Below are 144179 nucleotides of genomic sequence, written 5' to 3'. Positions count from 1 at the left end.
ACTCTACGATTAATAATTTTTTACAGCGTCGTGGCGCAGGGTAAGCGCTCGGGTTCGTAATCCGAAGGTCGCCGGATCGAATCTCGCGCCATACAACACTTTTTTTATTATTAGTTTATTTTAATTCAAATATATATATATATATATATATATATATATATATATATATATATATATAAAAATTGTCTTCATAATGTTAACCACGTATAGTTAACGGAAGACGTAGAAACGATATTCCGAAACGAATACGTATAGCGGACGTTCGAATTAGAATAGAAACCCCACGAACACAAATTTTCTGTGGCAGGTATGAAATATAAACTCCGTTACTCGCTCGTTACACTTGAAGGACGGATGTTGAATGGGCCGAAACGAGCCACCGCATAACAGCGTAGTTGCCTGCTAACTTCGAAAGAAGGTAGATGCGGTCCCTAGCGCAACTTATAACATCGTCGAAAATCAGTATATATATATAAACTATTAATGAATTGCTTATGCATGTTGGTGAAGGCGGATCGCTCTCAAATTGTACCGCCTCCATTTTTCCGTTTGCTTAACAGGGTGTACCAAAGCTCTCACGTATTCGTTTCGGAATATCGTTTATACGTCTTCCGTTAACTATACGTGGTTAAAATTATGAAGACAATTAATAACATTTGTGAAATGCAACTTTGTTTGCGGAAAACATAATGATGTTCGAAGTCGCCAGTTTTTCCACGACAAACGACTTTCAACAACTTATTATATGCATAATTGTTGCAACTGATTGCCGGGAATTAATATATATATATATATATATATATATATATATATATATATATATATATATATGTGTGTGTGTGTGTGTGTGTGTGTGTGTGTGTGTGTGTATATACACACATTTGGATTACAAAAAACAAATACTAAAAAAAAAAAAAAAAGTTGCATGGGGCGAGATTCGATCCGCCGACCTTCTGATTAAGAACCCGAGCGCTTACCGCTGCGCCACGACACCGGAGTAAATCATTAATCGTAAAGAGTATTTCACAGCAACGCTTCATTTTAACTGTCGATTTTCTCGACAACGGCTGAGAAGTGCATCTTGGTGCTTTGCCACATTACACCTCTGGCCATGAGCTTTTATTATGCGCAGTATGAATTGAATCTGAATTTCACAATTGGCGGCCTCCCCTTGTCAGCGTAATTTGTCAGGGCACAAAGCACCGTGTACAGATTCAAGTGATGTAATATGTTTTAAATGCAACCAGAGAGGCCATTACGGAACACAGTGCGACGGATGCCCATGGTTGGCGAAACGAAAGAATAAGAGGCCGGTAAACTAGAAGGAGGCACAATGAGGCAGTCGCATTGCGCCATATCCATTAAGGTATTTACAGTAGACTGCGCAAACAGAAACGATTTTATAGAATACGGTGCACAAAAGGAAGAAGAAATCCAATGAAGTTTTAATAGATAGTGGGGCACGAATAAGTTTAGTAAAAAAGGGAAGTTTGTGGAACAACGGTTCAAAATGGTTCAAATGGCTCTGAGCACTATGGGACTTAACATCTATGGTCATCAGTCCCCTAGAACTTAGAACTACTTAAACCTAACTAACCTAAGGACAGCACACAACACCCAGCCATCACGAGGCAGAGAAAATCCCTGACCCCGCCGGGAATCGAACCCGGGAACCCGGGCGTGGGAAGCGAGAACGCTACCGCACGACCACGATATGCGGGCTGGAGCAACGGGAAATGTAACCCAAGAGACGGTATTAGGATAAGGGGGATCGCTAATACCGTAGCAAAGACTGAAGGTTCATTAGAGTTGGAACAGCAGATTTCAAGGGATCTGCTTGTAAAACATACAGTTCATGTTATAGGGACAGAGGTAGGTCTGCCGTTTGAATGTCTGTTAGGGAGAGATTTCCTAACAAGACAGAATTCCGTGATAGATTATGGAGCATAAAGTGTATGGACTCATGGAAGGTGAATTGAGCTAAGAACGGCATGGGAACGTCAGTCTACAGGAAAGGAATCCTGTAGAAACAGTTATAATGGTAGCGCAGTAGGAGCGGCGGAAGAGCGATGTACTTATTCGGTTGCGGTCGGAGCCGCGAAACCGAGAAAAGTCAGATCGAACATGGTCGGAGCCGGTTCGATGGCAGCGGTAGCCGCAAGAGATAGCTATTGTAGTGAGAAGGCGGTTGGAGCCGCCAAGCAAAAGTGTAAATGTTCGTTTGCGGTCGGAACCATGAAACGAAGTAGACGTGTAACGAACGCAGTTGGAGCTGGTTCGATACCAGTTGGAGCCGCAATAGAAATAAAAGACACGTCGATCGGGGTTAGGGCCGGTTTGATGGCAGCAAAATCTGCGAAATGCAGAGTCAACAGTTCAGATGCAGTTAGAGCCGCGAGAGAAGAGAAAGACACGTCGAAAGCGGTTGGGGCCGGTTCGATGACAGTAGAATCTGCGAAACAGTGCTAAAATACAATTACGGTTGGTTCTGTGACACAGAGGTTAAGTCAGTGTGAACAGGAAACTGCAAGAGCGAAACAAAAGGGGCAAAGAATAGTAATGGGCCCTAGAGAAGAGAGAATTCTTAGAATCGAAGTCAATGCAAGGAATGAATCAGAGGTGTCTATTCCTAAACAGGAAATAAATCCTGGAGTTTTTGTACCAGAAGCGCTGATACGAGTTAAGAAGGGCACTTATATAACAAGTGCACTAAACACAACGGATGAGAGAATATCTACGAAGCGTCCAGTATTAGTGACAGAGAAAGTGCCACCTGAGGAGGTGTATAAGGTATGGCAAGTGAAGAGAGAAAAGCCTGAAGTGAAGTCACGGGCTAGTAAGTTAAAGGAAAACCTGAGGGTTGAACATTTAAATAACGAAGAAAGGAATGCCATTTTAGAAATATGCATGGCATATAACGATATCTTCCTCTTGCCAGGAGATAAATTAACATATACAGACATTACTAAACATTAAATTAAATTAATACCGAAGCAGAAGGGCGATCAGTATGTTCAAGGCCCTACAGAATACCGCAGGCGCAAAAAGAGGTCTTGCAAGAGGAAACTGATAAAATGTTGCAAGACGATATTATACACTCCTGGAAATGGAAAAAAGAACACATTGACACCGGTGTGTCAGACCCACCATACTTGCTCCGGACACTGCGAGAGGGCTGTACAAGCAATGATCACACGCACGGCACAGCGGACACACCAGGAACCGCGGTGTTGGCCGTCGAATGGCGCTAGCTGCGCAGCATTTGTGCACCGCCGCCGTCAGTGTCAGCCAGTTTGCCGTGGCATACGGAGCTCCATCGCAGTCTTTAACACTGGTAGCATGCCGCGACAGCGTTGACGTGAACCGTATGTGCAGTTGACGGACTTTGAGCGAGGGCGTATAGTGGGCATGCGGGAGGCCGGGTGGACGTACCGCCGAATTGCTCAACACGTGGGGCGTGAGGTCTCCACAGTACATCGATGTTGTCGCCAGTGGTCGGCGGAAGGTGCACGTGCCCGTCGACCTGGAACCGGACCGCAGCGACGCACGGATGCACGCCAAGACCGTAGGATCCTACGCAGTGCCGTAGGGGACCGCACCGCCACTTCCCAGCAAATTAGGGACACTGTTACTCCTGGGGTATCGGCGAGGACCATTCGCAACCGTCTCCATAAAGCTGGGCTACGGTCCCGCACACCGTTAGGCCGTCTTCCGCTCACGCCCCAACATCGTGCAGCCCGCCTCCAGTGGTGTCGCGACAGGCGTGAATGGAGGGACGAATGGAGACGTGTCGTCTTCAGCGATGAGAGTCGCTTCTGCATTGGTGCCAATGATGGTCGTATGCGTGTTTGGCGCCGTGCAGGTGAGCGCCACAATCAGGACTGCATACGACCGAGGCACACAGGGCCAACACCCGGCATCATGGTGTGGGGAGCGATCTCCTACACTGGCCGTACACCACTGGTGATCGTCGAGGGGACACTGAATAGTGCACGGTACATCCAAACCGTCATCGAACCCATCGTTCTACCATTCCTAGACCGGCAAGGGAACTTGCTGTTCCAACAGGACAATGCACGTCCGCATGTATCCCGTGCCACCCAACATGCTCTAGAAGGTGTAAGTCAACTACCCTGGCCAGCAAGACCTCCGGATCTGTCCCCCATTGAGCATGTTTGGGACTGGATGAAGCGTCGTCTCACGCGGTCTGCACGTCCAGCACGAACGCTGGTCCAACTGAGGCGCCAGGTGGAAATGGCATGGCAAGCCGTTCCACAGGACTACATCCAGCATCTCTACGATCGTCTCCATGGGAGAATAGCAGCCTGCATTGCTGCGAAAGGTGGATATACACTGTACTAGTGCCGACATTGTGCATGCTCTGTTGCCTGTGTCTATGTGCCTGTGGTTGTGTCAGTGTGATCATGTGATGTATCTGACCCCAGGAATGTGTCAATGAAGTTTCCCCTTCCTGGGACAATGAATTCACGGTGTTCTTATTTCAATTTCCAGGAGTGTAGTTCCAAGAAAGAGTGCGTGGAATTTCCCATTATTGATGATTCCTAAGAAAATGGATGCTAGTGGAAAATAGAAATGGCGAATTGTAGCCGATTATATACGCCTGAATGAGATCTCAATTAATATTGTGTATCCTCTTCCAAGAACAGACAAGATCTTAGACAGACTAGGAAAGGCAAAATACTTTTCGACACTTGATTTAGCTAAAGGGTACTATCAAGTGCTATTAGATGAGCGAGATCAAGAGAAAACGGCGTTTAGTACGCCCTATGAGCATTATAAGAGGATGCCAATGGGTCTAAAAACAGCCCCAAATACGTTTCAAAAGCTAATGAATTTAGTCTTAATGGGACTGCAGGGAGAAAAGGTATTTGCAGATCTAGATAATGTAGTAATATTTGGATCCACACTGAAGTAGCTGAAGAAACATTTGAAAGACTCAGGAAATATAAGTTAAAATTACAAGTCGACAACAGCGTGTTCTTACGTAAAGAAGTGACATTTTTGGGGCATATTCTTACAGCAGAAGGATTAAGCCCAGGTCCGAAAAAGATCGAAGCAGTGAGACAATATCCGCAGCCAAAGACTACTACACAGTTAAAAGGTTTCCTCGGACTCAGTGGGTATTATAGGCGTTTTATAAGTAATTAAAGTAAAATTGCAAAACCCCTTTACGAAGTGCTGAAGAAAGGAGTAGTATATAATTGGGGAATGGAACAGGAGGAAGCATTTCAACAGTTGAAGGAAAAACTGATAAATCCCCCAATATTGCAGTATCCATATTTTGGACAGGAATTTATAGTAACCACAGATGCTAGCCAAAGTTCCATCGGAGCCGTTTTGAGTACACGCAAAATCGGTAATGATTTACCTGTAGCATATATCTGAATAACATTGAGTAAGGCTGAGCGCTCATATAGCACCATAGAGAGAGAAATGTCAGCTATATGTTGGGCAGTGAAATATTTTCGACTGTACTTGTTTGGTCGAAAATTCACAATTTGCACAGACCATAAGCCATTAACGTGGGTAAGCAGCGTTACCGATCCGTCGTCAAGGTTAATGAAATTCAGACTGAAACTAGAAGAATATGACTACCAAACTCTGTATAAAAGTGGTAATAGAAACCAGGTAGCAGATTCTCTATCCAGAATACGAAATTTCAGGGCAGCGACCGAGGTAAATGACGACAGAGACGCAACGGAAAGGAGTCAGGAACAGATAATCGGAACAGCTGAAACAGCTGGGATGAACAGTAATTTAGAAGCGGTCTCTGAGGTCGTAAGTGGTGACGTAAAAGAGCCAGCTGCAGGAGGGGAGATGAGCAGGTCCAAACGCTCAGGCCATGTGGAAGGCAAAGATACACAGGCCGTCACGAAAAAGGCAGCCGTGCAGGAATCGGCCGCTAATTTGAGTTTAGAGGAGGAGAATACAGTCCTCAAACAGTTTCATGATTCACCAATTGGTGGTCATCAGGGGATAGGAAGAACTTATGAAAGAATAAAAAAACATTGTACATGGGAAGGCATGAAAGCCAATATAGAGCAGTATATTCGCAAATGCGAAATCTGCCAAAGGAATAAAATTACACAGAACAAAACTAATAAAGTGCCCATAGAAATTACGACTACCTCTGAGCATATATTTGAAAAGTGTGACATTGACATTGTTGGTCCAGTGACCCCCACAGACAAGAGCAATAAGTACATTTTTACTTTTCGAGGCACTAATAAAATTTCTAGTCGCGGAACCTGTTGAGAAACAAGATTCCGAAACAGTAGCAAGAGTGTAGTAGAAAAGATCATTTTGAAGTTTGGCATACCATCCATATTACTAAGTGATATGGGCAGCATCTTCGTGAGTGAAACAATGCGAATAGTATGGAAATTGTTGCGCATAGATAAAATTCAAACCACTTGCTACCATCTGCAGACTAATGGAGCTCTAAAAAGAACACACAGAACCTTAACTGAAACGCTCCGCCATTACATAGATCGAGCACAAACCGATTGGGATACATGGATCCCATAAGCGGTCTTTGTATTCATAGTGCATAGTGCAACTGGATACACACCTCACGAGTTGTTCTTCGGGAGGTTGTGTAATGTACCGGGAGTACTACAAAAGAATCCAGCAGAAGTAAAATATAATTATGACGATTACGTGCTCGAACTAAAAGAGCGAGTGCAGGCTATACACCAGTGTGCGGGAAGCTATAATGCCCAAATTAAATTGAAAAACAAGGAATATTATGACAAAACTCAGCATCCGAAAGAGTTCCAATTCGGAGACAAAGTCCTCCTGTATGATGAAAGTGTTAGAAGGGGAAGTTCAAGGAAATTAGATAGTCAATGGCGAGGCCCATACATAGTAATAGAAACTAAATGACCAATTGTGGTCATACAGATAAGAAAGAATAAGTACCTGACGGTACAAGCCAATGCTTGAAAGAATTTTTCTAATTACTGGATGGCGATGACACAGCTGATAATTGGACTGGCCATATTAGCCTTCAGGATTACTTCGGTCCAAACAGTGGTTCTTCATCCGGATTTTCACCTTACAAAATTCCAGTCATCACCAGGACTGTATTATGACAACAAGGGGAAGGTCAGTCTCGATAGTAAGACATGGAGAATTGTAAGTTATTTTAACTTGCTAGAGTTACAAAAGAAATTTGAAAACACCGAAGCATTAACTACCAGAGCTGTGACATTCTGTCAGAGAAGACTCGCTTTACTTAATATGAGTGCATCAGAATGTGCCAGTGTGAAACATGCATTAGAATGGCACATCGGAAAAATAGAAAAATCTCAAAGTCTAATTGGACAGTTAGCTCACCGTGAAGTGAGAATACGAAAATGGGGAATACTAAATTTTGTTGGAGAAATAAGTGAAGTTTATTTGTAACTCTAGAAGTACATGATGCATCATATTTCAAGGCAAAATTGATGTTTAGAGGGAGAACAGAAACAGCTGTTAAGATTAAGCTGAGAGCAAGTCACAATAATAAAGGCCACATTAACGAGTTTTAATTAAACTGTCAGCTCAATAGCCAGAAATGAACAGGTAATTACTCAAGGAATGAAAAGGCTTAGTCAGAACGTTATACAGTTCGAAAATAGCACTGATAAATGGCTACAGAGAGCAGTTATTTTGATAACCATTAATGAGCAGCTGATTCAGCTATTGTCTATTTTCAGTGAGCTTGAACAGGAATATGATTTGTTAATCACAGCAATTGTAAACACACAGAAAGGTATTTTAGAACCTCATTTGATTAATCCTGTGCAAGTAGTAAGATATTTGGAATTAATAAAGATGATATAAAAGACAAATGGTTATTAGTTACTTACAGTAATTGACTTTGATGTTTTTGTAGCTGGTAACATATTAAGTTATGTATTAAATATTCCCCTGGTAGACAGCAGTTTATTTGATATGTATAAAATGTGCCCCCCTACCAGTTGAAGTAGACGCCAAGAAACAACTGTTTACATATATATATCTCCAAAGAAAGAGATATTATTAATAGATGATGCGGAAAGTCAATATGTGAAGTTAAACTATGAGCAATTGTTATGTAAAAAATTAGACCAAGGTCACAGAATATATAAGCAAACATTTGTTCTATTGTCTATTTACAGTCATGAGATGTGTGAGGCTAGAATGCTACGAACGGTTACTAAGATACCGAAAGACTGTAACCAGAGGTATATATGATTTAATGAAAGCATATGGACGCAAATCAGAGGTAACAAATGGTTATTTGCAGCACCTAAAGATGAAGGTCTTACAGTGTTATGTAGTGATAATGAACCCAGAGATGTAGTTGTTCATAGTACAGGCAAGTTAAAATTTCTTGAAAAATGTAAAGGTTATGGTGCTCAAATATTCATACAATCTGAGCACATAATTAAACAAATGTACCAAACGATGATATTGTTTAAATCTGAATTTGGAGATAGATTGTTGGATTGTTAACGAAGAAAACCAAAATATAACAGAGGTTACCTTAAATTTGCCAGTCGAACATGTTGTAAGACAGTTAGACGAATTAAATGCAGCTGGACATAAATTAGATGAATTGGACACTGAAATTTTATACCAGCACACGACCACCTTCAGCGGATTTTCACTAAGCAGTATGTCCATCTGGAGTTATATGGGCTCAAGAATTGTAATTGTAATAATCCTTTTATGTATTTGCAGATACTGTAAATGTTTTAGAAAATGCTACAAATTTACGTTTAAGAGTATGAGAGACAATTATTGTAAAAAGATCTGTGTAAGAAATAAAATTATAAATCAGTACCCAAGTAGAGAAATGGTTAGGTACCAACCTGCTCATAGGGAAGTTGGAGAAAATGATGAAATTATTTTAGAAAGAATGCCCATCAGATATGAGGCAAGAGATAGGGCCATGTGAGTCATGAAAGAAGAATAATACCAACAAGATATTCGGAAGAGATCGAAAGACGATGACCAGTAATGTTAATGTCAAGATTGGACAAGAGATAAAAGACTATGATTATATGAACATAATAATGGTATGATATGATGTGTGCCTCAAGATGTAATTATTTGTGTGCCCTTGAAAAGAGAGAAATTATTATGTGCACATGATTTGTACAGATACAAATGTATACAGAAAGTAATATTTTCTGTTGTGTTAAGAATAGATATTGTGTGTGCCCTTGAGAAAATATTGTTTGTGTGCCCCTTCAGAACAAAGAAATTATGATGTGCCATGGTTGTACAGAAAGTAGAAATTTCTAGTGTGTTAAGACTAGATAATGTGTATGTCCTCGTGATAGTAATGTTCATGTGTTCCTTGAAAAGCAAAAACAAAAAATTGTGTCAATTAATTGTATACAAAGAGAGTAAATAATTGTGATGTGGAGACTGAATAACTATGTGTAAACTTGAAGATGATTTTGAACTGCTGTTGAAAAGAAAGGGATAATTGTATTAATGAATTTGTATATTCATAATAGGATTTTGTAAAATACCATTGAAACGTAAAAGTATCAGGAACCTTTTGTTCAACAAATGTTTTTAAGAGACTTGAATGCGCTTTAAAGAAAATTATGTAAATGTATAAAGAAAATGTAAATTTACAATTTAATAAAAAATTCGAATGCTAGAGGCATAAGCTAACACACTGATAGCAAAATTTTGCAGTCTCTGAGGACAGAGAATACAACATTTTCCCTCGGGGAGGGAGATGACGCGAATGGGTCACGGATGTGAGTAGAAATGCATAAGATTGCGTAAGATGAACCTGTAGGAAAGCAACCTAACGTCAGCCAGGGCGCTGGGAAGCAGGAGAGGCTGCGTTTTATAAGCAAGAGACGCTGGAGCTTTGTGACCAACTACCACAGAATGTTCTGGAAGGACGACAGGACACGGGAGACGCGCGTGATAGCGGGGGATTGCATCAGACGAGCCTATATAAGCAGGGCTGCTGGTGTTGCTAGGGGATTCCCTCGACAGTTGCCTCAGATGCTGGACCTGAGATACTTTGCCCTCGGGACGGGACTTAGTTTCCTGTGGCACTTAGCTGCACAGGGTACATACAGGACTGCACAACTTACATTCAATGTGTTGATGCCTCTTAGGGTTCGACAGTGGTCTTATCCTACCTCGTGTTTCGTCTCAGTTATTTCATCAGAAGGATACGTCCTTTATCCCACCGAGTTCCCTTATCTGCAAAGAATTTCCAGCTTGTGTTCCAGCACCAGGACTTTGAGTTGGACCAGCTCCCATCCTGATCCGCTCGCAGGAAACTACAGACTCGAAAAGTATTTGATCAATATATTCTACCTGTGCTGATGTAAGATTGCGAGACACGGACACTGAACTAGTTTACAGAAGGGAAACTTCAGACAGCACAGAGAGCCATGGAAAGATCAATGCTGGGCTACACAAGAAAGGATAAGAAAAGGGAGATGACATCCAGTGCATGATGAAGGTTAAGGACATCTTAAAGACAGTGGGCTCCTTGAAATGGCAGTGGGCTGGCCACATCGTGAGAAGAAAATGCAGCAGATGGACGAAGCTAGTACTGGAGTGAAGTCGAGAGACCATTGGAGGCCTAGAGGAAGACCACCAGACAGATGGGACAAAGAGCTCACGAAGATTGCTGGTAGCACCTGGCAGAGAACTGTCCAAGACCATTCCACTTGGAGAGGACTGCTTACGTGAATCCACAACTCGAAAAGACCGCATCAATTAATGATTGAATTGACTGATGATGATGACGATGATGAATTCCACTATCCAAACATTACCAACTACATCCACCCACATTTTGCAATGCATGTCCTACCAACACGGAGTTTCCATGAAGGACACATATCCAAGCCATCCGCTCACTAACTGGTAACTGCTAGTCCATCCAACCACAGAGTCTCTTACTGAGAACACAGAGCGCTGTCAGCGATATTAATACAATCCATAGCACTGCCAACATACAAACATATAAACAGGCTGCTTACAAATTGAATTGCTTTAAATTCTCTCTTGATTTACTGGTCCCAGTGACCCAAGACACTTATTTACAACAGTTCTGTTCTCTAACTGCAAGGTGAGCCGTGCATGGCTCGTGTTCCCGCCATCACGTATCACTTTACACCCTGTTTTTAACGTTCTTCCACCGCACTACGTTAATTTAAGTAATTACTACTGTCACTGAGTTGCTGCCTCACCTGAGCGCGACCCGGGCTAGCAGCAAATATCGATATATCCCCTCTTGTAGTATCTTTGCTCGACTGCTATTACTTCCCAGTCGTTGTCTATCGTAAGGAGTTCGTCGCGAGTTCGGTTCCGCTAGTCAGTTGGAACGAGTCTGGAGCACGGTCCGGACCTGGCAGTCGGGGAGTTTCAATGCGGCACTAGTGCAGTCAAGTTGAAGCAGCAGTGATGTCTGCGTCGACATGGCTCGCCCGACCATTGCCACTACGCATCACTTGAGCCGGGCCACGGTCTTGGTGGATCGTCGGTCGGTCGTCCTACTGGACAACGTGTTTTGACTCGCCGATCATTCATGAGTCGGCTCTGTATGTGCATCGACTCCCGATTTGTCTTCATGTGTGCTTAGTTACTGTTGGGTATCGTTCTGGTCTCTGTCCAAGTGTTTGTCAGGTTGTGTGTATGTGGCGTGATTTACTTTGACTATTTATTTTAAATTTTGTCGGCGTATTGGCTCTGAGAGGTCGGTTGTCTCATCGAATGATGTGTAACTGGTTCTCTGAGGGCTTTTGGGCCCCTTCAATTACCGTATTGTGGAACTTGGGTCGGTCCTTTCCAGGTGCAGGGATGTCGTTTAGCCAGTGGACATGTTTCCCCTGTATGGTTGGGTCCGAGTCAGTATTTACGCCGTCATGTGTCTGGAAGTGAGTCGGAGACTCACCAGCAGTGCAGTCGCGACAGAGCAGCAGTCGCGGACGGGTCAGCAGGCAGTCGGCCGGTTGGTGCGGACCAGGGAGAACATCTCCATGCGGTACAGTCGCCTGGATCCGTTGCCAGTCCTGCACAGTGTTGGAGCGTGTTTGGAGCTGTCCAATCGCTACGAACTTCGTGGTTCACCGACCAACGACGTCAAAGTTGAGTAGAAGTTTCAACTACTCAAGCCACGTCCATTCATGCTGTGTGCTTTGTAACTTTTGTGTGTTTGAGTTCTCACATACCGATTGGTGGCAAGCAAGTCGTTGTGTCGGTCGGTCCATGGCTGTCCCCTGGTTGGGTTCCGACACATCAAGTGTAGTTGGGCTCACCACCTGTCTCACCTAAGTGAATGAGGCCAGACCAACCTCCCTGGACGCTTCTGAGTGCCACCGGTGTTTAGTTACCTGTTGTCAGTTACTTTAAATTTAAGGCTAATGGTTCTTTTTTTATTTTCTTAAAAATTTTTGCAAAATTAATTTTCAAATTCATCTTTCCAGGTAAACATTGCGGCCTTCTGCTTTTAAAAGATTATGGTAATATATTTTAAAATTTTGAAACCTAATTGTGGGCTTCAGCCATAGGTATTGCATCTTGCATATGTATGTTCAATCTGCTTAGCCTTAAGGCTTTCCATGTAGGCATGATACTTTTTTTTATTTATTTGATTTGCCTCTTTAATTGCATTTTAATCTTGTATATTTTTAAGATTTCTTGTTGTTGAACATTCTGGCCTTCTGCCTTTAAAAGTCTATGGTAATATATTATAAAATTTTGAAATTTTATTGTGGCCCTCATCCATTTGTATTGCACTTTGCGTATGTTTGCTGGTTTTTTAAAATTATTTTGTTGCTATCTTAATTGGATTTTTATCTTGTTGATTTGCTAAGATCTCTTGTTTGGAGGCCTTCAGCCATGAAAGAGTTGCATTCAGTAAAGGTCTGGCTATGTGCTGCTTTGCTTGTAAAGGTTATTAAATTACAATAAACGATAATTAGAAGGAGAAACTGACCTCAACCTTTGGTCCTTTCCACAATCCTATTACCCGTACTGCCCAGCAGGTTTAGCGGGCTTAGAAGGTACAGTCCATTGAGTGCTTAATGAAATGCTGTATTAAGTACTGAGTGTACAATATTATAGTAGAAAAGTTCATCACTCGTTTTCTTTCATCTACACTCCTGGAAATGGAAAAAAGAACACATTGACACCGGTGTGTCAGACCCACCATACTTGCTCCGGACACTGCGAGAAGGCTGTACAAGCAATGATCACACGCACGGCACAGCGGACACACCAGGAACCGCGGTGTTGGCCGTCGAATGGCGCTAGCTGCGCAGCATTTGTGCACCGCCGCCGTCAGTGTCAGCCAGTTTGCCGTGGCATACGGAGCTCCATCGCAGTCTTTAACACTGGTAGCATGCCGCGACAGCGTTGACGTGAACCGTATTTACAGTTGACGGACTTTGAGCGAGGGCGTATAGTGGGCATGCGGGAGGCCGGGTGGACGTACCGCCGAATTGCTCAACACGTGGGGCGTGAGGTCTCCACAGTACATCGATGTTGTCGCCAGTGGTCGGCGGAAGGTGCACGTGCCCGTCGACCTGGAACCGGACCGCAGCGACGCACGGATGCACGCCAAGACCGTAGGATCCTACGCAGTGCCGTAGGGGACCGCACCGCCACTTCCCAGCAAATTAGGGACACTGTTGCTCCTGGGGTATCGGCGAGGACCATTCGCAACCATCTCCATGAAGCTGGGCTACGGTCCCGCACACCGTTAGGCCGTCTTCCGCTCACGCCCCAACATCGTGCAGCCCGCCTCCAGTGGTGTCGCGACAGGCGTGAATGGAGGGACGAATGGAGACGTGTCGTCTTCAGCGATGAGAGTCGCTTCTGCCTTGGTGCCAATGATGGTCGTATGCGTGTTTGGCGCCGTGCAGGTGAGCGCCACAATCAGGACTGCATACGACCGAGGCACACAGGGCCAACACCCGGCATCATGGTGTGGGGAGCGATCTCCTACACTGGCCGTACACCACTGGTGATCGTCGAGGGGACACTGAATAGTGCACGGTACATCCAAACCGTCATCGAACCCATCGTTCTACCATTCCTAGACCGGCAAGGGAACTTGCTGTTCCAACAGGACAATGCACGTCCGCATGTATCCCGTGCCACCCAACATGCTCTAGAAGGTGTAAGTCAACTACCCTGGCCAGCAAGACCTCCGGATCTGTCCCCCATTGAGCATGTTTGGGACTGGATGAAGCGTCGTCTCACGCGGTCTGCACGTCCAGCACGAACGCTGGTCCAACTGAGGCGCCAGGTGGAAATGGCATGGCAAGCCGTTCCACAGGACTACATCCAGCATCTCTACGATCGTCTCCATGGGAGAATAGCAGCCTGCATTGCTGCGAAAGGTGGATATACACTGTACTAGTGCCGACATTGTGCATGCTCTGTTGCCTGTGTCTATGTGCCTGTGGTTGTGTCAGTGTGATCATGTGATGTATCTGACCCCAGGAATGTGTCAATAAAGTTTCCCCTTCCTGGGACAATGAATTCACGGTGTTCTTATTTCAATTTCCAGGAGTGTATGTATTTCAAGCAGCACCACAATGGCAGACTCCAGGCTATAATTCAGACGTGCCCCCTAACATTGCTGCAATGGGTTGATCATGTGGGATGTACGCCATCAGAAAATAGAACACTGACACCCAATCCTGATAAAACACCCACCTGGTGAATGGATTCTTCATCTTCTTCCACCTGCGTATGTCACACAGCAACACAATGTCTGACTGTGACTGTGAGGCAGACATGCCATGTGATGGTGCTGCAGTGGCTGGTTGTACTAGGATGGCTCGCAATGTGTTGCAGTTCCTTGTCGCCCTCAGGTCATGTGCACACAGTGCCCACATATTTTTTTACAGTTCCTCACAGCTCCATCAGTGGATCGATGTGAGTGATTCAGTCCAGCCTCCCCATCCAGACGCGTGTATCTGAGGTCGCTGACGCAGTCAGATTTGCTGAGGTGGGGCTGGTTCAGATAGCAGAAGCCTGATGTCAGGAGAGCATGGGGGCTGACACTCTTCCCTGCCATGTTTCCCAAACTGCCACTGATTGGACACTTCGATTCGCACCCGGCAAGTAACCAGAACTCCCACCTTGTCCTGCCACTATTGGTACTTGACTCAGGCTTCTGTGAGTGCAGTGCTGAATCGTGACAGTTGCAGACTCGTCGAATACTGACTCGCAGACCAATATACACTGCAGTACATTCACAATGACAAATTACGAAGTCCATTTGGTTTCCCCATGAAGAAACTTTACAAGAGGGTTTTGTAATATAACCGAATCTTAAAATTACCCTTAATTTGAACAATACACACTGATTTGTCCCAAAGACCTTAAAATATGGGACTCACAGAATGTAAAAATAATTTACATCAATTATATTTTGAAATTGAATGAAATAACCAGAGAGAAACATTTATTTGCTTAATCGTAAGAAAGGAGACTATTCATTAAAATAATGGCACAGTAAGAATGGCATTCACAACAGTCCACATCCATTCACACAGCAAATCAGACACATTCTCATACAGCATAGGTGATGTTAGTAACAAAATACACACATTCTATACCTTCACTGGCGTCACAATTACCCAAAGATGTAACAAACTGCCTTCCACCACAATGGGCACATATACATAACAGAGTAGACTTATAACACTTACTGCAACGTTTGTTACGTCATTATGTAGTTTATCTGGTGATGATAAGATTTTAGTCTAGTCACAAGGGAGCCGAATATAACACTTACTGCCCAACAGCGGGAAAAACCAAATACAACACTATACTGCTCCATTTGTTACACTGGCACATGTATTACCAAATATGGTATTATGTAGCAGTAAATTTTACCCCCTGGGAGGATTTAAGTAAATTGACCCTAAGTTACCAAATGGATTTGCATTAGCGAACGTGAATTTAATATAACAGTAGAAACCAGAACGCTAAAGATTGAAATTTGGAGAATTGCTTAAGCAACCAAGTTTACTTAAATGAAATAAAATACAGTCACCAACCTAATTAGGCATAGTAAAATGAAACATTACTCTTAAGAATCTGGATTAAAGTTTGGTAAAGGAAAGCTACCATTACTACTTTCCCAGAGAAGTGCAATGAACTCTACAATAACCAGACAATGGTACAGTGATGCTAGTAGCTATAAGTAGTATATACAAGTTCTTACAGTAACCGTTAATGCCTTATTTCCTCTCAATAGAAATTGCTTTGTTATATATGAATTATGTGGTCACCAAACGTTATGAAAGTCAGTACTAAACCAGAAATTGGACATGTACTTAGTCCTCTTTCAACAGTTACTTTCCAAATAGAACAAATATAATTAAAAGTCACTTGCAATGTGATTTTTACATTCTTGCCAAACTTGACTGCACAAAGCAAACAAAACTATAGAATTTCTTCAAAATGCAATTAGTAAACTCATTGTTCAAGAATGTTTTCTCATATTAAGCAACACAAAAGAGAGGACCCTTAAACTGTCCATTGCCATAAAGCAAACTAAACACACTTTACTGAGAAAAATCATGAGATACAAATTTTGGTATTATTCATTCACTAATTTTACTCACTGTGCAGTACTTTTAAAATACTTAATGTCAGTGATCTTTTATACAGGTCCTTAAGTATGACTTTAAATTCAGTTTACTTTAACTTACCACAAAATAACGTGCTTTCTTTTGTCGTCACTTATTTTCAATCGTTTTTCACATACAGGATACTCAGATGTTAGTAATTAAGTGGAATGGATCCTAAGATGTATGATGAGAGGAACTAATTCAAGGGACAGACATACTGTTTAACATAATTTGCCTTATTATTGCAAATTAAACAACACTTAAATGTACTGGTCCATACTTTAGATTAGATCAGATTAGATTTACTTTCATTCCAATTGATCCATAGTGAGGAGGTCCTCCAGGATGTAGAACATGTCAGAAAAACAACAATACATGATAAATATTTACAGCCGGCCGAAGTGGCCGTGCGGTTAAAGGCGCTGCAGTCTGGAACCGCAAGACCGCTACGGTCGCAGGTTCGAATCCTGCCTCGGGCATGGATGTTTGTGATGTCCTTAGGTTAGTTAGGTTTAACTAGTTCTAAGTTCTAGGGGACTAATGACCTCAGCAGTTGAGTCCCATAGTGCTCAGAGCCATTTGAACCATAAATATTTACAACTCAAACAAATAAGCTAATGTACCATTCCATATGTCCCAAGTGGAATGATTGTCATTTTTTAATGAACACTATATGAAAGAATCATTTTACAAATACTAATGCACTGAATTTAAAGTAAAAAGTTATTTTTATTTATTTATAAAGTAATGAACATGTAATACAACTACCATAGTAATTATTTACAATGAACACATTACTGCACTGAAATGGTGCAGAAGTTAGATTGTACTTAAACACACACACACACACACACACACACACACACACACACACACACACACACACACAAAACACACACACACATGCACATACACATACACACTTATTTACAATGAACACATTACTGCACTGAATTTGTGCATAAGTTATATTGTACTTATATATATATACACACACACAAATCAGTTGGTTCTACTGAGAAATTCATCAATGGAGTAGAAGGAGTTGGCCACCAATAAATCCTTTAGGCTTCTCTTAAACTGAATTTCATTGGTTGTCAAGCTTTTTATGGCTGCTGGCAAGTTCTTGAAAATGTGTGTTCCTGAATAATGCACACCTTTTTGTACAAGACGAAGTGACTTTAAGTCCTTGTGAAGATTATTCTTATTTCTAGTATTGATTCCATGAATTGAGCTGTTGGTTTGCAAAAGTGATATATTTTTAATGACAAATTTCATTAAAGAATAAATATATCGGGAAGCAGTAGTTCATATCCCTAGTTCCCTAAACGGGCTTCTGCAGGATGTTCTTGAGTTCACACCACATATAACTCTTACTGCACGTTTTTGTGCCTGGAAAACTTTAGCTTGGCTTGATGAATTACCCCAAAAAATAATCCCATATTACTTTATGGAATGACAGTAAGTATAGTATCCCAGCTTTTTCATTTTCATATCCCCTGACACAATTCACAATGCAAATAGAGATTTGTAAGACGCTTCAGCAGTTCTGTGGTGTGTTTTTCCTTGTTGAATTTATTATCAAGCTGTAATCCCAAGAATTTAACACTGTCCACTTCTTCTAACTGCTTGTCATCATATGTTAGGTATATGCTCGTGGGACACCCCTTACAAGTTCTGAACTGCATGTAGTGTGTTTTTTTCAAAGTGTGGTGACAAGTAATTGCCTATGAACCAGTGATTAATGTTCACAAATATTTTATTAGCTCATATTTCTAAGACTACACTTTATTTGCTATTAATTGAAAGATTTGTATCATTGGCAAACAAAACGAGCTTGGTATCTGCAATGTTACTGATGAGAGGTCATTGATCTACACAAGAAAAAGTAAGGGCCCTAAAATGGAACCTTGTGGGACCCCACATGCAATTAGTTCCCAGTTGGATGATACCTGATAACTTGATACATGTCTCTTTCCTAATAACACCATTTGTTTCCTGTCAGTGATGTAAGATTTGAACCATTTTGCAGCAGTTAGCGGACAGAGCTAGAAATATTTGTGAACCTGAGTTGCTTGACGCTGAGATGGAACATCTCCACAATGCACTAATGATTAACGGATATTCGTCCGCCGAAATAAAACGTGCGTTGAGGCAGCCACGCAGAAATCATACTGACGTACAGGCTACTGCAAAATCTAAGGTTTTCCTGCCGTTTGTTAAAAATATAACGGAAAGAATAGGGAGGGTCTTGACGAAGCGGAATATTACCGTAGTTTGCAAGCCCACAAGGAAGATATAGGAATACCTTAAGCCTGCCAAGGACGCTCGCAAAACATTGGAAAAAGCTGGAGTGTATAGGATCCCATGCAGCTGTGGAGATGTTTATGTGGGTACCACTAAAAGAACTGTTTCTAAACGTTTGGAAGAGCACAAGGGAAATTGTAGAAGAGGAGAAACGGAACGATCAGCTGTTGCGGAGCATGCTTTCCAGCCAGGGAACCACAATATTCGTTTCGAGGAGACGCAAGTACTAGCGGCCACAAGCGGATATTACGAAAGGCTCTACAGGGAGGCAATCGAAATCGCTAAACACCCAAATAATTTCAACCGAAAGGAGGAGGGCGTGAAATTAAACGGGATATGGATGCCAGTGTTAAAGAAGATGTGTACCACCCGTCCACTACTGGGTGATGGCAACGGCGATCGACGGCGACGGACAGCGGCCAATTGCACTGGCGTTTTCAAAACACGTGACGTCACGCCGCTGCGTGGGAGCGCGCGGACACGGAATTTAGCGGCAGTCAGTAGCGAGCCAATGTGTGTGTTGGACCTTCCATCGAGCTACGGACCCCACTGAAGATGTCTCCCACAGTCGGAGACGAAACGTTGGGAGTTAACACAAAATTTATCAGCCGACCACGGCATAACAGCCCGGATAATTATAACGGACACAGCTCCACTGCTACAAAAACTTATGAGAAACCTGACCTGGTACATGTTATTAGCCCAAACAGGTCAATTGGAGCAGAGTCTCGCAATTTACTTGGTATGACTGGATATATAGGCATGGTAAATGATGTAGTGGGTGGCTTGGCCTCCTGACAAGGGTTTCACACTCTAATAATACACTTTATCCTTTTCAATATGTTCTAGAAATAACATATCTCATGCAGCTTTTGGAAGCGCGTTTTGTCCCAAGCTGTCCATAACTCAGGTGGATATACCAAACTAACCTGTTCATCACTTCTGCCAGTATCATTAATAACCACCTTGAGTCTTCTAGATTTCGTCTTCTGAAAAGAATATTATCGTTCTCCAAATAATATTGTCGATTAACCATATGGTTCCTATCCTTCCACCCTTCTTTCACCTCTCTCAGTATTATATCTTTGTCTTGTATGTGACCAACGTTTTGTAAGGAGGTGGTAATAAAATTCTCGAACCCAATACTGAAATCATTCTCCCTAAGGTTCCATCTCCTCCATGAACTAGGCCTAAAAGTGCATGTGAGAGTGCATCCGTGATGTATTATTTTCTCTTGGGATATATTCATTCATGAATCGATAGTGCTGAAGGTACAGTGCCCAGCGAGCCGTTCTCTGATGAGTCAATTTCGTCAACTTCGAAAATTTCAGAGTCTAGAGGCCTGTAAATAACCCAGCATTCCTGCCATATAAAAAATACCTGGATTTGGTTAACACCCAAACAACCACGAGAACCTCAAGCGCTGTTACTGAATAGTTTCTTACACAGTGAGATAGGACACGACTTGCAAATGATACGGTTTTCCATGTGGAAGGATCACTTCTTTCTTCCACTTGAGACAGAACCACCCCGAGACCAGTTAACGAGCTGTTCGTCATCAAACAGAAATTCTGATTTAAATCAGGATGTAAATGAATGGGCACATTTACTAACGCATTTGTGAGTTTCACAAATTCGTCTTGTACCTGTGGACCCCAGTTCCAAACTCTATTTTTTCTCTGTCAGAGCACATAAGCATGGCGTGGACAACAAATTTAAATTCACAAATCTTTTATAAAAATTTGTGATGCCTAAGAATCCTCCAAGTTGCTTTTTCATTGTAAGCATAGGAAATTCGGCAATCGCTTTAATTTTATTGAAGTCGAGTGAGATTCTGTCTGCCGAGATAATATACCCTAAAAACTTTTTTTCTTCCTGTCAAACTGGGATTTCTCCTAGTTTATAGTCACACCTTGTCGTTCAAAAACATCTAATAAACGATTTAGCACATAATTATGTTCCTTCCCGGATTTCGACCGATGATAGAACTTTCACATCATGGAAGAGCTGCAGCAACTCGTCCAGGCTTTCCAGCCTATCTGTCTCTTGCTTAATAACTGTTTTACCTGCCTAGAGTCTGACACTAACCTCACCAATTCATCTTCCTTCCAAATGACTAAGAGAGGATGATTATATGAGCTCACAGCCCACTCATTTACATCTTGGTCCAACAGTTTGGCAACTTCTGCTTCTACTTTCTCCTTATACGCTAGTGGTATTGGGAAGGGTTTGACAAAGAATTTTTGATGTTCCCATACCTGGAACTCATGATCAAAACCTTTGATCACACTAGATGCAGCAGAAAATACTTGTTCATCACCCTTCAATATATGACGTGGTCTCATTCAGTCAGTCTCTGATGTGTCCTCACACTGACTACACTCTCCTCCATAATTTTAGCAAAAATTTCATTTCTTCCACACACAGTAAACAGAGAACCCACACCAGCTATGTAACTGAAAGGAATCCTGGTTCCAGTCGCAATTCTGGTTGAACAAAAATTCTCAGACACCTCAATTCTGACCTGTCCCACAAGATGCAATTATTAAACATTAACTCAACAGGATTTCCCTCGATATTTAAAGTCATAACACCACCACCTAAATCCACAACTGCATTATGGGTACTCATGAAGTCAACTCTCATAATTGCTTCAACATTCGTCAGGGGTGAAATTAAGAAATTTACTTCAAACTGACTTCCCTGATACTTAAAAGACATTCAAGTCTGCCATTTGACCTCTAAGCTCTGTCCATAAATTGCCCCCTTCATCTTCATTCCCCACAGTGACAAGGTTGGCCAAGCTCCCGTCTCCTAACACTTCTGAAATACAGCCTCACTAACGATAAAGGCTACCAGTATCGATAATGCACAGCAGAGATACCTTCCCAATAGAGATAATAACAACAGGGCTAACAGGTAAAATTTTATTATCGTTTGGCTTTTGTAGTAATGTCTCTCTCATATAGTCTGGCAAACGTCCTGCACAGTGCATGTCTCTGCTAGTGTTCATTGTCTGACAACACCTTCCTTGATGGGTACCAGTCTTAACTAACGTTGCTCTCTGTTCTCTGATGGATTATTTTGGGGGTCAACCAACCTAATCTCTACATCGACTATAATAACTATTCTACGATTATTGTAATCCTGCTCATCATGATATTTCTCTCGATTTCTGGTACCACTCCTTTGCCAAGTTGGACTGTTCTCATCATTTCGTCTATCGTTCTTATCATTCTCATGTCGATTATCGTTTCTCCCATGATTCCTACACATTTATTAAAGTATTCCCCATCTCATGATTTTCGCATTGCCTTTTCCTACGATGCTGTGACTACTACCTCGCTGTCACGCCCCATGATAACCTCGTACCACCTGTGTGTTATTCTGTGGGTACTCCCCAACGTTATGTTCTACCTCCTGTAGTAGCGACCTAAACGCTTCCACATCATTCTTGCACCATTCAGCCAGAATGATATGGCGAAGTTGTGCTGGAAGTTTCATTATACAAATATTAAAGTTTAAGAGAGAAAAGTTTAAAAATATAAGGATAAAAAGATGGTACATATTTAGCATTATCGCATTATTAGCAAGCATCAGAAATAAGTGGGTGCTTGCAGCATATTACTGTAGTCCTAAAAAATACAAGAACAATACACAGTACAATAATAAAATGCATTAATATGAAAAACGCTCATAAATGCTTACATGTGGATAATAGTGTGTGTATAAATATTGTACCATGTAAGGAAATCAACCCATAAGTGTAGACATCCACCCACAAGGAGCTAATCAGCTTATGACATGCAATTATTAAGGTTGGTCTGGGGGTAAAAGTTTTGCAAAATTACTTTTGCTTCTCCCCCTTTCTGTGTGATTAAAAGCTTTCCTCCTCCCCCTTCCACCCCCCCCTCCCCCACCACTTCCACCAACTCCTCTCCCTTCTACCCTATATCTTTCACATTAGTTGTCTACTACAATTTCAGTGCTTTAAATCATTCTCTGGGGTATAATTAATTTTTTCCCCTGGGTACAGGTTGGTAATTATAGGAATATATTGATTTTTGTGGCTATATCTTTGACAAGTGTAGCCCTTCTCGTGATTTTCGCATTGCCTTTTCCTACCCTGCCTGCAACTACTATCTCACTGTCACTCCACATGATAACCTTGTCCCACCTGTGCATTATTCTGTTACATCTGTTAAGATGTAGTCAGTAGGCTGCAATCAGTATATTACTTTCAATAGTTTCCAGAAAGTTATTGTATAGTCACTAATTTGCTATTTACAGCCAGTAAACCATTAGTTGTATTTTGCATACTACAGCCTGGCCATTTACTATTGCAATTAGTTTCTGTTAGTTATCCATATTCAGCTACATTAAAACAGAGTTATCAGCTACATTTAGTCAAACTTCCACTGCTTGGTACATTTGTTGCATATAGTTAGTTTTTATCTTTCTTGCACAGTTTCTTTAGTAAATTATTCAGCAATAGTTACGGATTGTCAGTCATCTACAGTCACAAGTAGTTATCCATTTTCTAATTGTAATTGGGTAGCCAACTACACAGCCAGGCAGTTAAACATTTATTAGTACAGTTACTACATCAACTACAACTTAAAAATTACGATTCATCTTTCCTACAGGTGGCTATCTGTATAAAAACAATGGGCTACTGACTTTCTATCATCACAATTACAGGTGCTTTGTATTTATAATTAGTATTTATGGTTAACAAGCTATATTAATCATTCAGCATCAGTTAGTCAAACGTATTGCACTTATTTCATACAATTAGTATGAATGTTGCTAGCTATACTCACTCCACAAAAGTATTAAGAATTTTTTGTACATTTATGAACCAGTTTTTTCACTATTGTATCACTGCTGTACCTGCTTCGATCATGCTACTGACTTCTCTGCACCAGCTCAGTGATGTGTTTTAAACCTTACCATACAGATGCTATGAATTTCACTGGTTCTAGTCATTCCATGAGTCGTAATTGTGACCTACATATATTGTTTTACTAGTTGTTTCGCTGTAACAGATGTACAGAATTGTGCCCACACCTCCTTTCCTCTATGGTTACTTTCTTACCCTTGATGTTAGCTACTGATCGAGAATTGATTCTCCACTTACTCCAATCACAGCTTCCAGCCCCATCATAGGCTTCACACTTTGTTTTTGCTGGTAGGTATCTGCTTGCACACTACTGACCTCACTAAATCTGATTACATGCACTTTCGCTTTTGTTTTGTGGCAACAACAGTTGCATAAGTTTATGTTTTATTATTTTAATGTACTTTTCCCCCACACAGAGACTAAATTCAAGATATGCATGTCATTAGCAGATTAGCTCCACTTCTGGCATAACATCTGCACTTGTTGTTTGCTTTCTTTATATAGTACCATATTTATATAAGCATTATTATCCACATATAAACACTTATAAGCTCTTTTGTACTAACACATTTTTGTTATATTACACATTGTTCTTGTACTTTTTAGGACTACAACAATATGCTGCATACACCTCTTATTTTTGACACTTGCTAATAATGTGACAATTCCAAATATGTATTATGTTTTTATCTGTAAACTTTTAAACTTTTCTGTCTTAAATTTAGTATTCTTACCTAGCTTATACTGCTTTGTGGAACATTATTTTGTACAGCTGTCCAAAGAAGGACACAAGATGCCTGAAACAAATAATTGTGTAAGTGGTTGCTGATTTTTTCAACAAGTCAGATAAAACTCTCATATCGTTAGGACATGGGTAAAGTGAATGAGATGCACAACGAAACATGTATCAAATGGTTTGGCAATAAAAGTGTTCACATGATGTCTTTTTACATTGATGTGGAATCCATAAATGCAGAGAGAAGAAGGTCAGAGAAAGACAAAGAACACATCAATGTATACCGACCTGATGTTGTTACAGAATACAGTATTTGGGTGGAGCAGACCTTCTGGACATGCTTGTTGCATTGTACAGGATGAATCTAGTGGCAAAAAGATATCTTCAGGTCTTTTTCACTTCACTGTTATTGTGTAATGAATGCTCAGCTTGTTCAAATAACTTACGGGTTTGCTGCCGGGTGACGTCCTTGAACACCGCCGATATTTCGACAGGAGCACACCCTGCCATTCTCAAGGCACAAATGCAAGGCAAAAGAAATGTGCAAGAAAATTTAATACCTCAGTTCACAGAGGAAAAATAAGGAAGACACCACACACAGAACAAGTGTCAACACAAATAAAGATAACCAACATCAGAAATATCGATAGTTACTATTAATCAACAGGTGAGGTAGCACTAATTCTGTCCCTCTGTTTTTTGATGAGAGACAGAGCCGGATTCCAAGCAGCATTTAAACAAAATCCACCATCCCTGTTAATAAGGTTGCTTGACAGTCTGATTTCAACAGCTTCCTTAATAACACTATCCCAATAGCTGGACGTGCAAGCTAGAATCTATGTGTCGTTGTATTCCATAGGATTACTGGTGCCAAGGCAATGTTCTGCAATAGCGGATTTGCTCGGCTGTTGTAAGCGTGTGTGACGCTTATGTTCAATACACCTGTCTCCCGGAGTCCTGATTGTCTGACCAATATATGACATGCCACAACTGCAAGGAAGACGATAGACCCCAGCCTTACGCAAACCAAGATCATCTTTTACGGACGCCAACAGGGGCTTAATCTTAGAAGGTGGTCGAAAAACACATTCCACATTATATTTCCGCAAAATAAGGCCAATCCTGTTGGAAATGCTTCCTGCATAAGGCAAAAAGGCTGTAGACTTAGGTGCCACTTCGTTGCTATCGTCACTCACCCGTTGCACAGGAGGCTGATGGCGCAACGCACGTTTGATCTGCCTCTCACTATAACCATTCTGACGAAAGGTGACTTCGAGATATGATAGCTCAGCTGCCAAACTTTCAGGGTCTGAGATAACGTGGGCCCTGTGAACCAAGATGTGAACTACTCCTTCACGCTGAGCTGGATGGTGACAACTATCAGCTCACAGATACAAGTCAGTCTGGGTAGGCTTCCTATAAACAGAATGTCCCAACGTACCATCAGTCTTCCTTTTGACCAACACATCAAGGAAGGGAAGGCATCCATTCATTTCCACCTCCATAGTGAACTGAATATTCGGGTGGATTGAATTCAGATGTTCCAAAAACCGGTTTAAATACCGTCTACATATCTGAAAAAACACACAGGTTTCAAGGTAGCTAACTCCAATGCACGTTCCTCAAAGTCCTCCATAAACAAATTGGCCACAATAGGTGACAACGGGCTTCCCATTGCAATTCCATCAGTGTGTTCGTATTACTGACCATTGAGTAAAAAGTAAGTGGAAGTCAGCACATCTCGAAACAAACTTTTTAACTCGACACCAAACTTAACCTCAATTAGCTGCAACGAATGAGAGAGAGGAACGCGAGTGAAAAGAGAAACCACGTCAAAACTGACTAAAATATCAGAGTCACTCAAACGCAATCCCTGAAATCGACGTAAGAAACCTACTAGTGGGCTCAGCAAACTAGCAAGATGTTTAGCTACATGATATGTTGGAGCACCAATATTAGAAACAATAGGCCTCAACAGGACAGCCTCCTTATTGACCTTAGGGAGGCCATATAATCTAGGTGGTACAGCACAGTAAGAATTAAGACTCTTGATAGTCTCCTGTAACAAAGAACGTTTTTTCAGGAGGTTATTTGTCTTTCTCTCAACACTCTTAGTAGGGTCAGCACCGATATGCCGAATCAGAAAGTAGACACTGCAACTTTTGAATGTAATCGCGCTTGTTCAACAAAACGGTGGCGTTTCCCTTGTCCGCAGGTAAAATAACAATATCAGGATCCATTCTAAGTGAACGTAAAGCAGCCGCCTTAGCTGCTGTGATGTTACACTTGGGTGGACGGGCCCTAGTCAACACACGACAAGCTTCCCTCCTAAACTCTTCCGCAGCCTTGGAAGGTAGTTTATAAACAGCCTGTTCGATACAACTAATAAAATCAACGGCTGGCAAACTCTTAGGCGTCGGTGCGAAGTTCAAACCCTTCCTCAGCACAGACTAAGCTGCGTCGTCAAACGTTGAAATGAAATGTCATGTGGCTAGGGCCTCCCGTCGGGTAGACCGTTCGCCTGGTGCAGGTCTTTCGATTTGACGCCACTTCTGCGACCTGTGCGTCAATGGGGATGAAATGATGATGATTAGGACAACACAACACCCAGTCCCTGAGCGGAGAAAATCTCCGACCCAGCCGGGAATCGAACCCGGGCCCTGTCGATTGACAGTCTGTCACGCTGACCACTCAGCTACCGGGGGCGGACGTCAAACGTTTTCTCCGTCAGATTGACCACAGAACGTCCAGAATTAGAATTAGACACTGAGCCAAGGAAACGTTCAAACTTCGCCGAATGACGAGCAGTTACAGATTGAAATTCCCAGTCAGGCAGCGACCAAGAGGCACCGTCCACCCAATCCCAAGAAAATTCAAAAACATTAGACGCCATCATTAAATGAAGCTGAAATAATTCCTTAGAAACAAAATCTAACTGACGGCGAGTGTAATGGATCCTTTCACGAACAAGAGCTAAACCAGCAGGTTGCTTGATGCGATTGGCGGCAAGCGAATTAATATGATGCATATTAGCAAACGTTGGAACCATACTATGATTTCGACACTTTAATAAAAACGATAATGCACATTCCAACCTTACTCTACTGCTGCGAAGTCTATCCAACCTGTGACATTACAGCCTTTATCACTGCGATTTTTAACATGTAAAAGTTCTTTTTTTCTGTATTCGCGTCAGTATGTGCGAACTTTTAACATATACCAATGAATGTTGTAACCAGATATCTTTGCCGCGCTCCTGAAAAGCGCAGAATATCACGATAGCTATAAACTGTTATACGCTGCTATCGATCAGTAAAAAAAACGATGCACCTATGTTTCAAAAATAACAATTGCCAATTTTTACTTCTGCAGGGAGCCGCGCCGCTCTCTAGCTGTTCTTCTGTGAATGTGTTGCGAGTCGGACGCAAAAGTATTGTGCTCCATACTGATATAATCATTTTATTGTAAATTTAAGAGTTTAAGTGATTAAAAATATATGTAGCCACCAACAAGCGAGAATGTGTGTCATGAAAATTCGCTCCACCGCCACAATGGGTGACCATGTTAATGTAAGTTTCCGTTTCATAATATAATACTTGAAGCCTTGAAGTTTATTTAATTTCAAAGAAAATCTCTCAACCTTATTTTCATTAATTATACTTGTGATGATCTTTTCTGTTTAAAAGATTTATGCAGCTTATGATCCAGCGTGTGTTCTGTCGGAACAGGAGGCTGTCATGACGACGTCGTTATAGTATTTATTCCAAGTTCTTTCAGTTCCGTTTATATGTTCGTACAAATCCAGTTAGTTGGTCCCTTAGGTTTCTTTCATGTAACTTCCGTCTGTTTTTTCCGCGCGATCTTCCTCCGAAAAAAAATCTCTGTTCTTTTTTTAGTAATTTTCGATATCGCGAATGAGAAAAGACAGCCGCCTCCTGCTCCGAACGGAACACCACGACTTTTCTAACGTCGGAGAGTACCGCACGAATTTCTTAAAGCTGGATCAATTACACATGTTGCTGCTGTTCTCCGACAAATCTGGTGTGATTAATAGTAGTTTATTCTGTCACGACAAAAAGAACCAATTTTATTTTTACCCAAGCAACAAAGCCTTCAATTAAATTACGAAAAAAAATCATACCAGAAACCTCCGCAGGCAACGATGCATTTCCTCCCCGTAGAGGTAACATTTGCTTGCACATTTCTTTTGCCTTGCAGTTGTGCCTTGAGAATGGCAGGGTGTGCTCCTGTCGAAATATCGGCGGTGCTCGACGTCACCCGGCAGCAAACCCGTAAGTTATTAGAACATTCAATTCTCCGGGAAAAGTTAAGGTCTCACAGTGCTCAGCTTCTTTATAAGCGACATTGTTTGCAGCTAAAAGAGAAACCCATGCTATTGGTGTATTTCCGACTGCAAAACCTCAATGCATTGCTTCAAGCTGGGAACCTTTTCAAGAGGAAATGCGGTCACACATAAACTGAAGTAGGGACTATGCAACCTACAAGGAAGGGTGTTGTTCATCTCACACCTGTCAATGATGTTAGATTCGACTAAATTGGATATTGGCCCATGTTTGACAGTAACAAACAAAATGTAAATTGTGTGTACAGGCTAAATTACCCATTAGATATTGAAGAACTGTTTTGTAAAATTTCACAATCAGTAAATAATGTAATTATCAACCAGTGAGGTCTCTTGTTTGTATCAGTTATTATCATTTTTCTTATTAGTGGATAAAAAAGTATGAGAATAATAGAACAGAAAAGAAGTTTATTGTCTTGTAACATACAATTGCAAGTCATTGACTTAATGTACAGGAGACTCATCAAAACACAAATACTGGTTTACAATTTTGCTTATAATATCATTAATTTAGTATATTGTATTAGATAATTAATTAATTAGGCAATTAATAATTTTTCTTAGAAAGTAACAAGCTCTTAAAAATTAAAAGTCCTAAGTACTTGGTCTCTCCTACTCAAATTTTCAGGTTGTCATTCATGGATTCATCTACTGAATAGTAACACTTCTGCACTAGTTCCTCATATAACGTCCTTTTCAATACTTATAAATTTATGCTGAGCAATTCTCTTCCTTTGACTTTGTTATAAATTTTCATATCCATATTCTGACAAGGGAACCTCCCCATCGCACCCCCCTCAGATTTAGTTATAAATTGACACAGTGGATAGGCCTTGAAAAACTAAACACAGATCAATCGAGAAAACCGGAAGAAGTTGTGTGGAACTATGAAAAAATAAGCAAAATATACAAACTGAGTAGTCCATGTGCAAGATATGCAACATCAAGGACAATATAAGCTGAGGAGCGCCGTGGTCACGTGGTTAGAGTGAGCAACTGCGGAACGAGAGGTCCTTGGTTCGAGTCCTCCCTTGAGTGAAAATTTTACTTTCTTTATTTTCGCAAAGTTACGATCTGTCCGTTCATTCATTGACGTCTCTGTTCACTGTAATAAGTTTAGTGTCAGTGTTTTGCAACCGCACCGCAAAACCGTGCGATTAGTAGACGAAAGGACATGCCTCTCCAATAGGAACCGAAAACATTTGATCGCAAGGTCATAGGTCAACCGATTCCTCCACAGGAAAACACGTCTGATATATTCTTTACGACACTGGTGACGGCATGTGCGTCACATAACAGGAATATGTTGTCGACCCACCTAACTTGCACATTTGGCGAATGGGTAAAAAGATTCTTCTACCTTGCCCGATTTGGGTTTTCTTGTGGATGTGATAATTACTCCCAAAAAAGTGATGAAAACTTAAGAGTTTGTCACATAAACTGCAACAAATGAATGCAACAGTTTCACAGTCGCACAGTTTTCCCTGTGCGCTGTCAAAACATATGTTTTTTACGTTTTCAAATGTTTCCGTGCGTAGACCGTGAAATCCTGCATATGTCCAAGCAAATCTGAACATGTCCTGGAATTTTGGAGAGCGAAGTTGATTACGTGTGAGTGCCTGAACTTTGATAATTATCTGAAAATAAAAAGTTAAACTTTCCACCTGAGGGAAGATTTGAACCAAAGACCTCTCGTTCTGCAGCTGCTCACGCTAACCACGGGACCACGGCGCTCGTAAGCTGACGCTCTCCTTGATGTTGCCTAGGTTGCACATGGACTATTGAGTTTGTATATTTTGCTTATTTTTTTCATAGTTCCATACAACTTCTTCCTGTTTTCTCGATTGATCTGTGTTCAGTTTTTCAAGGCCTATCCCTGTGCCAACTTATAACTAAATCTGAGGGGGGTGCGATGGGGAGGTTCCCTTGTGAGCATAATGCTTTAAATGACAGATGGGCAGCACAAAATTATTTTAAATTCTGGTGCTGTAATCATGCTGAAAATGATTTGCTACAAATAAATCAAGGTTACTGTGTACAAAGATAACCAACTCCTAGATGTATAGTGAGGGAATGCGTTATATACTTAGATATTTTTAGAATGGGTGACATGATTTTCTTCGCCCTACATTGTGCATATTTCTAATGATGGTTTTCTGATGTTTTGGTATTCATCCTTATGGTTTGAGTTACCCCAGAATACAATACCATACCTTATTGCTGTCTCAAAGTAGCTGTGATGTACCACTTTGCTTACATCCATACTGGTTGCATTGCACAATATCCTCATTGAATATGCTAGGGTATTTAATTTATTTGGAAGGCACTGTGTATGTGTACTCCATGATTTTTATCCAGTTGCATTCCTTGGGATTCCACACAGCTAGCTCCCTGCAAATCTTGGTTTCTGTGACTGATCTGAATATCATTTAATTTTGCTTGTTTTGTTTTAAACTATGTTAATGGAGTCTTTTCCATGTTTAATTTTAACCCATTTAAATCATCTAATTTTTCTGAAGTATTCAATACAGTTTGGGGGCATTTGGTCATTACTGTTACTTTCAATGATTACAGATGTGTCATCTGCAAGTAAAACTGAGTGACACTCAATATTAAGTGGTAGATCATTTATGTAAAACAGAAACAGACAGACAGTTGGTTCAAATGGCTCTGGGCAATATGGGACTTAGCAGCTGAGGTCATCAGTCCCCTGGAACTTAGAACTACTTAAACCTAATTAACCTAAGGACATCACACACATCCATGCCCGAGGCAGGATTCGAACCTGCGATAGTAGCGGCCGCGCGGTTCCAGACTGAAACGCCTAGAACTGCTCGGCCACTTCGGCTGGCAAACAGACAGACAGAATCCTGGGGTACTCCTTGTCAAATGGTTTTCCATTTTGAAGTAAGTTCCTCTCAGATGATATAACCAGTCATTGTCTTCAGTTGGTTATGTGGAATTAAATCATTCTAATACAGTGCACCTAAAACCATATGTTTCCATTTTACAGAGTAGCAAGGAGTTGTTCACACTATCAAAGTCCTTTGGCACGCAGTGAGTTGTCTAGAAAGGAGCTAATTTAATCTACAAAATGTTTTATAGCGGGTACTGTGGTTTTGCCTTTCCAAAATCCATACTGATTTTTTGAGATTATTTTAAATGTTTCTATGAAATTTTTAATTTGTGTGGTGACTGTTTTAGATAGTGATGGAAGAAGTGAGACAGTTTCTCATGTGTTATTTTATGCTCTTTTGAATAGTGGCTTAACAACTGCATACTTAATGGAAAATAACATTCTTGGAGCTACTGGTTAACGATAGTAGATAGTGGCTGTGCAATTATTTTGGAGACTGTTTTCAACACTTTTGTTGGTATCCCATCCCATACTGCTCATATTTTATTTTATAGTGGAAATATCACATTTTCTGTATCTTTTTCCAGTAGTTTCAGTAAATGTACTGAACACTTTAACTTCAAATTGCTCACTGCAAAGAAATTTACCTTATCTGGGAAATTTTCTACATTGATGTTTGATTTGTTCACATTTATAAATAATCCATTAAATAACTCAGAAATTGAGTAATATTTACAATAGTTTTGTCCTCTATCTTGATTTCAGAAATGACATGGTCTCTAGCTGTGGCACCTGCTTCAGCTTTGAGCATGATCATAATGCCCTTGATTTATTTTCAGTATCCAAACTAAATTTACTATTTGCCAGTTGTTTTGCTGCCTTTACATCTCTTTCTAAAAGTATTTTTGTAGTATTTATACAGGTAACAAAATCAGGACTTTTTCTATGTTTTAGTTCCCTGTGTAGCTGTCTTTCTCTTGCACTAGAGATTTTTATTCGTTCAGTAGTACAATTTACTTTATTTCCTACTCTTCTATTATGCACAGAATGGGGACATTTCATTAAAAACGTGTAGGAAGTTTTCTAAGGAAGTAGTAAAATTATCAGAACATGAAATACTACGATCTACAGCCCACTTCACCTTGTTTAATCTATGATGAAAGAAGTTCATATTTTCTTTGTTGAACTGCCGTTTGGTGTAGATTTTGTTTCGTGTGAGGTTTTTTTTGGTATCTCCATAAACAGTGAAAAGTCCTAAATCTAGACAAAATTTATTTACGTTATTAAAGGTTGTTGTTGTTGTGGTCTTCAGTCCTGAGACTGGTTTGATGCAGCTCTCCATGCTACTCTATCCTGTGCAAGCTTCTCCATCTCCCAGTACATACTGCAGCCTACATCCTTCAGAATCTGTTTAGTGTATTCATCTCTTGGTCTCCCTCTACGATTTTTACCCGCCACGCTACCCTCCAATACTAAATTGGTGATCCCTTGATGCCTCAGAATATGCCCTACCAACCGATCTCTCCTTCTACTCAAGTTGTGCCACAAACTCCTCCCAAATTCTATTCAATACCTCCTCATTAGTTATGTGATCTACCCATCTAATCTTCAGCATTCTTCTGTAGCACCACATTTCGAAAGCTTCTATTCTCTTCTTGTCTAAACTATTTATCGTCCATGTTTCACTTCCATACATGGCTACACTCCATACAAATACTTTCAGAAACGACTTCCTGACACTAAAATCTATACTCGATGTTAACAAATTTCTCTTCTTCAGAAACGCTTTCCTTGCCATTGCCAGTCTACATTTTATATCCTCTCTACTTCGACCATCATCAGTTATTTTGCTCCCCAAATAACAAAACTCCTTTACTACTTTAAGTGTGTCATTTCCTAATCTAATTCCCTCGGCATCACCCGACTTAATTCGACTACATTCCATTATCCTCGTTTTGCTTTTGTTGATGTTCATCTTATACCCTCCTTTCAAGACACTGTCAATTCCGTTCAACTGCTCTTCCAAGTCCTTTGCTGTCTCTGACAGAATTACAATTTCATCGGCGAACCTCAAAGTTTTTATTTCTTCTCCATGGATTTTAATACCTACTCCCAATTTTTCTTTTGTTTCCTTTATTTCTTGCTCAATATACAGATTGAATAGCATCGGGGAGAGGCTACAACCCTGTCTCACTCCCTTCCCAACCACTGCATCCCTTTCATGCCCCTTGAGTCTTATAAGTGCAATCTGGTTTCTGTGCAAATTGTAAATAGCCTTTCGCTCCCTGTATTTTATCCCTGCCACCTTCAGAATTTGAAAGAGAGTATTCCAGTCAACATTGTCAAAAGCTTCCACGCTCCAGTCCGTACAATTGCTTAAAGTATTACCTATACATGTTGGTGACTTTCGTTTACTAGAGTAAAATAATGAAATTATCACTGAAACCCGACATTTGAATCACATCTATGAATTTTGTTGAGTTGTTGGCTTCACTAGCTAAATCTGTGTTGAAATCAGCAGTTGTCATGACTCTTTTCTTGGTTTATTTTTAAATTTTTTGCAATAGGCACTGACATTTCGACAAACGGTTTTCCTCATTTCTGCGCCTGGTATTTTATACACAGTCTAAATTACAATATTTTGCCCTTAATTTATGCAGCAGCTTTCAAATATACATTCTCCATTAAGAGAACCGAAATCAATCTTGCTCTATATCCCACTGATCTTTCCACAAGTATGCACGATTCTCCTAGTGCTAAATACTCCAACAAAAGCTTTTGGCAACATAAAAATTATAAAAGTTATTTAAGATCTTGATACTATCGTCTGTAAGCCAGTGTTCATTCAAGCATACAATCTTGACAAAAAAATTCGGAAGTCGGTAAATTTCGTTTCTCTGCCATTTGTGTAGTTTGAACTTAACCTATTTATGTTCAAATGCATTATGAATGTATTGTTACTTTCTTTAATATTCTTAATGGCATTTGTTTTGAAATGCTGTTTGTGTATTTTCATTTCAACTTCGTTATCAATTTTTACATCCCCATCTCTGCATACTAGTTTCCCTTACTAATTATGATCTTACAAATATCATTGCACATATTGCTGAATGTAGTCGATCCTAGTCTGTTTAGATGCAGCCGATCTTGTTCTAAACATTTATCACCAATAAATTTATTCGAATCTAGGAAAACTACACCAAGTCTGTTGGACTGTTCTCTGACGCGTTTGTTTATCCTGTCTATGTATTTATCACTTATCGATCTTCTGTGCAGGGTACTACTTGTATTCAGCTTTGAGGCTGGGCACACGTTTTTCGCCATCCGGATTAAATATCGTGCTTCGTTTACTATCTCTTCTTCGCTGCTGTTTCGGAGTGAGTTCGCCCCCACGTGAATGAAAACACCTTTATAGTTTTCATTGCGATTTACCAGCGGGAATGCATTTTGTTTCGTTTCCTACTTGCTCTTGAAGTGATTATTTAATCGATCTATACTTATTAATTTTTGTGTTCGGTACTGCAATGTTTTGTATTGATGAACGCCAGTTATTAAGAGGCCATTTCTGGTGCTTTGTTTGTCACTATCTAGATGCTTTCTTCCTTTGCTTTTTGTAGTTACTGCCAGCCACTGATATTTATTTCTAGGTTCGACATATTTTGTATTTCTTTCTACGCGATCTTCGTCATTATTCTAACTTTTTTGGTTTGTATATGGCTTTTAACACTTTGAATTTGACTGGTTTTGGGACTGATGGCCCTTTAGTTTGGTCCCTCTCTCTCCAAACCAAGGTACCAAACAATTGCTTTTTTTTTTCATTTTCCGTCACTGATTCACTGATTCCACGAATCCATAAAATTTTCATTTAACAGTTTCGCGTTTTCTTACCTCAAGATTACTATTTCTTTTCTGAAAGAACTATTCATTAACGCGTTAATTTCGTCTTTGAAATTTATCGTGTTGAGAAAATCACGCTCATCTGTAACACAGTTACGACATGACCACCTAATATCGACATTTACGAACTTGAGATACACATTCTCACATTTTTCGTGTAACCAGAAGTTACATTTTACACGGAGGATGCCTTTACTCACAAGTTTTTTTACATTCTTTATACAATGAGTTGTTATGAAACTGTTTTTAACTGAGACTGAAGTGTCGCTGCACTGTTCTACCGGCCTAGTTTCTAAAATTATGGTATAAATATTATTGACTGTATTCAGATTCGTGACCTGTATTCACATTCAGTCCTAATTAAAAAATTGAAATCATGTTTAGTATGTTGCTAGAAGTGTGTACGAGGCGTAAATAATGTTTTAATTTTTTACTAACGCAACGTACACTTACTAGCCTGGCGTCTTCCAACATCAAAGATCTTCAGCGAAAACTTCTCCAAAGTACTTGATCAACACCTGTAGAGTGTAGACATGAGCGAGAGATGTCATGTTTGTTATGGCCGTTTGTTGTTAGCGGGTTGTTTGAGTTTTTGTGTATAGCAACATTGAATTCATTAGGCGTGTTATTTCAGGCGGTTTTTGTGTGTCACTCAGTAGACGGCGTAATTTGTTAAACGCAATGCTATAACTGCTTTGTAAAGCTACGTATATGAGGGCCAGGCTTGTTCAGGACAATTATTGCGGGAAAAGGACGATGATGTTAAGAACGTATACACTGCCTGTGCGATATGTTTGTGTGACCGGTTCATAAATAGAAAAACTACTTACAGCCACCTGGAAACAAATATTATTCGTTTAATGAGAATTTACTTAACGTGCAGGCAGCTACCGTTGTGCTGATTTGCGGTTATTGTTACCTAATTGACTTATTTGACATCTTGTCTGAATTTAAAAAGGTTATACTAGCTTCATCTGTATAGATCAGAATGCCACCTCAACGCAAATTAACGCCGCCTGCACTGGAGGAGCTGTGCATGAGTTTAATTTTAAGTCACCTAGAACAAGAAATAAACCTTGTTCAGCATATTCGAACATATCAGACAACCTCTTTAATTTTACGCAGGCGGGGCATTGAGGCAGAAGCCTTACAAGCGGAACTTGCTGCCCAGTTTGATTCCTTGCCACCTTTGATGGGTGAAATTGTGCGTCAGAGTATCACAAACAGGTTGGTTCTCATATATAACTAGTGTATGTTGCATATGCTTTCGGAACAGAATAATATATTGACTGTTATCAATAACAGTAGTACCATTACTGACGTTAAGTAGAAAAATAAAATTACAACTTGCAACCCCACAATTTAGTTTGGTACGCTAATATGACGATCATCAGTGCTGTATTACCTATTAAGAGAGAAGTTCGTTTTTGCTATGTCGCAGTTTGGGATAACTTGTGGGTTCAGACTGTGCCTAGTAAAACTAGCCACAGGAGTGAATTGATAAAACATGACCTAAAAGGGCACCCTAGCTCTGCGGTGAGTGAAAGACTGCATTCTATCTTAAGTCATGGCAGAAGCCCATTCTGGTTTGAGTGCCATAGAGTTTACTTTACTTTTGTTATTCATTGGTTTTTGTTGTTGGCAGCAAATGAAAGCAATCATTTTGCTCTGTGCTTAATTTTCATTGTTTTCAAGCTGTGTTTTTAGCATCTTTCCATGCTCTTGAGTTGGCAAATCTTAGTTGCATCCTGATTGTTATCTATTAATTCTCACTTTCTTTATAATTGTGAGGTCAGAAATGTTAATGATACCTTTATCTTCCCCACAACCAAAACGAACCTTACCCATGTGCCACTTATAAACTGCTCAAAAAAAGTTGTGCAGCACCTGCATCACCACAAATAGCCTATGTGCGAACTTTTATTTAAGGGAAGTTGTGAATTAGGAAATAAGTCTTACGAGACATACAAGGACTTAAAGCAAAATAACAACAAAAATAAAGGAACTCTGTTTGAAAGTGCATTTCTTTGCACTACAGTGAAATCAAAACAAAGTGGTCAAGGCAACACCGCTAAAGCTTAACCCAGTCTGCTGTGCTGCTATTCATGAGCTTGTCTGGAATGTGAAAAGGGTTCTTGTTATGACAAGTCGCAACTGGTCCCCAGCATTTTCAATCAGGTTCATGTTATCAAATACCACAGGTCATTCGGTTCTGTTTTTATGTCTCCTGGAAGGAGGTATCCGCAAGTTGAGCTCAGTATGCTTGTGCATTATTGTCTTGACAGGAAACCCATCAGCAGAATGTTGACTGTGGACCTGGACAAGATGTTGAAGGATCTTCTCCTGGTACTGTGCTGTTCCAAAATTATCCTCAACAGCAATGGGAGACATTCGACATTGCTCCAAAACGTGTCTGATCCACTCTTTCCATTTCTCTTCAATAATTCATGTAAAGTGTACAACCACAACTTGTCATTACACTATTCAATCTGATAACATAGCTTTTTCTGTTGTTCCCCCCCCCCCCCCCCCCCCCCCCCCGCCCCTCCACAATTTCTTCATGATAGGCCTCATTCATAAAATATAATCCATCACAGCTGGAAGTGTGACACTTATTAAATTACTCCAGGCTGTTATGATGTGGTCTGATTTAACTTACCATGTGATAATAACCTGGAATATTTTAATAAGTGCAATCTTTAATAATCCCCCATTCAGAAATCTAAATTGAGGTATTTATTTTTAAAATTAAAAAAAGAGACATATATTTCGATGAATTTGTTCCAGTAAATCTATAACTGCAGATTATGAAATACAATGGACTAGCCCTCAATTACTGTAGATATTCATTGCACCAAACGCAACAGTTTTCAACAAGAAATAATATTGATTAGTCTACAGAGGCTTAAAGTGGATTTAACATTAGTACAGAAAAAATTCATGTATGTGAGTGAACATTAGGGTTACTCAGCTACAGGTAATTCTGCAGTAGGTAAAATTTTGCTGCTTCCATATGATCATTGTGTCCCACTCAACAAAAAATAAGCCTGTGTAATATTTTAGCTCGATTGGGCACCTACCAGGCAACAACCAAACTCCTTAAAGTTACTACTATAAATTAGTGTCCTGCATGGAGAATAATTTTAAGATCTTATTTAAGACTGCAAAGGAAACATCTTAAATGTTTAAGAAGAAGTGGCAGTTTTTCATACACCACAGAACTATCAGACTGAGCTGAAATACTGTAACATTTTGGACTTGAACAACCAAACTGAGCTGAAAAACTGTAGCACTTTGGCTAATTTTGATTGCCTGAACTTCCCCAATGGAACACTTTTATAACTTGCATAACGGATATGTATTGCTGTTTTAAAACCTGCTTAGTATAGAAGCATTAAATAATCATTTGTAAATAATTTTAAAATATGTATATTTTAGTTATGCTATTTATACTTCCAGATTTATTTATTGAACCACCACAATGCTGTTTATTCACCACTTTCTATCACAACTTGATTTAAATTTATCGTTAAATCCAGTAATATGATTCCCAATTTCTGTTGTTTACCAAGTAAATTATATTCTGGTTGCCAGGCCCTCTCCATCTTGTGCATAGTTAGTTTTCATTCATGCTGTGTCCGCTTGGCCCACGTTCGGTTCATATTAGTACCTCAACATTTTTGACACTGAGTCTGTTATAACAGTTTTGGGGAGTGACATCTTTTCCCTAGGTATTTTATTGAATCATGGGTCTCCGTTGCCACTGGTTCTGTGCTATATATTCTAATTTGCAGTTAATTGCTCTCATTCTGGAATTATTTTATTGGAGCATGAGTTTTGACAATTTCAATGTTCACCTTATGGTGTATAAATTCCAAACTTATCGATTTGATGTTATGCAATTGATAGGTTACGGCTGGAACATTGGGACATAGTTCATTCTCTCTTGCCTTACAAAGTGATAACACTATTAACAGCACCTCCTAATAAAGGGACTTGTGTAACACTAATGAGGCCTTGAAAAAAATTTCACTCTTTTTCAAAAAAAGAAATTAGGCCTACAGGATTTTTTAAGATTATTTTGGAGAATTTTCGGAAATTTCTGTTCTGCAGCAATGTATAATCCTAACCTATAGTTACCCTGATTACAAAATATCTTTTTCACTTTCATCTATAGTTACCCTGGCTACAAAATGTCTTTTTCACTTTCATCTGCTTGCATAATTAGCAACATATTTTGCTTAACTGCTGTCAGAACATTGTCATCAAATTCGGAGAGAGTCATAGTGTCAAGAAGTAAGTACCGGAGGTGGTTCAGAGATTATGTCATAGCAGCTGTGCTGTTTTCCAGATCAATATTTTGATAATGTATCAGCTAAATTTGTGAACAGGAAATCATGAAAAGTTGCATTTGATGACAGAATACAGATCTTTACATAAATTAGGACAAGGAAATACATCCCCAAAGGAAATACATGTTCTTGAAGAGTTCTTGTTATATAACTAAAATTGGTGTTGAATGCAAAATGTGCACCTGTTATTCATCTGGCAGAACATAGAGCTCTTCGAATATGAAATGATATTGTAGTGTTTGTATTGTGACCAGTGAACTCCAAAAGTTCTTAGTAAGCATTATTCCATTGTTTTGACAAGGAATGATGATGCTCAAGAAATCCAAGAATGGTAGAGTGGACGTTACCAGGGACTTCATTGCTACCAGCATGTAAAATTTCTTGTCAGTTTCATTCAGGTTTCTCAGTGTCTTTTGAAAAGTCGAGACAGCCCCTTCAAAGTATGATTGACACCAAGGAAGATACAACAGATCACCATTAAACAATTTTTCAAGATTTAATTCAGTTATTCCCTACTTTTCTAGTATGTGGTAAATAGCCAAGGTTTCACTTCTCTAGAACATATTGGAACTATAGGAGCTATCAGTATCTGCTCATTACCTTGAAAACTTAGTCGTTGCCAGTGTATCAACCTTTCCAACACCTTTGAATGCTGCAAGCAGCTTCCCATATCTGTGCAACACTAATTCTTGGCAGACATTAAGGTTAAGTTTGAACCATACTTACTTTTCTCCCTCCCTCCCTCTCCCTCTCCCCCTCCCCTTTTATTTATTTAATATTTTCTATATGAACATACATAATAGGCTGCCAGATATGTGAGAGTCTCAAAGATTTCTTAACAATTAGAATCCAGTACATGGTCCTCAATGCAGAGTACTCATCAGGGACAAGGATATTGTTGGAGTGCCCTGGGGAAATATGATAGGACAGCTCTTACACTCTAAATACGTAAATGAACTGATGGACAGGGTGTGCGGCAATCTGTGGCTGTTTGCTGATGATACAGCCGTGTATGGGAAGGTATCATCACTGATGTACAGGAAGATGTCGTCGTTGAATGACTGTAAGTGTATACATGATGACTCAAACAAAATTTCTAGTTGGTGTGATGCATGGCAGCTCAGTCTAAATGTAGAAAAGTGTAATTTAATTCAGATGAATAAGAAAAGCACTCCTGTAACGTTCTAATACAGCATTAATAGTGTACTACTTGACACTGTCATGTCAATTAAATATCTAGGCATAAGAATACAAAGCAATATGAAATGGAATGAGCACGTAAGGACGGGAGTAGGGAAGGCGAATGGTTGACTTCAATTTATTGGTAGTATTGTAGGAAAGTGTGTTTCAGCTGAGTTGCTTCGTGAACTCAAGGCGGAGTTTCTGGAGAGAAGAAGACACCCTTTCCTGAAACATTTTTGAGAAAATTTAGGAAACTGGCATTTGGAGCTGGCTGCAGAACTGTTCTACTGCTGTTAATGTATATTTCATGTAAGGACCACAAACATAAGACAAGAGAAATTAGGGCTCGTACGGAGGCACATAAACAATCATTTTTCCCTCACTTTATTTGCGAGTGGAACAGGACAAGAAATAACTAGTGGTACAAGGTAACTTTTGCCATGCACCGTTTAGGGGCTTGCAGGATATGTATGTAGATGCAGATGCAGTAGCAATCAAAGATGTAAAACTTATTTGTGTCACTGATTTTGCAGCTATTAATGATTTTAGAGGGAGTGCTTGTAACAAAGTGAAGCATGCTAGAATTGTTGCTGCTGCTGCTTCAGTTGTTGCTGTTGCTGGCCTTTACTGAACAGTAGCCGGTCGCTGTGGCTGAGCGGTTCTAGGCGCTTCAGTCTGGAACTGCTCGACCGCTACGGTCGCAGGTTCGAATCCTGCCTGGGGCATGGATGTGTGTAATGTCCTTAGGTTAGTTAGGTTTAAGTAGTTATAGGGGACTGATGACCTCAGATGTTAAGTCCCATAGTGCTCAGAGCCATTTGAACTGAACAGTAAGAAGCAACTTATTACTGTCATCACCGGCAACAGCTTCCACTGCTTGACGGGGAATCGTCTCAGTTTTGATGCACCCCAAGACGATCATTGACAATACAATTCTTCATAACGCATTTTTCCGTTGGAGCCAGAGATCTAATTTCTGATTTACACTGTCCGTCTAGGCCTGTAGTCCTTTTTGCTTTTAAAGCATTAGGAAATTCTTATCCTCTTCCCTTCTTGTCTGTTCCAGAGCAGTTCTGTGAGATATGTCATTTTGGCAAAATTGTCTCCTTTTCCATTTTGGTTATATGCTGTTAGAGTCAATTGCTAATATAAAACTTATGTTTAATAATCATTTCTTAAGTAAAGTAGAAAATTAAGGGACAAATAGTTCAAGAGAAAGTCACGCCAGTACATTGGAAAAGTGACTTTTATAAAATTCAACCATGAAAATCTAGCACCAACTTCTCCTTCTGAAATTAAGAAAATACATATTCTCTCAAGAATAAAAGCCCCCCCTTAATTTGATGTTGTTTCCTCCAGGGAATTAAATATTTGTTCCCATATAATAAGCCCTGTCTTACCTGAAATATGTAATGCAATATTAACTCGAGGGATTCTTCCAGAGACATTGAAATATACCATTGTTAAACTCTTGCATAAGAATGATGGTGAGAGAGATGTCAGTGGCTACTAATCTTTTTAATTATTGACAAAATTTTCCTAAATTTTTGAGAAGTTGATGTATTCTAGAATAACATCCCACATACATCTAGGCTATATCGATACTTTGTAGTCAACTGTACAGCACTTTGTGGAGGATACCCTGTACTACTGCTAGTCATTTCCTTTCCTGTTCCACTCGCAAATAGAACAAGAGAAAAATGACTCTATATGCCTCCGTATGAGCCCTAATTTCTTGTATCTTATCTTCATGGTCCTTGTGTGCTGGAGACAGCAGAATCATTCTGCAGTCAGTGTAAAATGCCAGTTCTCTAAATTTTTTCAATAATGTTTCTCGAAAAGAATGTCTCCTTCCCTCCAGCAATTCCCAGTTGTGTTCCCAAAGCATCTCCATAATACTTGCATGTTGTACGAACCTACCAGTAACAAATCTAGCAGCTCACTTCTGAATTGCTTTGATGTCTTCCCATAATCCAACCTGGTGCGGGTCCCAAACACTCAAACAGTACTCAATGATGGATCGCACTAATGTCAAATATGCAGTTTCCTTTAGAGATGAACCACACTTGCCCCACCCCTCCCGCCGGAGGTTCGAGCCCTCCCTTGGGCGTGGGTGTATGTGTTGATCTCAGCATAGGTTAGTTTAAGTAGTGTGTATGTCTAGGGACCGATGACCTAAGCAGTTTGGCCCATTGGGAATTCACACACATTTGAACACTTGCCCCAAATTCTGCCGTAAGCTGAAGGTGACCATTCACCATGCCTGCTTTAATCCTTAAATGCTCATTTCATTTTGTTTTGGTTTGCAACATTATGTCTAAATATTTAACTGGCATGACTGTTTCCTGCAGCACACTATTAATGCTGCATCCATACATTATGGGTTTGTTTTTTCTACTCATCTGCATTTAGAACTAGTAGACAAATTCATGACAACAAGAAATTTTGTCTATGAGGGTTGTTTTTTAAGTAAGGGCCGTTCGCACGTATAGTCCCGTAGTTCGCGTGGATGCCGCAACAAGCCACTGCGCCACTCGCCGGCATCCTTCCCGTTCACACTGATGCAAGTTGCAGCTCTGTAGCTGACGTGTACGCATCGCTGTGCTACTTTATGTTTACGATTATTGAATCACCTGCCGCGTGTGAGATACGGTCAGTGATATGTTTTTTGACCGCGAGAAGCCTATCAGCTGCAGAAATTCATCGTCAGTTAACAGAAGTTTATGGCTTGAATGCAATGAGTGAAGGTAAAGTGCGTCAGTGGGTTAGAGAGTTTAAAAATGGCCGTCAAAACGACCATGACGAAGAACGCTCAGGCCGGCCCTCTGTGATCACTGTCTGATCACTGATGATTTGGTGGCTGCAGTCGAAACAAAGATTCGTGAGGACAGAAGATTCACAATTTCCACTCTTTCTTTGGAATTTCCACAAGTTTCAAGATCGGTTTTGTACAAAATTGTGTCTGAAAACCTAAACTTTAAGAAACTGTGTTCTCGGTGGGTACCCAGACTCCTCACAGAGGACCACAAAGGGAAGAGATTTGCCACTTCATTGTACTTTTTGATTCGTTACAAGGAAGAAGGGGATGACATGTTGAGTCAAATTGTCACTGGAGATGAAACATGGGTATCCCATATCGCTCCCGAAAGCAAGCGACAATCGATGGAATGGCGACACACAACCTCACCCGTCAAGGTCAAAGCCAAACAGACGCTGTCAAAGCGCAAGATTATGGCAACTGTGTTCTGGGACCGGCGCGGTGTTTTGCTAGTGGACTTTATGCCACGAGGAACAATAATTAACTCAGATGCCTACTGTGCAACTCTAAAGAAGCTCCGCAGAGCAATTCAAAACAAAAGGCGCGGCATGCTGACAAAAGGAGTTTTGCTCCTGCACGATAACGCTAGGCCTCACACCTCTCAAAAGACTCAGGATTTGATTGATTCTTTTGGCTGGGAAGTTTTGGACCATGCACCATACAGTCCCGACCTTCCTCCTAGCGATTTTCACCTTTTCCGGTACCTGAAACACCATCTTGGTGGGCAGCGCTTCAATGACGACGATGAAGTGAAAGCAGCCGTGAACTCTTGGCTGTCGGAGCAGGCGGCCGAATTCTTTGAAGAAGGAATTAAAAACTTTGTTGTACGGTATGACAAGTGCTTAAATAAACAAGACAACTATGTAGAAAAATAGGTAAAAGTGTGTAGAATCAGAAAATAAAAGTTTTTTTACAAAAGTGTTTGTATCTTTTTTTAAAAAATAAAAATGGCCCTTACTCAAAAAACAACCCTCGTAAGTCGTCTTGTATCCTCCTACAGTCACTCAACTTCGACACCTTAGTGTACACCTCAGCAGACAACTGCAGATTGCTGCCCACCCTGTCCACCAGATCATTTATGTACATAGCGAATAATAGTGGTCCTATCACACTTCCCTGAGGTACTCCTTACAATATCCTTGTCTCTGATGAACACTCACCGTCAAATTCTATAATTTAAGATGTTTTTTAGCCACTCACATATTTTTGAAGCTATTCCATATGTCCATACCTTCTTTAACACCCTGCAATGGAGCAACATATCAAATGCTTTCTGGAAATCTAGAAATATGGAATCTGCCTGTTGCCCTTCATCCATTGTTCGCAGTATATCCTGTGAGAAAAGGGCAAGCTGAGTTTCACACTAGCAGTTCTTTCTAAAACCATGCCAATTTGTGCACATAAGCTTCTCGGTCTCAAGAAAATTTATTATATTTGAACTGAGAATATGTTCAAGGATTCTGCAGCAAACTGATGTTAGGGATATTGGTCTGTAAATTTGCAGGTCTGCTCTTTTGCCCTCCTTATACACAGGAGTCATGTATGCTTTTTTCCAGTGACTTGGGACTTTGCGCTGGGTGAGAGAGTCATGATAAATAGAAGCTAGGTAAGGGACCATTGCCATAGAGTAATCTTTGATAAAGTGAATTGGGATAACATCTGAACCTGGTTGTTTTCAACTCCTTCGGTTGTTTCTCTATGCCAGAGATGCTTACTACTATGTCATTGATACAAGAGTCTGTTCAAATGTCATAGGATGATGTGTTTGTACAGTTCTCCTGCATGAGCGATTTCTTGAATGTGAAATTTAAAACTTCAGCTTCGGTTTTTCTGTCTTCAGATGTCATATCAGACTGGTCAGCAAGTGACTGGATGGAAGCCCAAGCCTTAGGCCCACATAGCTATTTCACATAGGACCAGATTTTTTTTGGGTTCTCTGCTGGATCTTTTGCTGAGGTACAACAGTGTTAGCAGTTGTATGTTTCCGTCATAAATCTTTTCACAGGCGCATGCATCTAACCTTTGCTTGTCGTCAGTTACACTCTCTCTTTTGAACCGAGAGTTCAGCAGCCTCTGCTTCCTCAGCATTTTCTCGTTATTGAACCATGGTGGGTCTTTTCTGTCCTTAATCCACTTACTAGGTACATAATTCTCCAGACTGCAATTTACAATCTGTTTGAGCTTTGCCCGTAATTCCTCCTCGTCCAACTTACTAGAACTAGCTGATGTCAATTCACTAAGTCAGGTGCTAGCAACTGCTTATCTCCACTTTCTAGCAGAAACACTCATCTAGCCTTCTTAAGTGATTTATGAACTTTTGTAACCATAGTTGCTATAATGACATCATGGTAACTAATCCCCAATTCTATAATGACATTGTTGATAAGCTCCAGCCTATATGTAGCTGCAGAGTCGAAGACATTTCTATTGCGTGTGGGTTGCCGAAGTAGCCGCTCAAGATAGTTTTCAGAAAACGTGTTCAAAATTACTTTGCACATCTGTCTATCTGTTTCCACTGCAAAGAATCCTTAGGCTTCCCAGTCTGTACTTGGGAGGTTAAAGTCCCTTCCAACTTGTAATGCATAATTTGGGTATTTACGCTCTACTGACCACAGACAATGTTTGAATGACTCTAGAACTGTCACAGCAGAATCACGCGACCAGCAAAAACATCCAACAATTCACTTGGTTTCACCTACACCTGTTATATGCGACCAGATTACTTCACTGTCACTCTCAACTTTGACCTCAGTTGACACAATATTTTTGTCAAAACCAATGAACACTCCCACTCCTATGCCCTCTAATATATCATTCTTATACATTTTCCATGACTCTTTAAATATCTTAGAGCTTTCCACTTCGGATTTCAGCCAGGTCTCGGTCCTGAGAATAATTTGAGCATGAGAACTTTCCTGGAAGGCAGTAAATTCTGCAACTTCGTTATGAATACTCTGACAATTTAGTGATAAAATTTTGACAGTTGACTTGTCTCTACTCTGAATGCCATCTGACTTTGCTCGCTGCGCATCGACTGGCGAGTGTTCATCGGAGTACCTCAAACTACCACGTGGCTTAAAAAGCCTCACCCAACCAATAACGCAGGTCTAGAAATTTGCAGCCAAGACCAGTAGAGAGTTGACAAATCCTTTGGTTGAGACCCTGCACTTGGCTCCAAACCAGAGGACTCCGATCAACTCTAGGAACACTGCTGCAAATTGCAAGGTCTGCTTGCACCCCACGCGTGAGGCCAGTAGTCTTCACCACTTCTGCCAGTCACCTGTATGAACTGAGGGTGGCGTCAGAACCCATGCGACAGGCGTCGTTGGTTCTGACACGAGCCACAACTTTCAGTCGGCTGCACCCTCCATGCTTTATAGCCACAGGCAAGGCCATCTCCACATCTCAGATGAGGCCCTCCCTGGCAGTCATACTGAGTGCACATTGGCTTTCTTTCCAGCCCTGAACACTATCTGTCTAAGAGATTCAATAACACGCCCAACGTTGGAGTTCCCAACAACTAGTAAACCCCTCCACCCATGTGTATGCTTGTACCCTGCTGAAGGAGTGGCCAACTGTCCTCTCACAGGGTGAATGGGCGAGGCCAGACGAGCAGTCTTCACATTGGCCCTCCACTTTGAGCCACACAAATGCATTACTACCTGCCACTCACTCTGCTGTGAGGGCAAATCCATTGCGTCGGGAACCCTAGGAGATTCCTCAGTAGCAGAGCCCATAGACAAAACATGGTGTCCCATGTGATGTACCAGATTCTCCACCGTTACACCCCAAGGCAGCAGCCAGAAGGTGACTGATAGTAGCCAAAAGCGCATTCAGCTGTTCACAAGCTGTGGCCAGTTCCTCCTGCATCCGCACACAGCATGCACACATCCTACCCATCCTTGCAAAACTAACTGAAGAAGTAAACTATAAAAGCAGGCAAAATCTTAGATGTGCAACTTGCTACCTCCTGATGTGTCACAAATGGGCACTGATGCCTCAGTGAGCTATGTAGCTGGCTGAAAACTGTTCTACAGACTGCCTGAATTTACACCTACAAAATGTGAGTCTACACCTCTTAAATGGACACACCTGTGAAATTTCAGAAGTATGCTACAAGGAAAAGATAAACACTTAATTTGCCACTCTGTAGATGTATATCAGCTGAGAGCTTGGTCATCACTGCCTGGCTTACTAAATGTACAGATGCTTGTGTTCAGAACAAAACAAAGCAAAAGTAATGCCCTCAGTAAGTCAAAGTTCACATTTCAGAAGAGTTGTTCTACTGAGTATGCCATTTACATATTCAGTCGCCAAATTTTACAAGCATTAAGTAATGAAACAGCACCAATTGGTATCTTCAACTTTTGTGGTCCTGTCCTCCTCAGTTGCGCGTAATACTACGGTAGTTGATGATTTTCGCTTATGGACTGTCTGACAGCAACTGAATAAAACACAATTTTAGTGCCATACGCGTTTCGCCTTTATTTTCTGCAAGGCATCATCAGTGGCAGGTTGCGTAGACAAAAAGCGTTCAGTGCATAGTGCTGTGGAATGCGGAAAAAACAGCAAATTGGCGCTCATAGGAAGAAGAACAAGACCAAAAATGCAACAGGAGCGTAATATGTAAGAAACTCTCTACGCAACCTGCCACTGATGATGCCTTGCAGAAAATAAAGGCGAAACGCGTATGGCACTAAAATTGTGTTTTATTCAGTTGCTGTCAGACGGTCCATAAGTGAAAATCATCAACATACTGTAGTAGCACCAATTGGTATTTTCTGTGATCTTTCTGAGGCATTTGATTGTGTGAATCACAATTTCTCCTTAATAAGTGGAGATTTAATGGGACTGATGGTGTAGCCAACCAATGGATAATGTCATATCTAATCAAAAGAATGCAGAAAGCTGGACTTAGTAATTCAACCAATGTAATTCGGGAAGATTCTTGTGACTGGGGAGAAATCATATATGGAGCTTCCAAGGATCAGTCTTAGGTCCGTTGTTGTACCTCATATATATACCGGTAAAAGATCTTCCATCTAATATACAGCAACCCCAATTAGTTCTTTTTGCAGATTATGCTAGTATTGTAATCAATCCAAGCATACATATAGCAACAGAAGAAGTGCTAAATGTTGTTCTTGAAAGTATCATTGACTGGTTTTCTGCAAATGCCTCACCCAACTACTATACCAATGATAGCATAACACATGGTGAAGAAATAATAAACATAATAGAAAATTCTAAATTTTAGTTGTTCATATTGATGAAAATTTAAACTTGAAAATGCTTCATTTGGAACTCCTAAAACAACTTAGTTCAGCTATGTTTGCATTTAGAATCTTTGCAAATCATGAGAAGAGAGAAACCAATGACATATTTTGTAAATTTTCATTCAGTCGGTAATGTCATATGGAATAATGTTCTGGGGTAATTCATCTTTTAAGAAAAAAGTGTTCATTGCTCAAAAATGTGCTATAAGAAAAATATGTGTTACCCACAATCATCTTGTAGACATCATGTTAAGGAGTTTGAGGGATTTGGACTACTGCCTCACAGTATATTTATTTCGTGGTGAAGCTCATTGTAAATAATCCACTGCAGTTAGCTCATTGTAAATAATCCACTGTCGTTCAGAAATAACAATGGGGAAGCATAATTACAATACTAGAAGAAAAAATTACATTATAGCACAAAAAGGGATGCACAATGCTGCACCTAAATTTTTTGATAGGCTAACTTACTCATTGATATAAAATGTCTGACAGGTAGCAAAGTAAAATTTGAAAGCAAACAGAAAGTTTTTTATAAACAACACCTTATATTATATGTGATTGCAGTCTTTCTCGGCGTATTGCACTGATGAATTCTTCTCGAGTTCTAAGGTGATGGGTGTGAAACTCATCAAAACAATGCGACAAGACGACACCACCACTCGGCTGGTAACCTGAGAGGAATTCATCACCTTATATTACATATATTTTAATATGTAATAAGTGGTGGGTAGAAATTACTAACTCACATCCATATACCTATAAAAATGCATATGGCCAGCATGTAGCCATATATACAAAATAATTTGCAGTGCAATTATAAAATAACTCATCACACATCATTACAGTTTATCGTGTAAATGATCCATGGGATGTAAACCTTAACTTTCTCCTCATCATACGGTCTTAGTAACATTAACTCACGGTCTCCATCTAGTTTGTTTATGTATTTAATTTATCTTTATTTGCCCAAGGATCGTCTCACAGTGATATAGGATCTGTCAAGGTAATACAATCCAAATCAGCAGGCCAAAATATACAACACAGCATACATAACATGCTTTATGAGGATACAACTGGTCATTTATGGGGATAGGACAAGTGAACAGCCATGGCTTTGATTAGGGAACCTTCGTGGCATTTGCCTTAGCAGTCTAGGAAAACTGAAATCAGGTTGGCAGAACATGGCAATGCCATCCTCCCGAATAGGTCGTCAGTGTCAACACCTGCGCTGCCTCACTTGGTAAACCCCTGTTGTATAATGTTCCTTGATTTACACAAAATTTGCTCAGATAACCTGTAGTGTAAAACATAGTTTGGCTTTTCATTGCTACACACACTGAGATCACCCAGTGATGACTCTGGAACTGTTTTTGGTTACTGTTTCTGTTTACTTGCAGTGTAAAACGTTATCTTCACTACCACACACACATTGAGACACCCACTAATGACTCCTGGACTGTGAAGATAGTGCTCTGCTCCTTGCATTAACTCCAGACTCATTTCTCTTCATATTCAACTACATGTCACTGTTCACCTGAAAAGCTAAGCTAACAGACATTAGTATCATGTATTTTGCGTCTTGGCAAATACTTGTAAGAGCACAAAATCGTGTTGAAATGCCACAAGGTGCTGTAGTTTTCCCCTTTTGTTACTGTCCACTAGTCTGAGACCTCTAAGTAATGTCGAATTGTGTAATACGCATTACTTACAAAAAACATTTTAGCTGCCGTTTTAAGCACATGTATTTTAGTAATCATTTGCACTTCCATCGGCAGTTTATTATACTATTTTATGTCATAATGTAAAATTATGTTTTGAGGTTTTTGCCTGGGTAAATATAACTCCAAACTAGTTCTTGTTGCATGGGCGTGTATAGAACAGGTAATGCAGCTTTTAGTAATATTTTCCCTGATATACACCACAGATTGGTAGATGAACTCAATTGGTGCAGTAAGGATGCCCAATTTTCTAAATAACTCTTTACCATAAGCCCGAGTAATACTTCCAGTTATTATTCTTATGCCTCCTTTCTGTAATTTAAAAATAGTGTCCATGTTGTGTGCCTTCAATCCCCAGAAAAGAATCCCACAGCAAAGAACTGAGTATATGTTGGTGTAGTATGTCATCACAAGACAATGGTTTTTACAGACTAATGCTAACCCCCTAAGAGCATAACATAATGATGACATTCAATTTGCCAGCATCTTGGTATGTTCATTTCATGTTAGCTGACAATCAATGTTGATACCTAAAAACTTTGTGTGCTGTAAAATTTTTAGAGTTATCATGTAAATGATTTGCTTGCCCTCTTTGTGCTGCAGTACGTTCTGTTTGTTTTCTTTATGTTCAACATTAATTTATTCCATATTGTCCAATATTGTAAACATCTGTGAAGGTTTACTTTCTCTAATAGGAGTCTTGCAAGGGCCGATATTGTACTTCTCCCAGATCTGAAGCATTATTACTCTTAGATTGTAGGGGGAATGTTTAAAGTTGGTTGGTTTAAAAGTAATATGACTATAATGATTTCATAGGAAACATAATCAACAAGAGAGATCTGCAACCATTCTTGTAATTTGTGCGCTGAGCTTCTGGAAGAAATTGATGCCTTTCCATAGGTCTAAGAAGAAAACATGAAGTCCCTCCTTCGCACTGACACCACAAATCGTTTGAAACAATAATTGAAAGACTGTCCAAGAAGAGTAACTTTATTTTTGCTTACAAAATAAGTAAACCAAGAACATTACATATATCATGAAATAAATTTATGTAATTATAATCGTAAAAATGTAATAAGTTTGTCTAAAAATATTAATGAAAAATGCTATAGCATGACACAGCTCGGCAATGGAAAATTTTTCTTAAAGGTAAAGGGTTTTTGTGCTGCATTTTTTGGCACTGATTTCAGATAAAATGTTTAGAATGTTCAGACACATTTAGTTTTGACAAAAATTTAGCTCTTTAATTGTTACAATAACACTTGTTTGAAAATATGCAATGGAACCTGCTACAAAAAGATGTTTAACTTCATAGTCTGTGATACAGCTATTTATATATTTTGATGATATTGTAATGTTGAGGGTTCTTTTTTTTTCATGTAAACTTCAGCAATAAGTGATGAACTGACTGGTGCCTGCTTTTGCACATTTCAAGGCTTCAAGAGTTAGTATCATTCCACATCAAACCACATAATAATTCAAGGATTTGTAACCCCCTATCTCAGATTTTCACAAGACTTTGCACGTTTGCTTATACTTATAACATAGGAACTATTGCAAAATCTTTTTGGTCTCAGAGTACAACTTTAGTTTATAGCAAATTTTAAATGTAGTGATATTCTGATAACTGGGCTCTGCAAGAATGTCAATGCAAAATTATACTTATCTACATAAATGCGCGTAACTCAGGTGTTTATGAAGCTTTTGATTTAGAATTTTTTCAGTGGTTAAGTAAGGCATATAGTTAACAGATATCCAGTTATTGAATCAGTAAAGGTACAAGGAAAATTTTTAAAAAATGTTATGTATTTTAATTTTCGATTTCAGAAAAATTGCAGGGATGTGGAAAATGCTTATATCACATTTCTCCAACGTGCTGGGAACCTGAGTTTGGTCTTAAATAATCGCCTAGATTGTGAGCTTTCTATTAAAATAAAAATGTTAATGGGTGTTCTGCTAATTGACTCACATATCTGAAATCAAAATACTTTGTGCTGTGATGGAAAAGGGTCTTGTTAAGTCAGTTCATTCACATGCTGCCTCACCAACTCAGATGCAATGGTATCAAATTAGCATACTTAAGTATAACTCATTCTAGGCAGGCAAGTTAACTTTAAGTGTGAAAATTTATTTCGTTTCATTTGACTAATTCAGTAATTTTTTAAAGATGATTTAATTGTTCAGCCTATCACCTGTTCACAGTGATAAAAAAAGTGTTCATAGACAGCAGTAGCTTGTTTGAAACTTTTATAGGCATAAAAACAATGCAACAATTGCTGAAATTCATTGTTGAGAATAACTGGTATGCAACAATTAGCCTGTTTGGCCTCAGTTCCTCTTTGTCTTTCTGTAAGACAGGTTGTATTTGCTTGTGGTGAGGCGTATCATTCCACTTGTATAAAGTATGTTTTAAGTGAATTAGTGCTCAGTTCCATAAAATTTCAGGCATGCAGCCGCATAAATTCAACTTCTTCTCCTAATATTTCTGCTGAATACCGTCCAGCCATCTTCAGAGTAAGCCGAGGTGACTGATGCTCCAGTGCTTGCTCCGTCCGTTTAAACCTGCAGACCGAGAAGAAGAAGTTGAATTAAGATTTGTGAACAGAAAACTGACATCAGTGATAAACTCGAAAGTGATGCAGGTGACCCAGAGGTGACATTTCACGAGTCAGTACTAAAAAATCAAAGTATTGAGGATGCAAATAAAACTTTACATGATTTGGGGTGCTCTTCTTTAAAACTTCACTCCATTCCAAATCGCAGCAAGGCTTCACATAGGAAAAAGAAGCTAGAAAAAGTGGAACATGTTTTGGAAGGAGAAGTGTGCCAGCAATTAGATTGCAGTACTAAAGATTCTGACCGTAAAGAAGAAACATTTGATGATGAAATTGTTAAGAAAGCCAAAGATATTGATGCCATAACATTGTTAATAAAAAAAAAGTGGCTAGTGTAAGAGCACCTGAAAAAATTCAGGGTTTAACTGTAGCTCCACCCTGTTGGTCAAAAGAAAACATAATGTCAGAATTCACTGTTAGGAAGTATTTGTTTTGACAAGCAAGGAAACTGAAAAAAGAAAATGGTATTTTATCAATTCCTAAACCAAAAAGGGGGAAAGTTATTGCTGATGAAGTGGTAACGTTTGTCACTGATTTCTACCCGAGGGAGACCAAGAGATGAATACACTAAACAGATTCAGAAGGATGTAGATTGCAGTAGGTTCTGGGAGATGAAGAAGTTTGCACAACAAGCATGCTACTCTATCCTGAGTAGCATGGAGAACTGCATGAAACCAGTCTTCGGACTGAAGACCACAACAACAACTCAAATGTTACCAGGAGAAAAAGACAAAGTTAGCATTCAGAAGAACGTGTATATGCAAAAAAGACATCCTTTGCAACTTAAGAGAACTGTACTCTTGTTTTAAATAGGAGAATCCAATCATTTACATTGGTCTTTCTAAATTTTGTTCGCTAGGGCCGAAGTGGTGTATTTTAGCTGGTGCTGCCGACACTCATTCAGTGGATGTGTGTGTTACCCACCAAAATGTAAGACTGTTTTTGGATGCGGAACACATTGAAGAAACATACAAAGAACTTATAAAATTCCTTGTATGTGACTCTGAAAACTATGACTGCATGTTTAACACTGTAATAATTGTCCCAGTGATGACAAACTGCCGGAATTGTTAAAACAGAAATTAGCTTACGAAGATGCTGATGATGAAATTGAGTTCAGCCAGTGAATAAACACAGATCATCAGGCAGAATTGGTAAAGCAGTCTGCAACTGTTGGTGATTACATAGGCTTGTTGATGACAAAATTACAGGCACTTAAACCACAGTCATTTATATCTAAGTGTCAGTCAAAATCATTGAAAAACTTGAAAGAATATCTAACCCCAGAAAAGCAATTCTGTTAGTGAACTTTGCTGAAAACTGCAGTTTTGTAATTCAGAATGAAATTCAGAGTTACCACTGGACAAGAAGCAACTGTACAATCCATCCCATGTGTGGTTATGTGGCAAATGAAGAAAGTAAGTTGATAATAGTGAACCACTGTTTTATAAATGATAATATGGAACATGTTGTAGGATTTGTAAATGCTGTCCAGAAAGAAATGGTTAAGTAGCTGGCAGAGCGTTACCGACAGGTGAAGAAAGTGCATTATTTTACTGATGAATATGCTGCTAAATATAAGAATAGAAAAAGCTTTAAAAATTTGTGTGAGCACAAAAATGGTTTTTCTATTGATGCTGAGGATTCCTTTTTTTGCTACTCGCCACGGTAAATCTGTGTTTGATGGTTTGGGAGGAACTATAAAATGTATATTGAGAAGAGCTAATCTTCAACTAGTGGATGATGCACAAATAACAGATGGATCTGGTGTTTACAGTTTCTGCAAAGCTAATAGTGACAATTTTTTCCCCACTTTTTAAAGAAAGTCAGTGCAGATTTCCTACGCAAGCACCTCAAAGGAGATCTTTGACAACCCGCACAATACCTTGCATGAGGAATTTTCACTATTGCAAACTACTTTCTTGTGATTCTTTAGAGATAAGAAGAGTAACTTCTGAAACACCTTCCTTGATTTCTTTCATTCAATGAAAACGCCCCATAATGGACATGCACTCGTCCTCAACAAATTTCTTTTGTAGCAGCTGTATATGATGACAGGTGGTACTTTGCCTTTGTCAGAAATGTCTGTGATGATGTTGAACTACTTTTTCTCAACCCACATGGACCAGCAGTGTCATTCTTTTGGCCTGAGAAGGAAGACGTGTTTTGTGCCTTTAGAAAACATTTTATGTGCTGCTGGTGGTGCACCTAAATCAATACCATTAGGAAGAATGTATTACTTTAATGAAAAAAATGTGAAGTTAACAGAATATAATTTGTCACTGTGGATGAAAAACAGAGATGCTCTTAAGAAGTTTCATTGATAGTTTCAAGAATCTGCACTGCTAAACATGTACATTTTAAATTAACGTTAGTGTGGCTAGAATAATTGTTGTTTAAAGATGCTAATTTAACACCCTAAATAAAGTTAACCAGTGTAATGAAAATGTTTCAATTTATACCTTTTGTCTCTGTACTTTCATGAGGCAGTATTATTATAGGTTATCAGTTTACATAATATGATTTGAATGATCTTTTGAACAATGATGTGATATATGTTAAATAAACATCCAATGTCTATCAAAACTCAGGGTGCTACTTTTTTTTATCAAAGTTTTGATAAAAATAAATCTTGTATCAGCTGTTGGAAAGTGTTTTACATAGTCTTCCCACCACATTCCTCTGCCCATCAGATGTGTGGAATACTGCTAATGTAAGATCATTTCACATCATTGGTTTATTCACCCACTCTCTGTTTTAAAGTCATGCCTGGATGGTTCAAGAAGCTGCCTAAAATGGGTGTTCTAGTTATGAAATACTGTATTATATTATGTTCTGCTATTCAAAACATCTCACATATTCAACATTAAATAGTGTTTTTATCATTTACTCCCTAATTGCACAAAAGTAGTGCTTAATCACATAATTTTAAATGCTTCGTGACCATTATTATTTTTATAATTTTGGCAGTGTACTAATTTGTTAGATTTGAAGATGAATTACGTCTTTCTGAAATAAATCAATATTTAGTTATTTATCTTCTAGATGTACAAGTCACCGTATAGTGTGTGGTGGAAGGTACTTAATCGCAGCCCTAACATTTCCCACCTTTCCTGTTCCATTCAGAAATGTATGTAGGAAAAACAGCTGTTGATAAGCCTCTGTATGAACTCTAATTTCTCTGCCCTTTTTTTCCCCACGGTCAGTTTGTGAGATGTATGTGGAAGGAAGTAGTACCCATATGCTGCCTGATCTTGGAACATACAGACCCAAAATTTCAACAGTTAGCCTCTTATTCACTGTAATGCATAATGCTTTTCTTGTTGCATTTGCCCCTGGATTTTGTTGAGTATCTTTGTTGTAATACTCACATGCTTACTAAATTATGCTGTGGTGAAACATACCACTTTTTATGGATCACCCCTACATCATTTATTAGTCTAACGTGATAAGGCTCCCGTAATGATGTTTCATAAACAAAAAAGATTCAACAAGTGGCGTGCAAGCTGCTGCTTTCATGGATGAATTATTTTCCATGAGGATTCTTTCACTGAATCTCAGCCTATCATCGGGCTTTGCTTCATTTAATTTTATGTGGTCAGTCTACTTGAGGTCACTGTGGACAATTATCCCTGGGTATTTTATAGTTGTTACTGATTCCAGCGATTTATCACCAATAACTTAACTGATCAGTAATACATCTCACCATCAATTAATGCGTGATACATTACACTGTGTATGTTCCACGTCAACTGCCGGTCCCTGCACTAGTCAGCTATCCTCTGCAGGTCTGCCTGTGGATAATTTGTTTCTCTTGTACAGTAAATGTGCACACATTTATTATCAGAGGTGCAAGGATTATTAATATTAACTTCACTCAAAACTTCCGTGCTTATAGGCCACGGTCGATGTATAAAACTTTCTCAAGTCATTTCATTTCTGACTGCAGGAGACATATTCAGAGGTAAAGCAGTGTAGAGGGCACCACAGCCACCACATGACGTCAGTTAAGAGTTATGTCTGGTAATGCCAGTATTCTCAATTGAAAGTCATCGATCATCATTCTTATGGTGACTGTTAACATACGGATTTTATCTAATCTAACACCTTCCTCTTTTCTGTTAAAATTATTATGGTCCTTATAAATCTCAATACCCTGTGTATACATGTGCACATGATAATGCAATGTTTTTAAGATGTGAGATTTATAAACACTGTAATAATTTTAACAGGAAAAAGGGAGGTGTTAAATTAGATACAATTTGGGTGCCAATGTTACACCATAAGAATGATGATCGATTATTTCATACTGAGAGTGTTGGCATTACCAGAGATAATCTCTTAGCCAACATCATGTGATCAACTGTTGTGCCCTCTGCACTGTCTTTATATTCGACGCTCGCTTGAGTTCTGGTTGCTGGTCACTGCTTTACTTCTGTAGATGTCTCCTGCAGTTGGAGATGAAATGTTAGAAGAAAATTTTATGCATCAACCGTGGTCTATCAGCCAGGAAGTTCCAAGTGAAGTCAGTACTAGCTGTGAAAGCCTACAGTGTATGATATTATTCTTCAGTTTTTCTTTTAGAGTAAACACATTTTCAAGTATTACCTTATATTGAACATTGGAGTCCTAACACATAAAAACAATATATCCAGTGGACTTGTATGTACATCACCTTGCTTTAGAGAACTATGAGTCGTCATGTCTTCCTTACATCTTGCAGAACACCTAAGTATTTACACTTCAAAAGGCTTCCTCAATACTGTTATGCATTTCTTCATTGGTAATGCTGAACCACATGGACCTTTATTATTCCCATAATGAGTTGTCTGGCATGGTAAAGAGGTGTCCATTGCAGTAGGGCTGGAGATTTTGCAGAATAGCACCTAGTCTAGCAACCTTGAAATTATTCATTAGAGAGCTGTTGCATCTGCATAACAAATTATGCTGGAGTGATGTCCCGCTGTAACCACATATAAACCATGATTCCCTGTTTTCAAGATAAGGTATTAAAATTGTTTGTGATGTACAAATGAGAATTTTCATCTACATACACTATGTGATCAAAAGTATCCGAACACCTGGCTGAAAATGACTTACAAGTTCGTGGCGTCCTCCATCGCTAATGCTGAAATTCAGTATGGAGTCGGCCCACCCTAAACCTTGATGACAGCTTCCACTCTCGCAGGCGTATGTTCAGTCAGGTGCCGGAAGGGTTCTTGGGGAATGGCAGCCCAATCTTCACTGAGTGCCACACTGAGGAGAGGTATCAATGTTGGTCGGTGAGGCCTGACACAAATTCAGCATTCCAAAACATGCCAAAGGTGTTCTATAGGATTCAGGTCAGGACTCTGTGCAGGCCAGTCCATTACAGGGATGTTATTGTCGTGTAACCACTCCACCACAGGCCGTACATTATGAACAGTGCTCGATCGTGTTGAAAGATCCAGTCACCGTCTCCAAATTGCTCTTCAACAGTGGGAAGCAAAAAGTTGCTTAAAACATCAATGTAGGCTTTTGCTGTGATCGTGCCATGCAAAACAACAAGGGGTGCAAACCCCTTCCGTGAAAAACACGACCACACTGTAACACCAATGCCTCCGAATTTTACTGTTTGCGCTACACATGCTGGCAGATTACGTTCACCGCCATTAGCCATACCCACACCCTGCCACATTGTGTAACATGATTCGTCACTCCACACAATGTTTTTCCACTGTTCATTTGTCCAATGTTTATGCTTCTTACACCAAGCAAGGCATCGTTTGGTATCTACCAGTGTGATGTGTGGCTTATGAGCAGCCGCTTAACCATGAAATCCAAGTTTTCCCACCTCCCACCTAACTGTCATAGTACATGCAGTGGATCCTGATGCAGTTTGGAATTCCTGTGTGATAGCCTGGATAGATGTCTGCCTATTACACATTACGATCCTCTTCAACTTTCGGCGGCCTCTGTCAGTCAACAGACGAGGTCGGCCTGTATGCTTTTGTGTTGTACGTGTCCTTTCACATTTCCACTTCCCTATCACATCAGAAACAATGGACCTATGGATGTTTAGGAGTGAGGAAATCTCGCATACAGACATATGGCACAAATGACACCCAATCACCTGACCACACTCGAAGTTCATGAGTTCAGCGGAGTACCCCATTCTGCTCTCTCACAATGTCTAATGACTACTGAGGTCACTGATATGGAGTACCTGGCAGTAGGTGGCAGCACGATGCACCTTATATAAAATCGTATGTTTTTGAGGGTGTCCGGATACTTTTGATCACATAGTGTACCTTTCAAAAAATTGGTCCAAACACACATCATGGTGGCTTCCTGGCCCGTATCATAACATGTGGCAGTTCCTTTCCAGCTCTTCACATAATGGGGCTTGCTTGGACTATAAAACCACATTCCTCCTCTATGAAATGTGATACATGGCACATTCATCAGAAAGTAACACTCTTGAGCGAGACACAGCATTTGGAAATTGTGCCAACAAAGCACAGGAGACTACAATTTATCATTCATTTAGTTCACATACATTGGGCTAAATCCTTTAATTTTTAAATCTTTTTGTAATGTGATTATTCATGGTTAGCAAGGGTACTGAAGTTCAACTGCTCTTTTATGAATGAATGTCATTGGAAACTGCTAAATTGATTGATTGATGGTGATAAATGGGTTCTCTCATGCTTTTTGTTACCTTCAAAGCAGCTATACCAATTAAATAACTGTTTATTTCCCCAACTGTACATAGTTACAAGAGATACTATGACTTCTCGGACACCCTGTGTGCATGTTAAGTTGGTAGAATTTTGTATTTGCTAAATAATTACTTACCTTTTGCTATTTGCTCCACTTTTTTCATTAGTTGAATTATCTTTTTCTGTAATCTTAATTATCTCAAATTTGCAACACTGTTTCCACAAATAATTACTTCACATTTCAGTTATGAATAAGCATATGCAAACTGTATACTATGGAGTTTACTGTGTTAGATATAAACCGCTTTGTGTTCTTATTATGCAACAAGTGCTCAGTTGCTGATAATGTACACCCTCTGTGTATACCTCTTGGTAAATTTGTTTCTGTGTGAAAAAGTTCTGTACATGAGTGGTTACATTACGTGTGCTATGGAAACATTTATTATCCTTTCAGTACATTGGTTTCCACTGCCTTTTATGCCCTGTGTGGGAGTTAAAATGGGCGAGAATGAAGGTGATCCTCATAATGTTGACAATACTTACTTTCTAGTTTTATGCAGTTGTACGTCATTTGCAAATTATTGTGAAACCTTGCAATCTTTTATCTGTAGGTTATTCAAAAATGCATCCATTACTGGAGAGCCTCGCATTCTTGTTGGGATGCTGGATGTCATACTAAATAAAGATGTACGTAACTTGAACCTATCTGATCCAAAAATACGGCTAAGCAGAAAGTTATGGCCAATTATTCTGAAGAAATGTACAGGTTTGGAAAGGTAATTATTTTATAAGTGTGTTAAATCTTCCAGGATTTTTATTGAGAGAGAATTACAGATCTCCCCGTCTTTTTGCAGGTTTGAATTAGGGGCAAACATGCTCACAACAAAAAAATTGCCATCTTTTCAGTCATTTGTCAGCTCACTTGCAAAATCATGTCCATATCTGACAGAACTGATTCTGAAGGAGGCTGTTATAGGGTCAGGGGCATTGTCCACTATTGGATATAGATGTCAGAACCTACGTGTGCTTGATATTTCGGGCTCAAAAGTCACATGCATTGATATGCTGCACCTGTGCCTGCCATTATCACACTATACACAACCTCTGGACAGCCTTCTGGTGAGCTTTTTATTGTTACTGTATTATGTATGCACACGGCAACAATTACTTTGCTGATTTCCCACCACCACTCTCCTCCCCCCTTGCTCTCTCCCTCCCCCCTTCCCCCCTCCCCCTATCCCCCCTCTTCACCCCCCCCCCACCCCCACCCCACCACCACCACCTCTATCTCCCCACCTTGCTCTCTTTCCCCATACCCCACCTCTCACCCTACTCATCTTATCATTTTCAAATTCCTTCTGCATGTAGCTGAGATTCAAATAATTATAAGTATTTTATTTGTGATAAGAAATCCCAGAACATTGTGTTTTTGTTTTTTTCCATGTCACATTGACTATAAATGTTTGCTGTAAGAAGGAAGATGCATGGAAGTTAAGATGTCTTCACAACAGATGGGTTTAGCTCATCCTCATGTCTGAGTAATCTTCCCCAACTTCTCCCTCTTTTCTCCCTGAGGAAGAAACTAATAGTTTTGAAAGATAGGATAGTTTTTTTGTACATTTTTATGTGTGTATCAGCAGTACTGGAACCTCACCTCCTACAGGTCAATACTGTGTCCTTGTAATTTTACAGTTTTCTAAAATGATTTTCCATTTTGATACAGTTATTGTAAGCACTAATTGTATGAAACTTTTTAGGATTTTGGTCACTTGTATGCTGTTTTTTTCTTTTTTTTTTTTTCAATTTGTAGATAAAGAATTTAAAGATTTTCATTTTCTTTGCTTAAGTGAAAATGGAACCACTGATTGGCAGGAAATAGGTTGATGCACTTTTAGCATCAAATTTGAGAGCTTAGAAATATTGAATGTATAGCTAGTCCACCTCAAGGTTGTGATAAGTTTGAATATGAAAGGATACCATAAATTTGTTGCTATGAAACACATTGCTGCCCGCTCAATTCTCATTAGCTATTTAAAACCAACTGTTGACAAATCTTCTTGCTGTCCCTTGGCAATTCGCGTAGACTACTCCCAATGTTGGTCCATGAATCGTACAAGTAGGAAAAAACTTTTACTGGAGCCAGAATTATGTGCTTAACTATAAAGATTTTGGGAGGTGCATCGAGTTATGAGCTCCCACTTCGCCTCCTTATAGTGTGGGTAGGCACCTATCACACCCTAAAATTGTAGGTGCCAATGCGGCCCCGTTTTTTAAATATTGCCTGTTAAAGTTTGGGCAGCTCTTTATATACAGAAAAGTTTCACTCTCGTGGCAAGTGAGTGAGTAGCTGAGTGGCAAACGAGCGAGACTCCCGTCCAGATGACCTTGGTTCGAGACCCGTCTATGCTACTTTTGTTTTCGCGGCACTACATCCATCGCAAAAAGAAGTCAATGCAGTGGCGTTTCCTCTGGACTTTAGAAAATACAGATGAGATTGTGACAAAAATGAATGTGCATTCGAACAATGTTTGTGGTGTTGAAAGTACAAATGTTTTGATTGTTTTTATAACAAGTATCATCCATCGGAATGTACTCATCAAAATATAGGAAATACCAATTAACTTTCCATTAAATGAAACATATTTTTAATCCCTCATTCATTGTTTCTTTTTTTTTTTTTTTTTTTTTTTTTTTTAATATTCCCTACCTTAATGGAACAAAATTAAAAACACAATGAAAACAAATTGAACAATAATAAAATATTTCAAGAAATTACATTACAGTTAATTTCCTGTTAAAATACAAAAAACACAAAAGATTGAAACAAAATGTGACATTCAATTTGTAATTTTGATTTATAGAGGCTTGCATTCTTTTTAATCAATTCATTGTGGAATGTTCATGATTTATTAAAATTAAAACAGGCATTTTAAAAAAAAGGAAACAAAAGTAGCATAGACAGATCTCGAACCAGGGTCACCTGGACGGGAGTCCCGCTTGCTTGCCACTCGACTACTCACTCACTTGCCATGAGAGTGAAACTTTTCTTTATATAAAGAGCTGCCCAAACTTAAACAGGCAATATTTAATAATCGTGGCTTCATTGGCACCTACAATTTTAGGGTGTGACAGGTACTTACCCACATTATAAGCAGGCGAAGTGGGAGTTCGTAACTCGATGCACCTCCCAGAAGGTCCCCTCGTTAGAGCGCCGAGGAGTTCATTTCGTCTGGCACGTCCATCGGGGTCTGAGGGATAATTAGGTTGCCACTAATGCCTTCATCTTGGCCTTCCTGGGTGATACATTACTCAAGAAGGTCAAGGTGATGGTCTACCGCTGTGATGTCAAGCCATATATCCGTCCCCCAATGCAGTACTTGTAAGTGCTGGAAGTTGAGCCATATGTCTTCTCGCTGTATTTCCAGCATCACATGTTGAGATTGTGGACGTCCATCCCATCCCAATACTCCATGTGCCCCGCCACCCATCTCTGTCAACTGTGGAGAGCATCATTCCCCTTGCTCACCAGACAGCAGTATTTTACAGCAAGAAAGGAAACTCGAGGAATACAAGACCCTGGACCGACTGACCTATGCTGAGGCCAAGAGGAAATTTGAGCACCTAGATCCTGTGGCTATAACCTCCTCTTATGCCGCCGCTACGAGAACAGTTGTAGGCCATCAGTACCGCGAGTTCCAGTCAGATCTCAGAACCAAAAGACTACACCTGCCCCCTTGATGGTGGAGGGCACTTCCCTCGTTGTTGCTCCTGCACCATCTATCTTGGGAGCACTGTCCCCCCAAGCATCAGGGGCACTAGTCCCCACTTTTGAGCTGGAGAAACGTAAGTCTTCTTCGGCTCCTCTCACTAGGAAGGGGTCCCTTGGGTCACTCCCTTCCCGGGTTTCTGCTAGTGTGAAAGACGACACCTGCAAGTGGCTGAAGTGCCCAAAAGCAGCTGGTCGAAGGGCTTCACGATCATCCTCAATCCCGGAGACTGAATCAGTGAAGCCCTCCTAGCCAGAGAAACCCAAGGATCACCAAGAGAAATCCAGAAAGGAGACCCACAAGACCAAGGGAATTACAGTGTCACCCACACCACCGCTACCTTCAAGCTCTGCGTCTGAGGATGAGGTGAAGATTCTGGCATCTGCCATCTGCTGAGGACCTAGATCTCGCCAGACCCTCAGACACAATGGATATACCCTGTTCAGGAAATAAGTCTGTGGCAGCAGGTGACCCTGAGGCGTAGACTACCTCTTTGAGTGTTTCATACCTTCCCAGTCTCACAATATCATAATCCTCCAGTGAAATTGCGGCGGTTTTTTCCACCACCTGGCTGAGCTATGGCTTCAGTTAAGCTTTACACCTGCTTTCTGCATTGCCCTCCAGGAAACCTGATTCCCGGCAATGCGGACCCCAGCCCTTCACGGCTGCAGGGGATATTACAAGAACCGTAGCGAATATAATAGAATGTCAGGTGGAGTTTACGTTTATGTCCTGAACTCGGTATGTAGTGAACCTGTGCCTCTTTAAACTCCTCTCGAAGCTGTGGCTGTCAGGATAGAGCAACGCAGGAGATAACTGTCTGCAATGTATACCTCCCTCCAGATGGTGCAGTACCCCCAAATGTATTGGCTGCACTGATTGATCAACTCCCTAAACCTTTCCTGCTTTTGGGAGATTTTAACACCCATAACCCCTTGTGGGGTAGCACCACACTTACTGGCCATGGCAGAGATGTCGAAAATTTACTGTCCCAACTTGACCTTTGTCTATTAAATACTGGGGCTGCCATAGATTTCAGTGTGGCTCATGGTAATTACTCGACCATTGATTTATCAATTTGTAGGATTCCGCAAACCCGATCCCTTGTTCTCTAACGACGGAAACAGGAGTGTTGGGAAAGGTACGTCTCGACCATTGGGTGCCATACGTCAAAGTAAAAACAGATTATTAAATATTTTAGGGAAGGAGAGAAACTATAAGTGATTTAATCTTGAAAAGTGTAACATCTGTTAATATTCAGTGAATGAAGCCCGTCCAACAGGCATTACATGCATTGATAAAAAATGACAGTGCATTGAGGATGGCTAGTTTCTAGCTGAAATCGAGATCTGCCAATAAAATTTCAAAAGGACAACTGATAGCTGAAATCTATTATTACAAGTTTGTCACATGTTCTGTACAAGAAATTGAAACATTAAAGATTTTAAAAATAGGCATGTCATACCATAAAGCGCCATGTATCTATGAGAGCTGAATACTCACAAGTTTATTTATTTAAAAAAAAACAGTCATGGCACAGCAAAGTAAATGCTACAAGCCAAGTCCCATTGTTCATTGTCAAGATTAAACCAAAGCATGCTATAAGTGGTTGTCTATGATCGAACTATCAGAGATCGCACCTTAAAACCAATTGTGACTTTTTAGTAAAAGTATTTTAACAAACAGTATGGAAGATGTTATTCACCATGTACAAATTTGGCTGCAGTTGCCCGACTTCTAAAATAATCTGTCAACAAGGAGTTTGCACATATGCAATACCCCAGGTACCCTTGTATTTGTCAGTAACTAATATGAGGTTCCTCTCCTTATATAGCCAGCATATTATAGTCCTCTACTAGCCCTTAATATTTTAGCCACCTGTAACTTGAACCCTTCTGGTTTAGTAATCCTCATGAAATTTGCTATTCATTAACAACAAACAAGTGAAAAAGCTTTGATTTTGATGTTATACTTGCAGTAATGACAACCATTGCTAACATATTTGTTCATCGATAAGTAAAATAAAGGGAAAGGCAACCACTCATCTATAGCAGATCAATGTGCGGAGCACAAAAACATGTAACAGAAAACAGCTTTCACACTAGCTTTTGAGCATTGGTTCTTTTTCTGGGAAAAGTACACATTCACACACACAACCACACAGACACCCAAATGCACACTCCTGTGGCCACAGCAAGACTGCTGGCTTACTGGTCTTCGCATGAGAATGGAGTTTGCATTACAATTCACTTACATCTTTCAACCCCATGATAAATATTCACATTACTCCTACAGTCTCTTTGATAACCTCTCTGTTCTTAGGCTTACGATTCAACATCTGTCAAGCCAAGCAATGAATAACATTGTGAATGCTGATATTAAAATTAGCAGTCAGTAAAAGCTTTACAAAAATATAAACTTGAATTTAGAGTTCAGTGACATCATCACATCTGTTTATGCTGTTGGTTTTAAATGCAATAAAACCAAGTGCCGTTATTGACTTGCACATTTGTGTTATATAATCCTTTTACTTTATCAGTCATGTCATTGTTTGCTGTGAAGCACGCTGCATACAAAATGATTCTTGGTGTACTCCACACGAAAAAACTACCTGTCCCTGGATTTGGGCACGGGCACTAGACAAACGTCAAATCTTTCCCTGCGTCAATTCTGTTAAATAAACCATTATGTCCCATTACTTTCTAATATATACAATACATCTATGTAGCTTAGCATGCATTACACATCACTGGCCTCTCTATCGAGAACTGTCTCTCGTACATCTAAAAGCAATAGACATACAAGTTTACATACTAGGTATTCATACCTTAATTTTTCAGTTAAACATCTGTCCAGATTCAAAAATCTTTCTCAGTAAGCCTTTATTTTAGTATAACCACTGATAATCGATGTTTTTAAACTTAATTCACATGCACTGTGTTCGTAACATAAATAATCATCAAAGTATTCATTAAAGTTCATATCTTTCCCAAAATTAGTCTTGCAGTCATCATACATTCTAGTTCACCCAAGGAACACAGAAATTCATATCTAACTATGTCATTACTACACACTTATTCCTTTAGATCTCAGTAGTTGTATCAATATATTTATACATGTGCAATTTCGAGCCATTTAATTCATTAGTTACGTCATTTATGCTTCGTTTCAGTAATTCATTCTCCTGTCAAGATTCTCACATAGGAATTCTGAGCTTTGTTGTTGTCACTACATGTTCATTACTAGCATTTAACTCTGTAAAATATCTTGCAACATTATGTTCTAATGTTTCAGTATTTCCCTTTCCATCAGCCTTTATTGGCTAGTTACTATTTTCAGAGCCTTGTGCAGCATTTCATTGATCAATTTTATGTCATTTGACTTGATGTTTCTTATTTAAATGTTTCAATTTAAACAGTTACACAGGGTTTCCATAATTAAAGTTCCAGTATCAAAACGCTATAGAAAGAGAACTGCTACTCAGACTGGTGTCAAATTTGAACAGCATATTATTGCTGCATGGAAAACAATCAAGGAACAGAAAAAGAAATTAATGACAATTTGATAAATAGATGGTGCTGTAAGGCTCACACACTGCTGGTAAAGCCCTTTTCAAGAACAGTGGCTGTGAACCAGTAGTCCTGCAGAAGTTTCAGATACTCAAGAGTATAAAAAAAGGCACTGGTCTGTTGTCTGCTAAGGATGTGGAGGAAATGATTACAAAATTTGGAAAGACAGTTTCTTTTGAAGTGCAATGTGGCAGAGAGAAGAAAGCAGTTGATCCGATGTTTGTCAAAGATCTGGTCACAGCATTGTAGGAGGGGTCAAGTGGTGGTATGCCAACAAGCAGGGCATGGGATTTGCTCAAACACTGGACATGCCTGCGAGCGCTGTGCGTAAAATCCCTCAAAGTAGCCTGCATTTCTATCCATACGAAATCACCCGTGTTCAGGAGTTGCTTCCTGCTGACCTGCCAGCAAGACAAATGTTTGCTCTGGAATTTCTTGCTTGCATGGAAGCGGACAGTGAATGGCCATAGAACATTCTGTGGACATTCAAAGCTCATTTCCATCTCCAAGGACATATCCATACACAAAATTGCAGAATACGAGTAATGGAAAATCCGCACGCAGATCAACCTCTACCACTTCATTCTGGGGATGGTGTGGTGCAGGTTGATGGAATCGTTTATCATAGGGCCACATTTTTTTCAAGGCGATGAGTCCTGCAGGTCCTGTTACCTGTACCATCACTGGTAAACGCCACAAAAGTCTTTTGCACACACACGTCATTCCAATCCTCCGACAGCATTGAAATGTGGGTAGAATCATTTTTAAGAAAGATGGCACTATCCCACACATTTTACAGTCAACAAAGTGGCTATTGCAGCGGCATTTCAGAAATGCTAGAATTACGGTATTCTGCACAGTGTGGCCGTCCATATCACCTGATCTTAATCCTTGTGACTTTTGGCTTTGATGTTATCTGAAAGATGTTGTGTTCAGTGGTCCAGTTACACACATAGCTGAATTGAAGGTACGCATTCTGCAGCACATTCTAAATGCGAGCCCCAAGACACTCTGATCTGTTGTGGAACAAGCTGTTTCTTGATTTCTGCTTGTTACAGAAAGTGGTGGACGGCATACTGAACAGAAGAACTTCTGTGAAGTTTGGAAGTTAGGAGACGAGGTACTGGCGGAATTGAAGCTGTGAGGACAGGTTGAGAGTTGTGCATGGGTAGCTCAGATGGTAGAGCACTTGCCCACAAAAGGCAAATGTCCCGAGTTCGAGTCTTGGCCCGGCACACGGTTTTAATCTGCCAGGAAGTTTCATACTGAACATACCTTTCACCAGTCTCATGACAGTCAGAAAAGATGTAATTTTGCATATTATACAGTTTATGGCCCCAGGACAATTAAAAACTGATGTCATTTTGCCTTTATGCAGTTTTTTACATAAGGACAATTAAACACAAATTTTTGCCCATCCAATTTGGTATGACCTTGTTGCGGTACCAAATTTGTGCAGTCATGCACACTGAACAATACAAATGATGTAACGCACAACTCAGACATAGCTGTTGTAATGCGATTCATCTGCCATTTTTAGTTGACCCCGTTTATGTTGAGAATGTACAACGCCATCTACTGGAAAAATTCCCCTCCCCCCTCCCCCCATGATGATTCCCCAGCTTCAGTAATGCTGTTCAAATTTGACATCGTTCTGAGCAGTGGTTTTCTCTCCACAGCATTTTGAAAATGCAATTTTAATTATTGACACACTATATTTAAATAAATCAGTTTTCCAGAAACAGTACTGTACAGGACTCACCATTCACAAATTCAGTAGAGTATTTCATTGTTTGCACGGCCTCAGCTGCAGCATTGTTGAATTCGCATCTCTGCGTCTCAAAAGCGTGAGTGAAATTATCATGCACACTTCGAAGCACACTGCTGATGGTTGTAGGATCACTCCAACACTCTCCCCGTTCCCACCAGTAATCTCCACCCGTACATTAATCAAATCATCTTCTTTTTCTTGAGTATAGCTTGTTCTCCTTGTGGCACAGCACGAACATCATATTTGTTCTGAATATACAGTTTCTGCATTTTGACACCATAAGGCAACAGCTTCAGAATATTGTTTATCTGCTTTGCTGTAATTATCAACATTGTTGTGTTGCAACTAACATTACTCTCTGTATTCAAACTGATAATTCCCAAATTTGTCAAAGTTATCATTATGGAAACTGTTTCACTATGAGCAGTTTGTATATTAACAGATGTTACAATTTTCAAGATTAGATCACTTATAGTTTCTCTCCTTTCATAAAATATTTAATAATCTGTTTTTACTTTGTCACGGCACAGAAAGACCTAAGATCTTATTAGCTTTGTCTTTTATGTAGTAGTCTGTATTTCAGTCACTTTTTTTCTCAAAATACCCATTTTTATTCAAACATTCAGGATGACATAATTGGAGATAAAAGTTCAGAATGCTACTTACTTTCAGAAAATTCGAACACTTTAAATACTTTCCATCCCATAACAACTTCTCACTGGTTTATTTTGTCACAGAATACATCACAGTGTACAACTTTGCCACAAAGAAACTTAAAGTCATAAGACTATAGTGTGGCCAGACATGAATAGAACAAAATGACAGTATCCTCTCATAGTCACTTGCTGTCAACTGATGTTCACATGTTGACTGACGTGACAGTGGCGCACTCACTGCAAAGTATATATGGCTGTGTTCTCAGATCCCTGCTCATTCAACATGTAACATGTAATTATTTTTGTAGTAACGCTGTTCACGTTTTCCGTCGCACTTCAGAGTAGACCGGGAACTGTCTCATAGGCATGCCCGATGTGAACTGACTGGGCACGGCCCGTGCTGCCTGAGTTGTTGTTGTTGTTTCGCTGGCAGAGGTCGTGGCCGAATTCTCACGTGCCCTCTGGTGGACAGGACTCTATTTGCGGCAACTACTGTCCGTGACACGCCGTGCCGATGTGCGCCTCTCGCGATCTTTATGGTGGCTACTGCACTCCTCCTCCTTCGGGGGGTGAAGCCACTGTGATCCACTGCGTCGGAAGGTGGAGCGTCGTGCAGGAGTGATGACCTCCACGTCCATCGGAAGGCTGGAGTCGAGCGGATCTGCCAACCCTCGAGCCGGAACCTTCGAATACGGCTGGAAGTGACCCACACGAAGAGGCCCCCGTCGTCCCCCCACGGGAACCCGGGACAGAACGGGAGACAGGCTGTCGAACTCTGGATCCTGGTCCAGCCCGGGAGGGGCAAGACCCAGTGGCGAGGACAATGGGGAAGGGACAACCACAGGTGAACCAGCCTGCTGAGAAACCGGGCCTGCAAGGGGGGCCGGCTCTCGCTGGGGCATCGCTAATGATGGTGATGCCGGTGCTGGAGCTACTGGAGGCTGCCAAGGCTGAGAGCCATCGCAGTGCGGCGGAATCACAGGGGGGAGGGGTGGTAGCGTCCCCTGAGAAACCAACACAGGTGCCGGCAGTGGGAAGCCGGTGCCCGAGGGGTCGGAGGGTGGGTGCCCAAACGTGGACGTAGCTGATTTTGGTGACGATGTACCTCCCGGTCCCCCGTCTGCAGGGTATAGAGCCGGCAGCCATTTTGGCGCAGGACCACCACCGGTATCGAACGTGGATTGCGACCAAATTCACGTGCCCAGACCGACATACTCGGTGGAAAGCCGGGTACTCCGTTTTGCGAAGACTGGCGAGGACCGGGCCGAAGGAGGTGCAGCAGAGTCCTAGGTTGGCGCCCGTGGAGGAGCTCTGCGGGGCTGCGTTCTCCCATAGGTGTGGTCCGGTATGCCGTCAGGAAAAACGTCAACGCCTCCTCCGCAGGAAATTCGTGCACATACTTTTTCATCTGTGTCTTAAATTTGCGCACCATGTGCTCGGCTTCCCCATTCGATTGTGGATGAAAGGGGGGAGAGCAAACGTGCCGAATACCGAAGCACCTACAAAAATCCTGGAAGGTCTGCGACATAAACTGAGGTCCATTGTCCAAGACCAGGGTGACTGGCAGACCTTCCACAGAAAAGATTTTTGCTAGTGCCTGGATTACAACCTCTGAAGTGGTTGAGGAGCAGCGAACCACATATGGAAATCGGGAATAAGCATCAATGACAATGAGCCAAAAGCCATTGAGAAACGGGCCCGCAAAATCGATGTGAACACGTTCCCATGCCTGGGTTGCAGGCGGCTATGAAGAGAACGCTGACCTGGGAGATGCCTGTTGGCTCGTACACTGGGAACAGGCGGCCACCAAGTGCTCAATTTCTCTGTCAATACCGGGCCAGTACACATATCTGCGAGCCAAGGTTTTAGTACGGGAAACACCCCAGTGCCCCTCATGTAATACCGTGAGGACTTCCCTTCGCAAACTTGCAGGAACAACCACGCGAGGAGCTGTATCATCGGTAGCCAGAAGGAGAACTCCTTCCAAGACAGAGAGGCGGTATCGTAGAACAAAATAATTACGGAGAGGATCCGAGGCCCGGCCTGGAGGTCGGGATGACCACCCCTGCTGAATGAGGTGAACTACTTGCCAGAGAACTGGGTCAGCTGCTGTTTCCCTGACGACTCTAGAACTAGTGATCGGGAAGCCATCAACCGCTTGGCGGGACGCCACATCCAAATGAAAACATAATCTCCTCTCGACCGAACTTACGATCCGGGGCCACCGGAAGACGGGAAAGAGCGTCTGCGTTGGCATGCTGTCCGGTAGGGTGAAAATGAATGTCATAATGGTACTTAGAGAGGAACAAGGCCCAGCGCTGTAGTCTGTGGGCTGCCCTATCCGGAATCTGAGAGGTGGGGCCAAATAACGATATTAACGGCTTATGGTCAGTGATTAACTGAAACTTCGTGCCATACAAGAAAGGGTGAAACTTGGTAACAGCATAGACAATGGCCAAAGCCTCTTTTTCCACCTGGGAGTAATGGGCCTGTGCGGGACTAAGAGTTTTAGACGCAAACGCCAGTGGCTGCTCGGAACCATCTGCGTTGCGATGGGCCAGGACCGCCCCCACCCCATACTGCGAAGCATCTGTAGCCAGGACCAACGGCTTATGGGGGTCAAAAGTAGCCAAAAACGGCGCTGACGTGAGGAGGCCATTCAACGAGGTGAATGCTCGCTCGCATGCAGGCGACCAATCAAAAGGAACACCCTTGCGCAGAAGGCAGTACAGGGGGCGGACGATGATGGAACCCCTGCTGGGAATGAACCGGTGCTAATAGGCAATCTTGCCTAAAAAAGCTTGTAACTCCTTCAGTGAAGCGGGCCGCGGAAGGTCGACGATACCTTGGACCAAACTTCCTAGCGGCTGGACGCCGTGCCGAGAGATTGTGTAGCCCACATACTCAATGGACGGTTGGAAGAAGTTTGACTTACGCAGGTTGCAACGCAAGCCCACGGACCTGAATTTGAGAAAGAGGGTGCGAAGGTTGTGCAAGTGTTCCTTCGTGCTGCGGCCCGTGACAATTATGTCGTCCAGGTAATTAATACAATGAGGGATTGTCGACCTGACGTGCTCAAGATAACGCTGGAACATCGCCGGGGCACTGGATATTCCAAAGGCCAACCGCTGGTATTGGTAAAGGCCAAACGGGGTGTTGACAACCGCCAGCCGTTTGGAGTCCTCATCAAGAGGTATCTGATGATAAGCCTCCGAAAGATCGATTTTCGAAAAATATCGGCCTCCCGCTATGGCGGAGATCAATTCATCAGCACGAGGTGAAGGATAGGTGTCCACCACCAATTGGGAATTAATGGTGGCCTTGAAATCGCCACAAAGACGTAATTTTCCCGAGGGTTTCCTGACAATAACGAGGTGCGAAGCCCACTCACTAGAAGAAATGGGAAGAACGACCCCTAGGGCTGTCAGCCGGTCTAGCTCTTCTTTTACCTGAGGGCGGAGAGCCAAGGGGATCTGCCTCGCACGTAGAAAACGCGGGCGAGCCAACGCCTTCAACATTAAGTGAGCTTCAAAGTCTGAAACACTCCCCAGGCCCTCCTCAAAGATATCCGGAAAGTCAGAGATCAAAGATTCTAATGATTGATAGGGAACATCTTCAGAGACCAACTGTATGGTGTCAGTGATAGAAAACCCGAAAGCTTGAAAGGCATCCAAGCCAAAAAGGTCAGCGGAGCTCGCATCACTGACAACAATAAAAGTAATAGGCCGAGTGACTGATTTGTGAGTCACGTTGGTAGTGAATTGACGCAGTAGGGGAATGAACTGTTTACCATAACCGCGTAGACGCCGGTAAACTGGCGCCAACGGGGGCGACCCAAAGTCGGAGTAAGTTTGTGCATTCAACAAAGAAACTGCCGCGCCCGTATCTACTTGCCGTTGTAATCGGCGCGACCGAACCGACACCTCGATAAAGAGTTTGTGGGCCGATGCGTCGGGAGCCTGGCCCGATGAAACTTCCTGAATGTCAACGTCCATGTCCTCTGTAACTGCTTCCTTCGATTCTTTCGAGGCTGAGCGGCAAACTTTAGCAATGTGTCCTTTTTTATTACATTTGCGACAAACGGCCCAACGCTGGGGGCACTCCGACCGATCATGATGTATATAGCACGACGCACAGGATGGTAACAGGGCCCTGCGGCCGGAACTCTGTTTACGTGCCGTGCGGGAGCGGCCGGAACGGCCGGATTGTACCGCTTGCACGTCGTCCACCCCAGACGCAATGGACGCGGCCGCGCCACCCTGAACCGCCGCGACATCCCACCACGCTTCCAACTGTTGACCGGCGGCATGAGAGACTTCATACGATTGAGCAATGGACAGGACTTCCTCAAGGGAAGGGTATTCTAACTGCAGGGCCCATTGCCGGACCTCCCTATCAGGGGCCAAACGAACAATGACGTCGCGCACCATAACGTGGGCGTACGACTCTCGCGACTGCTCCGTGACAAAATGACACTTGCGACTAAGACCGTGCAGGGTAGCGGCCCACGCCCGGTAAGACTGATGGGGGTGCTTCTTGCATTGATAGAACTCGACCCTAGCCGCCACAACATGCGTGCAGCGGCGATAATATGAAGACAGTAATGAACACAATGCGTCAAAAGACAAGGACGAGGGTTCCTGCAACGGCGCTAGCTGCCGCAAAACTTGATACAGCGAGGGAGATATCCAAGACAAGAAAAGAGCACGACATACCTCCGCATCGACAACATGAAACGCCTGGAAATGCTGCTGAAGGCGATGTTCATACGCGTCCCAATCTTCCGCCGTCTCGTCATACAGGGGAAAGGGAGGAGGGAACGGCGCTGGAGCAGACGGCGTGGAGAGCAACGCCGGAAACACTTGTTTCATGGTGGCCATGAGCTCCGTCTGCTGCTCAACCAAAACCCGCACTAAATCCTCCATGCCGCGGATAAGCTGCGAAACCGGAACGACGACGCAACACACGAAAGAACGACCCTACTCGTCGCCATTTGTGTAGTAGCACGGTTCACATTTTCCACCGCACTTCAGAGTAGACCGGGAACTGTCTCATAGGCATGCCCGATGTGAACTGACTGGGCACGGTCCGTGCTGCCTGAGTTGTTGTTGTTCCGCTGGCAGAGGTCGCAGCCGAATTCTCGTGTGCCCTCTGGTGGACCGGACTCTATTTGCGGCGACTACCGTCCGTGACGCACCGTGCCGATGTGCGCCTCTCGCGATCTTTCTGGTGGCTACTGCAATTTTCACAAAATTGTAATGTGAAAAACTCTTTAATTACATTTTTTTTTTTTAATAAATATCCTTACATTGCTCAGGCGGTAGAGGCAGCAGTGTGCACAAAAATTCCATCACACTTCAACCTCCATGCAGTTAGTATTTAACATATGCTGCATAAAAAGAACTCATTTTCATACATTGTATTCTCTGGCATCACAAGAGTCGTCATGCGGTAGTCTATGGAGTATGCATGTAGATGTAGATGTGTGATGTGGCTCATACTGACAGTATACACGTAATTTACTAACACAGCAAAATCTCATCTGTATGAGATACTCCCATTTGTGGAAAGCCAAAACTCATAGCATAAGCAAGATCTTAAAGTACACCTGGCACATACAATTCTTATACTGATTTCATTAGTTCAGAGCTTCCACAAATGTAGGTGCTCGAAGTAACAAATCTTAGATTTTAGGGAAAAGACTGGATCCCTGTCTTACATCTTTTTTTGTGTGTGAGCATTTCATTCTTGGTCTTCCAATCTTATTGTTTCCTCCTGATTCTTGTACGTACAGGGTTTTCCAGAAATGTTGTGACAAACTATGAGGGGATGTAGAGGCGTTTGATGAGGAACACATTGAGAATAGGGCTCAACGTCTAGAATCAACATCAAATGATGGTACAGAGTGTCGAAGTTATAGGTGCCACCACCTGCCATTATGCCACCCCTTCAGCAGCAAATGTGACTTCGCACACAGATGACCATAGGTGAAATGTCTTACAATGTTGACTGTTATTCAGTTATCATGACTGATTGCCACAATCACTAGTGGAGAAGATGGAGCTAGCTGCTGTGTAGAATGGCTTTGTCTCCTATGAATGTGATGCTCTGTTATCTCCGTGATAATGGTTTCGTGCATGTTTCAATGGTTTCATGCAGGTTTCCATCTGCAGTTTATTTTTCTCCTGAAGCCCTCTAAAAAATTCCAGTGTTTTTCAATATACAGGAGAAAAATAAACTACAGAAACAAACCCATGTGCAAAACTGTCATCCACCCAGGCAACAGAGCATCGCTGTCATAGGAGACAAAGCCTGTCTACACAGCAGCTATCTTCATCTTCTTGACTGGTGATCATGGCAGTAGGTCACAAACACTGAATAACAAGCAATGTTGCTATCTCATGACTTTCTTCACTTCAGTGTATACTGACTGACAGGAAGCCCTTGATTTAAATGAATACATGTCTCTGATTTTAGCTATTGACAGAATCAGTGTAATGTATAATTTAAAGTTTTATGTATTGGCCATAATTCTCTTTAAAACAGTGGAAAGTAAATAGAAACCAATTTTTTTTTTTTTTTATGAGGTTGAAGTTAACTCGTCCAGTAAAAATTGTGTACAGAAGCAATGAGGAGTAGAAGAAATAAGATTTGTACAATCACTGGCTAGATGTTCATCAAAAGTTATTCAGTTTTAATTAGCTTTAAAAATAATCCTCTTAGGAGCCCTGTAGTTCTTATTTATGTGCTTGCTACAAAAAATTTGAGAAGAATGTGGCCTAATGCAAGACACTGTTTTGTGCTTTCCATTTCGTCCAGATGTTTCAGCATTTTTTTCGCTATCTTCCATAGGTTTATGTGTTTATTTTCTTTCTGCAAAATTGTTGTTACATGTTAACGTCTTGTGTGGGTTATGTGAACTACTGACACAAAATATGTACATTTGTAAAACAGTTGATTATTGGCAAGTATTTTTACTAAAGTTTGCATACAGAACAGAGTTTTTTTAATGTATGGACAAGTTATATTTAGCTGGAAATAATGTATTTTTAGGAGAAAACAGAATTTGCTAACAAGCACGCACTCTGCAAGACAATGGAGATTCTTTGTCTTGGCAATACACAAGTAAAAGTAAAAGGTGCAGCTTTTGTTCTACGAGTTCTGCCTTATCTTACGTCACTGGGGAATTTCGTGTTCACAGCAGCTGGTTTGAAAAGGATATACGGGATAAAGACCCGACCAAAAGTTGGTTCATTCCTGAAACAGGTTAGTGGTTTTACGTTACCTTTTTTACATAAATTTCGTATGCAGATTAAATATGAGATAACAATAGTGACAACCGTGAAAGAAAGCAACTGAAGTCTCTTGAATGTAATGCTTTATAGACATTACATATACTCTGAAGACAGAATGGTTTGAAGAGCTATCTGTGAAAGTCACAGAGTGCCAAATATGCTGAATGATCCAACATTTCATACTTTGGTTGCTTCCTTTTGGACGTATATCGCTGTCATCCAAAATTCCTGAAGTGACTACATTTCTGCCATTGACCGATGGAAAAGTTTTCATTTCAAAAGTTTCATAAACACCTCGGTTTTCCAGTTAACAAAACACCTTTGTGAGCTGATGTTCTCTCTCTCTCTCTCTCTCTCTCTCTCTCTCTCTCTCTCTCTTTGCAGTCAAGTAATATTTTTTCATCCAATTAGTCCAGAAGATTACACAGTGCACAACCTCCAGATTCCGTCCACTGATTAGATTACTGATTTGTTTATTTTGCTTTGGCCATTGTAAGGAGAAGAACAGAATGTTTTGAATTCAGACACCTATTTCTTAACTGCTGAAAATGAAGAACCAGGCTCTTATAAGGCGTCAATAGCTGTGAGCTAATTTATAAACCAACCAAGACAAACTATCTTATGATGGTACAGTAATCCAGTGTATCTATTTGAACACATAACATGGCTACTTTCATATGACAGATCAAGTTGGTACTTGATTTACATTATTTCTCAATATATACCATTTTATTGCTGTCATTGTGACGACTGTACAAGGCCAAGAAATTGGTCTTGTTTCTCTTTGTTTAAAAGATGTCACTTATCACTTGAGTTAAGCAGTTAAATATGAGATTACTGTACATTTTATGTTTCCTTTGAACACTTTTAAGAAAATAGTGTAGTAGTAAATGTAATAAGAGCATTTATGTGTAACTTTCTCAGTAAATAATATATTAGATGCAGTAAAAGAGTGTCTTCTTACAAAGTAGATGTTGTTATTAATTCATCTCTTTGCCATCCATTTGTTTACCAATATTTCAATTTATATAGTACAGTCATTTTAGTTTTCTTGTGAATTGGCAATACCATAGTAGTTTAGGAGCTAAGAATACTACTGCCAGCTGATTGTAGTTAAATGGACGTCCTATATCTCTTCACATAAAACAAAGGACTTGAAATTATTATTTCAATCATTCATTCAGTCATTAGTCTAACTTCATTTTCCTGTACAGTACATACCTCTTGCATGTGGGATTGAAGTCATATTTTATTCCATTTGTCTGTGATTGAATGTAGGTCAAGATGGCGGAGACGTTGTATGTACAAGGGAGTGGTGGTCTTACAAAAAACGAAAATAATGTGAGTAAAAATACAGTGTGTAGGGATGAAATTATGAAGCCAAATGAGCGTATTTCTAGTCTTCAGCAAATCATCAGTGTATTGAATAGTGAGATATCTAAACTTTGAAAAGAAATAAGTCAGCCATTAGTCAAACAAAAGTTTCGAAAAGAAAAAGTGAGCCATAGTCAAACAAAAGTCCATTTCTCTTCCGCAAAAAAAACTCTAATGAGTGCACGAAAATACATATAAAAACAGAGATGTAAATAAGAAAACATCTCCAGGGAGTGAAAACACCAAACAGTTGTCAGTTAAAAACCAGTGTCAGCAGCAGAAGCAGCAGCATCATCAAAAGCAGCAGAATCATCAGTGGCAGGACCAACAGCAGAAACATCAACACATGCAGCAGAAACTGTTGCCCATACTACACGCAACAGAAAGCAAACCCAGCGTTTTTTATGGTGAGTAACACGAGAGAAAAGGATTCGTTGCGTGAAACATCTCTCTCGTGTGTTCAATATGAGTCTTCCACACCTCAAGCAATACTATCAACTAGTGTTCTGGAAAAAGCCACTCCTAAGAAACATCATGCAAATGCAGGGGTGAGCAAAAATCAAACTTTGTCTTTATTCCACCAAAATATATATTCAAATATAAAATCGACCAGTTGCTAATAAATTTAAAAGATGAGTGTGAAAGCAAGCCTGATATGCTGTGTTTCTCATAACATCATGGTAGGAGTGGAATCCACATGCTACATACTGAGAACTTTAGTTTAGCTGCACATTACTGTAGATCTATTATGAGAAAAGGTGGAGTTGCAATATGTGAGAAGCAGTGAGGTGTGTGGCATTGAGTTAACAGCAGACAGTGCAACAGTCACTGTACTGGCTATTTACAGGGCACCTGCTGGGAATCTGAATGTATTTCTGAGACAAATAGAATCATTTCTGTCCCATCTATGTAGGAAAACTGAATCAACCATTGTTACAGGTGACTTCAATGTGTGGACTTCTTAACAGAAAATAGAAGCAAAATGGACTTTGAACACCTGATGTACTGTTACAACTTAGTACCAGTGGTGGACATTCCAACTAGAGTAACAGCCGGTTCTAGCACTTTAATAGATAATGTATTTGTAGATAAGGATAGAGCCAGAGACACTGGGCAAGTTTTGAAGATATGCAGGATAGCTGCTGCTTTGAGAGTGGCATTAGCTCTGAAATCAGTTACCTTCTGTAACCCAGGTGAAAAGATTTGAGCATATCCATCACAGAGAGTCTTCAGGGTGGTGAAGGCTCTTTGAATTGCAGGGTGTGTACTGTTTCATGCACAGTAAATCCAAAAGTGTGGTAGGAGCCCACCTCAAAATTTTTTATTGACTTTTGGTCAGCTACCACAAGAAAATTTACTGGATGAGAGTCTTTTTGTAAATGAGTAAAAAGTGAGTAAAACTGGAAGTTTTCTCAGCAAGAGCACATGATGCCATCCATGTGTCCAAAGGTTTGTTTTGACTGCGTGCAGGGGAGGCAACCTCAAAATTAGTGTGTGTTGGTTTAGCACATAGAAGCATTGTTGTTTAGGATGTCCTATAAAAACATTTGCTGGGTTACATTCTGGAAATTCTGCACTTCCATAATTTCATCACTTACTTGATTATCTTCCACAAGTTGAGACATACTTGCACTGGAATGCTACAACATACCTCTTGCAGACGTCCCTTTTTGCTGCAGCGTGCTGCACACCAGTGGGGGCACATGCTGCGTGTGTGACAAAGGAAACAATGTTTACAACCGGACAGGGCTCTCACTGCAGGTTTAATTGCTTACGGGTTTGTCCAGGCTGTGGTGCAGGTGAGGTTCCCACCAGATATGGCATACAGCTCGCACTTCAGGTGCCACAGAGCTGACTGCCCTGATGCATTCTTCCTTTATAAGCAAGCTAGGCTGTGTGGACAGTTTATTCACATAGCTCCCATCAGAGAAAGATCAGATTTCCTCAGTGCATTATTCCTCTCTTCTGAATTGAGGGTAAAATGCACAATAATGTCCCTGATAAGAGGGTCTGCATAATTCTGCCCACATAGTTACTTAAAATAATAATTTCTTCTTAATCCCATTAGAAGGAGCCCCAATCTGTGTAAGGTTGATTGGAGCCCTTTTTCTGCTGCCAAAATTCTCACCTGACTGTAATAACATGTTCTTTGTCGAAAAATGTTTTTGCAATAAAGAAAATCTTCCATGCAACTCAAGTTCTGCCGGATTTTAATGGCTGTAGCTTGTGCATTGACATTTCCTGACAAGAACATGGCTTTCCATGTCAGAAGTTTTGCAAGCCATAGAATATAACTGCAATTATTGGTGGTAAGCATCGCATCCCTCACATTGTTGAATGGTGGAAAAGCATTAAACACAAATGTATCAGAGACATATTTAGTGTACGACATTTAAGTACATTTCAGTATTGGATCACATTATTCTATATTCACAGACAAACATCTAGTCCTTGTATATATTCAATGGATTTTTGGGATGCCATGAGGAATTCTTCAAAGTCCCCACTGAACGCTGTGGCACTGCATTCATCTCTGATGTGTTGGATGGTCTGCTTAGGCACGCCGCAGTCACATGCTGGCGAAGACAGCAGTCCTCATTTGAAGGGTGAGTCAGCACATCTTCCATGCCCAGTTCTTAGTTGGTTCAGAGTTGACCAGATCTTACGGGGCAGATCAAACCCATGAATTGCCTCAGTAATACAAGGCATTAGGTGGCAAGCTATTGGGGCATTTTGGAGCCATTCTCTTTTCCAAGAGTTGATGTCAGCCCCAGCGAAGTTGTCGAGAGCAAGAGGAGGATGTCTTGAATGAAGCCTCTTGATAGTGTGGTCAGGTATATCGATGTTTACCAGTAGTTCAGGGTTTGCTTCAATCGTGTATTCCCTAACCAAGGCTGCTTCTCGTCGTATTTTTAGGGGTGGTATATGACTCGGGACAGGTAGCCATGTGTTAGGTGTAGACCTAACGGTTCCTGAAATAATATGCATGGATTTTGTTCACATGACTACTGTTTAGCAATATAGGTGCACAGTACTCCGCCGCAGAGTACTCCAGGTGCAGTGCAGACGTCCTCAGAGATGTTGCCGTTGGTCCCTAGGTGGTTCCGCAGAGTTTATGGATGAGGTTGTTTCTTGTTCTCACCATGGCAGCTGCTTTTGTAAGGTCTGATTTAAACGACAAGGGTCTGTCTAACGTGACCCCTCGGTACCTTGGCTCCTTGCTTTGGTTGAGGCATGTGTCATCAAAATATACTTCCAGAGCTCTGTCGGCTTCTCTGTTATTGAGATGGAAGCAGGTTACTTCTGTCTTCGTGACGTTAGGCCTAAGCCTCCGTTTACGGAAGTATGCTGCCAGGGCAGACCGATGGGATGTCAGGGTTTCTTCCAATGTATCAAAATCTGTGTGCCTTGTTGCAATGGCCCAGTCATAAGCATAGCCAAATTTCCTAGAAGCTGTTTCTGGCATGTAGCAATGTGTAGGCTGAAAACCAGTGGGGCTAATACTAAGCTTTGAGGTAAGCCATTTTGAAGGAATTTCTGGCTACTGACTTTGTTTCCCATGATGACCTGGAATCCTCTGTTACCAGTAAGCTTTGTCATTTTTTGGCAGGGAATTATTTTCATCAGTTTATATAGTAGGCCTTGTCTCCTGACGGTATCATAGGCTGCTGACAAGTCAATGAAGGCCACAGATGTTTTTAATTTCTTTTGTAATCCTGCTTCAACATGTGTTGTGAGGGCCAGGACTTGGTCTCCACAGATTCGGTTGGGACGAAAGCCGGCTTGTTCTACTGAGATGGCCGTGAGTATTGTCTGACAGATCCTGTTGAGTTGTATTGTTCCAACAACTTGAACAGCACAAAACCTGTTACATTTAGACAACCAGAGTTTCAGTCAACTTGTACTAGCCAGAGACTGAATGATCAGGACCAGTACGAACACAGTATTCTATTCGAGGATGCAGCCTCCTACCACATGAATCAACAAGAAACACGGGTAGAACTGCAACTAAGAAACTCAGTGTTGTGGCCAAACCAGAATATTTGCAAAACACCACCATTTAAACATACTCCTGTGCCTTGCCACAGCAAAAAGAAAACAATTTTACAAGGCCTTTACTGGGATTTGGAGTCCGCAGAGCCGTTCACCCGCAAGAATATTACCATCAGTCTCTGTTAGCAGCTGTGTCCTCTTTAACTTGCTGCCACTCCAGCAGCAAGTAAAAGTCACTTATTGAACAGCATAGCTCACCACCAACCCAGCAGTCGAGAGAGAGAGAGAGAGAGAGAGAGAGCTGTATAGCAGGCATACAGTAACTGCCTGTCTTCTCACTGCACAGTGTTGCTTCCTTGTTGACCCTCCACTGACCGCTCACTCCTGCTCAGAGTATCCTCTTCAGTTTACCATTGGTTAGAGAGAGGCTCGTCCTTGATCCCAGGGCTAGCAGTATGTCAATTGATAGCTGCAGCCATTGCAGTAGTGGTTCAACCAGTACAAGCTATCTTAGAGTAAGCCACATAATCCAAGTCCAGCTATTCACTGATCACATTACAACTATCTCAGACCAAACCTGGATGCACTTATAAACTGGATTTGAGCATGGTCTCATCAGAGGACACACCTGATGGAGAGTGCTCTCTGGATTGTGGCACCAGTTAACAGTAGTGTTGTGCCAGCTATTTGGTTTCCTTAGTGATGTCGGTAGTGTCACTACACCACCCAAGTGATGTTACTCAGTAATGCGCCATGCTGTGAGCCACAGGAGTTAATAATATAGATTATTCCTCATGTTGTTGTTGTTGTTGTTGTTGTTCTTGTCTTCAGTCCTGAGACTGGTTTGATGCAGCTCTCCATGCTACTCTATCCTGTGCAAGCTTCTTCATCTCCCAGTACCTACTGCTACCTACATCCTTCTGAATCTGCTTAATGTATTCATCTCTTGGTCTCCCTCTACGATTTTTACCCTCCACGCTGCCCTCCAATGCTAAATTTGTGATCCCTTGATGCCTCAGAACATGTCCTACCAACCGGTCCCTTCTTCTTGTCAAGTTGTGCCACAAACTCCTCTTCTCCCCAATTCTATTCAATACCTCCTCATTAGTTATGTGATCTACCCATCTAATCTTCAGCATTCTTCTGTAGCACCACATTTCGAAAGCTTCTATTCTCTTCCTGTCCAAACTATTTATTGTCCATGTTTCACTTCCATACATGGCTACTCTCCATACAAATACTTTCAGAGATGACTTCATGACACTTAAATCTATACTCGATGTTAACAAATTTCTCTTCTTCAGAAATACTTTCCTTGCCATTGCCAGTCTACATTTTATATCCTCTCTACTTCGACCATCATCAGTTATTTTGCTTCCCAAATAGCAAAACTCCTTTACTACTTTAAGCGTCTCATTTCCTAATCTAATTTCCTCAGCATCACCCGACTTAATTGACTACATTCCATTATCCTCGTTTTGCTTTTGTTGTTGTTCATCTTATATCCTCCTCTCAAGACACTGTCCATTCCGTTCAACTGCTCTTCCAAGTCCTTTGCTGTCTCTGACAGAATTACAATATCATCGGCGAACCTCAAAGTTTTTATTTCTTCTCCATGGACTTTAATACCTACTCCGAATTTTTCTTTTATTTCCTTTACTGCTTGCTCAATATATGGATTGAATAACATCGGGGACAGGCTACAACCCTGTCTCACTCCCTTCCCAACCGCTGCTTCCCTTTCATGCCCCTCGACTCTTATAATTGCCATCTGCTTTCTGTACAAATTGTAAATAGCCTTTCGCTCCCTGTATTTTACCCCTGCCACCTGCAGAATTTGAAAGAGAGTATTCCAGTCAACATTGTCAAAATCTTTCTCTAAATCTACAAATGCTAGAAATGTAGGTTTGCTTTTCCTTAATCTATGTTCTAAGATAAGTCGTAGGGTCAGTATTGCCTCACGTGTTCCAACATTTCTGTGGAATCCAAACTGATCTTCACCGAGGTCGGCTTCTACCAGTTTTTCCATTCGCGTTAGTATTTTGCATCCGTGACTTATTAAACTGATAGTTCGGTAATTTTCACATCTGTCAACACCTGCTTTCTTTGGGATTGGAATTATTATATTCTTCTTGAAGTCTGAGGGTATTTCGCCTGTCTCATACATCTTGCTCACCAGATGCTAGAGTTTTGTCAGAACTGGCTCTCCCAAGGCCGTCAGTAGTTCCAATGGAATGTTGTCTACTCCCGGGGCCTTGTTTCGACTCAGGTCTTTCAGTGCTCTGTCAAACTCTTCACGCAGTATCGTATCTCCCATTTCATCTTCTTCTACATCCTCTTCCATTTCCATAATATTGTCCTCAAATACATCGCCCTTGTATAGACCCTCTGTATACTCCTTCCACCTTTCTGGCTTTCCCTTCTTTGCTTAGAACGGGGTGTCCATCTGAGCTCTTGATATTCATACAAGTGGCTCTCTTTTCTCCAAAGGTCTCTTTAATTTTCCTGTAGGCAGTATCTATCTTACCCCTCATGAGATAAGCCTCTACATCCTTACATTTGTCCTCTAGCCATCCCTGCTTAGCCATTTTGCACTTCCTGTCGATCTCATTTTTGAGATGTTTGTATTCCCTTTTGCCTGCTTCATTTACTGCATTTTTATATTTTCTCCTTTCATCAGTTAAATTCAACATTTCATCTGTTACCCAAGGATTTCTACTAGCCCTCGTCTTTTTACCTACTTCACCCTCTGCTGCCTTCACTGCTTCATCCCTCAGAGCCACCCACTCTTCTTCTACTGTATTTCTTTCCCCCATTCCTGTCAATTGTTCCCTTATGCTGTCCCTGAAACTCTGTACAACCTCTGGTTTAGTCAGTTTATCCAGGTCCCATCTCCTTAAATTCCCACCTTTTTGCAGTTTCTTCAGTTTTAATGTACAGTTCATAACCAATAGATTGTGGTCAGAGTCCACATCTGCCCCTGGAAATGTCTTACAATTTAAAACCTGGTTCCTAAATCTCTTTCTTACCATTGTATAATCTATCGGATACCTTCTAGTATCTCCAGGATTCTTCCACGTATATAACCTTCTTTTATGATTCTTGAACCAAGTGTTAGCTATAATTAAGTTAGCTCTGTGCAAAATTCAACCAGATGGCTTCCTCTTTCATTTCTCTCCCCCAATCCATATTCACCCACTTTGTTTCCTTCTCTACCTTTTCCTACTCTTGAATTCCGGTCACCCATGACTATCAAATTTTCGTCTCCCTTGACTACCTGAATAATTTCTTTTATCTCATCATACATTTCATCAATTTCTTCATCATCTGCAGAGCTAGTTGGCATATAAACTTGTACTACTGTAGTAGGTATGGGCTTCGTGTCTATCTGGCCACAATGATGCGTTCACTATGCTGTTGATAGTAGCTTACCCGCACTCCAATTTTTTTATTCATTATTAAACCTACTCCTGCATTACCCCTATTTGATTTTGTATTTATAAACCTGTATTCGTCATGTCCTTTATGAAACAGTTGTTAACTACCACTCTGTTCCATCTTATTTTTCGTGGTCTTTAGTGGTTGTAAATGACAGTAAGAATCCATTTAGTTGTGGAGTAGAACTCACATATCGGTAAGTACAAGTAAGTTAAGAACTGTGATCCTGTGCCTAGTATCCATCCCCTGTTCCTGCTTCAGTGGAAATACAGCTTGATTATTATTCATTTTTGTTCAAATAGATAATTGTATGCATCTGGTTCGTATTTTGTAATACAGAATAAACAAAATATAGCCTGTACTTTTTGAATCTAGTCACTGTCTATTTTGTAAGCAATATGGCCCTAACCGTTCCAGTTCTCATTCACATTTGTCACAGCACCATTTTGACTGTATTCAGTGTAATTCTCAATTATTCTTCATAATAGCCACAAAATTCTAGATGAAACATCGGTACGTGACAATTACCGTATTTACTCGAACTTAAGCCGCACTTTTTTCTGGTTTATGTAATCCAAAAAAACCGCCTGCGGCTTAGAATCGAGTGCAAAGCAAGCGGAAGTTCTGAAAAATGTTGGTAGGTCCCACCACCACTAACTTCTGCCATCGAATATATGTAGCGCTACACAGGCATGCTTTGTAGGCCCAAAGATAAATACTGGTGCCAAAACCTCTGCGTCAGTAAATAAATTCAAAAGAAAAGGTGGAAGACGAGCTTTTTTTTCTCCGCCCCGAGTTTCGACCACTGCATTTTCATACATTATCCAACGAAGTAAATACAAATTCCGTATTGTTCATCTTAGAATGTAGCAGAATTTCAATGTACTATGAAAATCCGACTGGCATGATTGTTTGTCAATATGGCCAACTCTATATTCTGAATTTTTTCCTACCAGTGAGAAGAGATGGTTGCTAATAGGAACCTGATGAAAGGTGAATCACATGCAGTATTCTCTTCACCATAAGAATAATACGAATATAAACATTTTGCCATGTATTCTTTCGTGTTTACTGCTATCTCATTTAAATCCTGTCTGCCTAATAAACTATGAAACTAGAGTGAGACAACAGCAAACGCGGAAGAATATACGTATCATGTCATGTTTATATTCGTATTATTCTTATGCCTAATAGTGATACAGTCAGAAATGAAGCAAGCAACTGATTAGATTTTTAAATCTAAGATGACTAATTTCTGTGCAGAATGTGATGTACTAAAGAAGCGGCCGCAAAGATTTTCAAACGGTGAAAAATTTTCGCCTAACTCTCGTTCAGAACATGTTCTATGATACACAGTCTATTATTTGGTTCTTGTTGATCATTATCAGAGAAAGCAGCAGTGTAAGTAACAACAAATAGCAGACTCTTGCCATTGTTTCGCTAATGAGACGATTCCTCTCTCTTTTTTTTAACTGTAAGCGACGGTAGCGCGCACAAAAGCAAGCCATGCCGCGAGCGGCGACAGGCCGTAAACACGCACTATCAGAATGCGACAAACAATGCATGACACAGTATAGTAATGCATCTTCAACTTAGAGCGACGTAAACACCTATAACAAAGAAGACGGCACTTATCAGATCAAAGGAAAATAAGCAATCGATTCAAACCAGACGAAGCACGTGAAAAAGGAAGGGTACCCGTATAAATACGGACGGAGCGCCTGAGGCATAGCAATGGCTACCTGGTAAAGCTTAACTGCTAAGCTTACGACTCGAACCAAACTACTGTAGCTGTATCGTCATTCATTCGACCTAAATTGTGTCTCATATTACAGTGGACCAACTTTGTTTCGATTTGGAGGTGCGGCCTAAAACTTTTCTCTCCCCTTGAATTTCAAGTCTCAAATTTCAGGTGCGGCTTAGATTCGGGAATTTTTTTTCTTTCTTTTATTTAGAGTCTCTTTTTCAGGTGTGGCTTAGATTCGAATAAATACGGTACGGTTTCGTACCTTTCATGTGATTGTTGGCTTTAACCATGTGAAACATTTTAAATAAGGACACTATTTTTAATAAGATGGGAATGAACGCTCAAACAATTCAAGAGAGTTGGGTTATTCAAGAGAGTTGAGTTAATAGCTTCACCTTTGAAGGGAAATTATACAAACAAATTTGTGCACAGCCGTGGGCACACGCTTGTCACCCTCATGTGCCAACCACATGGGCCACCTAAAATAAACATTCCTAGCTTTCCAAAACCCCAAACTTTATTGATGACATCTTTCTAATTTGGACCCTAGGCCAGGACAGCTTATCCTTATTCCTCCGTAATCTCAACACCTTCTCTCCCATCCACTTCACCTGGTCCTCCTCCACCCAACGTGCCACCTTCCTAGAGGTTGATCTTCTCCTCTCAGTGGCTCCATCCACACCTCAGTCCATGTCAAACCCACCAATCACCAACAGTACCTGCACTTTGACAGCAGCCAACCCTTCCACACAAAAAAATCCCTCCCATGCAGTCTCGCCAACAGTGCCAGATTCATCTGCAGTGATGGGAACTCCCTCGTCCAGTATGCTGAGGGCATCGCAAAATCTTCGCAGACATGCAAACCTCCCAGTTCTTCTACGCAAAAGATCTCCCATGCCATATCTCCACGCACAACTGATCCTCACATCCATCCCAAGCACCAACCACAAAGAAGCGACTGCCCTTCTCACCCAATGTCACCCGGGACTGAAACGACTGAACCATGTCCTTCGTCAGTGCTTTGATTATCTATCATCGTGCCCTGAAATGAGGGACATCCTAGCCAAGATACTTCCATTCCCTACCTAAGTGGTATTCTGCCACCCATCCAACCTCAACAACATCCTAGTCCATCCCTATTCCACTCCCATACCCAGTCGCCTGCCACAAGGATCATACCCTTGGGGAAGACCTGCCATATCCACCCACCCAGCACCTCCTACTCTAGTCCCGTCACAGGCTTATCCTACTCCATCAGAGGCTGGGCCACTTGTGAAAGCAACAATGTTATATGCCAGTTCTGCTGCAACCAATGGACAGCCATCGTCAAATTGTTGCAAAAAACCAGGTGGACCACCCAGTGGCACAACATGCAGCAGAGAACAGCATGCGATATTTCAGTGGCCGCTTCACAATCTGTGCCATCTGGATCCTCCCCCCCACCACCAGCTTTTCTGAGCTGTGCAGATGGGAGCTATCCTTACAGCACATCCTTTATCCTTTGCTTCCGTAACCTCGCTGGCCTAAACCTAAGGTAACTCACTGTCCCACCACCAAATAGTGTGTGTGTGTGTGTGTGTGTGTGTGTGTGTGTGTGTTTCTCTTACCACTTGAGAAAGGAATTCCATTCCAAAAACTAGCCAAGTAAAGCTCTGTACCTTTTGTGTGTGTATCTGTCAACAACGCAGCACTTCTGCCTTTAGGTGTCATCTCCTATATTCTTAAATAATTCGAAGTAACAGCATGTATATTTTCCTTTATATACTGCAAATGTTGAGGTTTGCAACGGAAACAGGAGATGGATTTGTTAGTTAATATTACTGTTTTTTCCAGGTATTTTACAGAGGCCCTTCAAATGTAAAATTGAAAGTAATTGCAAACTGCTGCCCAAACCTGGAAAACTTGTTCCTGGGCTCAGAGTTTGAACGACGTGTGGAATATCAAGTAAGTATACTTGCATATGTGTTTACCCCCCCCCCCCCCCCCCCAAATCTATGTTCATGTGTACGGTGTATGTATGTGGGGGAGGGGGGGGAGGGAGATTTGTATGCCTATGCTATATGGAGAGTGATTGTTTTTCATCATGCAGTCATTTCACTATTACCCATTATCATATTAATAATAAAATTCTGATCTACCACATTTATTGTTTACATTTTTTAAATTATTTATCCTCTATCAATCACAGGTTTGGAATGCATTTGAGAAAGTACGCACATTAACACTTGAAAATATTCTTGCTGAAGACATTACAGCAGGAATGAAGCATTTCTCTCAGCTTGTTGAACTGCAGGTAAGATATACTTTAAAATTGTTTTAATGGAGTGTATGTTCTACATTAATGCATACTGTTAGATCTTTAGGGTAAACATAAATAATAATTCTAGAGGCTTCTTCCCTCTACCCCCCCCCCCCCCTACTTTCTCTCTCTCTCTCTCTCTCTCTCTCTCTCTCTCTCTCTCTCTGTGTGTGTGTGTGTGTGTGTGTGTGTGTGTGTGTGTGTGTGTGTGTTACATAAATTTCAGACTACTGTAACAATTTAAAACCTAATATTAGATTACAGATAACACGTAACTGTCCTTCATCTCCATGTATACTCTTCAAGCTCTCATATAGTGAGTGGTAGTTCACACAATTTTGACCTCTTTTCTGTCCTATTCCATTGATGTACAGAACCGTGGATAATAATGGCTATACATGCCCTACTCTCTCTTACCTAATTTTCACTGTTCCTATGTAAGATATACAGTGAAGGTAGCATAATTTTTGTGCAGTCTACCATGAACACTGGTCCTCTAAAATCATTTAGTGGGGTTTCATGAGAATGTCATTTTTGTTTCAGACTTCCACATTTAAGTTCCCTTAGTATTCCCCTTACAATCTGTAAGTATTGCATTACACTTTCATAGCCATTGCAATCCGAGACATGTGTCATGTAATCCCTTCACTGTTTGGTGTCATGCCTACTTGATAATGACCCCAAATACAAAGTCTTACTCTGGAGTAGGCACACTGGCATTTGGTACCCGTAGTTGTCACCAACTTTTGAACAAGACCAGTTTACTTGTGTTTCAGAACATAAGAAAAGACCATTGACAATATTAGGAAAAGGATAGATTGTGACTGACCATAAAGATGACTCGATGAACTGCAGACAGGCATAACAAAAAGACTGTTACACATTATAGCTTTCGACCAACGCCTTCTTTACTAAAGAAAGTGTGGTGTCACCGCCAGACACCACATTTGCTAGGTGGTAGCTTAAATCGGCCGTGGTCCATTTAGTACATGTCGGACCCGCGTGTCGCCACTGTGTGATCGCAGACCGAGTGCCACCACAAGGCAGGTCTCGAGATACGGACGAGAACTCGCCCCAGTTGTACGGACGACATTGCTAGCGACTATACGGACGAAGCCTTTCCTCTCATTTGCCGAGAGACAGTTAGAATAGCCTTCAGCTCAGTCCATGGCTACGACCTAGCAAGGCGCCATTAGCCTTACCTAGTTTGAGAGTTATCGTGTAAATGTCTCAAGAAGAACGTTGTAAACCAACAAAGAATAAAATTAAGTATTCGAGGAGCTGCATACTTTTCTTATTAGAATCAATAGTTATCCTGTTCCAGACTTCACGCCAGTCGGCGTGTGTGTACGCGTGCCTTTCTTTCGGCTACCTGTCACTGTGGACTGGCTGCCTTAGCAGTCCACATCAGAAAGCACACCTCGTGCACACATGATCGCTACCACCGGCAGCTCCAGCTGGAATACAACTGTCATGTGAATAGCAATTTGGAGTGAGTGGGAGTAGTGGTAGGGATAGCAGGATATAGATTGGGAGGGAGAAGAGCACTGTCTGGTGGGTCATAGAGAAATAGACTGCCAGCTGCCAGACGCAGTGTTGGAAGATGGGGAGGGGAGAGTGGGAAAGGAGAGGAGGGGAAAGGACAACAGTTGGGTACATTGGCAGAGGGCAGCACATAAATGGAGTGAGGAAATGTGAAAAGTGAGGAGGTGATAGGGACGGAGGGGCTGCAAACTGTTGTGTGGGGGTGTGCGGACAGTAGGTTCTGTAGGTTTAGGACAGGATGATTTTGGGAGTTGAGAATGTGCTGCAAAGATAATTCCTGTTTGCACAGTTCAGAAAAGTTGGTGGTGGAGGGGATCATCCAGACGATGATGATTAGGATTGTATGTTTAAAGGGGCCAAACAACTGTGTCACCTGTCCCAGCGAGGATCGTTATGGTCCAGATTGTGAAGCACCATTGAAATCAAGCATTTTATGTTCAACTGCATGTTGTGCCACAGGGTGGTCCAATTTCTCTTGACCACAGTTTGGCGGTGGTTGGTAGTTTGGACAGCTGCCATCCCTTCCACATCAGAAAATCCCTTTGCCACCTGGGGACAGTGTATCTGCAGTGGCAGGAAATCCCTTGCCCAGTATCCTAAAGGTCCCACCAAGGCCTTCACAGGCAGTCGCTATCCCCAGGACCAAGTTCGCAAACAGATTTCCCGTGCCATTATCCCACACATCCCCAATCCTCCCTTCACCCTTAAGAGCAAGCTGCAAAAGAGTGCCCCTTTATCATCCAATACCACATCAGACTGGAGCAATTGAACCACATTCTTCATCAGGGCTTTGATTATCTATCATCATAGTCTGAAATGAGGGACATCCTTCTCACCCCTCCTAAAGTGGTGTTCCATCATCCACCCAACCTCTACAACATACTAGTTTGTCTCTATGCCACTCCCAATCCCAACCCCCTTGCCACAGGGATCATATACCTGTGGAAGCCCCAGGTGCAAGCCTGTTCAATCCACCCACCCAGCAGGTCCTATTCCAGTCCTTTCACAAACTTATCTTCCCCATCAAAGGTCGTACCACCTGTGAAAGCAGCCATGTCGTATACCAGCTCTGCTGCAACCATTGCACAGATTTTTATATTAGTATGAGTACGAAACAGCTGTCCAACAGGATAAATGGCCACTGCCAAACTGCGGCCAAGAGCAGAGTGGACCACCCCGTGGCGCAACATGCGTTGAACATAACATACTTCATTTCAATGGCTGCTTCACAACCGAGGACATCTGGATCTCCCCAACACCACCAGCTTTTCTGAACTGTGCAGATGAGAGTTATCCTAATAGCACATTCTCCACTTCCAAAGTTATCCCAGCACACCTTCCACCCAACAATTTCTGCCCCCTCATCCTTTAATCTCCTCCCATTTCACATTCCCTTATCTTCATAGTGTGCCACCCTTTTTTCCCCTCCCCTGCCCATCTCCTTTTCCCTTCCCCATTTTATCCCCCGTACCCCACCTCCCTGTGCTGCACCTGGCAGTCTCGAGTCCCTGCAAGACCCACCAGACAGCGATCTTCTGTCCCCCATCCATATCCCACTCTCCTGCCCCATTCCAAATTGCTATTCAGGTGACAGTTGCAATCCAGTCAGAGCTACCATTGGCAGTGGCCACGTATGCACGAGGTGCACTTGCTTGTGTGAATATGTGTGTGCTTTCTTTGGTCAAGAAGACTTTGGCCGAAAGCTATAGTGTAACAGTCTTCTCGTTGTGTTTGTCTGCAACTCGTCGAGCCATCTTTATGGTGAGTAGCAATCTATTCTTTCCATAATAATATTGATATTCTAGCCTGGTGTTTCCACTGTTAGTAAAGATATTTGGTGCAATTTGATGTGCTATGGACCATTGTAAGTGGAAGGAAAGGAAGTATGGAGTGCAAGGACAATGAAACCAGGTTTGGTCATTAAGTTGTTAGAGGATTTCTGCAGTATTTTGGAGGAAAAGCCTACTAGAATAGATTGCATAGTTTTTGAACAGATTAGAAAACTTTGTTGTCAAAGAGTATAGAACTGTTGTGGTAGATGAAGAAGCCACTGATGAAGATAATATCAAAAGTGACCTTTGGGATGACCCTTCAGTATAACTAGAAAATGAGCTGACTTCAGAAAGTGGTCCAGCATTACAAGGCAGTGATGAGAGTAGTGGTTCCTCATAGTATCCAGCACCGATCTGAACAAAATTTCCTGAAGGACAGGTGACTGATACTTACCAAATCTGGACAAAGTAGCCAAGAGGAAATGATTCTCCACAGTAGTGCCCTCCAGGAGTAGGCCTTGACATGTCCTTATAGTGTCAAATTCACTACCATAATGGCACACGGAGGGGGGGGGGGGGTTAAAAAAGAAGAAGAAGACAGTTTCACAAAACTTTGAAAAGACACTGAAACGACATGGCAGAAACGGCAAGGTGCTACAAGACTAAATAACAAGATACATATGATCAATCATTGAACTATGAAAGTAACGTGGAATTATACACAACTGAATCCTACGAATCTGGGCGAGCCTGAGCAATGTCTTGTAAAGCACAAGCAGTAGTCCAAGAGGAAAAAATTAAATTGTTTCTCGCATGATCATGTGTAAACCTGATAGCAGATTTATTGGTGAAGCCACTGATATAGAAAAGAAAGGTGTGCAGTTTGTTATGGAAGTAAATCATTTCATTGACAAGCATAATTTTACACAATTGTAGATAATTAATGCAGATCAAACAAGATTTGCTAAAGTGTTACATTCAGGGAGAGCCTTTGCTGTTAAGGGAGCAAACATGATTTTTGGTATCATAGGTTCACTTGCAGCAATCACATATTCACACATGATAATGTCTGTTATTGTAGTTCTGCCATACATGTAGGTACTTGTGATGGAACCTATTGGGAAATTTCTAGCGGGTGTGACACTTAAATTTTCCAGTGTGAAAGCATATACTGGCAAATCACCAAGCATGACAAAAAGGGACTTGAAAGTGTTGCTTGAACAGTTGTTATGGCGAGATTTGCAGGGCAGCAGTGAATTCTTCTTTTGGTTGATTCTTGGGCAGCAAATAAAGATGATGCTCTATACAATGAGGCAGTTCCAGTAGTTATTTAATTTCACAAGAAGCTGATCCCTGCAAAATGTACTGAATTTGTTCAACCAGTGGGTATTTTCTTTTTGTATCCATTCAAAAGTGTGGTATGATACATCACAGATGTGGTAGTGTTCTTAACCACAGGTAAAGTGTGGCAAAGTGTACTATTTATTTACATTCAGTCTTTTGTGCACTTAAAATTTTCGACAAATAGATAGAAACAATTGATCTAATATGCTTTCTTCAAATGTGGTTATCCCAAGGATCATCTAGAATCATTTCAGTTGCCCTCCGAATATTGTTTTGAGAGTGGTTTAGAAGAAGAATGTTTCAAAGGAGATTGTGTTCAGCTTACCTTCATTCAGTGTGCTCACTGTGAAAGCTGTTTATTCCTAGCCCATGGATAACTTACCGATCTTTATGTCTACTGCACTTGAACTGCCCTCGGTGCAAAATGTGTGAGGGCGTTTTGAAAAGTAATGCCTCTGAATTTATCTTGTGAGAGCTTGTAGAGTTTTATAAATAAAGCAAACATTTATTCACATTCTACATATTTATTCTTCATGTCTACATATTTGTAAACCTCTGCCACTGAAAGGGCTTTGGATTGTAGAGTGTAATGTGGCAGTATGTAACATAACTATGTTGGTGTGTGGGAAACAGCTTGCTGTAATAGAGTTTCAAATTTAAAGAGTTTGTAAACACATGGAGTACCCTCTCCTTCAGCATGACGATGCTAGACCACACATGAGCAATGCAACATATACAACAATCTGGTGGCTTGAGGTCACCGTCATCGATCATCCTCCGTATAGTTCTGACTTGACCCCATCTGTTTCTAAAACTTAAAGAAAAGCTTCGAGGACTTCACTTTGATTTTTATGAAGCAGTGCAAGCAGAGCTGAGGTTGTGGTTCCATTAACAAAGTCAGTCATTCTACAGTGACAATAGTAACAAACTGGTATCTTGTTGAAAGAAAAGTGTTCATCATTCTGGTGGCTATGTTGAGAAATAAATACTTAGACCTGAGGAGTAACGATATAGAACATATTTAAAAATCACGCCCCCAATGTTTATATTCATCACTTAAACATTACTGAGTGTGTTTGCTTGTCCATTACAGTATTCAGCTGTGTTTGGACTGATCTGCCTGAGGATTCCTCTGTTTACATTTACTCATAGTCTATATTTGGCAGCTCACAACTCCTGTGTTTCTTGTCCATAGCAGCCCTAATTTGCATGGTATGTATATTTCAATATTGGCTATTCAACACACTGTACAGATTCAGAGTGTGCATGACAACAGTTGGGTACCATTCCTTGCTAGTACTGATTGCACTTACTCACCCAAGATCATATCACTCTTTAGTGTAGCAGTAGATATTTAAAGAAACAGTGGGAACTCCAAGTAGGAATATCAACAATGTAGGAAAAGGCAGATTGCTACTCACTGTAAAGAAGACACAGCCCCAATTAAGAGACACTTGCACAAAGCTTTCAGCCACAGCCTTCATCAGCATAGGAGAAACACACACCATTCATACACACAAGCAAGCACACCTCGTTCACATATGAGCACCAACTCAGGCCAGAATTCATTCTGTACTTAGGATTTCTCTATCAACTGGTAGAATTCATTCCTTTCTTCCTTCCTTTCCAAGCCAGTTACTGTAACATTCTGTGATTTGTACAGCCGTTTTTCCTCTTATCTTCTTGTCTCCTGTGAATAAAAGAGCCGGATGTGCCCCCAAAGATTGAAAATTCTTTCAGTTTTTGCTGATAATTTTGGTGTTTTTTTGTCAAGATGAAGTAAGACTTTTCTTTGTTTTCTTCTTCCATACATTACAATCTACTGGTTTTCATTTGTATTTTATGAAGCCTTTAAGTGTTTGGTAAGTGAAAAGTTTCAATAACCACTAAATTTCATTTAATTTTTGCAGTAGTTACCAAATTTTACTCCAATTTCAGTTTGTTGTATGAAAGGTTACTATATTTTTCTATGTTCTTTTTACTAGAAAATAGTGTTGATTTGTTTTGGAATTTCCATTATTTTATACACCTAATTTTTATTTTATTAATTTGTGTTGCTGTTTCAGCTTGCCAGTGGTGGTGTTGATTTGGGATTAGTAGCACAGTGTTGCCCACTGCTTGAAAAGCTAACAGTTACTGCAGAGCCACTAAGGGCTTGTACTATACGTGTCAGCCCTATATTTCCAAAACTTAAAGATATTAAGGTCATGACTTTTGATATTGGCATGCTCTGAATTAAATTGTTGCAAATTCTCGTATATTGGTTCCTGTGAATTTTAAGTTTTCAGATGATTTTATTTCTTTTTTCTAGGTTACCTGTCCCGTCTCCTTGGAGTGTGGATCAGTGCTTCTTAGGTCCCAGAATGTTACCCATATTGACATTGTTCGCATAAGGGATCTCACAGATTCCATCTTTTCCTTGTGGCTGCGGCGAAATCCAATGACTTACTTGAAGACAGTGAGTATTGTTGTAAACACACACAGCGTTATGTTATTATTCTGTTTGTAGTTAATATTCACCCATAATAATAACATGGTTTAACAGTTTTAATCTCAGTGCTATTCTATGAAGAACAAAATGGAGGAATTGCAGCAGAAGAGAAGTATGAGGTCACCACTGTATGAGTGAGAATGATGCCTGCATTCAGTGTACATGTGGTAATGAAACAGTGCTTCACGAGAAGAAGATGAAATTGAGAAGAAAATATTGTGGGTAAACAGTTGGCTGTGGAAAATGGAATTGCTCTTCTGAGATTCAACAGAGAGGCTTAAAAAATATTGCAGTGAGCATATGGTATACATATAATTCTGTAATTTTTTGTGGTTTGGCAAGTCAGCAGTTTAATTAAAGCCATTCTTTGGTTTGAAAACAATGTGAATCATTGGACTAAACTGCAGTCAATGCAGCTGTTACATGTAAGAAAGGTCAAGTTAAGAATAGCTGAAACAAAGATTTGTAGGATGTTAAACAAGAATCGGACAGGTTTTTGAGTTTAAAAAAATGAAACTGCTTGCAAGTAAGCTTTCTTAATACAAAAGAGGCAGTTTTTTTGTGGAAACCGTTAATAATACTGTATGATATCTCCTAACACATGATAATGACTATGATTTTTTTAAAGAACTTCATTAGCAGTAGTGAAAACCTCAGGCCAACAAAACTAACTCTGTCTAGTGGCAAGGATACATTTTGCAGTTACAGGGCAACTAATCATGAGTTCACTCCTGTTTATTATGCAAATGGATTTCACACCTGTTAATGTCAGGATTCTTGTAAATGTCCTGATGAATATGTGTGACATAGGATTGCAACTGTATGCAGGAACTTAACATTCTTAAATGATAATTTAGCTTATTTCACCATAACATGGGAGAGGAGTCACATCACAGCACTCTTAAGATTGGCCACACTACATGTCTTCTTATGAACTGGAGGGATGGATTATTGGCCTGACCTTGAGCTAGTCAGAGTACGGAGAAATGCCTGATCGAGAGTCTGCCACAGATGAGCTCATTTAACACAGTTCTACCAGCAAGCGTTTTGCCATCATCATCCCACACACCACTGACTGTTGTAATCACAACATTTTTAACAGACTTGGTTCAATCTCTGTCAAACTATTTTTACAAAACAATGACACTTTTGATCATGTTGTAAATTCAGAATCATCTAAAACAGTGCATTGCTTTGATTTCAGAATCATCTAAAACAGTGCATTGCTTTGCTTTGCTTCACCTTACAGCGGAGAACTACTTGTTTTTGTGTCACCAAATTCTAAGAAAATGGAGTACATAACAGTTCTTCTCTCTCTCTCTCTCTCTCTCTCTCTCTCTCTCTCTCTCTCTCTCACTAAGTGAAGAAAGGTGTGTGTGTGTGTGTGTGTGTGTGTGTGTGTGTGTAAAACATTTTTGTGTTGAATTTCATTCCTGGTAACAGCCAAATTGTAAATGTCTGTATCTATATATGTGTGGGAAAGTGTTGCAGTTGTAACTAAATACGAGAATTGCTTTTTTACAGCTACTTCTGGGATACGTGGAACTGACAAGAAAGAGTGCAGAACTGCTACTGGATACTTGCCCACAATTGACAAGACTTGGTTATCTTGGCAGTTGGGACATTAGATCCTGGGAATGTAGACGACTTAAAGAACGAGTTGTGCAGGAGAATTATGATGTCCACCTGCTTCTGTACTCACGGAGTGGAATCAGTGTAAGCACAATAGTTGAAGAAATGAGTACTGATGAGGAACGTGCCATTGTGGAGCTGTAGCAGATACAATTATACAAAGAAAGCATTTCTATTTACATCAAGTGCTTTAAATTTTGGGGAAGATTATAAGCATTCCAGGCAATATCATATAATTTCTAAATTCTGAATTTAATATGTTGTTCAAGGGAGAAGCTTTCATATAATTATAGTGTTGGAGATACTGTTATTTAAGTCACCTAAATGTTTTTTGGCAGCAGTATGCTCATAAGACTATAATTTAATATGCCAAGAACAACATAATTTAAATATCTGTTGGAATTTCCTAAAATGGCACCTGTTCTCAAACAAAATATTATTTTGTTTTCTGAGAACTATTTGATCAGTGAACAAAATGATTACAGGTTACTTGTTTTCCTCAATGTATGGAAATAGTAATCAATCCTAAAACTAAAGGTACTATTAGATACACATTAAAAAACTGGAGGAAGGCAGTTACAAAATAATGTGTATCAATAGGTTTTACAAAGGAGTTTTGGTTTTCATGGCCATCATCATTGTTAATAAAGATGTTTAATCTTTGCAGCTCAATCTTTTACAGTTAAATCTTCTTATCCAAACACTTCAAGGGAAATACCTTTTTAGTGTTCATCATTAACATTGGATAGCAGTACTGGTACAAAAGATATTTACCAGAAAACTATCCAAAATTATGACCAAAAACCTTAGCTCCATAGATTGTACTCGTGTTCACCATATGAAGTCATATTACGATGGTCAGATATTATGTATTTGCTACATTGTTAACTAAAAATATTTTAAATGAACTTTTAGTTTGCATGAAGTATTGCAAAATATGTAATGTAACCAAAATTTTTCTTCAGACATTTTTTTAAGTAATAGTAATGAAAAATGAGAGGATGAAACAAAGCTGAAAGTTTACATTCTCTAGTTATCAATGTGTTGAGAAGAACAGAAACTTCAAGATATTCTCTTAAAGACCCCCTGTAAAATTGTCACATTTGGAAAATAGATGTTAGCTGAATACTTTTAATCATTGTGTTTAATGCCCATCTTTAAAAGTTGTGCAGGAGCCTTTAGAAACGATGCTATGAATGATTTTGGCTCTCGTAACATATCGTCTAATGTAACATTGAAATATTGCTTTGTTGTGAGTCATATTTAGAACTCAAAACGGATACTTTAGAAATATATCCCCAAATCAGGGCCCTTGAAGTCAAGGGCATAAATCAGCTGACATTGATTCCACTGCTTAGTGCCACATTCTAATGTTTATATATTTCATGTTTGACAGGGCATATTTTTGGCAGACTGGTAATATTGACATACACTTCCTGCTGTTGGCTGTGGAGGTGAACGTGTTACTGCATAATCAGTGCTGCTTCATTTGTTGAACTGATTCATAATTATGACACCAACTTGTGGATTGACATAAGAGTTCCAGAAATATATGATATCTCAAGATTTACAATATCTGTATTTTGCAGCTTATTTTAATTACCAGTGAATTTTTTTACTTTGAACTGATGTTTACAAACTCAAGGGTTTGGTTTAAGCAGGATTATTTAATATGTGCTGTTATAATGCACCCTTCAGTTTATCTTCTTAGCATTATCAATAATATAATATCTCCCAGAAGGAATTGAATTATCATTTTGGTAGTTAAAAGTTTGACGATAAACCCAAGCATGTGGTGTGTGTCTTCAGCAGTTGCACAGAGAGATGTTGTGTAACTGTAAAACTAAATAGTACCCATCTCCCATCACATAAGATAAAACAGGGGAAAATTTTGTATGTATGGTATCACATGCACATTTTCTTTCAGAACATCTAATTTAAAACCGCACTGTCCTATAATCAGGTCCATAACATCAACTTTCCTGATCTGTCATTATGTCTCTGAAACCAAACAATTTGTAGCTGCCTTGCTTAGGCTTGAATATCACTAGGTATGTCCAAATGCACTTTAAAATGTATATTCTTCTGTTTTAGACTTAATGAAATCAAGAGAGAAATTTGATTGAAACTGACTTTGTATGTCTGCCATAGGAAACTTGAAGAGGATGCAAGGATTCTGCTGGCCCCAATAAGAAATTCCTTGTTATGCCATCATTGTGACACACTTTCCATTATTGTTTTTCTGTGAGGAAATAAAACTCTGTTACCTACCACATTTATGGTTCCTTTCCTTCTAAGTTATTTAAGTGATTCTTACAAGAATAATCTCAATTATCTGCTAAAAGTAATAATTACAAGGCCAAGAGAGCACAGTACTCACATTTAAGACAAAGTACTACTTTATCAAAGGTGCATCCTCCTCCTCCCCCCCCCCCCCCCCCCCCTCCCTGCGCGTGCACGTGCTCGCGCGCCCACACACACACACACACACACACACACACACACACACACACACACGGTTTATGTATAGAACCAAGATGTTACTGAGAAGCAACTATGATGAGTGGAGAAAGAAGGGGAAGAAAATGAGCCAGAAACTTGACAGCTTAGGTTCTACATATCTAAACTTGTAGCTGAACACAAACCACCTATCCAATTTGTAGGTGACGTGACTCATTGTCCTCATCACATAAACTTTATATTTTACTGATGACTTTCCATTATCCACTGATAAGAAGTTTGCATGCAATCGTAGCTTGGCCACCTTCCTTCATGTGTCACTCAGTGTATCTCAGATATTTGATATACTAGAATTTGCCAATTTGTTTGTAAAGATTCACTAATTGTTATCATATTCACAGAATTATTTTAAATATTTGTGACTTTCTACAGTTCTACAGCCAGGAAACTACAACAAGAATTGATATCAGGCAAAATTACTACTTGCATTTCCATTTAAAAAAGTATAGTAAAAAATTATACAATCTTAATCATATGCTTTGCTTTATGATGTTCCTTGTCCATTTTAACTATGTTGTGTGGAGCATTTTACAATGCAGCAGTAGCATATAATTACTCACTTGAGAGACTGAACTGCAATCAGCACAAAGAGCAGTAGGAATTCTTGTATCATGCTCCTCATGAATCTACAGAACAGAACATAGATAAATTGCCACTGCAAGGCTACCTTCATTTTGCCCTCCCATCTAATGACTATTATTTCATTACATGTTCTTTCACTTTCTAATTTGTAATTGTTTGCTATCTACAAAGTTATGCTAATGCATCTTGTTACACATAGTAATATATTGTTCTGGGAGTACAATTTACCTAGAAATGAAGAACATTGTAATCTACAATTTAACCCAGTCTTTATTACTTTTTAGTCTCAATATGTATTCAACAGATTTCATACTAGACAAAATTTTATCTATCTTTTACTACAGTACACTTCTGAATCTTTAACTTTAGGTAAAGTGTTTAATTAAAACAATTTAAATTTGTTATAGTAATAAATGTTGAACAAAAATTGCTATCATGATGCATGTTAAGAAAATTTAGCGACATTTTAATGTTGATGACCTCACAGGTTACAGTTTTCCATAATTTACAATGAGAGTGTTCTCTTACATTTTTTTAAAAATATAATTTACAGAAATATGTACAGTTGCACTGTTGTGTGTCTTGTTGGATATTTAAATAAAAAAAATGTTGTTAGAAATAAGAAAGTTAGTCATAGAATCACAATGCACCAAAACCTCAATGATATGATTAAGCAGGGTTGCCCCAAGTTCTGGAAATCAGGGAATTTCAAACATGTCAAGGAAATTTGGAAGAAAACCCTGGAAAAGTCTCATTTTTGTCTCAGTAAATGAAACGGTTTGTTTACTGAGATGTCATGCATTGTCACTGGCTGGGTGCAGCTGAGTGCCATGTACTGCTTCCCTAATCCCTCATTCTTACTGCATCTCCTCCTGCTGCCTTTCTCCTCAGCTTGCAGTCGGTGCTGCCACCACTTCTTGCTGCTAGCCTAGCAGCTACCAACGAAAGGCGTCAGGAGTGGTTTGTTTGGATCTGATTCTCAGAAAGTGTTGATAGAGCGGCCAGAGATGGCAACCGTGTGAGTGTGGGTTGTGTCTGAGTGATTATGTGAAAGTGTGTGCGCTCTCATTTTCTGACAGAGGCTGTGGCCAAAAATTTAGTTGTGAGAGTGTGATTGTCTTTTCTACGTCCCTGTCAGCAGCTCAACGATCATCTTCACGGTGTGTTGTTACCTATCCTCAGTAGAATTGATTCTTAAAGTATTCACACAAGTTATCTATTGCGTAGGCTGATCACCGCGGTCTCGTTTGCCACTAATGTGCAGGCCCTGCCCATCGGATCTGATCTTCCCACAGGCTGGGTCTGTATGTGTGTGCTATAATGCAGCAGATTTTCGGGATTTAGCCATGGACCAAGGACTGTGGTGCTCCTCAGCAGGCCAGACGCCATGGGTGACGGATTTCAAGAATTGCGACTGTCTCGCCACAAGTACATTGTACAGTGCATCGTTTTATAGACATTGTATTTATTCTAGTACATTTTGGCACTTTAAAGTAGTTCATATATTAGCAAGTATGAACAATAAGAAGAAGAAAATTGTGGCAGTCACTGGCGGTTTGTACACTATGTACTCGAAAGAAAAATCAAACAATACCTGTAAAATGAAATGATCGAGTGGCATTGATGGCCAGGAGACCTCATATAGGGAAGTTCTGCTGCCAGGTTGCAAGTCTTCGTGCAGGTGACGCCACATTGGGCGACTTGTGTGTCGCTGATCATAAAACGATGATGCAGAGAACACAACACCCAGTCCACGAGCAGAGAAAATCTCCAACCAGGCCAGGAATCAAACTGGGGCTCGCTGCTGGTAGGCACACATGTTACCACGCAGCTAGGCATGTGGACACACAATACCTCTCAAATAATAGGCATAACACAGTGGGTAATACCTGACAATAACCAACGTAGTAGAACCAACATGTTATTGGCGGTCGCGTATAGTGTTGGTTTACACAACTGTTCCCCACCTTATATACTTCATTCAAGAGGCCTACTTTTTTCTGAGGTTACTTCTGAAATCAGTGAAAGTATTTTAAATGTGTCTTTTGTGACTCCAAGAAAATGCATATTTTTGTCATCAAATGTCTTTCGTTTCATTGAAATAAAATAATATCAGTGGTCTTGATGAAACACACATACCATTTGGCTTGCTTTCTCCATCTAAAAACATTTCATTACAAAATATGTTGATGTTAGTACTTAATATTTTTGCTCAAATGTTTAGAAATACAGAAGTTCCTACATTTTTTTGTCAACTTGTGTCTTTACTCAACCCTGAGATCTCAAAATTTGTCAGGGTAAAATGCTAAAACTTGTCTGGAAACCAGGGATATATCAGGGAATTTCACTTGGGGAAACTTGTGGCAACCCTGTTAAGTTACCTGAGATATTAAACTACACAATGTATATTTTGAAATGTCAGTCTGTTAGTCAATACTTCTTCCTCAGGAGCTGGAGATCTAGACAGACAATGGATGACTGATGGGAGTCTGCAGGTACATATGGCTGTGACAAAAAACATACAGACAGACTGCTGAAGAAAACCAAGAGCTCTTTCCTTCCTCTCTTTCCCTTTTTTAATATTAATTTGTGATAAAGCAGATTCATTTTTTGTTTCAAATAAGATTCTATCATGTATATGATGGTAATAGCATTTATAAAATTAATAGCCGTACATTGACTGAACGAATGTGTATACCAGCGCCACGTAAAATAGACAAATGACTGGCAACTAGTCATGGGGATAAAGGTGCATTGATTGAATATAGAACATGTTTCAATACTTGAATAACACTTAACAGACACACAGATAAATTTGACAAAGGAAGCAATGCCTCAGAACAGCTACACTTTCAATACACTCCCTAAAAGAATGTCTGTCATGTATGCAGATAGTGGAGTGTAATAAGAAATATAAATAATGTAATATAATGAGTTCGGTGTACCTTCAAAACCAAACTACTGGTGACTGAAAGAGTGAAATGACTGCCTGACTATGGCTCACTAACTGACTACATATAACATAGATTGAACAACTATTTGTCACCAAGTTTACAGCCTCACTGATAAAAATCTGTCACTGAGTGGCTCTCTCACCACCCATCATTGGCTACTGACACAAACGGATGTCTTCTAAGAACGTGCTCTTGCCATTATCTGGCATACACTAATGGTAGTCTTCTATTTAGGTATGCATAACAAGACAACAAAGTGCTCGAGGTTGTGGTGGCAGTGTTTCGGGAAACTGCGTGTTTTTCCAACTAATGGCTTGTTTTGACACCCGTGGTTTCTTGCAGAAAGATCTACAAGCTGGCAGTTCCTGGTTTGGCATTAAAATATATAAAATCAAACCCTGACATTATCAATCTCATACTTCGTATCAACCCAACTGAGGTAGTGGGCAATCTACAGATATCATTGATTGTTTTGAATATACAACACTGTTGTGCATAATTAACTTCTTAAAGTTAAGTGTTCAATTAGTGACACATTTATTTACATCAAAAGATATGTCATTCAACACTCATTCATTTCTTCACACTATATTACAATCCTAATTGAAATGTTGGCACATTAGAGATTGGATGACACCTGCAATATCTGACCAAGTCTTGGAAGCAGTATGCTACAGTGTCTATCAACAGTACTTGCAGTTTTTCTTCCTGCGGGTAAGTACTGCCCAACCATTCTGTCTCCTTGTAATTTTACAATATTCTCAAGTGAATTGTCCTTTTGATTAGAGTAGTCGAATGCAAGTTTTTTACTCATTGTGTACCTAATTTCCTCCTGATAATCACAATATCCACAGAAAGCATTCTTTCTCTATTACAGAGAAGATCATTTTCTCAATCTCACTGTCAGAGATGATGAGTCGTGGATTCTGTTTATGAACTATATGAATGTTGTGACATAACACCAGTTCACTCTGAGAACTTTTGAAACTCTATCACACTTCTTCCAAGAATGTTATTTTCAGTGTCTTTTTATGCACAAATGGCAGATTACTGTTTGAGTTTATACAATAGGATGCAATAATAAATTCAAAAGCACACGTTGAAACATTAAGAAAGCTACAAAAACTTGCCACAACAATTTATGTGGCATGTTGAGTTCCAGCATGTTCCTACGAAATTTTGACAAGTTTCGGATAGGGGACATCCTATTCACTTTTCACTATAACTCACTCTTTGACCTGCCTCCTTATTCCTAACGAATCCTACTCCTGTTATACCATTTTCTTCTGTTGCTGATATCACCTATTTATCTGACCAGAAATCCTTCTCTTCTCTCCCTTTCTCTGACTCTACTGTATATAGATTGAGCCTTTGTACTTCCCTCTTCATATTTTCTAGTTTCCCTTTTCCCATTCAGATTTCTGTCATTCTTCACTCTGACTTATAAAATGTGAAAACTTCAGTAGTTTTTAGTCTCTTTCGTGCGATCACCTCCCCCTTGGCACTACCATCACAGAGATCTGAACAGGGGACTAATCAGGAGTCTTTTTGCTAATGAAGAGATCATCATGACTCATTTTTTCAACTAGTTTTGTTCTCATTGTGTACCTAATTTCCTCCTGACAATCACAATATCCACAGAAAGCATTCTATTATCTATTACAGAGAATGATCATTTTGTGTGGATACACATTATATGTCTTTAATGTAGTGGTTTCCATTACCTTTTGCATCCCGATACATTGCTTGTTCTTCTGTTTTTGTTGCTATGTTCTCACCCTAAAGACAAGAGGGTGCTGGAACGTCTAATTTACGCCTGTGGCCTAATTGACAAGACTGTTTGGCAGAATCAAAATGACTCTTTATACTGTAAATCTCCCACCAATTGCTCATTGTCTTCATTCAGAATCTGATCAGTGGCTGCGATCAAACCCAGAATCCATGACTTTTGATTAAGAATCAAAGAACTACCTCTAGACCACGTGGGATTTAAGATTTTCATGGAATAGGCAGAGTTCAAATCTTTCTCGCATATTCATCCAGGTGGTAGCATTGAGAAGGCATGATATTTCAGCAAGCTGGTTTCTTGCCATCAAGCTTTCCTGATGACATTCTGTTGGATGGTGCCTTTTCAGTTCAAGATACTAACGTAATGCAGAAAATTCTGCTGTGGTCTCTGTTTGCAACTAGCCTTAAAAACATTTTCTGATAAATTACAGGAGTGGCCAATATCAGTAGATTTTCAATTTCCTGCCTGAAGTCTACCATGAACTGAAACCTGTTACTAATTTTTGCACCAGAATATGAAACTGCTGTCGGGGTCAACATTTCGCTCTGTTCAGTAACACACATATACATATGACTTTGGCTATGGGTAAAGGAAGTTATAACATGAATTGGTTATTAAAAATTGAATTTTTTGACACACCATCCTGTCCAACAGTAGTGGTAATATTGTCTACAATAAATTACCTTCGAAATCATCATTATTAGTACAATGAGAACTGACACCAATATTTCACTCATTGCTTACTGAAATCCTTATTGTTCATACCAAAATAACTAATTCTCCTGCTCAGTAGAAGGATTTCTATCATTGTAATTTGTAAAAGGTGGTAGGTAGGAATTATTACTAGCTCACATCTGCATTGTTTTCTTTTCTTTTGTGTTTCTTTATTGCACAGAGTGTGAAAGTAAGTAACTAATCATACAAAGTTGAATGTGGCGCTGATGAGTTAGCAGGATAATCAGTCCAGTCAAATCGTGCTCAGAAAGGCCAAATAGCAGAAAGTTTTGTACAAGGTTTTTTTTATTTATTTAGATGAATTAACATGTTTTCTTGGATGCTGGATCCGATTTTTGAAAGTCCCACCACAGTTTCGGCCTGGAAATGGGACAAAAGAAAAATGGAAAAACTGGAACTTTTTTGTTTTTGTTATTTGTAACTCTGAGATGACGCAATTTTCGGCAACGTTGAGTACATTTGAAAATAAAGAGAACAAGAATTTCCCACAAAATAGGTCTTGGGAACCTATTTCGTCAGGCCAAACATATTGAAGTTAGATTTTGAAACTGAGGAGATGGGCTGTCTCAAGACTTTTCCCTAAGCGCCTTATAAATGAAATGTTGCATCTGAAACAAACCAAGAAAAAAGATGTGATGAACGCTGAACGATTCGCATAACAAATAATAAACTATTCGAAAGCGTATATAGTGTTGTTCTTTTTTATATTAATATTCTTGTCAGTGTTTATTTAAGCTATGTGCCACTAAAAATTGAAAGTTACAAAAGCACCGCTAGAAAAACAAAGTTGAATAATTTTGGCACGAAATGTTGTATTAACCATTTCAAATAAAGTATGATTGGCTAACATAAACCAAAGAACTGCAAAATAATGTATGTACCAAAAAATACTATCTACTTTTCGGCCCCATATGAAAACTGCCGAACTTATGCATGTTTTGTCAGAAAACTAATTTTCTACGAGACAGCATAACGTTCACGAAGAAAATGCAGTAGAACATTTTCTACCGGTTAGAAATTTTCTGATTAGTTTGATTTTTGTGTGGTCATTGGTAGATGGGAATGGGGACTAATGTTTTAAAATGCAATAATTTAATATAAAAGTAATGTTAACACACGTAGTTAATTAAATCTTCAGTAAAATGTGTGGTACACCTGCTACAGTGGTTAAATTGTAAGTACTTAAAGGGTTACAGATCTGTTAAAGCAAAGTTCCCAATCTAAGTCCAGGCTACTTAAATCATTACATTAATCACTGTGTTGTCGTGTTACCCTGTAAATTGCTGTTATTTGCCACACTGAGTATTACTTGGTAGCTAAAATTTAAAAACAAAGCAGATATGTAAACTACAATGGGCCTGACAATCTTAAATTCACAAGGGGAGGCCGCCAATTGTGAAATTCAGATTGGATTCATACTGCGCATAATAAAAGCTCATGGCCAGAGGTGTAATGTGGCAAAGCAGCAAGATGCACTTCTCAGCCGTTGTCGAGAAAATCGACAATTAAAAGAAACCGTTGCGGTGAAATACTCTCTACGATTAATAGATTTCTACAGCGGTAAGCGCTCGGGTTCGTAATCCGAAGGTCGCCGGATCGAATCTCGCGCCATGCAATTTTTTTTATTTTTAGTTTTTTGTAATTCAAATATATATATAAACTATTAATGAATTGCTTATGCATGCTGGTGAAGGCGGATCTCTCTCCAATTGTACTGCCTCCATTTTTCCGTTTTTTTTAACAGGGTGTACCAAAGCTCTCCCGTCCCCACTGATTTTCGACAACGTTATAAGTTGCGCTAGGGCCCGCATCTACCTTCTTTCGAAGTTAGCAGCCAACTACGCTGTTATGCGGCGGCTCGTTTCGGCCCATTCAACATCTGTCCAAGTGTAACGAGCGAGTAACGGAGTTTATATTTCATACCTGCCACAGCGAATTTGTGTTCGTGGGGTCTCTATTCTAATTCGAACGTTTGACTTACGCTATACGTATTCGTTTCGAAATATCGTTTCTACGTCTTCCGTTAACTATACGTGGTTAACATTATGAAGACAATTAATAACATTTGTGAAATACAACTTTGTTTGCGGAAAATTTTTTTTATTTTTAGTTTTTTGTAATTCAAATATATATATAAACTATTAATGAATTGCTTATGCATGCTGGTGAAGGCGGATCTCTCTCCAATTGTACTGCCTCCATTTTTCCGTTTTTTTTAACAGGGTGTACCAAAGCTCTCCCGTCCCCACTGATTTTCGACAACGTTATAAGTTGCGCTAGGGACCGCATCTACCTTCTTTCGAAGTTAGCAGCCAACAAATAATGATGTTCGAAGTCGCCAGTTTTTCCACGACAAACGACTTTCAACAACTTATTATATGCATAATTGTTGCAACTGATTGCCAGGAATTATATATATATATAATACACATTTGAATTACAAAAAATAAATACTAAAAAAAAATTGCATGGTGGGAGATTCGATCCGGCGACCTTCGGATTATAAACCCGAGCGCTTACCGCTGCTCCACGACGCTGTGGAAAATTGTTAATCGTAGAAAGTATTTCACCGCAACGGTTTCTTTTAACTGTCGATTTTCTCGACAACGGCTGAGAAGTGCATCTTGCTGCTTTGCCACATTACACCTCTGGCCATGAGCTTTTATTATGCGCAGTATGAATCGAATCTGAATTTCACAATTGGCGGCCTCCCCTTGTCAGTTATATTCCTTCGTTCAAATGGCTCCAAGCACTATGGGACTTAACATCTGAAGTCATCAGTCCCCTAGACTTAGAACTACTTAAACCTAACTAACCTAAGGGCATCACACACATCCATGACCGAGGCAGGATTCGAACCTGCGACCATAGTGGTCGCTCGGTTCCACACTGTAGCGCTTAGAACCGCTCGGCCGGCTATTCGTAATTTAACGAATCTTTCACTTCACATGACAGCTGGCTTGTTTATATCATCCCTACGTACATCTGTGGGACACCAAAGGAAATAAGGTAAGTTTCTGGCAAACTTGAACATTTTAAATTTGCATTTGACTTGAAAATGCAACGACTACAAATCATTGCTTTTGGAGTTCCGGCTTTATCAATTATCGACACAAACACAATGAAAGTGAATAGAAATGGATTACGAAAGCACGCTTTTCATAGCACATACTTCTCGTCTCAGTTATTCGAAGTGTATAAACAAAAAGGAATTACAGTACTGAGGCCAGAAGCGTCATATTTTCGTGTCGTGTTACTGTATCGAATGCGCAATTAAGACCAGAAGAACGTTTGAAGTTGCTGTGTTGTTCACTAAAACAGTGTAACATTTACTATATAAAACAAATATCGCGTGTACACGACAGAAATAACGAACAAGAATCAATTGTAAACATTCGTTTGCTAATGTTCTGGGGGATCCAAGATGGCGGCAGGCCCCGCCTACTGGCTTCAAAACAATGAACAACGTAAGTCTGTAGCGCCATCTCTCCTTAAAGGCCCGTCCACACGCAGCGATCTATCTGCGCAAATGTCTGTGCACATCACATCTGCGCAGACAGATCGTTGCGTGTGGACAGAAGATTTGCACCAACCTGAGGTATGTGCAAACCTTGAAGTCGGAGTTGAAGGTTTGAGCGAAACCTCTCAAATCTGAGGGTTCAAACCACATCTGCGCAGACAAGTTGGAGCGTGTGGACAGGAGATCGCCCCAAATCTGGCGCGAAACAGCAGTTTTCTCAGTCTAGTGTTTGTATTTGTGCGCACAGGGCATTAAAATGGCTGATACTCGTCAGTGTTCTCAAGAGTTTGTAAGTGAATTCATTGAAATATATAGATACCACCCATGTTTGTGAATGATTAAAAGTAAAGAATACAGTCCGAGACAAAAAGACAGCAGCATCCAATGCTCTAATTGAAAAATTTCGGGCAGTTGACGCCTGGGCAAACAGAGAAACAATAATAAAAAAAAAAATCGTTGCGAACTGTTTACCGAAAAGAGTTATCCAAAGTTCAGAGTAGATCAAGTATACCAGCCAACGTTATGGTATTTTGATCTGCTTGGCTTTCTTAGTGATCAAGAAACGCCAAGACCAAGCAGGAGTACAACTGAAGATGAAATTGGAGTGTCAATGTGCGAGGAAATGGAACACGACGTAATGTAAAACAATATATTTCACATACGTTTATCAAAAGTTTATTCAAAAGAATATATTTGTGTGCAAACATAATAGAAAATTAACTTCTGTTATAAAAAGAAACATGAATATACTTGTCCATGTTTTAGGTTCGCCCTGCAACTCTGGCAGTAAATTTACGTGAGAAAATTGCTTTCGCTTTAGCAGCCACTGTCTACACCATTTTGACCGCTTTCGCTGTTTCCTGCGGTTGGTCTGATTGTTTCTTGCAACACAAATTGCGAACACAGACCACAACAGAACTTCCTCCATTTCTATACTTCAAAATAACTGAATTAAATTTTTGACGTTTACGGGGAGCGTAGTCGCTTGCCACGGATTTTTCTTTTCTACACCGACAGATGGCGGGCGAGTAGTAGATTGGGGCTTGTGTCGTGTGAACACACCACATTTGCAGCGATCTTTTGCATGTACAGACATCTGCGCAGACAGATCGTTGCGTGTGGACAGAAGATTGGCACCATCCTGAGGTGTGTGCAAACCTGGAAGTTGGAGTTGGAGGTTTGAGCGAAACCTCTCAAATCTGCGGGTTCAAACCACATCTGCGCAGACAAGTTGGAGCGTGTGGACAGGAGATCGCCGCAAATCTGGCACGAAACAGCTGTTTGCTCAGTCTAGTGTTTGTATTTGTGCACATAGGGCATTAAAATGGCTGATACTCGTCAGTGTTCTCGAGAGTTTGTAAGTGAATTCATTGAAATATATAGAAACCACCCATGTTTGTGGAAGATTAAAAGTAAAGAATATAGTGACAGAGACAAAAAGGCAGCAGCATACAATGCTCTAATTGAAAAATTGCGGGCTGTTGACGCCTGGGCAAACAGAGAAACGGTAATAAAAAAAAAAAAAAATCGCTGTGAACTGGCGAAATTATTTGCGGATGGATGTCGAAACATAATTATCTCTTAAATCTTGTAACCCCTCATATTATGAGAAAAAATACTTGTATGAGAAGGGCAATTTCTCCTCATGAACGGCTGGCGGTAACATTAAGATTCCTAGCAACAGGAAGGAGCTACAAGGATTTGGAATTTTCAACTACAATATCGAAACAAGCGTTGAGTAAAATAATACCAAGCACATGTGAAGCTATTTATGCTGTCCTGAAGGATGAGTTCATGAAGGCAAGCTAAGTAAATTTAAGTCTGTCAGTGAACTGTTTACCGAAAAGAGTTATCCAAAGTTCAGAAATCTAGAAGATCTGGTGTAAGAGTAGATCAAGTATACCAGCCAACGTTATGGTATTTTGATCTGCCTGGCTTTCTTAGTGATCAAGAAACGCCGAGACCAAGCAGGAGTACAATTGATGGTGAAATTGGAGTGTCAATGTGCCAGGAAATGGAACACGAGGTAATGTGAAACAAAACAGGTTCGCCCTGCAACTCTCGCAGTAAATGTACGTGAGAAAACTGCTTTCGCTTTAGCAACCACTGTCTACACCATTTTGTCCGCCTTCTCTGTTTCCTGCGGTTGGTCTGAATGTTTTTTGCAACACAAGTTGCGAACACAGACGACAACAGAACTTCCTCCATTTCTATATTTCAAAATAACTGAATTAAATTTTTGACGTTTACGGGGAGCGTAGTCGCTTGCCACGGATTTTTCTTTTCTACACCGACAGATGGCGGGCGAGTAGTAGATTGGGGTTTGTGTCGTGTGAACACACCACATTTGCAGCGATCTTTTGCATGTACAGACATCTGTGCCAATGTCTGCGCAGACAGATCGTGGTGTGTGGACCGGGCTTTATTCTACATTCATGGTTTTTGCAGCTAAAACCCGAGCGGTTCACTTGCAAATGATACCATTTTTAGTTGAAGATTAATTTCAGCCCGTTGAAAATCTTTTGCAAAAGGAATCGATCGATTAGCGCCAGTTGCTGGGGCGCCAGCTTCAGTTCGCCTTTCAAACCTTGCTTAATATTTTGGAATATAGCTATGGGAAGATGTATGTTCGAGTGGCTATGGAAATGATCGCTTTTTACCCCACGTTCCTGGACTCGAGCAGGAACCAATCATGAAGGCAGACCTCCCAAACAAACCACACTGTGGTTCTGTGTGTGGTCTTTTCATACATATTTCTGAAGCGCTTCCGTAATTAGGAATATTATTACCATATGACAATTAAAGCATAATTATTACGTCATTGGTCTCAGGGACTTCTCGTAATTTTAGGAGTGATGAAAATTTTCATTTTGCCGTCACAACGAACATCATTACGTATTGAGAAATGAGAAGTTAGGTTTAAGTGGTGGAACCTGAAATCACCACAACTTCAACACACGACACGCGCTGTTTACTTGGTCACAAGAAAAAAGTCACTCATACCTAGTTTTGTAGAAAATTTTCCTTTTTATTTTCGTAAATAGTCAACTTAGCCGAAAATTCCGTCGTTTCCGAGTTGTAAGTAAAAACCCCCCAAAAAAGTAACATTTCCATTTGTGACCCATTTCCGATCCAAAATTTTAGTGGTAATTGGAAAATTCTGATTCAGCACACTCGAAAACATATAGAAGAAAGAGAGTGTCAGCTGATATCAAACTTCCTGGCAGATTAAAACTGTATACCGGACCGAGACTAGAACTCAGGACCTTTTCCTTTCGCGGGCTGAGTGAAAATTTCATTCTGGAAACATCCCCCAGGCTATGGCTAAGCCATGTTTCCGCAATATCCTTTATTCCAGGAGTGCTAGTCCTGTAGGGTTTACAGGAGAGCTTCTGTGAAGTTTGGAAGGCAGGAGACGAGATACTAGTGGAATTAAAGGAGTGAGAATGGGGCATGAGTCGTGCTTAGGTAGCTCAGATGGTAGAGCGCTTGCCTGAGAAAGGCAAAGGTCTCGTTGTTGAGTCTCGGCCTGTCACACAATTTTAATCTGCCAGGAAGTTTGATATAGAAGATAGCTATTCAAAAGAACTTTTCACTAAAATCCCTCATTTGACTGGATTATATGTCTGAACAGCTCTTTAACCTTGTCACTACATCATGCTTGGAATAATATTTTCTGTATCTTCCTATTTATTTGAAGATCATCTTTTCCTCTTACTAAAGTCAGTTGCTCTGGTTGTCAGCGATAAGCTTATGTTGACATTATTATGGCATGTCAAGTAGACAAGTAGTTCCATATAATTAACAGCTATAGGTTTTTGTTACTAATTAATAACAAGTGTTGGCATTTAGGCTCCAATTTAATAACATCTCTCCCACTTAGCATAATCCACTTTCGTTATCACATCTTCAACTAGGCCCCCATTCCATAGTCGGCTAGTCAGCTGACAATTGAATTATGTGTGATTCTCTTAACATGTGAATGAACAGAACCGTGCTGCTGATACACCATCCCAGATGAGTTCATTAATAATGTTGTATTAGCTGCACTTAAGGTCCCTCCTTGTGATGTTGTTGTTGTTGTGGTCTTCAGTCCTGAGACTGGTTTGATACAGCTCTCCATGCTGCTCTATCCTGTGCAAGCTTCTTCATCTCCCAGTACCTACTGCAACCTACATCCTTCTGAATCTGCTTAGTGTATTCATCTCTTGGTCTCCCTCTACGATTTTTACCCTCCACGCTGCCCTCCAATACTAAATTGGTGATCCCTCAATGTCTCAGAACATGTCCTACCAACCGATCCCTTCTTCTGGTCAAGTTGTGCCACAAGCTCCTCTTCTCCCCAATTCTATTCAATACCTCCTCATTAGTTATGTGATCAACCCATCTAATCTTCAGCATTCTTCTGTAGCACCACATTTCGAAAGCTTCTATTCTCTTCTTGTATGAGCTAGTTATTGTCCATGTTTCACTTCCATACATGGCTACACTCCATACAAATACTTTAAGAAACGACTTCCTGACACTTAAATCAATACTCGATGTTAACAAATTTCTTTTCTTAAGAAACGCTTTCCTTGCCATTGCCAGTCTACATTTTATATCCTCTCTACTTCGACCATCATCAGTTATTTTGCTGCCCAAATAACAAAACTCCTTTACTACTTTAAGTGTGTCATTTCCTAATCTAATTCCCTCGGCATCACCCGACTTAGTTCGACTACATTCCATTATCCTCGTTTAGCTTTTGTTGATGTTCATCTTATACCCTCCTTTCAAGACACTGTCAATTCCGTTCAACTGCTCTTCCAAGTCCTTTGCTGTCTCTGACAGAATTACAATGTCATCAGCGAACCTCAAAGTTTTTATTTCTTCTCCATGGATTTTAATACTTACTCCAAACATTTATTTTGTTTCCTTTATTGCTTGCTCAATATACAGATTGAATAACATCGGGGATAGGCTACAACCCTGTCTCACTCCCTTCCCAACCACTGCTTCCCTTTCATACCCCTCGACTCTTATAACTGCCATCTGGTTTCTGTACAAATTGTAAATAGCCTTTCGCTCTCTGTATTTTACCCCTGCCACCTTCAGAATTTGAAAGAGAGCATTCCAATCAACATTGTCAAAAGCTTTCTCTAAGTCTAGAAATGCTAGAAACGTAGGTTTGCCTTTCCTTAATCTTTCTTCTAAGATAAGTCGTAGGGTCAGTATTGCCTCATGTGTTCCAATATTTCTACAGAATCCAAACTGATCTTCCCCAAGGTCGGCTTCTATCAGTGTTTCCACGCTCCGATCCGTAGAACTCCACTTTTCTTTCTCCTGATAACAACGTCCTCTTGAGAAGTCCCCTCCCGGAGATCCGAATGGGGGACTGTTTTACCTCTGGAATATTTTACTCAAGAGGACGCCATCATCATTAACCATACAGTAAAGCTGCATGCCCTTGGGAAAAATTACGGCTGTGTCCTTGTGATGTCTCAATAAATATAATGAATGTGTTAAACTAAAGACAGAGATCTCACAGTATTTTTCAGGAACCACCATAATATTCTCCTAGCTGTATATCCAGAATTTTTTCAACTTTGTCCAGAAGAATTTCTGGTACTATTTTATATATTGTTCAAAGAAGTGATACTCTACCGTAATTGTTAGCAGTTTGTTTTTTATTTAGTGGTCAAAACAGTGCTTTCTGCTCTCATCTCACGTTCTTTTTAACTTCTAGGTGGCCTTGAAAAGTAAATTTGGCCTTTTGTAATATTTATTTTCAACAATTTTAGTAGTTGTTCAGCAATCTAATCTTCACCATTTACTTCATTTGTTTTTAGTACTTTGATGGCTTTATGAATTCCTAGCTCTGTTGCTATAAACAATTCTTCATGTATTTTTTAAAATTCTATAATAATACTCAGTTATTACAGTTCTTTAATCCTGTTTTACTATTTTCACTACTGAAGGAGTATTTATGAGCTTTTTTATATTTAAAGTTCTGGTAAAAGCCTCTTCCATTATTTCAGTGAAATTTTCTTGTAGCTCTGTAAGCTCAGATTTTTTAAGTTCTCTTTTCAATTTCCAGATTATTTTCGATCCTACTTTCCTTTGCTGTATGAATTGTTCAAAATTATCTTCTTTTTTAACGTTTTGATGTTCTCCATTTCTGAGTCCATTAATGTAGTACTGTTGTCATTCCAGAATGTCTTATTTTTATTCTTGGTTGATATTTTTTGTCACTTTCATAATTTTATCTTTTAGTTCATGGTAGTCACTAACTTAAGTTGTTCCAAAGTCTTCGTTCTGTATTTCTGTACTTTCTTAGTGTTGCTTTGTTTATTTTGTACGTAAGTGTTTTCTGTTTTTTATATTAAATGAAGGAAATTGAATTTTAAGTTCCAAGGGATACTCATCTCACCAGTTTCGCACTTTCTGACCACTACACTGTCATTCATTACTTCTTTCAACTTTATTCTCGTTATTGTTACATCGTCTGGCTGGAAACCTCATAGATTTTGATTTGGAGACATCCAGGTTTTGGCTTTCCTTTGTGGTTTTTGTAAGTGTTGGATATCAGTTTTAACTGAAATTGTCTTCATGTGGTAATCTATCTTAAACCATTATCTTAAACTGTTACTATTTTTTGTAAATATGTCCAGTCTTCAACAGCAACATTTTTATTTTTTTCTCATTTTGTGTAATAATGTTACTGAGGAGTAAGGATTCTGGTTATTTCAGATTCTGAAATATACTACGACTAATCGATTTTCTGTGAATGCCATCCATTACCTCATTAAGCCTATAAACAATAGGTTATTAGTGTATATTTCTTTTATTCTTCCATTTATTGTTAAATGGGAGATTCTTTCTGGTTTCTGACTGAAAGCTGTTACTCTATAGTATTGTTATTACCATTTACTTACATATTGCTACTATGCTATTCATACCATTAACAAACAAATGAAAACCTTTATCAATTTATCACTTACACAAGTCCCTATAAATTACCTTTGCAGTTGAGCTATAATTTCCACACACTACACGTTGAGAAAAGATATTGTTAGTCCCACAAACATCTGTGATTTCCAACTTGTAGAGTAAGGATGGAAAGGATATTATATATTTGAATGTCTTGAAATTGCCAAACAATGGCAGAGGGAGGCAGCAGGAGGGGGGGGGGGTTAAACACACAGCTGTTATGGGAGTATGCAGAATTTAAGAAAAGTGTCATTTTAGTGAAACAGTCCACTGATTTCATGCAGTAAGATGGCCGCCAACTCGAAAGTTCGTCATGTTTCTCTGTGGAAAAAAGCTAATTCTACCAGTAAAAAGAAAGTGTACAAATTGCAAGAAGGTAATAACAAAGTTAAAGGAACGTTTATCGAGCATACAATTTATAATCAGTTCTATGAAAGAAGATATTTCGAAATTTCAGTGCGGAAAAACTGAGCCAAATTCTCTAAATGTTCCGAAAAACATGGCTGCTGCCAGTGACAAATGGACTAAAATCACATACAAGAAAAACACTCAAGAACTGCAAAATCGTGTGAATAGTAAATGCAACGACAATGCAAGCATTGTGCATGAAAACTCTTTCGAAGTCCTCTCAATTACAGACAGTGATACTACAACGAAATGTGTCGAGCCACATGTGAAGACAGACGACAGAAGCAAAGCACAACAAAAAAGCTGTAAACCTCAGGGAAAATACAATTCTACCACGAGTGTGGTCGCCGACAGTGTTTCAAAATCAAAAACTTCACAAGATGGATTATCGACTACTGCGGACAGAAGACAAGAAACAAACTGTGTCATCACGCAACACAAAATTTCAGGTAGGCCAAATCACCATCAAACAAATTCTGGGAAAATAAACCTGTTTGCAGACAGTCAGGGGCGGAACGTAACAGCTGAATTTCAGTGTGGAAGCATTCACAGCATTACTAGTACAGTGACACCTGGCGCAACGTTTCAAGCAGTGACTTCTACAATTCATGTTGAGAAAACAGCATCAACAAACAAAGACGTTTTCGTGTTCTTAGCGGGAACGAACGATGTAGCAAGAAATGAAACGAAATGCCTAATGATCTCACTCAAAAGGCAGCTACATGAACTTAAACTCAGATGTTATCGTCTTCTCGGTTCCCCATCGACACGACTTACCAAATTGGTCATGTGCAAATGAAGAAGTGCGGCAAGCAAATAAGGAAATACAAAATATATGCTCAAGATTCGAAAACGTAACATTTGTGGACATAAGCAGCATAGGAAGAAGATTCCACACAATCCGTGGTCTGCACTTCAACAAACTAGGAAAAGACTTAGTCATAACACGGATCGAAGAAATAGTAAACAACAAACTGAATGTGAAGTGCTATGCTACAGTAGCTATCCCTCGCAAGAACAAAAATCACGAATTCACGGATGAATCAACCACGAAATACAAGGTCAGTGATACAATACATCAGCAGGACAAAAGTGGTTTTTTTTGGGCAATAAAACTTTCCACCAGTGCAACACCATATGCAAGTGTATGTGATCCACATTACCTCAAGCAGATCTCAGATCAAACGAGTGCAATTTATCGTTTCTGCATTATAATGTACAGGGTTTAAACAAAATACATGCATTTGAATCATTCATCACAGAGCTAGCTCCACATGTAGTGGTAGTCACAGAACACCAAAAACCAGTAGACAACATTAATCATTTCAAATTAGAAGACTATTACCTAGCAACATTCTACTGTAGAACACAAAATAAAGGCGGTGGTGTGTGAGAAAATATAAGTTAATAACAGCCACAGAAAAAGTGTTATGGACATAAAAATTCAATGCTGACAAAGATTTCGAAATTACAGCTCTTAAACTCACATTTTGTACTGTTTCATTCATTGTTATAGGTAAATATAGATCCCCAGGTGGAAACTTTGATGCTTTCCTTGAATCACTTGGTGGAGTTCGAAGTGGGTCAGTTTCAGGTTGCAGAAATGTAAATGTTATCATACTTGGAAGTCTGAATATAAACACCTTACTCATCAACCAGGAAAGCAAGCGTTTTGTAGATTGTATCGTCTCCTATGTGGCTAAAGACATTCTTGGACTAGTACCCACTAGAATGTCTAACACACCCACATCAATTGATCATATCATTACAAATTATGACCATATCATCTCAGCAGACATCATAAATGGTCACCTTTCAGATCATTTGGGCCAAACACTAGTACTAAAATGTAGTAGATTAGATTAGATTAGATTAATACTGGTTCCATGGATCATGAATACGATATTTCGTAATGATGTGGAACGAGTCAAATTTTCCAATACATGACATAATTAAGTTAATTTAACAACACAATTAAGTTAGTATAGCAACTTTTTAATTTTTTTGTTTTTTTTTAATTTTTTTAAATAATTTTTTTGTTTTTTTTTTCTTTTTTTCTTAATTTATATCTAAAAATTCCTCTATGGAGTAGAAGGAGTTGTCATTCAGAAATTCTTTTAATTTCTTCTTAAATACTTGTTGGTTATCTGTCAGACTTCTGATACTATTTGGTAAGTGACCAAAGACTTCAGTGGCGGTATAATTCACCTCTTTCTGTGCCAAAATTAGATTTAATCTTGAATAGTGAATATCATCCTTTCTCCTAGTATTGTAGTTATGCACTCTGCTATTACTTTTGAATTGGGTTTGGTTGTTAATAACAAATTTCATAAGAGAGTATATATACTGAGAAGCTACTGTGAATATCCCTAGATCCTTAAATAAATGTCTGCAGGATGGCCTTGGGTGGACTCCAGCTATTATTCTGATTACACGCTTTTGTGCAATAAATACTTTATTCCTCATTGATGAATTACCCCAAAATATGATGCCATATGCAAGCAATGAGTGAAAATAGGCGTAGTAAGCTAATTTACTAAGATGTTTATCACCAAAATTTGAAATGATCCTTATTGCATAAGTAGCTGAACTCAAACGTTTCAGCAGATCATCAATGTGTTTCTTCCAATTTAATCTCTCATCAATGGACACACCTAAAAATTTTGAATATTCTACCTTAGCTATATGCTTCTGATTAAGGTCTATATTTATTAATGGTGTCATACCATTTACTGTATGGAACAGTATGTACTGTGTCTTATCTAAATTCAGTGAGAGTCCGTTTACAAAGAACCACTTAGTAATATCCTGAAAGACATTATTGACAATTTCATCAGTTAATTCTTGTTTGTCAAGTGTGATTACTATACTTGTATCATCAGCAAAGAGAACTAACTTTGCCTCTTCATGAATATAGAACAGCAAGTCATTAATATATATTAAGAACAACAAAGGACCCAAGACCGACCCTTGTGGAACCCCATTCTTGATAGTTCCCCAGTTTGAAGAATGTGCTGATCTTTGCATATTATGAGAACTGCTTATTTCAACTTTCTGCACTCTTCCAGTTAGGTACGAATTAAACCATTTGTGCGCTGTCCCACTCATGCCACATTACTTGAGCTTGTCTAGCAGAATTTTATGATTTACACAATCAAAAGCCTTTGAGAGATGACAAAAAATCGCAATGGGTGGTGTTTGGTTATTCAGATCATTCAAAATTTGACTGGTGAAAGCATATATGGCATTTTCTGTTGAAAAACCTTTCTGGAAACCAAACTGACATTTTGTTAGTACTTCATTTTTACAGATATGTGAAGCTACTCTTGAATACATTACTTTCTCAAAAATTTGGATAAAGCCGTTAGAAGGGAGATTGGATGGTAATTGTTGACATCAGATCTATCCTCCTTTTTATGCAAAGGTATAACAATAGCATATTTCAGTCTATCAGGGAAAATGCCCTGTTCCAGAGAGCTATTACACAGGTGGCTGAGAATCTTACTTATCTGTTGAGAACAAGCTTTTAGTATTTTGCTGGAAATGCCATCAATTCCATGTGAGTTTTTGCTTTTAAGCAAGTTTATTATTTTCCTAATTTCAGAGGGAGAAGTGGGTGAGGTTTTTTTCAATTGTATCAAATTTCATAGGTATGGCCTCTTCCATTAACTGCCTAGCATCTTCTAATGAACACCTGGATCCTACTATATCCACAACATTTAGAAAATGATTATTAAAAATATTTTCAACTTCTGACATTTTGTTCGTAAAGTATTCATTCAATTTGATGGTAATACTGTCTTCCTGTGCTCTTGATTGGCCTGTTTCTCTTTTAATAATATTCCAAATTGTTTTAATTTTATTATCAGAGTTGCTGGTTTCAGACATGATACACATACTTCTGGATTTTTTAATAACTTTTCTTAATATAGCACAGTAGTTTTTATAATGTTTTTAAAAAGTTTCTGGGTCACTACTCTTTCTTGCTGTCAGATACATTTCCCTTTTCTGGTTGCAAGATATTTTTATACCCTTAGTAAGCCATGGTTTGTTACATGGTTTCTTATGAGTATATTTAACTATTTTCTTGGGGAAGCAGTTTTCAAATGCATTTACAAAAGCGTCATGAAATAAATTATATTTTAAATTGCCATCAGGTTCACGGTACACCTCATCCCAGTCTAACTGCTGTAGGCTTTCCCTGAAATTTGCAATTGTTAAATTGTTGACTGAACGTACTACTTTGGAGGATTGTTTAGTACTGCTGAATGGAGCTATGTCATATATTGTAACTAGCTGTGCACCATGATCAGAAACACCATTCTCAACAGGCTGAGCATTTATCTGGTTAAACTTATCTTGGTCTATAAAGAAGTTATCTATCAGTGAGCTGCTATCCTTTACCACCCGAGTAGGAAAATCAATAATGGGTGTCAAATTGAAAGAACTGAGTAATACTTCAAGATCACTTTTCCTATTACCCTCTTTCAGAGAATCTACATTGAAGTCCCCACAAATAATAATTTGCTTCCCCCTGTCTGACAGGTAGCACAACAAGGAGTCCAAATTTTTCAGAAATAGATGAAAATTTCCCAGTGGGGACCTATATACAGTTACAATTATAAATGTGCCCTTATTTAATTTAAGCTCGCAGGCACATGCTTCTATATGTTTCTCTACACAAAACGTTTTTGATCCTATACTTTTTGCACAATGATAACTTTTGACATATATGGCAACTCCTCCTTTCTCCATATTTTCTCTAATTAAATGTGCAGAGAGGTTATATCCACTTACATTTACCTTATCCATATCAGTAACAATGTGATGCTCAGACAGGCATAGTATATCTATTTCATCCTCAGCTTCTAAATCTTCTAAACAAACCAGAAGCTCATCTATTTTATTCTTTAAACTCCAAATATTTCGATGAAATATACTTACATTATTTTTGATTATACTTTTATGAGAACCTTTCCTTATTCTAACATTTGCAGTACTCTCCTGTCTGAGTTTCTCATTGTGCTTAGGCCTAGTTCCTATACCAGTGGTCACACGGTGTTCAGAGAGGCAGATTATGTCAGCTGGATTGGGTGACTTTAATTCATCAATGCAATTACCTAGGACTGAGATACAACTTGGTGGAGGTAAAATTTCTGGTGATTGGTGAAAATTTATAATTGACAGCTGTGATTGGTGATCCGATGTGCTAGAATTGTGCTGTTTTATTTCTTTCCTAAACTGACCTCTCATAGAACTTGACATCTTTCTGTTTTACCTATCCTAAAGAAGGTGCTGCTCCAACACCTGTAACTACTGGTATTTTACTATTCATGGCAGTGCCTCCCCCCCTTAAATTTCCTGCTATTACCCCAGCCAGTTTACCCTTCCCTTTCCTGTTGAGATGTAGGCCATGCCTGGTATAGTCCCACCTACTGAAAGAATCAACAGGATCCACACCAATATGAGCCCCCGCACCCGACCCAAGCAGTTGTTCCAACTCCAAATTAACTCTCCCAACAGTAGGGTTCAAATGAGGCCGGTCATGGCGTCTCAGGACTGATACAAATTCAACATTGGTGTGTCTCGATGCCGACGCAATCTTTACCAGGTCACACTCTATACTATACCCAAGTTCAAACCAAGAAAAATGTATGAGCACAAGCGAATACTATCTGCAAACAACATTGCCAAGCTAAGTCTTAGTTTAAGTCAGAAATCATGGGAATTAGTTATTACTACCAATGGAGTAATCAATAAATGGAATGAATTTGTAGAAATCCTAACTGGGCACCTAATTAGGACCATGCCAATAACAAAAGTAAATATTCGCAAAAACCAACCTTTAACTTCAAAACCTGTGCCATTACACTGTAAAACAAAATATCTAAAAGAAAAAAATGGAAAACATGTATCGCTTAAACAGACTAACTGACTCAGAGGTACATAAAGAAACCTACAGGCAGTATAAATACAAGTACCACAAAGAAGTCAGAAAATTAAAAGCAGAAAGAATCAGCCAAGAGATATGAAACTCAGATAATGTCTCAAAATCTTGCTGGTCACTTGTAAATAAAATAAGAAATAAAGAAACAGACACCCAAATTAATAATGTAGAATTAACTGCACACAATAATGCCATTTCTGATCCCATTCTGGTCAGCAAATAAACAGCACATATTCACGACTAGTGACAAACGGAACTGCAGAAGTACACTACCCACAGTAAGTGCTTCTGATATTTTGCAGCACTCTGATAGCCTCAAAAACAAAAAATCAGCAGTAATAGATGAAATTTCTCCATATTTAATGAAGAAACGCAAACATGAACTCTTGAAACCACTACTTCATCTTATAAACTCTACACTCGAAGAAGGTGTGTTCCCTTACAGGTTGAAACTGGCTGTAATTAAACCATTACACAAAAAAGGGGAAAGAAAGCATGTACAGAACTACAGGCCCATAGCCCTTATCTCAACATTCACAAACTGTTAGAAAAAATAATATTAAAAAGAGTCCTGGTACACTACAATAATGCTGACATACCAGGGTATTTCCAACATGGTTTCACGAAGGGTCGCAGTACCATGTCAGCAGCTGTACAATTTGTTCAACACTTACTTGAAAACATAAATGAAAAGTCTCAAATGCAGGAGTATTCTTGGACCTCTCAAAAGCTTTTGACAGAGTACATCCTGATGTACTTTTGTCAAAAATTGCAAACTCACTGGAAAACTCATGCAATTGCTTGCAACATATTTAAAGGGAGGCAACAGTGTGCAGAAACCCTATATTACAATGGTGAAATACTAGAGCAGAAAAGCTCAAGTATAAGAAAAGTACATTTTGGGCTCCCCAGGGCTCCATTTTAGGTCAAATCCTATTCATATGTTACGTAAATGATTTCACATGTTCTCTAGACAGTAAGCAATTGGTCACTATGTATGCCAATGATACATCTGTTGTCTGTTGTGCAGGCAGTGAGACCGGCCTAGTCGAAGAAATTCGTAGCTTTATTGAAAAGGCAAGGGCACACTTTGAAAAAGACAACTTGAAAGTAAACATGGAAAAACAAATATCATTCATTATAAACCCAGTGTTATAGACAGGCACAACACTGAAACTAAGGAAAATCTGTCAAATAGCTGTTTAGATTATAAATTCTTGGGACTCTATGTAGATGACAGACTCTCATGGATGCAGCAAGTTGACCATGTCTGCAAAAAAATAACATCCATTCTATATGTACTAAGAAGATTGTCGCCATATCTCAATTCAGAAACTCTGAGGACTGTATGTTATGGGTTAGTATAACCTTTCTTGTCATATGGGATAGTATTGTGGTGCAGCACATGCTAAACAAATATGAAAAGAGTCTTCATACTGCAAAAGCGAGCCTTAAGGATTGTAGCAAAAGTAAAACAAAAAACCTCTTGTAAAACACTGTTCACTAGACACAATATTCTTACAGTTTATGCCATGTAATACTAGAAACCGTAATGCTAGTGAAAGAAGACACTAAGATCACAAAAAGAAATATGGACATCCACCACTATGAACCAAGACATAAAAAAGACTTTCATATGGTTACCAGAAGATTAACTCTAACAGCAAAAAGTCCTTATATCCATGGAGCTGTCTTCCAGAATTCATTACCAGATGAAATCAAAACAGTGATGGTACATACTTTTAAAAATTGCATCAAGCAGTAGCTTATTAAAAAATACCCCTATAATCTGGACCTAAATGAATTATGCTGTAATAAGAAAGAAGATGTAATAAGAAATAATGTAAAAAGCAAATTCTAATTGAAAAAATTAATTTTTATTTTTTATATGCTTTATATACATTTATGATGTAATAAGAAATTAATTTTTATTGTTTTATATACTCTATATATATTTATAATGTAATAAGAAATAATGTAAAATGAAAACTCTAGTTGTAAAAATTTCACTTTCATTCTTTATATACTTTGTTAAAAAAGGCACATGCATGTAAAAATTACATGTTACGAGCAAATTAAATAAATTAGTGACGACTGGACATTCAATCTGGACAGGAAGAAGAGGACAACTGGACTACTTCTATCCCGTGTTCCTGCCAGTTTTTACCAGTGAGGAGGAGGAGCTCATTTATATGAGAATATACTGAATATGATATCATGACTCAGCATGATGTAGCACTTACATAGCCATACTGTTGACACGTTTAGGAGAAGTTACTCAGGTGAGATATTACTTTTATCACATGCAGTAACTTGGGAATCACCATATAGCAGAGATGCCAAGTCGCAGATAGACACAACAAAAAGACTGTCAGAATATAAGCTTTCGGCCATCAAGGCCTTTTTCGAAAATAGACGACACACGCAAATGCAACTCACACACACACGACTGCAGCCTCTGGCAGCTGAAGCCACACTGCGAGCAACAGCAGCTGTGCATGATGGGAGTGGCAATTGGGGGGGGGGGGTTAAGGAGGAGTCTGGGGTGGGAAGAAGAGGTATAGCAGTGAGGGGGGGACACTGAAGTGCTGCTGAGGAGCACACAAGGACAAAAGTGGAGAGAGGGTAGGGCAGCTAGGTGCTCTCAGGAGGTTAGACAGAGGGCAGGGAGAGGTGGGGGGTTGCAGAAAAGGAGAGAAGTAATAAGACTGGGTGTGTTTGTGGAATGAGGGCTATGTAGTGCTGGAATGGGAACAGGGAAGGGGCTGAATGGGTGAGAGAAATGAATAACGAAGGCTGTGGCCAGGTGGGTTACAGGAATGAAAGTTATATTGCAGGGAGAGTTCCCACCTGCACGGTTCAGAAAAGCTGGTGTTAGTGAGAAGGGTCTATATGGCATGGGCTGTGAAGCAATCATTGAAATTAAGGATGTCATGTTGGGCAGCATTCTCAGCAAATGGGTGGTCCAATTGTTGCTTGGATACAGTTTGTCGGTGGCCATTCGTGCAGACAGACAGCTTGTCGGTTGGCATGCCCTCATAGAGTGCAGCACAGTGGTTGAAGCTTAGCTTGTAGATTACTTGACTGGTTTCACATGTAGCCCTACCTTTGATGGGATAAATGATGTTTGTGACCGGACTGAAGTAAGTGGTGATGGCAGGATGTATGGGACACATCTTGCACCTAGGTGTATTACAGAGATATGAGTAATGAGGTAAGGGGTTGGAGCAGGGGTTGTGTAGAGATGGACAAGTATATTGTGTAGGTTTGGCAGACAGTGGTATACCACTTTGGAAGGATAATGGACAGGACATTTCTCATTACATACATAAATTGCATAAATAAGCCCTCAAATTCTGGAAATTGGAAAACTGTGAGACATAAATAATTGGAGAGTTAATTAGAAATGTAATTACAAAGAATATTAATTACAGAGGAATACATAAAAGTAAATAACAAATGAAAATACATCACTTGGTAATAACTTTTAAGCTGTTTCTCAAGATAGTGAGATCTTCTGTTACTGGAATTTGTAGGTTACCATTTTGTTAATTAGAAACATTGATTTTTCATACCAATATCTCAGCTGTCTCTAGTTATTTATTGCTAAGGACTTATTACTTCAATTTCGTGATTAATTACTTAATTTAGTATATGTATATAATTTTATCAATGACAACAATCCACGCATAATTATGACAACGCACGTCCTTCCAGAACATTCCACACACATTCGCAATGAATATCAGGGTTTTTGTCAAATAGTACAGAATGATATATATAAAGACACACATACAAGGCCTTAGGAAGCACTGAATTGTCTGATAACTATCTGTATGCATATAAAAAAGGTGATGTCAGATATTTCATATGAGTCCTGGGGGAGGCTGTACCGTTATAATGTGACTGTAATACCAGTGTGTCATAGTTGGAATCGGCCAACTCATGCAAATACCATGGTGTAACACTTCTTAGGGATATGAAATGGAATGCTCACGTAGGCACAGTCTTGGGTAAAGCAGGTTGTAGGCAAATCATTTGCGCGACCCATAGTGGAATATTGCTCAAAGTGCGGGACCTGTACGAAATATGACAAAAAGACAATATTGAATGTATACAAAGTGCTGCAGCACGAATGGTCACAGATATGTTTGACCTGTGGGAGAAGGTCACATAGAGGCTGAAGAAACTGAGCTAGCAGACTCTTGAAGGAGAAATCATTCTTCTCATGTGTGGAACAGGGAGAAACCACAAGAACTGGTACTGTGGTACATACTCTCTGCCATGCACTTCACAGTAGATTGAGGAGTATAAATGTGGATATAAATGCAGTCAACTGTTCACTCGTGAAATTTTACGAACATTAAATAACAAAAAAGCAGTAGCTGTTTTTTCTGCTACCAGTCTAAGGTATTTGGCTGTGTGAATCACAATATTCACCTACATAAACTATCCTTTCGTGGAACTGCTGGTATAGTCAACCAATGGATGATGTCATATCTAACCAAACTAACTGTTAAGAGTTAGTTATATTTTGATGTTCTATTGTTATTTGTTGTGCAAGTGCTTCTGTAATTATGCTTCATGTATTTCTTAAAACTATAGTGTATTAATTACTCTTTGCTCAGCCAGTTGTTTCTTGTCCAAGCATGTTGTATGTGAGTAAGTTAAATTAAAATGTACTCTTTTAAACATAACCAAACAATTGCATATCCTGAAAACTACAATTTATCAAGACGTTATGGACTCAGATACATACAAGTAGAAAACTGGACATGTAACTATTCATCAGTTATTACAACGGACCCCAAAAACAGGTCAGCGACTCATTGCATATCAACAAATAGTAAGCATCAACTAACAAATCAGTGTCAGTAAATGAAAGACATGGAATTACTTTCTTAATCATAGATAGAAGGTTTTTGTCTCTTATCAAGCGATTCTATAAAGTCATAGCCATAACTTTTGTCAAAGGATGATCGCAGAAGTGTCAATTACAAACTGAAGTGTGTACTATAGCGGTGTGCAGTGTAAATATATTGGTGCATGAGAAACAGCATGCTGTTATTGAGTTTCGAATTCGAAGAGTTTGTCCACACATGGAGCATCCCCTTCTTCATCATGACAATGGTATATTACGGTCATCTGCCTTGGGTTCACTTCATATAATCCCACATTGCCTGATCTGATTTTCATCTGTCTCCAAAACTTAAAGAACACCCTTGAGGACGTTACTTTGATAGTGAGGAAGCGGTGAAAGCAGATGTGGGGTTCTTCCTCCATCAACAAAGTAAAAAATTCTATAATGTTGGTGTTAATAAACTGGTTCCTCATTCAGACAGATGCGTTCGTTGCCAGGATGACTATATTGAGAAATGAATATTTAGGCATGAAGAATAAAGATTTAGAATGTTTGTAACATTTGTTTTATTTAGAAAGCTTGAAGAGTATTCAAATAAAAAATTTGGAGGCGTCACTTTTCACCATGCCCTTGTACTATCGCCGAAGAACCTGGGACATGTAATATAGGATTTCGTCAAGCTTGTATTTGGTGTGCTACACATTATACCTTATTCCTACGAATAAAAGCTGTTTCAGAACACCACCACATTGAGGTTCTGTCGAGAAAACATCTTATGGGAACAGTTTGTTGCAGTTAAATGTCAGCTAATCACTTATCAGCAATTAAAGCTTTCATGTGCACTGTGAAGCAGGCCAGAGTTACAATTAGTATGTCAGCATTAGAAACCGGATTCTATGCATTTGCATGTAGCATATGCATTTGCAAGTTTGAATTATTTTCACCAGTTATGGCATATTTTAATTAAAAACTACTGACAGTGCATATTTTCGCTCCATGTTTACAATATTTTAAAAATTTAGACGGTTGGTCTCTAGCTTGATCTAGTTTTGATGTCTCAAAGGATTGACCGCGACCTAAAACTGCGTGCAATCGCTAACCGAGAGGCCACTGCCACGCAAAGTCATTACAGAAGATGACCAAGAACAGGCAGACAGAGTCAATGTTCCTGCCCCCCCCCCCCCCCCCTCCAGTTAATCCTCTCCACTGTCATACCGTAGGCGTCGGCAACAATAACGCAAGCTTGTAGTCTCAAGTTCATTGTTTCGGTTCAACTTTTTATTTACTTGTACATAGCTGAACGTGTTTACAACGTGTAGTGTGTAACGAGTTTTGAGCCATGCTATCAGGAAAAAGAAAGGTCGTTTCGTGGATGGCTGGCCATCCTGGAACCTTTACATATGACGGAATTGTTCTATATCGTCGAATTTGAGAGAAAAAAGTTGCAGCAAAAGAAAGTTTCAAATAGACCAGTATGTCAAGAAAAGTCTTCACATCGCAGGAGTGCAGAAACAGTGACAACGACAACAATTTCTGTCAACAGCAAGTTGCAGTAGCAGGGATTTGTCCAAAGCTAACCAAAAAAGTCAGTTTAACATGGATCTATGTGAAGCACTCATTGGAAGCAATATTCCTGTTCACAAACTTACAAACCCTATCCTTAAAGGCTTCCTGCAAATATTGCTCAAATGAAAATATACCAGATGAATCAACGCTGCGTAAAAATTACATACCGACAATTCCCATAAATGTTCTGGAAGAAATATGCAATGAACTCAAGGATAACAGTATCTGGATTTCAGTTGACGGAACTTCAGACACTTGTGGCTGTTACATTGCAAGTTTAATTGTTGGTGCTTTAAAAGAAGAGCCTTCTTCTTCCTATTTAACGGCCTTCAAAGATCTTGAAAAAGTAAATCATTCTACGATCGCCAGATTTGTGAATGAGAGTACTAGAAAACTATTTTCCAGAATCTTCTGCAGCTGAAAGGGCTTTTGTGTTTATTTCAGATGCTGCTCCCTATATGATCAAAGCAGGAAAACCCCTCCGAGTATATTGTCCCAGTTTGAGTCATGTGATGTGCTCTGCTCATGAAGTACATCGCCTTGCTGAAGAAGTACATTCCACGTTTGTTAATGTAAATAAACTGATTTTATCCACAAAGAAGGTGTTTCTAAAGCCTCCTGCTTGCATCAAGACCTACAAAGAAAAACTACCAAATGTGCCTTTACCCCTCACAAACCAGAGACACGTTGGAATGAGTGAGTCGAAGCTGTGTTGTTTTACAATGAACTGAAGCCATTGGAGGGGTTGTGAACGATTTCAGAAGTCCAGAGGCTTTGGTAGTTTGCCAGTGCAAGAAAGCTTTTGATAATTCCATTATTAAAAAAGACATTGCTGTGATTAGCACTCATTTTTCCCATGTACCTGCAAGTGTGTATTAAAAGGCTTGAAACTCAAGGTTTGGCGTTGAATGAATCTATGCAGATAATGAATAAAATTATTCTAGTGAACTCCTCATTGCCAGAGGTATTCCCAAGAAAACTCAAAGAAATGTTTGAAAACATTTTAAACAATAACCCATGCTTTGAACCCTTGTGCCAATTTTAATAATGGGACAGGTGAACTTTTACCAAAAACAATAACTGCCAGCATTGCACCCAAATTCAAATACTGCCCAGTTACCTCAGTTGATGTAGAACGCCCCTTTGCTGCTTATAAAAATATTTTTAGTGACCGAAGACACAACCTTACCAATAAACATTTGGAACAGTACTTGGTTGTTTATGTTTACAATAGTAGAAAAACGTAAAATAAATCGTAAATGATGCTGTGGTCAAACAGCATTCATTTAAAGTCAATGCTTTTCAAAAATATTAATGACTGTGATTGTTTTTTAAATAAAATATTACGGGTTTTTTGAGTGTGCGCCTCTGCATGTGATATATTTCGAAGTTGGTCCTGTACATATCGAATGTTTCGCTGTGACTCACTCGCATCGCATCCTGTTGTTACTGACAACAATAGCCAGGAAGGAACAATTCTTGGGACACAGTATGTGTCCCCATTTTGCAAATTTTTAGGAAATAATCTCAGAAAGGCCTCCTTCCTAACGTCTACCAGAAAGTATTCAGAAAATGATACCAGCGTTCTAAATGTACCGATTTTTCATGTGGCCGGCGCTCTTCCTCGTAATTGATATGCACAAATTCGACTTTGAGATGTAATGCATGCAGTAACCACTATGCATTTTTATTATTTGATCTTGTGTATTTCGACACTTTTCATGAATTTTTATGCATTTCTCATGCATATTTGTATGCATGTTTTAAGGTTTTTATGGTGCATATAATCCAGTCTCTAGTTGTCACTGTGGTGTCGTGGGTATGGACGTGGGGTTATGAAACTGAAATGTGTGGTTCACATCCTCCTAACTGCAAAAAATTTATTATTCATCTTTGGTTTCTGAAAAACTCGGGGCTTTTAAGAGAAATTCTTGTATGTTCTGTAATATTCGATATTATATACATATGTAGCCTATACAGATGCTCTACGACACTGGCCAAAGTCCAGTGAGTGCAGTACTATACTGGAGAGACTGTTACATGAAGCAAAGCTGTGACGTATAATGTCACAGCTGCCATGTTAAACCGAGGCAAACTCAAATCATTCTGCTATATGGAGGACATACAGTTATAATTTATGGATACTATGTGATGATACCTATTTTTAGTTTACAGTTCACTGTTAATTATTACACTGTACCTGCGACCATTCCCAGCAAGATCAATTTTTCAAGTATTCTGCTCTATTTACACATGTAATTTTTGAACCATTGCTAAAGATCGTTAGAAATTATACTTCTCAGAAATCTTGTCTCTGTGCAATAAATGTTTTGCTTTCATTTTTTGCATCTCATTTCATTACTGACGAGACTATATAGCGATATAAAATAAGTCAATCATTGGCAAGAGTTATTTCTTATTTTAAATATCTCTATTGATCCGTAGCGAACTTTCAGGCACTAACTCATAAGAAATGTTTCTCTCCACGTACCTAACAAGAGAAAATGTTCTCCACACATCATTAGTCAACAAAATTGCTAAACCTTTTGCTTTGTTCCCCATTGCAGGTAAACTAGTAACAACTAGAGGAAAAAAGCTTTAACTTTAATATAAATCACTCTGCTGCCACCCAGAGAAGTAGAATCGACAAAATATCTGAAAGTAGAGCAGAATAGCTAGAATATGCACAAATAAGAAATCTCAAAAATATGGACAATGGCAGGTAGTGCCAAATGAAGTGGTGTATGGCAAACTGGAGCCCATTGCAGATACTATACAGAAAGTTGACCTCTTTTTTTTGGTCACATTATGAGGAAACCAGAAACGAGATTACTAAGATAAGCTTTGGAGCATGAGGAAACAAGAGAATGAGGGAGGATATGAAGAGCTAGAATTAATCCTAGACGATCAACAAAAAAATTAGATATAAATCAAAAATAGACAAACAACAAAGGATGAATGGGGTATTTACAGTTGTGGAACGACAAAAAAGATCAGAACGAATTTAAAGATACTGGGCAACTCAAAAGGAAAAACTATTGAAGAAGATGACCAGAAAATGACTGACTGAAGTGATCCAATGAGGCTGTAAAGGCAGAAGAAGAAGAAAAATATCACTCAAGAGGTTGCCATGTCAATTTACAGACAAGAATATTTGGGAAAGGGAGGAGGTGATCAAATTAGTATCGTGTAAACGATTAATTTTATGTTTTTTTTTATTTTATTTCATTCAGTGTTCATTTATGTTTCACACATTGGCAAATATAATAAGCTAGCCCAGTTTTTGTATCATGCCAGTGTAGTTATCCTATGCAGCAACTGTAGCTTCCTTTGTATGTACTTTTTAATACAATTACGTTGTATTAACAGTGAGTCACATGTGTCTTCACAATTAAATACATAGATAAGTGTGTGTGCTTCGCCAAACACGTTCAACAAAAAAAATCATACAGAATTAGTAAGCCTGTTATAAAAATAGTTTGAGTTGAAGATAAATCTCAACAGAGCAGGACGAAAGCATTTTTCTGTATGCTGTACAATTTTAAACACTACTTCAAATAGATGAAGCAGACCACCTCTGTCAACCTTAACAGTAAAGGTAGCTAGATTTGCAACAGGCATCTTACAGTATGTGTCATTATTTGGGCACATGTAGGGACAGTAATATCTCAACATCTAAAGAATTTTTCACACAACATATCCCTATATATAATAAATAATGTTTTCCTGTATTCACTTAGTCTTGACGAATCAAGAGCCTTAAAGAAACTAATGTCTTTACTATTGTAACTGAACTCATCACTGCTCATTTGGCACATGAATTCATGGGCACAGAAATAGCTCACTTTCTCAGGGTCATCTATATTACTCTTATCACTTGCAGTACATTGTTATTGAGCAACATTGTTCTTGGAGCAGCTGGAAAGCGTAATGTGGTGGAATTATTGTTCCAACGAAATCTAGATTTGATGCAAGAAAAAAGGAGTTCTAGGTGATCTTGAGAGAGTTTGTATGCTTTAGAGGTTTCACTGTCATGATACAGAAACTTCTGGGAGAGACCTTAAACTCCATGTATGTGCATCAAAAATCTCTATACTTTTTTTTGTGAATGTACTAGTGCACACATATAATTAATCCATAATGTTTAAAGGAAGTTTCCATTTCACAAATAAAATCTTTCCAGTAATTTGCATTTTCAGCTCTCAGTAATTGTTTGAAGCACTTAGCATGCACGTTCCTTGTGATGCATATATGAAACAATATATAATTTATTCTGATGGATTCTACAATGGCAGAGGATTTTTGATAATCTGGGTGCTGGGACGTCACTATAAATCCAATGGCATCAACAACACGGGAGGTCATTGTTTGAGCTGGTAATGAGACCTTCATTTTCTTGTTATAGTAATTCATATACGAAGCAGAGAGTGAACTGACAAATCATAAAGATTCACGTGTTTGAAGATAATGCGACTTCAAAATAAATTCCCACTTCACATTCTCAGCTTCACAATTAATAATTTTATTCTCAGGTGAAGTATTATAAACATGTGGCATGGATTGAGTACAACACCATGCAGAATTCCCTCACTGTCATGATGCTTGAAGTGAGGGGAAAATTATTAGAATTCTCTGGGCACCCAACGTTCGTCAGTGTTACACCAGCACCACCACATGTCGCTGACCTAATAACAACACCAACAAAAAACAATTTTAATATACAAATTTTAACAATTTCAGTCATTGTATCTGATGACAGTATATTCCCAAGGAAATATGGAACCGAGCATTTAAACTTTAAGTGTTTGGCAGTGTTTGAAACACTAAAGCTTCAGTAGCCAGTTTTTCAGCATTTATATTCACAATGCTATTCAAATCAACATAGCCTGAAAACAGTTTCTTCCTATTGTTCTACAAAGCTGTTTCCTAATTGACACACTCTCAAAAATAAATGCAGACTTTTGAAGATACCGTTTGTCACTGTTATTATCCTTTAGATAGTTGCAAACGTCTTTTAGATTGCCATATTCACAATTTACAGAAGACACCCAAGTGTAAAGAATACTGGGGTGACGCAAAAGACGCATACAGCATACAAATATGTATACCCTAGGGAAATAGAAATGCAGAGCGGGGAAAATTGTTTGGTTAATTCACTATATTGCCTGGACTGACTTTTAGAACCATTGCTTCAAAACAAAGTAACTATAAAATGTAAAGCAAAGCCACTAAAATGTTCTTAAAGTACACTTTCCAAATTGTCATTTGTATAGTTTCTTTTATTCAACATTGCAATTAATTCTGCCGATGCGTTCCACCTTTTCTCATACCACTTAAGCTTCATTTGCTGTTTCCCTATTTCTTTCTTACGGGACAGAATTCTGTGAGTTATTTTATTCTGAACACTTGCTTCACAGTTGGCAAGACTGTCATGGGATTCACATAACATATTTATTTCCTGGGTCTCATCCATTTCCTGAAACCAAATTAAAACACTCCATCAGGAGTAATTACGAGCTACTACAACTGGAGAAAGATACCGTACATGAACAGCAATATGTATTCTTGTTGCTAGTTAAATAAATCGTTTTATCTCATAAACTGTTGGTGTATTCGTAACAAGTTGTCTCCTAAAATTGACTTTCACTTGTAAATGAACAGGAAAAGTGAATACACTCTGTATAGTGTCATATTTCAGCAGCTGTTTGTCAGCTCCTGCTTGAACATAGCTGCCATTTGTAAAATGATCTCTTCAGATGACGCTATACTTAGACGTAGTCCAGCACTCCCTTTGTAGTGTATGCACCCATTTCTTCAGAAGTTCTGCACGCAAGTGAAAAAAACTGGAAAGATTTCAATATTCTTTGTAAAGTACTTGTGTATCTCAATCATTATTTCTTTTTCAGTATGGTAAAGCGTACGTTCTTCATAGACCTGTCCCCACCATCGAGTTTAAATTTCATAGAGTGGCTGTCACTGACCTCAGTTCAAAACTGAAGAGGCTACTCAAAGGTGTCTTTGCCTAGAAAACCGAGACGCTCTTTTGTGGAGTCGCGTTATTGTAACAAGACATTAGTACTTCTTGTGATTCATCTCCTTGTGACTTTAAAGTGATTTTGGTTCTCTTTTTTAACACACATGGTCAAAAGTTGTGTCGCATGCGGATGCAGTAATCGATGGACAACAGGAAGTGGTATTCATTTCCATCTGTGAGTTACCTATGCTTTAAGGGGACGTGTACGTGAATAACTGTCAAAGAATCGGGTTTTTAATTTTTGTATTAAAAAGTTCTCTGTACTTTCCTGAACGAGGAAAAGTTTACTTCCAGGAAAATGGACCACAGAAAGTATCAAAATTAGATCAATTTAAAAGTGGTTGCATGTACTATGACGTCCCCATGGCACATCTTGAGTTCTGTTAAAAATAAAGTTTTGCTCTCATTTGTTTTGTTTTTATGGCTTTTTAGTCATTTAAGTTGGCCAACTTACAAAAGCTGTACAGTTGCTTACCTTTCGTTTATATAGAGAGCTTAGTCATTGTTTGCTGTTGTTTTGGCGCGAATATTTCGATTACAGCGAAGTACATTTGTGCTTGAGTTTCTTACCGTGTGCTTAAGTTTCTTATTACACTTGAAAGCAATGGGAACAATTAAGAAGTTGGATGTTACACAACTTAAATTTTATGGAAATCGGTTCATCGAATAGATTAAATCTACTGGTACTGAAATACATCGTGTTACAACACTTCTACTACTCCAAGTGCTTCTAAGCTAGAACTGAATTATTGGACAATGGGCTTGACAGTATTAATGACAACAATATAGAGACACCAACTATTGATTCAGCTTGTGTTATTGTTGAACTCTTTGCTCTATTTGAAGTAGTAAATAAAGCTTTGCAGTGTAATAAATATGGCAATAATGATGTGATGGTAATTGAGGAGATGTACGCTTTGTAATTTTTGTGTTTTAAGCGAATGTCTTTATAGTTGTGGCGTAAATAAACAAAGAGTGTATAACACAAATATTAAACTTGCTTATGCTATGAGGTGTATAGGCAAAGGGTATAGGCTCTCATGGATTTACCTCCCCCTACAATGTTTGGCAGGTACAACAAAATTATTCTACAGACTTTAGAAGAAGTAGCAAGCGATAGTATGAAAATGATGTTCAGGAAAGTGTGGACATGAATGACAGCAATACATGTATGTCTGCAACCCTGAATGCATCCTGGCAACAAAGAGTCCATAGTTCCTGAAACAGTGTAGTGACAGCTACCTCCTTGAACAATGGTAAAATCATTGCTGTTGAATGTATTACCAAGTACTGCCATGGTTGTACTAGTGGAAGTGAAAATCATAAATGTTTGATTAATTTTAGTGGTTATAGTGGAGGGATGGAGCCTGAAGGTGTTGTGAAGATATTTCACAAATTAGTGGAGAAATGTGGTTTCATGTATACATCTTACGTAGGAGACGGAGACTCAAAGGAGTACCAAAAAGCTTGTGAATTCAAACCTTATGCTGACAAAAAAAAAATTGAAAACTGGAATGTATTGGACATGTCCAGAAAATGTTAGTACAAGACTGAGCAACTTGAAGAGGAAATTAAAAGGGAAAGGAATTAGCTGACAGTAAGTGCACTAGTGGACGTGGTCAGTTTACGGATGAAGAAATAAACAGGTTGCAGTATTATTATGAACAAGCCATAAAACAAAATAAAAATGACCTTGAGGGAATGAAAAAGGCAGTATTGGCTACCTTATTTCATAAATCCTCCACAGATGACAACCCATTTCATGCACTCTGCCCACCTAGCAGTGATTCATGGTGTGTCTACCAGAGAGCTGTTACTCAAGATGAGACCTACAATCATAAACATTCTTTGCCATTTGCTATAATGGAAGCTATAAACCCTATATATAGGGATCTTAGTGACACAAGATTATTAGAGAAATGTTTACATGGTATGACTCAAGATCCAAATGAAAGTTTCAACAATTGTATATGGTAACAGATACCAAAATCTGTTCTAGTAGGACTAAATACTTTGAAAATAGGTGTGCTAGATGCTGTTCTATGCTTCAGTCATGGCACAGTATCAAGGCTTAATGTTATGGAACTGATGGAAGAGCCTACTAGACTAAACATGCATACACCTCTAATAATCACTGAAGGAAACTTCAAAGCAGAAAAATCAGTGTTGGAAGCCACCAAAGAAGCAAAGATAAGAGGAAGAAATGTGATAAAGAGAAGGGAGGAAGAACAACACAGGAACTAAGATGAATGTGGACCTGGGATACATTAGTGCCATGCAAGTCTAATAGAAAAAGCAAGTTTTAACTTTAACTTGAATTTCCTAAAAGTTAAATTATTTCATGTTCTGGTACATTTTGGCTAAAAACTATTGGAGATAGAGAGCTGAAATTTCGTATACTGTCTTAAAACATGCTTAACTAAAACGTAGACTATTTGTATGACTTAACATTGAAAATAAAATGTTTCTTTGAAGAAAAACCCTGAATTCATTTCCTAAATTTTTGATAATCACACTAAAAATTTTTTATACCACAATTTATGACAGCACCATCTTTTTAGTAGTCTGCCTTAAAGATAATAGTGTAAAGAACTTACAGGAAAAAAATAAATCTTATACTTTGTATTTTGAGTAACGTGTATCTATGATGCTCATAAATAATAGGAATGGTTTATTGCACTTACAACAACAAAAAATACAATTAAAAAGTGTAAGAGCTAAAACAGTGGTTCATACATGAAAATATTCCAAAAAGATGTCTTCAAATATGGTAAGCGTTATACGGGCTTACAGATCTGATTCTTTGAGTTACACAGTTTAGAAAACTGACAATTATTTCAAGGTTTCCCCTGGTATTCACGGACCAATCCGCTCAATACATGGTAAAGGAAATAGTGTTTGAGAAATTCAAATACTGTAAAAATATATCTAAAATCTTTTCAGTTTTCCTCACTTCCATCCAGAACTTTTAAAAGAAATAGGTGCATGCAGTTCGAAGGGAATACTGCATACGAAACATAGCGTCATTTGTATCTACATTTTTCGACGAGGAGCTGATAGACAGTTGATGGAGGATGACGCTATACCAAGTTTATTCAGTTTTCCAGGATATTTGCAAGCTAAAATCAGTGAGAGAAAGCAACTTGTTTAAAAAAATCAGTTTCTGAGGTAAAGACATGTATTTAACTAGCAACAACGATACACCTGTTAACCTCTCTTTGTGAAATTCTAGTAGCTCGTAATTGTTGCTGATACATTCTTTTAATTTTGTTTCAGGACATGAATGAGATACAAACGACAAATAAGTTGTGTGAATCCAATGGCAATCATGAGAAATGTTCATACTGATGTCTCTCACAGAATTGTGGCCCTTAGGAAGAAAGTGAGACGATTGCAGATGAAACTGAAGTGGTGTGAAAGAAAAAGGGGGAAACAATGGCAGAGGCGATTGTAGTGCTAAGAAAAACTGTGTAAATGATAACCTGGAAAGTGTTCTTCAGGAACATTTTAGCGGCTTTCCTTTAGACTTTATTTTTACCCAGTTGAAAAACAGTGATGCAGAGATGCAATCCAGGTGATACAGTGAACTAACCAAACAACTTACCCTCGCTCTGCATTTCCATTCCCTTAGGGCATATGCATTTGTACGCTTTATGTTTCTTTTGCCACACACCAGTATTCTTTGTAGTTGTCTGTCATCAGTAAATTGTGATGCTGGCTATTTACAAGAGGTTTTCAACTATCTAAAACATAATCCCAGTGACAAATGATATCTTAAATAGTGTGCACTTATTCTTGATAGTATGTTAATTAGGAAGCAGTTTGTGTGGAGATGTATGCAGGCTATGTTGATTTGGGCAACAACATGAATATAGATGCAGAACACCTGGCTATTAAAGCTATAGTTTTCCAGGTAGTGACATATAATGAAAAGTTTAAGTGCCTCCATTGCATATTTCTTTGTAATTAACTTTCATTAGATGTAATGACTGAACTGTGAGAGTTTGTCTATTGAAACTGTTTTCTGTAGATGTTCTTGTGAGGTTGGAGACATGTGATGGTGCTGCTGTCAACATCAGACACTGAAGAATCTTGTGTGCTGCCTGAATCTGTAAAATTTTGCCCTTTACTTCAAGCATCCTGCAAGTGACAGTAATGTTCATGCAATTCTTGATACATGCCATATGCTGAAGTTGCTTTGTCATATTTCACATACTGTTAAGCTGGAAATGTAAAGTGGGACTTTATTTTGAAGTTACATTATCTGAAAGGGTATAAATTTTTAGAATTTGCCGATTCACTCTCTGGTTCTGTGAATTTCTATAAAAAGAAACCAAATGTCTCTTTAGCAGCTCCATTGTTGATGATGCCATTGAATTTCTAGAAATTTCCCTACACCCAGTTCTTCAGGATGCCTCTGCCACTGTAGAGATCATCAGAATTACTGATAAACCGTTTGAGATGTGCAACTCTAAGAATGTGCATGTTAAGGGTTTTAAACGACCATTATTGGACTGAATTTATTTGTTGTGCAAAAAACTTCATTCTGACATTTAGGACTGATTGTTTGTGAATAATAGTACATCCACAAAAACATTTGTGTTGGGATTTTTGATATGCATAAATAAAGTTAGAAGCCCCTCCCAGGAGTTTCTGTTTCGGGTTCTTGAACCTCTAAAGTATTTTTCGACATACAAACTCTCTCAAGACCATCTAAAACCCTTTTTTTTTCTTCCATCAATTGTAGTTTTGGTTGGAGCAATGATCCCACCACATTACAGTTCTAGTCTGCTCTGAGAACAATGTTGCTCAAGAATAATGTTACTACAAGTGGCAAGAGTGATACTAATGACGTTGAGAAAGTGAGTTCTTTCAGTGTTCATGAATTTAAGAACCATAAGAAGCAAAGCGATAAATTCACTGATAATAGTGATGATACTAGTTACTTTAAGGCTATTGATTCAACACTACTCAGTGAATGCCAGGAGAAAATTATTCATTATATATCAGGATATGCAAATTTTAAGATGTGCTGAGTGCAAAGAACTTATTCCTGTTCTCTACACGTCCCCACACTTATTGTAAGACCCCTGTGACAAATCCAGCAGCCTTCTACTACGAAGGTTGACAGAGGTGATTTGCTTCAAACATCTGTAGCAGCTTTTAAAATAGTGCAGCATACAAAAAAATTCTTTCGTTCTGCTCTAGTGTGACTTACTTTAAACTATAACCATTTTTATGACAGGCTTATTAATGCTGTTTGTTGTTTTTTGGTGAACAACCAAATGTATCTGGCAAAGTGCACAATAGTCTCTGTCATTGACTGTGAAGCCATGCCTGAATCACAGTTAATTGAAAGTATTGCCACTGTGTACCTTCAAATTAGATTAACGGCACACACAAAAAAGCAACAGATTCTGCACAGAGTAACTATTCTGGAATAAGACAGAGTTTGGAGGGGCTAATTGCATTTGCCAATGTATACGTTAAATGAAACAAAATAATAAATATAAATTTTTATTTAATGTTTACATCTTACTAATTTGAACACCTACTATCTTTCCCAAAATTCTTTCCTGTAAACCGTTAACATAACAACCTATAAAGTGAGTCATGTTAACATTAAAGATTTTCTCCTGTTAGCAACTCAGATTAGCAACAAAGCAACAGTTTAGCAGTTTTGCTGCCAAATGATGTGAACAAATCTTTTCTCATTAGGTGCAAATGCATTGCTGTGTGAAAGTATCTGATGAGGTAACTATAATAGCAAACTTTTAATGTCAATGTGTTGGTCATTTTGTAACACTATATAGTTTCGTCATTCAGGAAACAAAACGCAAATAACCGAAAGTAAAAAATCTGTTGCACATAGGTAAGATTTTTGAGAAGCGTAATTTGTCAGTGGCAGTACGAAAATTACATATGTAAATAAAGCAGAATAATTGCAAAATTGATCTTGCAGGGAAGGGTTACAAAATACAAGGCAATAGCTAACAGTGAAGTATAAACATAGCCCTCACAGCGTCATATTGTGACATAAATGGTAATTGTATATTGTTTATATAGCAGAACAATTTGACACCTTGCCCCAGTTTAACATGGCGATTGTGATGTCACGCATCATGGTTTTGCTTTTTGTAGTTACATTACATGAGTATTTTTTGCATAGATCATGAATATCACATTTCCTAATGATGTGGAACATGTCAGTTTAACATAAGTTTTCTTTACACAATATGATTAACTTTTTTTACGGTTACTACTTCATATATGAAAATTTATCTATTGAATGGAAGGCATTGTCATTCAGAAATGCTTTTAATTAGTTTTTAAATGTTGGCTGGCTATCTGTCAGACCTTTAATACTATTTGACAAATGACCAGAGATTTTTGTGGCAGAATGGAAAAACTACTAGAAGCCAACCTCGGGGAAGATCAGTTTGGATTCTGTAGAAATGTTGGAACACGTGAGGCAATACTGACCCTACGACTCATCTTAGAAGCTAGATTAAGGAAGGGTAAACTTACGTTTCTAGCATTTGTAGACTTAGAGAAAGCTTTTGACAATGTTGACTGGAATACTCTCTTTCAAATTCTGAAGGTGGCAGGGGTAAAATACAGGGAGCAAAAGGCTATTTACAATTTGTACAGAAACCAGATGGCAGTGATAAGAGTCGAGGGGCATGAAAGGGAAGCAGTGGTTGGGAAGGGAGTGAGAAAGGGCTGTAGCCTATCCCCGATGTTATTCAATCTGTATATTGAGCAAGCAGTGAAGGAAACAAAAGAAAAATTCGGAGTAGGTATTAAAATCCATGGAGAAGAAATAAAAACTTTGAGGTTCGCCGATGACATTGTAATTGTATCAGAGATAGCAAAGGACTTGGAAGAGCGGTTGAACAGAATGGATAGTGTCTTGAAAGGAGGATATAAGATGAACATCAACAAAAGCAAAACGAGGATAATGGAATGTAGTCGAATTAAGTCGGGTGATGCTGAGGGAATTAGATTAGGAAATGAGACACTTAAAGTAGTAAAGGAGTTTTGCTATTTGGGGAGCAAAATAACTGATGATGGTCGATGTAGAGAGGATATAAAATATAGACTTGCAATGACAGGGAAACCGTTTCTGAAGAAGAGAAATTTGTTAACATTGAGTATAGATTTAAGTGTGAGGAAGTCATTTCTGAAAGTATTTGTATGGAGTGTAGCCATGTATGGAAGTGAAACATGGACGATAAA

General features: G+C 39.5%; 1 protein-coding gene across 2 annotated transcripts; it reads left to right on the top strand.

The window, feature by feature from the left end:
- The first annotated feature begins 36212 nt into the window (after window positions 1-36212).
- On the top strand, window positions 36213-101329 carry LOC124595140. Of its 2 annotated transcripts, none has more exons than XM_047133740.1 (10): window positions 36213-36921; window positions 60971-61135; window positions 61214-61478; window positions 77176-77388; window positions 89803-89913; window positions 90158-90262; window positions 96996-97133; window positions 97241-97387; window positions 98945-99136; window positions 101204-101329. In XM_047133740.1, the coding sequence occupies exons 1-10, from the start codon at window positions 36683-36685 to the stop codon at window positions 101210-101212; spliced, it is 1584 nt and encodes a 527-aa protein (XP_046989696.1). In that variant the 5' UTR covers window positions 36213-36682; the 3' UTR covers window positions 101213-101329. The 2 variants fall into 2 exon arrangements, with proteins under 2 accessions (XP_046989696.1, XP_046989695.1); XM_047133739.1 differs by having other exon boundaries at window positions 100449-101329.
- The last annotated feature ends 42850 nt before the right edge of the window (window positions 101330-144179 follow it).

This window comes from Schistocerca americana, chromosome 2 (genome assembly GCF_021461395.2).
Source record: "Schistocerca americana isolate TAMUIC-IGC-003095 chromosome 2, iqSchAmer2.1, whole genome shotgun sequence".
NCBI lineage: Eukaryota > Metazoa > Arthropoda > Insecta > Orthoptera > Acrididae > Schistocerca > Schistocerca americana.
Note: the sequence above shows the minus strand (reverse complement) of the source record. Positions and strands in the feature narration are given on the sequence as shown.

Coding starts and splice junctions, on each gene's coding strand:
- LOC124595140 (XM_047133739.1), top strand. CDS start 36,683: ATGCCACCTCAACGCAAATTAACGCCGCCTGCACTGGAGGAGCTGTGC. Junction 89,914..90,157: donor AACGACGTGTGGAATATCAA/GTAAGTATACTT, acceptor TATCAATCACAG/GTTTGGAATGCATTTGAGAA. Junction 97,388..98,944: donor CAATGACTTACTTGAAGACA/GTGAGTATTGTT, acceptor GCTTTTTTACAG/CTACTTCTGGGATACGTGGA.